The 111,450-nt window shown below is 37.1% G+C and overlaps 4 protein-coding genes and 1 pseudogene across 9 annotated transcripts in view; 1 reads left to right on the forward strand and 4 right to left on the reverse strand.

Annotated features, from left to right (window-relative positions):
* Positions 1–1,588, forward strand: part of LOC127443141 (zinc finger CCHC domain-containing protein 2-like) — a 44,109-nt gene extending 42,521 nt beyond the window's left edge. The window contains exon 14 of one of the 2 annotated variants that reach the window (XM_051701679.1): positions 1–1,588. This exon is cut by the window's left edge and continues 870 nt beyond it. The gene's annotated coding sequence lies outside the window, so the exon portion shown is untranslated. The other variant, XM_051701678.1, reaches the window with a different exon arrangement.
* Positions 1,589–5,547: 3,959 nt separating this feature from the next.
* Positions 5,548–25,456, reverse strand: LOC127443145 (exocyst complex component 3-like). 3 transcript variants are annotated; one of them, XM_051701690.1, is made up of 14 exons: positions 25,320–25,436; positions 23,756–23,830; positions 23,316–23,492; positions 23,015–23,234; positions 19,884–20,565; positions 15,096–15,213; positions 14,799–14,924; positions 13,577–13,677; positions 12,913–13,023; positions 12,536–12,677; positions 12,315–12,437; positions 8,064–8,225; positions 7,829–7,950; positions 5,548–7,529 (listed from the first exon to the last, which is right to left on the reverse strand). In XM_051701690.1, the coding sequence occupies exons 3-14, from the start codon at positions 23,457–23,459 to the stop codon at positions 7,334–7,336; spliced, it is 2,247 nt and encodes a 748-aa protein (XP_051557650.1). In that variant the 5' UTR covers positions 23,460–23,492; positions 23,756–23,830; positions 25,320–25,436; the 3' UTR covers positions 5,548–7,333. The 3 variants fall into 3 exon arrangements, with proteins under 3 accessions (XP_051557650.1, XP_051557648.1, XP_051557649.1); XM_051701688.1 differs by having other exon boundaries at positions 23,752–23,830; XM_051701689.1 differs by lacking the exon at positions 23,756–23,830 and having other exon boundaries at positions 25,320–25,456.
* Positions 25,457–26,968: 1,512 nt separating this feature from the next.
* On the reverse strand, positions 26,969–65,520 carry LOC127443148 (uncharacterized). 2 transcript variants are annotated; one of them, XM_051701695.1, is made up of 9 exons: positions 65,384–65,520; positions 65,080–65,187; positions 64,324–64,505; positions 42,664–42,761; positions 40,867–40,956; positions 38,584–38,707; positions 36,216–36,349; positions 35,784–35,953; positions 26,969–28,346 (listed from the first exon to the last, which is right to left on the reverse strand). In XM_051701695.1, the coding sequence occupies exons 2-9, from the start codon at positions 65,139–65,141 to the stop codon at positions 27,389–27,391; spliced, it is 1,818 nt and encodes a 605-aa protein (XP_051557655.1). In that variant the 5' UTR covers positions 65,142–65,187; positions 65,384–65,520; the 3' UTR covers positions 26,969–27,388. The 2 variants fall into 2 exon arrangements, with proteins under 2 accessions (XP_051557655.1, XP_051557654.1); XM_051701694.1 differs by having other exon boundaries at positions 36,216–36,352.
* A 2,198-nt stretch (positions 65,521–67,718) lies between these two features.
* Positions 67,719–80,013, reverse strand: LOC127442754 (maternal DNA replication licensing factor mcm6-like; annotated as a pseudogene).
* A 1,135-nt stretch (positions 80,014–81,148) lies between these two features.
* Positions 81,149–108,257, reverse strand: LOC127443143 (cullin-1-like). 2 transcript variants are annotated; one of them, XM_051701681.1, is made up of 22 exons: positions 108,050–108,257; positions 103,784–104,087; positions 103,374–103,551; positions 100,979–101,146; positions 100,840–100,890; positions 100,656–100,746; positions 100,360–100,523; positions 100,029–100,191; positions 96,205–96,335; positions 95,641–95,748; positions 95,440–95,546; positions 95,288–95,336; positions 94,844–94,975; positions 94,155–94,272; positions 93,983–94,059; positions 89,798–89,929; positions 89,574–89,666; positions 89,417–89,464; positions 89,219–89,301; positions 88,955–89,060; positions 84,810–84,923; positions 81,149–81,941 (listed from the first exon to the last, which is right to left on the reverse strand). In XM_051701681.1, the coding sequence occupies exons 2-22, from the start codon at positions 103,921–103,923 to the stop codon at positions 81,861–81,863; spliced, it is 2,334 nt and encodes a 777-aa protein (XP_051557641.1). In that variant the 5' UTR covers positions 103,924–104,087; positions 108,050–108,257; the 3' UTR covers positions 81,149–81,860. The 2 variants fall into 2 exon arrangements, with proteins under 2 accessions (XP_051557641.1, XP_051557643.1); XM_051701683.1 differs by lacking the exon at positions 108,050–108,257 and adding an exon at positions 107,190–107,997.
* Positions 108,258–111,450: the final 3,193 nt, after the last annotated feature.

Here is a 111,450-nt window from a genome sequence, read left to right on the forward strand (position 1 = left end):
GATATGTGGGCGAGTAAATAATGACATCATTTTCACTTTTGGGTGAACTATTCCTTTACGGCAATACTCAGTTGTGTTTTCTGTAAACATATTTTGAAAGTTCTTTATTTGTTATCAAAGATTTGTTTTTGTCTTCGCTGATAATGGCGATAAAGAGAGAAGATCAAAGCGGATAACAATGCTCTTTCTGACATTATATGCTGCTTGTTTGCCCCGTTGTCCTTTTGGACACGATGCACTACAGCCGTTAATTGAAAAATGTGAGTCAGGTGTTTATAATGCACTGAAATAGCCAGATTTACAGTACTGCCTCCATTCACAAGCTCTGACCACTAGAGAGCGTAAGAGTTTTTTACCATGCAGCTTCAGGTCTTATTGATATTGTATTGAAGTCTTCATGGCAGAAGTGCTTTAGGAGTCAAATAAAATCAGTTATACGTACTCGTTCTTAGCCTAAAACACTGTTATGAGGAAATACTGAATATAATTTCAATGTCAAATATTCTGTAACCAAGAAAGGATGGTTTTTGGTAGAAAGGTGTTTGCTAACATAGGACAACTCTTTAGCATCAAGAATATCTTGCTTCTGTGTTGAAACTATTTTTCTTATTGTCAAAGGAAAAAGCGGGCAGATGTTTGTGCCTATTGCCATGCGTTGAAAATTATTTCAGAAGTCTTAATTGTATGTTAAAAGTAAATATTAAAAATATCAAAGTTGTTATAATTTCTGAAATCTTGCTGAAATTGCCAAAGCAGCCCTACCTTTTTTTATATGGAGATTTGGCATGTTTGTATCGAGGGAAATAGCTGTAAGGATTTTATTTAGATATTTTCAGACATTTTGATGAAGGGCTCGAGGTCTTTAGTATGGTTGTCCAGGTGTAGCACATTTACTATAAGTAACATCACCTGCGATTGGGTAGCTCATCCGTTACCCCCAATTCATGGATTGTGTTACAGGGTTTTAAATGTGCTTTGATTGATTGACTTGGTACAATAAACACTAATCTATAAATAGACTTTGAAGGGAGTTGAGTACTTTAGGTTGAACCCAAAAACCTGTCGACTGTATTCGTTATACTTTTATAGATTTATGAAGCTGTACTGTATGAATGAGGCTTCGCCTCTGTTTATGTTTACTGTATTTCATATGTACATGTTGATTAATCTGTACTGAGGGGTCAAATTAATCTGATCACATTTGCATTTTCTGGCAAATTGATCATGTCGGTCAAGATATTAGCAATAAATATAAAAACCCAGTTTGGCGGTGGTCATTTTATTATCGATTGTTCATGATGTTGAAAGGCTAATGGTTCGGTAGTCTCAGCCTCAGATGACACGCCTACAGTCTGTGTACTAACCATCTGACGCTTCTAGCCAGGGGTGGAAAGAGTACTGAAAAATCCTACTCAAGTAAAAGTACTGTTACTTCCTAAAAAATTTGTGAGTAGAGTAAATGTACCTGTCCTAAAAACTACTCAAGTAAGAGTAAAAGAGTAGCTCATTTAAAAGTACTCATGAGTAGTGAGTATTGGGTTGCAAATGTGATGAGCCCTTATAATAAACACTGTATGCTGCAATTTCAAAATGTAGCACACATACTGTAATTTACAATCCCTTTTATGAATCTTTGCCAAAAAGAAGAAACAAATAGGTATTTTATATGTATTTGTGACTGCCGAATTTTAAAATACATCACTTATCTATGATAAACACAACATAAGTCTTGATTCCCAAAAAATAAAAGGGGACATGATTACAGAAATGAAAAGATGAAAAAAGTTATTTTCAGTACACTGATCACCATTTTAAATCACAATGTATGAAACAATTACATTAAAATCAGTTTATGTCTAAAATGCCCTTAATGCCTACAGAGCGAGTTGTTGTTGTTGTGCATAAACATGTTCAAAACAATGCAAAAAACGCTAAAAATAAAGCAGGGTCACTTGGCATGTCATGTCCCTCTGCCCGCACAATAGAGGAGGTAGAGCAAGGGTGGGAAAAGTTGTTCCTTAAACTTAAATATTGATCTGTTTCTCACCCACACCTATCATATCTCTTCTGAAGTCATGGATTTAACCACTGGAGTCGTATGGATTACTTTTATGATACCTTTATGTGATTTTTGGAGCATGACAATTTTGGCACCCATTCACTTGTATTGTATGGCCCAAAAGAGCTGAAATATTCTAAAAATTTTAATTCATGTTCTGCTGAAGAAAAAAGTCATACACATCTGGGATGGCATAAGGGTGAGTAAATGATGAGAGAATTTTCATTTTTGGGTGAACTATTTCTTTAAGTAGCACATGGGGGGGCCACATTGTGCTCCTTTTGAAATACAGTGTTCCATACTGATTTAGTTCTTGTATTTTTTAAGCCTTTTAAGAAATAGTTGTGTTCTCATTCTAATGTATGATGCACAATTTTCTGAAGTGTATTTGTGACTGGTGGAATATTCTGCCTGAAGTATTGCTCTACAAAGTTAGATACTTTTCTATCAAGCATTAGAAAAAACTTGACAAAGGCTAAGTATAATTGTAAATTATTTTATCATCTCTACATTCCTTGTAATCTATTATACAAATTAACATACTCTCTACATCAGGGATCGGTATTATTAAAAAACTAACAATATTATTAAAAAAATATACAAAATTTAAATTTTATTATATTACATCAATACTTTTAAAACTACTCAAGTTATTCAGCCAAAAGTGATGAATGGTGTTCTCATTATCGTTGTTTGATTAACAGCTTTTTTATGATATACCAGACAGTGGTCTATTAGGTTACATGTACACTTCAAGGCCTACATTTTGATACAAATACACTTTTTGTCCCACTGTTTATGTTCACTTTAGACATAACTGACTACGTTTACACTAATGCCTCACCAAGACGGGCATTGATAGAGCGCAACCGTGACCGCCCACATTTTCAGCCATCTGAGGTTCCGGAAGTGTTTTCCCCATTCATTTCTTCCATAGACTTTTAATAAAATCCTTCATAAAAGACTTGTGAGCCATGAACCAAACCAACCACCTCCGAGGTGAATCACAACATCACAAACTTTGTTTTGAGGCAAAAAAGTATTTGAAAATCGGACATAAAGACAAAGGTATAAGACTGTGTACTTACCGTGTTTCATGAGGGCACGGACTACAATCCCATGAAGCATTGTGAATTATATCATTTAATAAAAACCGATGGGAATATATATAACTATTGACTTTAGGTTGTTGATTGTAAGTATAAAACAATATGTTTTACGTTTATTGCAAAATATCCCGATATGTACAAATATATAAGTAGTTTAAGGGCGAAGAGAGACTGACTCGATTACGTCATTCACAGTGCGTCAGGCACAGGAGGCACAATTTGCGGGTTTCGTTGGACGCGGTTCTCTGATTGGTGGATCTTTCTCTGATGTATGTGTAATGGTGGCCAGCTGATAGATAGCTGTGCAATGTATATAAACCTCACTCTCCTGACCTCAAGAGGTGCACTAGCGACTAATACTAGAGGCTGTAGCCTTTAGCCTCCTTGTTAGCACGCCCGCCTCCCATGCCGGTTCGAGTCCCGTACGGAGCAGGTAGAACAGGAGCATCACAATGGTGCCGTGACCCGGATGGGAGTGAGGTTTAGGGGGGTGAGTGTAACGGTGGCCAGCTGATAGATAGCTGTGCAATGTGTATAAACCTCACTCTCCTGACCTCAAGAGGTGTACTAGTGACTGATACTAGAGGCTTTAGCCTTTAACCTCCATGTTAGTGCACCCGCTTCCCATGCCTGAGATGTCGGTTCGAGTCCCGTACGGAGTGGGTAGAACAGGAGCGTCACAATGGTGCCGTGACCCGGATGGGAGTGAGGTTTAGGGGGGTGAGTGTAACGGTGGCCAGCTGATAGATAGCTGTGCAGTGTGTATAGGCCATGTCGTTTAGACCCGCTTCCCATGCCGTAGACGCCGGTTCGAGTCCCGTACGGAACGGGTAGATCAGTTGCGTCACATATGGGTAATGTAGTGGTTTACCATGAATTCTGCTAACATGATTTTTAAACAATGAAGTTGAAATAACGCAGACCCCAGGCTTATAGTATTATTGTTATACAGTAAAGACCAGTAGTTTTGTGTTACATTTCATTACTTTTTCTGAATGTTTCTTTCTATACTTAATAATGCTGTTAAAAATGTCACAGTTTTCATAATTTGTATCTCCGTTATATTGATTTTTTTGTTTAATTGCTTGTAATTTGTTTCTCTGTTCTTATTTTATTACTGTTAACTTGTCTTGAATAATTACTTGAGAATTTGAACAATATTTACCCAAATAGAACTGTTCAGCAGTGACGTCAATTTGTAGGCGAACCAGAAGGCTAATTTTTTCTAATTCAACATCAATTACACAGTGTATTTTGAGTAAAATTCACGTTTGAGGTATGAATGTGTGTAATTTATGTTCTAGAAAATTCCTTCAAATTTGAGTAATCTTTAACAAGATAATTTAAAAAAAACTAAATATTTTAAGTTTTATTTAATTTTGTTAAAAATTACACAATTCATTTTGATGGAATTTTGTTATGAAACTGAAATGCATATCTTAAAAATAGGCTAAAATATTTTGAATGTATTGATGTTATTGTTTCATTTAATTATATGCTATATACGCGGTAACTTCCATATCAGACAAGGAGTAAACAATCAATAAACCCTAGGTTTTTCATTTCAAACACAGCAAGTGAAACATTTGTGTTTGAGCGTAATTAACTAAATGACATCACTTGTGTGAAAGTTACGAGCAGCGTCCCGCCCTTTGCGTGCATGTAATCCTGTGGTCAGTGCCGATGTCGTGAGCTCGCGTGAGCGAGTCAGCAGCAGTTCTGCAGGAGCTCCGCCTCCTCTCTCTTCCTCCTGTCATACAGCAGCCTGACGCTCGAATTCACGCTCCACTGGCACGCACACAGATCCCAGCCAATGTGATTAAAGTGATTCAAATTATGAATGGTCACGCAAGCTGCCCGACTGTGTCCTGTAACTGCAAGCTGGCAGATACCGCAGGTTCAGGTGCACGTGTACGTAAACAAAGTTGACTTTTGGGTTATACAATATTACAAATTATTTTGCGTGCATCAGTTGGTGTACGTATTCGTAAAGACAGAATTTTATTGAAATAAAAACCGACGTGCTGGAATTCATTGATTTAGTAGTTTGTTCGAATTCATTATAGCAACCTTCAGGGCAGACTCTAGCACAAGAGAAATCTGGTGGTGTCTGTGCATTATTCATGTAAATGAACTATACGAACCCCCCCAGGACAGGCTCCCTATAGGAGCCCCCTGCAGGGGTTTTCAAACTGGGGTCCAGGACCCCCAGGGGTCCACAAGGGAGTGCTAGGGGTTTCATGGAAAATTTCAGATAAAAAAAAGGGACATTATTTGTCATTATTACCGTTTAATTCTGTAACCATAAGATTAATTGCAATTATTTTATTCTATTGACAGCCACAGTTTTAAACAGTAAGAAAACAAACCTGCACAGAATTTAATATATTATGAAAAACATTTATTTGTAAGAAATGTACTTTACTATTCTGTTTAAAGCTTAATATTTACTGTGAAAAGTGCTATATAAATAAATCAGAATTTAATTGAAAATGTTTCTCTTCAGGTTTGAACATCTTACAATTACTTTAATAGAAAAAAACACCGTCAACTCAAAAAGTAAACATTTTATAATTAATTTTACATTAGTACAATGGCTCAAATAGAGGCCAATTATTCAATTTTGTAAACATGTCTGTATAATATCATGTTTACTATTTTCTCAAACGGGATCCCTCGTAATGGGATCATCATATTTGGGGGTCCTTGGCATCAAAAATACTGAAAACCCCTGCCTTACAGGACAGGGAGGGTATTTATTTTCTGAAATAGTTTTGCATTCCCTCACAATAAATTTACCATGCTTTTACTTCAGTAACCACGGCCAAACTACGCTATTTGCGGCAAAAACCGACCAACTACAAAATTTACCATGCTTTTACTACAGTAACCACGGCCGAACTACGCTATTTGCGGCAAAAACCGACCAACTACAAAATTGACCATGCTTTTACTTCAGTAACCACGGCCGAACTACGCTATTTGCGGCAAAAACCGACCAACTACAAAATTTACCATGCTTTTACTTCAGTAACCACAACCGAACTATGCTATTTGCGGCAAAAACAGTTATAACACAGGAAATTTAAAAAACTGGTAATATAAATCATAATTTTTTGGTTATGGTTTTACTACAAACACCATCTTATTTCAGCCAAAAACTATGGTTACTACAGTCTAAAATATTACTATAGTAAAACCCTAGTCAAACTATGGTATTTGTATAGTTAAACCATAATACCCACAACATTATGGTTTTTATTACCATAGTTTTCGTTCTCCTGTATTATCACTATGGTTTCACTATGAATATCATGGTTAAAATATAGCTACTGAAGCAAAAACGTAATAAATTTTATTTCGAGGCAATGCAAAACTACTGCGAAGGCACGCAAAACAATTTCAGAAAAAAGTTCCTGCCCTGTCCTTTAAGGGGCTCCGTAAACCCCATATGACTTTCTTCTGTGGGAAATTTGAGCCATTATTCGCTGAAAGTCTTCCCATCTGCTGTAGGTTTAACGTCAATGAAGAGACACATGAGAACCAATGACGTTTGATGGCACAACGCATCGTGACACCATATTTGAATTGAACGCGAGCATTAATGTGATTTGAGAACTTCAGCTGATGGAAAGACTTTCAGCAAATTACGAATTCGGTTCCTCGCACAAAACTATCGTATGTCTTTAGAAGGCTTGGAACATTGCACACAAATCATATGGACAACTTTACTGTCCATTTTGGTGCTCCACAGTCCCTGATCACTGTATACTTTGATTTTATGGAAAAAGAGGAGCTTGGACGTTCTTCAAAACATCTTTAGTTTTTCACTGAAAAGAGGAAGTCGTATGCATTTGGACAACAAGAAGGTGAGTAAATGATGACATAATTTTCTTTTGTGGGTGAACTATCCCTTTCATTTTTGCTATGTTGCCATTTTTAAAACAACCAGAATTGTGTTAGAACAAAAACATTTCTTTACATCAGTCAAGTCATAAATCAGTGAAGTTGTCTGCAGTAACTGCACATCTCAACAGGAGCTGCTGCTCTTCAAGCGCACAAAATCACCATCATTGAGATATTTCCATTGAAATGGCAGAAAACTTTCAAAGTGCATCATCTTATCCCGTCTGTTGGCGGCTTGATTAATTGGTCAAAGGTCAGATTATTTCAGCAGTTTAGGTACAGCCATGGAGGTCATGCCTGTCATGGTGATGGTTGGCACGGTGATGTCTCTGAAGACAGGCTGAAAAACGGCGGAGGCGGACGGCTTGTTCTGGTTTAGTGTCTCTATGATCATCTGTCTCATTTCTCGACTGGAATCACCACGGACAGCGAGCAAGGCCACAATGTGCTCCTCTCTGATGAGAGAGAGAGAGAGAGAGAGAGAGATAAGGATGGTTTTCAGAAAAAAAAGCTAACACACTATAAACAATTTCATTTCAACTGTTATACAGTGGGCCCCAAAAGGTATTTGGACACATATTTGGAAATTAAGTCACACAACTTTAAAAACTAACAAACTTCTTCCTGTGAAATTTTTTGGTTGAGCCCAAGTACACGTTGGAGGCATAAAACATAAATCAGAGCAGTTCCTACAAAACTTTGTTAGTGCACACTACAAAGTGTTTCCAATGTAATGTTTTTCCTGAAGTCTGACCTGATGTCAGGATACTTGGACACCAGTGTGGACACCTCTAGGTAGAGCAGTGCAGGGTCAGTCAGTTTGAAGACTTCAGCGATGGCACTGATGGAATCACACAGCCGGTCTGTTTCCTCTCTCTGAGCACATGCAAACACACTTTAAAAAGATCTCTTTAAAAAGCTTAGGACTCAAAAAAGCTGGCTGAAATTTGGACTAGTGGGACGCCAGCCATAGGTGTGGCGAGACTCACAGCAGAGAGTTTCCTGAAGAGTAATTTGAACTGCTCGGCCTCTTTCATCATCCTGTCCGCTCCCTCTTTCCTCTCGTCGGCGTTCTTAAATGAGATGCGTTTCTGCATGATGGCCTTCAGATACTCCACCACCACCCGCCGATGAGCCTCGCTTGTCATTTCCTGTTTTACACAAAAAAAACAAAATCAAAAGACAAGACTAATCGTACATTATCAGTTAAAGGTAACACGATAAATGACTGTGTTGTCTAATAACAGTAATTAATTGTTGCATTGCTACTTTTTATTGAAAGTAACATCAATTTTGCATTAAAAAATGACCGTAATTGTCCTTCAATTAACAGTGAAACAGTCAAAAACGTTCAAACCGCCATGCCACTACAACTAATCTGAGAATGCTGATGCTAAAGCGAAATATAATAGACTGAATATTGTCTAATAGTAAAACGGAATATTTTGGAACTGAACTTTGGAAGGTGAATATTTATTATTGAATTTTTAATGATGACATTTTGTGTGAAATATTTTTAAATTGAAATATTCACAGCTTAAATACACAACCATATGAAATTGCATCCCCCAAAAGCACAGTTAATGCAATACATTTTTATTTTTATTTTTTTAGTGCAATTCGACAGACTTTTTCTATTTCAAAGACATTTGTCATACTTCCACACTCATTGCAAATGAAGTCATTATTCAATACATTGTGATGCATCACAACATCGTAATTGGATCCCGATTGTAACTGCACAAAATGCACGACAGACCCAGCCGGTCTGACATGGTTTGCTTCACTTTCAGAGTTTCTGCTTATTTAAACAAACTGCTTCTTCATTAATTGGAATGCCTGAGATGATATCAGCACATAAACAAATGTTTCTAAGAAACCCATGTTAATATTGCATTGTAAAGGCATTATAAATGCACTATAATGCATTTGTAATGTCTCATAATATGCCTTATAACTTCTCATAAATAATTGGAACCACAATTATAATACGTACCAATTCATAGTTATACCTTATGGGTATAATGGTCATTACTACATGATCAACATCAAATTTTATCTGCAGATTTGCCAAAGTTGTAATGTATTACCGGTAAATATTTTAATTATGTTCAGTACTGTGCAAAATTTTTAGGCACTTGTGAAAAATGTTGCATAGTGAGGATGTCTTCAAAAATAACGACATAAATAGTTTTCATTTATCACTTAATGTCATACAAAGTCCAGTAAACATAAAAAAGCTAAATCAATATTCGGTGTGACCACCTTTGCCTTTAAAACAGCCCCAATTCTTCTAGGTACACCTGGACACAGTTTTTCTTGGTTGCCACAGTTCTTCTATCTATTTAGGCTGTCTCAATCGCTTCTGTCTCTTTATGTAATCTCAGACTGACACGATGTTCAGTGGGGGGCTCTGTGGGGGCCATGACATCTGTTGCAGGGCTCCCTGTTCTTCTATTCTAATCTTTTCTATATGCAGAAGTAATGTTTGGGAGTCTAACATTTATATTTCCTATTGACACACTAAAGCTGAAGATATAAATAACCATCTTAAGACAAATGCCTTTGTGAAAAAACTTATGTGCCCAAGACTTTTGCACAGTACTGTATTTAAGAACGTTTAAGAAACAAAACCAGGGCCTGGGTAGCTCAGCGAGTAAAGACACTGACTTCCACCTCTGGAGTTCGCGAGTTCGCATCCCAGGGCGTGCTGAGTGACACCAGCCAGGTCTCCTAAGCAACCAAACTGGCCCGGTTGCTTGGGTGGGTAGAGTCACATGTGGTAACCTCCTTATGGTCGCTATAATGTGGTTCGCTCTCGGTGGTACGTGTGGCGAGTTGCGCGTGGATGCCGCGATGGATGGCGTGAAGCCTCGACATGCGCTATGTCTCCACGGTAACGTGCTCAACAAGCCACGTGATAAGATGCGTGTTTGTTGGTCTCAGACGCGGAGGCAACTGAGATTCGTCCTCCGCCACCCGGATTGAGGCAAGTCACTAAGCCACCGCAAGGACTTAGAGTGCATTGGGAATTGGGCATTCCAAATTGTGGAGAAAAGGTCATAGAAACATCCATAAGATATTTTAAGTGGTTATATAACATTACAAGTAGAGGCAGACCGATATATCGGTTTTATAGATTAATCAGTGCTGACAGTTGCTTTTTTGGACTAACGGTTATCGGCAAAAAACAATGCCGATTGTTGCCGATAGTTTTGTTTTTATATACCTCCGTTTTCCTTCATGATTGACAATATTTATCCATATTTTTATCCTTACTTCAACGCATATTTTGTTATTTGGTGTAGAAAATCAAATATTTAAATCAAATATTTAATTCAAATATTTAAAATGCGACTATATGGAAACATGCTCCGTGTCTCGAACTTTATATCTTGTGAGTAATAACAAACGTTATTCCTTATTATACCTCAACTGGTAAAGTAATATATATAGATATAACTATCATCTGGTGGATATAAAGGCTATAAAAATCTTAATTTGGTTAATACTTAAATATAGAGCATTGTAACAGAGCCAAGTCTCATCCATTTCAAAATAAGAGTACCCGGTGTGTTTCAAGCTTGTTTATAGTTAAAAGTCCTGAATTATGCACCAAAGCTTCATTTTTTTTCTGATTATTATTGGGATTTTGGCTGAACAATAAACTATATCTGGGATTTTATATAACTCTTGTAGCCTCTGTGTTTGTGCCTTGTCATAGTAATGAAAGACTAAGAATTTTTAAAATATAAATCATTCTATAAATAAATTTTTAAAACAATCGGCTGAATAATCGTTATCAGCCTTCTCCGCCACCTTAGTTATCGGTTGACCTTTAATTACAAGTCAAGCTTGTAAAATAGAAGTTATATATACTGTACGAATGCACAGCAAAATTAAGAAAAGCATTTGGAAAGCGACAAGGCTATAACATATCAGTAGTTCTCATTCAAGAAACAACATGTATATTTTATCAAACATTTAGCCAAATCTTTGTTACTTCTCATACAAAACACACTTAAGATTTAAAAATTCTACCTGATTCTATACTGGACTCTATTCAATAAACTTTAAATGTTTGTGCATCTTATTTGAAGACATAAAAACTACAAAACTTCTGATGACCTGATATGCACAAATGTATTTAAATGACCTAGATTAAAAAAAAAAAAAAAAAACAGTATGGTACTGTACAGTCCAATTAAGACATTAACCCAGACATATACTATGTTCCACTAAAATCACTCCTGGTACAGTAGGTTTTATAATGAATTATATCTGTAGTTACAATTATTTATAGGAAGTTATAACATATTCTAAAAGGTATATTATGAGACATTCTAGATGCATTATAATGCACTAACGTATAATACCTTCGCAATGCATTTTAGACCCCATTTCCACTTAGTATTAAGATGCATTTCAGGTGATCCGATCACATGTGGTCAGCCCTAAATACAGGTCAAAATGGGGTATAAAATGTTTTATGATCGGATCACAAAAACCACATATGAATGTGGTCAAAAATGCATGAGACCAGATCACATTTGAGGTGTAAAAATTATCTGTCCTGTATGCGTCGCGGCAGCAGAAAAGCTCCGCCCCTAACCTGTCAATCAACTGCTGCGCTAAAACAAGAGTTTAAAATTTGCCGGTTACGAGCAGCTTTAAAAGGAAATAACTGTCCATTGGAAAATAAAAAAAAAAGCAGATTCAGTTACAAGAGCTTCACGGATCTTCTTCAGTGTGTCTGATATCAACACAGATGAGAAGCACGAAAATCTGAAGCTCCTTTAATACAGGTAATCCACCAAATTTACAGATAATTCTGCTTGACATGTTGCGTTTGTGCTTAGATTAAATATCAACCGCATCTGTGAGAAACAGCGAGCCATTTTTTTTGCGCTTTCTTTGTCTTTTCTGACTTTGTTGCGCTTTAATATCATGCAGTAACACACTGACATAGTGACTGATGTATGTCGTCATGAAACAGAGATCCTCCTCTCCAAATCCAAACACAAGTGGTCACAGGAGACACATTTATTGTAAGTGACTAGGTGTAAACAGCAATGTATCTCACCTGACCACATGTGATGGGATCACCCAAGACACATCGTAATACCAGGTGGAAACGGGGTCATAAATATAGGCTTCATAGAAAGTGTTACCAGTGTATTGGCCCATCCCTTTTTGTGCAAAGTCCGCTTTCACAGGTTCTGAATTTTAAGTATGCATACCTGATTATAAGGCTTCTTAATTTTGGCGAAGTCATTAAAGTAGTCCTCCACAGTGACACAGATGGTGTCCACAGCATGAGAGCCTGTCAACCACTTCCGGGTCAGCAGCTCATTAAGATGATGCTGTGGAGAAAACAGTCCAAATTAAACACACTTCTCCCAGTGCACTGAACTGGAACCACTGGCCAAAGAATACACCCATGAGACTTGAGCAGGTTTACCTCTAAATCCAGGAAGACTTCATCCAGCAGAAACTGACAGCCCTCTTTGGCCACATCATTCAGGAGCTTGTCTATGGCAGCATCGTTTTGGGTGGGTTCAGTTGACTGCGAGTACTTCCTTTTCAGACTGTTTATAGATTCCCTGAAAATCATCAAATTTAAGTCTCTATTCACTGAAAATCTTCTCAGCTTAAAGCTGACAAGAGTAATTACTAGCGTCACAAAACAGCAATTGCAAAAACAAAATCAGTTTTCAAAAAGATTCCAGAAAACTCCTCTCATCTTCTATTTCTTATTTATATTATTATGATCATTAATGTGTTCATTTTATTAGAATTGCCTATATTGGTAGCATTATCGCTTTAAGAGATACTCACTTAAACGTTTGACAGTTGTTGATGATGGCGATCATGTACTGAACATAGCACTGTGGGAGCTGGCGGTCTTTCAGATGTTCCTCCTTATAAGCAATCGCCTCCTCTCGGTACCTGCATACACAGACAAGTGTGGTGACAGAGAAAGAGTCTGTTATTTTTTTTTATCCCCTTTTCTCCCCAATTTGGAATGCCCAATTCCCACTACTTAGTCGGTCCTCGTGGTGGCTCGGTTACTCACCTCAATCCGGGTGACGGAAGACAAGTCTCAGTTGCCTCCGCTTCTGAGATGGTCAATCCGCACATCTTATCACGTGGCTCGCTGTGCATGACACCGCGGAGACTCCCTGCATGTGGAGGCTCATGCTACTCTCCGCGATCCACGCACAACTTAACCCCATTGAGAACGAGAACCACTAATCGCGACCACGAGGAGGTTACCCCATGTGACTCTACCCTCCCTAGCAACAGGGTCAATTTGGTTGCTTAGGAGACCTGGCTGGAGTCACTCAGCACATCCTGGATTCGAACTCGTAACTCCAGGGGTGGTAGTTAGTGTCAATACTCGCTGAGCTACCCAGGCCCCTGAAAGAGTCTGTTATTGAAACTAACAACTTTCAAAATAATCTGGGGAGTAAAAGAGGAAATAGCTGCTAGATCACAGTACCTTACTAAGAATGAGTTCATCTGCTTTAGACAGACCTTCAGCACCTGCTCTTTAAAGGTCTCGTTGATCTGAGCTGCCACCTGAAGATTTTGCTCAAACATCTAAAGATGAAGAGAGACATTTCTATTATATAAAGCAAGCAAGCATGGTAGGACAGTTTAGATCACACATCAGATGAGTGGGGGCATAAAAAAGGAGAGTTCTGGGTTAAATACAACTTAAGCTCTATGGACAGCAGATCTATTGGCATGCAGTTGATACAACAGAAAATAATTTCGACATCCCTAAAAAAAAAAAAACAATTACAATTGCATACTTACAGTGGAAGTCTATAGGGCAATCATTTAAAAGCTTAGAAGCAGAAATGTGAAGCTTGTATTGTTATTAAAGCACTAACATTAATCATTCCAAAAAATATTTAGTTATTTGAACTGCAAAGTTGTCTAAATATTCCTTTGGAGATGGGACTACTTTTCTAGGTGGAAGAACTTTGAGTTATGCGTAACTAACCCAAAGAGGGTTCATTTTATTTAAAAGCACCTAGAAAAGTAGTCCCATCCCTAAAGGAATATTTAGACAACTTTAAAGGTAAAATAACAAACTTTTTCTTTTTAAAGAATTAATAGGAGTGCTTTAAAAAAATTACAAGCTTGACATTTTTACTTTTAAACATTGCCCCATTGACTTCCATTGTAAATAACTGTAAATGTGTTTGTTTGTTTTTCTAATCTGAAGGATGATTCAAAAAGGATTTTCTGCGGTAATCGATTGCATGCTGATAGATATACTGTCGATAAAGCTTAAGTTGTATGCTTCTTAACCATCCAGATAGCTGGCCCCATAGACTTCCATTGTAAGTAACTTTAAATGTGTTTGTTTGTTTTTATAAACTGAAGGACGAGTCAAAAAGATTTTCAGTGGTAATCGATTGCATGCTGATAGATATACTCTTGATTGAGCTCAAGTTGTATGCTTTTTAACCCTTGCCCCATAGACTTGCATTGTACAGTAAGTGTTACTGTAAACACGTTTTCCGTTATTTTTTTACAAACTGAGCAATAAGTCCAAATAATTTTCTGTGGTAATAAAAAGCATGCCACAGATGCTGTTAGGTAGATGCTTAAGTTTCATTTAACCTGGTATATTCCTTTAAAATGCAAACTTCAGAGTGCCAAAACATTTGCTAAGAAGTTTTCTGACTGCACCTAGAAAACGGGCGTACCTGGAAGACAATGGCAGGTAAGGTGGTCTGGTAGTAGCCGTCCTGGTCGGCTTCAGGCTCTGTCTCCTTCTGCCAGTCTTTCTTGTCCGTTTCCAGAGCTTTGCGGAGCCAGCCTGTGATGTTTGACTGGAGAGATTTGAAAAAAAAAAAAAAAAAAAAAAAAAGACACTGCATGTATGTGGAACTTTGCATTGAACACTGAAATCAAAGGCTGCAAAATATAAATTGGTCAAATGTTGCTTCAATTTAGAAAATGATCAGGGTTTTATTTTATCCAGTGTTGCATTAGGGACTCACAGTAAATGTTTTGAGGTATTTTCCCAGCAAATCATCCACCACTTGTTCAGGTAACAGCGGCTCCAGCTGCTTCACATCACACTCGGGCTGAAGATCAGGATGACCCATCATATCAACACTGCAAGAGAAAAAAACAGACATCACACTCACACTGACAAAACACAGAGAATGCCACCTGTCTCTGCACATCGTCAAAAAAACAGTGTTGGAGAAACCACGATTTGGCGATGGAATGATTCCAGAATTACAATTTGATATAGATCCAGATAGAACCAAAGTTAGAATGTATGCATAAATTAATATAGGTTACCTAAACTTATGTTTAGCCAATAAGGATCATTCAAAGGCTGGCGCCGATATCTAGAGAGCAGTGTGGCCCATAGCTGAAATGATGCTGATATGCATGTAATACAATTTAATGACAGTGAAAGAAACATACACGCTTGAAAAAAGAATTATGCGCTGCTTGATGTGTATAGTGTAGCATAAATTAAATTCCCCAAATACTACAATCATAATTTTAAATGTGCAATTATAGTTTACAAATGTGCTTTACACTTTAAATATACAATTCGTTTTTCAGATGATAGTAATGACAATTAGATGAAAATATTGAACATCACAATGGAATTTTATTTTATTTTAGCATTAAAAATTAATCCTGTTTTAAAGATGATTTATTTCTTCCTTTTATTTTAGGGTAAAATATGACTATTTCTTGACACTTTTTATGAAACTGACCCTACTATATAGGCCTAATATAGCGATACCAAAAAAAGTTAAATGGTACGATATCTTGTTCATTTTGGTACCATATTAAAGTATGCTGCCATTAGCAAAATGTAATGTAATGTGACAGTTTTGAGATAATTAAAAAGCCTCTATATGGTCAAGTGTGATCATTGAACAGCAGAAGGATGTCATTTAATGAAGTAATATACAGTCACATGCACTGCGTGCCACAGTATGAATAAGAGGTGCCTCTCTGCCTTGTCATCTCCTTCACACACACACACACGCAACACACACTACTAATGCTTGATTTTCATGCAGTGTGTCCAATAGTATCCATCTGCAGAGCCACAGATCAGTGTGTTGAGTGTACAAACGGCTGTGAACTCTATAATGAACACTTTCTCTGCTGCAGCTCAGAGATTTCAGCTCGCAAGTCACGGGAAGCTTGATATAAAGAACGCTTCGCAAACAGGAAGAACTTCAAAGATCTTTCAAAATAAAAGTCCAGCTGAAACGAGAGCTCTGTTCAACTGACTGTGAAATTTTAGACATTACAACAGAAAAATTATAATACTGTATAAAAGTGTAATATTCATAGCAGTCACAATAATACTCAAAGTAACAATAATATAATATTAAATGGTTATGCTATTAGTATTATTATCTGTGAACAATATCACATAAGCAAGTGTACTGAATATCAGCAGGTTGTGATTCAGCCATGGCAGCCTTTTGCCTCAGGTAATCAGATTGTTTTCATTTAATGCTTTCATTAATACTGTAAAGCTCTGTTGTGCATTTTTTTTTTTTTTTTACCAAAAATGCTATATATATATATATATATATACATACACACACATTGTTGAAAAGTATTATATTTTCATTTGATTAAAGCTTTACAGCATATATTTGTTTAAACACAATTTGATCATAACAATTAATTAAAACATTTAACATGGAATCCAGAACATTTAAAACAGAAAAAGCATAATTTGTGTACAAGACTTTATGCAGTTCTTTAGACAAGTAATTTTCTGTGTAATTTCATAAAAATCTGAGGTTTTTTTATTTGTTGCCCAAGTAGAGTTAGAATTGATACCGAGGTACCAGGGCTGGTATCGTACTGAAGCCAAAATTTTGGTATCGGAGCAAACCTAGTCAGGGTTACACACTGTTTGAGCAATTAAATTCTGTGGCTTTTCCATTCATTTGGGATTGCTGGATACAGATTTCAAAAACAAAAACAAGAAAAGAAGCACTGTGATTTAGACCAATTTGCTAATGAATCATTCAGACGGATTTGTGAACCATTTTGACCTATTCATTCACTCAAAAGAACGATTAGCTCACAAATCAGAAATCACTACAGTTTGCAATAGGGCTGGGCAATATGCAAAAAATATTTTCACTATATTTTTATTCGACATTTCTAAATTCATATTGCATTTCAAATGAAACGAAAAAGTAATCAAAATAACGAAGCATTCTGTCAATGACTGTCGCAATCGGCATTGCGATATTTTTCAGATATCGTCGATATGTGATTACATCGTCCTATCACTTAGCCCTATTTTGCTAGAAAGTTAGGATACACAAGAGCAAAATTTAGCTGATGAGATATTTTAAGGCAGAGAAAAATTAGTGAAATGTATATTCACAATAGAAATTTCCATGGCTTTTCCATTATTTTTAATATTTTATTCATGTCATTTTCCAGGCCGCACAATTAAAAAATGCCCTCATATTTTTAGTAGGGCTGTCGATTTAACAAATTAATTCAGTGCGGTTAATTATATTTAAAAATGTACGTGATTAATCATGTCCCCGGACCGTAATAAGGAATATTCCTACCATCGAAGCAGTTCAATTTTTTTAATTATCTGATTTATTATTTTTATATATATATATATATATATATATAATGTTCAGTACTGTGCAAAAGTTATAGGAACTTGTGAAAAATGTTGCATAGTGAGGATGTTTTAAAAAAATAATGCCATAAATAGTTTTCATTTATCAATTAACATCATACAAATTCCAGTAAACATATAAAAAGCTAAATCAATATTTGGTGTGACCACCTTTGCCTTTAAAACAGCCCCAAATCTCCTAGATACACCTGGACACAGTTTTTCTTGGTTGTTGGCAGATAGGATGTTCCAAGCTTCTTGGAGAATTGGCCACAGTTCTTCTATCTATTTAGGCTGTCTCAATCGCTTCTGTCTCTTTATGTAATCTCAGACTGACACGATGTTCAGTGGGGGGCTCTGTGGGGGCCATGACATCTGTTGCAGGGCTCCCTGTTCTTCTATTCTATTCTATTTTCAAAAGAAATGTTTGGGAGTCTAAAATGTATATTTCCTATTGACACACTAAAGCTGAAGATATAAATAACCATCTTAAGACAAAAATTTTGCACAGTACTGTATATATGCACTGTATATATATATATATATATATATATATATATATATATATATATATATATATACACACACAATTTTAATAAACATTTGTGTACTTAATGTTTTTTTATGTGATGACCATTTTATCAAAGTAATAAGGCACTCGAGGCTGTGCCATTTTGTGAATATAGGCTGAGGGGTTGCAGGCACTAACAACGTGCCTAACAATGGCCTTCAGCCGTGACAATATTCACAATATAGCATGGCCTGTCATGCCTTCTTGCTTAAATAAAGAACATGTCATTAGAATCATCATGGAGTTACATTTTAGTTGAGCACATTTAAAAGTTGGACAATCGAATCGTGAATCGTCCTTAAGTTTGCGATTTTTTTTTTTCTTTTTATTTCGCCCAGCCCTTGTTCACACAAAAACACACAGAAAAAGATAGACACAGCAAAAGGAATGAAACAGAATGCAGGTGTCCTAGGGACCTTTCAATCAGTTCACACAGTCTCGTTTTTGCATCAATCCGTCCAGATTTAATTTTTTTTCTATGTAAATGTGCTAGAAAAGCATTGTTGCCTATAGTGCTGTCTTGCCTCACTGTTTTTTTTAGCATCTCCTATATATGAGGGGAGCATTTTTACGACGCCGTGTCAAGTTAGGGGCCGTTCACACGGAACACGTTTTGGCACTAGATGGACGCCACTGGTCGGGTTTTGCTGTTATTTCAAACCCGTACGACTTCTTTTCTTCTGTGGAACACTAAAGGAGATGTTAGGCAGAATGTTAGGGACTTTGAGGACTGACAGCCTCAGTCACTATTCACTTTCATGGCATCTTTATTTAATACAATTAAATGGTGAAAATAGTCAATGGCGTCAGACGAAAGAGTAAGTCAAATGGGTTCAGAACAATTTCAGATATTCACTTTTCCATTAAGGGGCAATATTAACCCTGGATTTGTTTTTCAGGAGCCTATATTTTAGTGCATATTTTTTTCAAACCATATGAAACATAATGACATAACCTAATCGTTTTATGTCAAATACTACTATCTAATAAATTCAATAAAATACATATTCAATCTGAATAATCAGATAAGCAGTTACCTGTAAATTTAAATAAAGTAATTGAATGTGATAATTAGTATATATATGCCTATTACAATACAAATAAGAAACTAATTCATTATGGTGGCATTTTTGTCCCCAAAGAGATTGAGGACATTTTTGCCATGAGCCCATGTTCATTTCTGACCTTGGTTTGGAACAAAACGAGGGTAAATAAATTATGACCAAATTTTCATTTTTGGGTGAACTAGTCCTTAAATTGTTCTGCAATATCTTATGTTTCTGCATTCTAAGCTTCATCTTAAAGAAACAGTTTTTGCTGTCTCAAATTTGACTTTCTTTCTTCTGCGGAACACAAATGAATAAATTTTCTTGGACATATGATGTGAATATATTCAAACAATGTAAGTTAATGGGGTCCAACACTTCCAAGCTCCAAAAAAGACAAAGGCAGCATGAAGGTAATCCATACGACTTGAGAGTTTAATCCATGTCTTCTGAAGTAATACGAACAGTTTTGGGTGAGAAACAGACCAAAATGTAACTCCTTTTTTACACTCTGCTTGCATCTTACCTTTTATATGTGTTGAGGACCCAGGTAAGAAGAGATACAATCTCATTGGCTTCTAGATCTTCTGCTGCCAGCTCTTGCACTCGTGCCGACACTGATTTACGATAGAGGTCAAAGAACACCTGAAAAGTGTTGTAGTGTGGAGGAAAGCACTGGACCATTAGGTTCTTCACCACAACTAGATCATCCAGCACATACTTCCTGGTGATTTCCAGCAACCTCACCAGCCACATTTTATCGGATTCCCGTGTCTCTGACTGCGTGCTCTCAATGCGGCCGCTCACCGTTCCCTCCAGGACTTCGTTCATCCGGTTCTTCCAGCATTTGGGTCTTCCAGGTGGGATGAATCCGGTCTGCTTCTTGCGGTCCAGCATCTTACGGTCGATCTTCTCCTCTCGCTCAATGATTCGAACCACGGACACTAACATGGTGGGGTCACGGCGGACGGTGACCATGGCGCGCTGAAGGACCATCCACAGCTGTTTGGAGAGCTCATCAGATTGGCCCTGCACCTGGCCGAAGTAGTTGCGAATGAGGTTCATGTCATGGACATTCTTGCTGTCCATGCGGTACTGCTCGTACATGAGATCGTCGCGGGAGCACTCCAGGTCCATTAGCTTACGGTGAGCTTGAAGCAGCTCACCCTGTTCGATCAGATCTTGGGACTCTCGCACAATCTCGGGTACTGTAGGGGGAGAGGGCAAAATGTGGATGTGGCATGTACAAATGCAAACTACAGCATTATAATAAAATAAAATCTGCAATCAACTGAAAAATAGGGCCTACAGTCTTAATGCCACAATATAAATACATTTAAAAAATAACTAACTGAAAATGAAAAAATAAAATTACTAATAATTTTGATAATATTGTTGGGGGGGAACCTGTTAGTCTGAAATCAACTTAAAGAAAAGCACCTTCCATCTTACTGCCACAAAATAAATCAAATAAGTAATAAATTAATAACTAGTGAAGAAATTACTACTAATAATAATATTGTTGGGGCCAAAAACTGTATCTTCGTAATCAACTAAATAATAGCACCTACTGTACCATCTTACTGTCAATAAATAAATGATAAATATTGAAAACATTGACCAATAATATGAATAACATTGTTGGGATATAAAACTGTGTAAGTAGTACCAACCATCTTACTGCCACAAAATAAAATAAAAAATAAAAATAATAAAGAGTAAAAAATATTACTAATAATATTATTAATAATATTGTTGGAGTAAAAAACTATGAATGCATAATCATCTGAGAAAATATCACATACTACCTCACTGCCACAGAATAAAAAAATAAAAGCTAGCAAATAGTGAATAAATTACTAATAATATTAATAATATTGTTGGGGTTAAAAAACTGTAATCAACTGGAAAAATAACACCTATCATATAATAAAAAATAAAAAAACAGAAAAAATAATTATATATATATATATATATATATATATATATATATATATATTAAATAGTGAAGAAATGACAAAAAATATTAATAATATTGTTGGAATAATAATAATAAAAAATTCTGAATGTGTAATAAACTGAAAAATAACACCCACCACCTTACTGCCAAAAATAACAATTAATAAAAAGTGAAAAAATGACTAATGATATTAATAATATTCTTGGAGGAAAAAAACTTTGAATGCATAATCAACAGAAAAATAGCACCTACTCTACCGTCTTACTGCCACAAAATACATAAACAGAAAAAAAAAAACGACTAATAATATTACAAACATTGGAGTAACAATCTATTAATGCATCATTTACTGAAAAATAGCACCTACCACCTTACTGCCACAAAATAGATAATAATAAAGAAATAACTAAGTTAAAAATAGTGGGAAAATTACTAATAATATTAATATTGTTGGAGGAAAAACTGTGACCGAGTAATCAACTGAAAAAAATATCACCTACTGCCACAATATAAAATATATATTTTTTAAAGTTAGTACACTAATCCCCAACTAATCCCCACATAGGTTGCATATTCATTGCAATGAGCATTAAAACTCTTAAACTCTCATCCTCCACAATATTAATCTGCCAGTAGACTGTGGCTGTCCGCTTTGTTACAGCAATCGTAAAGCCTCCGGGCGGACATTCACACCAGTGTTTATGCTGTATTAATGGTAAATTTGTTAATCACAATTGAGAAAAATTAACGCGCTAAACTTTTGAAATTAATCACATGCATTAATGCGCTAATTCTGACAGCTCTATTTTTTATATAATTAATCGCACTGATTTAATGCGTTATCGGCAACCCTAATTTTTCTGTCAATTTTCACTATTTATTTATTTTCTATCCCCTTTTCTCCCAAATTGGAAAGCCCAATTCCCACTACTTAGTAGGTCCTCATGGTGGCGCGGTTACTCACCTCAATCCGGGTGGTGAAGGACAAGTCTCAGTTGCCTTCACTTCTGAGATTGTCAATCCATGCATTTTATCACGTGGCTCGTTGTGCATGACACCGCGGAGACTCCGGATGTGGAGGCTCATGCTACTCTCCGCGATCCACGCACAACTTACCATTGAGAGCGAGAACCCCTAATCACGACCACGAAGAGGTTACCCCATGTGACTCAACCCTCCCTAGCAACTGGGCCAATTTGGTTGCTTAGGAGACCTGGCTAGAGTCACTCAGCATGCCCTGGATTCAAACTCACGACTCCAGGGGTGGTAGTCAGCGTCAATACTCGCTGAGCTACCCAGGCCCCCAATTTTCACTATTTATTTTCTGGCAGTTAGATGGTAGGTTAATAATATTGTTGGGTGAATCTGTGAATGTAAGCAACTGATAAAAAGCACCTACCAATCTTACTGCCACCAAACAAATAAAAAAATAAAAATAAAATATCATTTAATAAAAAGTGAAAAAATGACTACCAATATTAATTTTGTTGGAGGAAAGAACTGTGAATGCGTAATCAACTGAAAAATAGCACCAACTGAACCAACTTACTACCACAAAACAAATTAATAAAATAAACAAGAAAAAAAACGACGTATTTTTTACTGTTTGTCTCTGCAAAATACGAAACGACAGACATGAGTGCAACTCAAATGTGCAACTTTGTGTTTGTTTCACCTTCAGAAGCATATGCCCTCACCTGAGAAAATGTTTTTAAGGTTCTCCACAGCTGATGCCAGCTGACTGTGCTGCACCACAGCGTCTTTCACGTCCTTCAGATTCTCTATAGTGTTAATGCTCTGCCTCCAGTCTTTACTCACGTCTGCCAGTGAGTTCTGGATGTCTTTAACATCACACAGAGCGTTATGGAGCTGTGTGAGGCCTGTTCGTACCCCATCCAACTGGGACTGAATAGCAGCCTGAAAAGTGAGAAGATAAACATTGCCCAGATAAACAGCTGGTTAAACAGAAATAGTGTCTTAAACAGGAAATTATTTCACCTTTAACCTGGCCTCCACGGATGCTTTCTTGCGTGCCTCTCTCCGTCTGTACTGCTCCACTTTGTCTAGCTGGTCAGAGCGCTGCAGCATCCCGGCAACCCTCTGGACCGCTGTGGCGACGGCCTCTCTATTAGTATCCTCCATAGTAACCGACCCCAAATGCCAGGGTTAAAGGTACTAAAAATGATCCAAACAGCAGTTAAAGGAATATTCTGGGTTCAATACAAGTTAAGCTCAATCAACAGCATTTGTGTCACAATTTATTTCGACTCGTCCCTCCTTTTCTTTAAAAAAAGCTAAAATATGGGTTACAGTGAGACACAATGGAAGTGAATGGGGACAATACATAAATGGTAAAATACAGTTTCAAAAGTATAGCCACAAGAAATAAACAATATTGGTATTAACATGATTTTAGTGCGATAAAATCACTTACCAACCTTTTCTGTGTGAAGTTATATCCAATTTTACAACTTGGTTGCCATGACGACTAAACACCATAAACCCCCAAAGCCCTAAAACGGCCATACAATGATGATTTAAACAACTTTACAGCTCAAAAAACACACAAGTTTTAAAAGAAGAACGAATGTGTGCTTTTATAAAATTCTAAGCATCACATTCCTGCCTTTAAACCCTCCAAAAATTGGCCCCATTCACTTCCATTTTTAGTGCCTCACTGTAACCCAGATTTTTGCTTCATTTTTTTCTTTTTTTTTTTTTATAAAGAGGAGGGCGAAGTAAAAAAATTAAATAAATGTTGTAATCATAAATATGCCACAATTGCTATCGATTGACTTTAACTTGTATTGAGTCCGGACTATTCGTTTAACCCTTGTGCGTCAATTAAAAAAAGTTACTCAGAGGTCCTTCGAGGACAAAAATGTCCACATAAAAAAGCAGCCATAATAATATTATATATTAATATTATTTTCCACTTTTAATTAGTTAATTTTTCAGACCAAAATCAGCCCTGATCATAACTACCAAATATTCATTCATTTTCAGGATTTTAACCCTTTAAATGCCAGTTTGTTTACATTATGCCACTGTTGTTTTTACACACACACACTTCTCAATACACACATAAAACACACTCTGACATCCATACCAACACACCCACACAATTTTAGCTGCATCATTTATTCAATTGTCCTGCAGTGCTCTATAATACAGCAAACAGAAAATGGTGAAAAAGCATGTATTTGCTCCATAGGCTAAACATGGCGCCATCTGGTGGAAAATAATTAAAAACTTAAAGTTTGAAGCCAGGGCTCCGGAATGAAAGCATAATATCATAGAATTCATGATTTTATGCTTTAATGGCACTGGGATCAAATATTGCAGTTTTAATGGGTTTCAATGGGGACATTGTTGTTCTTAAAGTCCTGAGTGTAACTATTTTGTGTACACGGCGTATTATAGATGTATTATAGGAACTGAGGTTGAAATATCAAAATTCCCTCCAAAATACACACCTCTGGCAAAATTAACAAAAAAATGAAAAAGACAAAAACGTCCCGAAGGGTTAAATGTACCGCAAATGATCTAAACAGGAGAGTTGTGTATTTTTAGTTGTTGTATCTGTTGTGCATCTGTTTATTTTGCATTATATATATATATATATATATATATATATATATATATATATATATATATATATATATATGTGTATATGTGTGTGTGTGTGTGTGTGTGTGTATATTTGTACGTTTTATGCGTATTTGCATGTTTAAGTTTTTTAAAAATGCGCTGGTGTTTATTTGTGTATATTTGTTGTGTATATAGCTAGTCAACTGGTCAAGCTTAGTAGATTAAGATTATTATTCGTACGCCTAATAATTTTATTTAGTGCAGAAATCCAAATAAATCTCGTTGTTTTCTGTGTTTGTCTTTGAGGCCCAAAGTGACAGATGCTAGCCGGCTAACTACATTATCATTCAGATATCTGCGTTTCTTTATGTGCAAATCTTTAAAATCTCGAGGTCACGTGGATTTACTCACCCGGCCGCGGTGTTTGTTTTATGCGTTATGAGTTGTTATTAGCTATTCATTGATGTTTTGTGTTCATTTGAGTGTATTCCGTTCATGTACAGTCATATCAGCTGCGTCTTCCTGGTGCCGCCCACCACAGTCAGATGACGACAACGTAATGGACATCAGCTGTGCGCAGATTAATTAACTTCATTTGCTTCAGAAACATAATGAGGACTTTGTTTGTTCTTAATTTTAAAGGTGCACTCAGTAATTTTTTCCTCATTAAAAAAGTTTAAAGACATTAATTGTAATTTTGCAATATATGTAGAAATCATGACTACTCACATTAAAATGAAGACTCCAGTCATATCAATAACCTTATAAAAGCTGTTTTATTCTACATGGAGAGGGTCCGCACATGGGGGCGGCCATGTTGGAATCACATGACCAGCCGAATACTACTCGCTTAATCTCAGTAACCATCCTGTTATTTGACACTTTCACTCATTGATTGAAGTAATCATGGCTGACTGTGAATACTAAATGTCTTCAATGGCATCTGAAACAGAAAACTATTTAAATGATGCTGCATCCACGCCACTAGGTGTCAGTGCAAGTCCAAGATGACACAAAGACAAGAATTGACAGAATGTCAAATCAAATGTAAACTAAGATTCAGATTTAAAAATCTGGCAGACATTATATATATATATTATTTACAAAAACACTTTTGTTTATTTTCTCAGTATTTAATGAGTCAAACTGAAAAAAATATTGCTGTTTTGCTGTTCAACAGCCTAGTTTTCAAATAATTTCCATTTAACAATAAATGGATAAAATTGTGATTTATAAAACAGAGTGATCCAAAAATATAACAAATGACCCGTTTCTACTGAGAAGCATTAATTTTAATGATGATCAACCGCTTTTCAACAAAGTGTTGGGTAAGTTATTTAAAATAAGTAATCCACTACAAATTACTTCTCTTAAAATGTAATCAGATTACTTTATCTAAAACATAATCACATTACAAATTATTTTACTTACTAAATCACTTTTTCTAGAAAAGTTTAGGGTTTTCTGTTTGAATTCAAAATGGCTATATTTCCTCATTCATTGTCGCACACCCTTCAGCTGTCACAGAAACCCTAACAGGTGTAGATATTAATTAATATTTTAAATGTATTATACATATTACTTCAGCACAAGTAATGTACATAAAAGTAATTACTTTAAATGAAAGTCAGTAACTGTATTCTGATTTCAAGAATTTCAAATGTAATTTACACTACTTTTTTCTAAAATGTAATTAGGTTAAAGTAATTACTTTGTAATCAGATGTACCCAACACTGGGTCAACATTGGTTTAAAAAATGATCATAATTAATTTGGATTTTTAGGATCAATAAAATACTACGCAAGTGGCTGATTCAGCATAAAATAGTGTAAAATGTTTATATATTAATCATTACAAAAGTTAAATAATAAACTAATAATATAACAACCAAAATAAAAATACTAATAAAATTTTGTATTTTAATTTGACATAAAATGGGACAATTTTAAATACACAGATTTTTATTTTTTATAAATGCATGTTAATGCACATGAAATATTAAAGACAAAAAATAGACACTTTCTAAACATTTAATATACACAAAAGTTTTCAGTGGGGAATTGTTTTATTTGTCTTCACACACAAAATACTGACAATGTTTTCCCTATATTTGTGACCTCTACATGTCATCCCTGTAATAAATAAATTCTAAATGTGGCTATTATCGGTCATTTTGTTTCCTATCATTCTATTAACCCATCAGGGAAACGAAAGGCCAGCTGACAACATGAGTATCGCATGTAGATCAACTAATCAAAAATGACATACAACCTAAAAGTGCCAAAATACAAAACTTCTTTTAAAAAACAAATCACCTTATAAAACCCAAATAAAAGGGGTTTATACCTTATAAAACCAAAGTCTATTTTTCTCCTTTGTCTTAAAGAATTGAAAAACCCTGAGCATTTGCATTTGATTTTAACAGTCAGGTTCTGTCTAATTAATAAGCTGGAATGTTGACTTAAGTCACTGATTGAGTTCACTGCATGTAAACATATGGGTTTGCTTTGTGTAGTACAGTGTTCACAGAGCAGTTTGAAGTCATATTTAGTTGTGCATGCCCTTGACTAACATCATGACAACTATCAGACCAAGGCAAAGAGTCGACAGGCTCTCGTTTGATCGCATGCAACAGATTTTGACTTCTGAACTCATAGGTCAATCTGATGTCTTGCTGCATGTAGTTTTTATGATCCACAGTGGCATTTGTAAACACATATCCATCCTGATTGCTAATTACAGAGTCAAAGTGATTCAGGTCTTTGTTCAGGACACACTTAAGAGGTTTGCTCACTCCTGCGTAGAGATACTTGTGATGTCCATTTATTATAGGAGAGCTGATGGCAGCTTTGCCCCTTTGACATGAGGTGTAGTGGTCATAGTATTCAGCCTCTGTTTTTACCTGTGGATATTCAGGAAACATCATATTTTGACGCCAGAGTGTCCCATTCGTGATACTCCCGTTTTCAGAGTCTGAATCTTGTTCGGTCTTAATGGCTGCTTCTGGGAGTAGCATGTTGTAACATTCATTCTGTATCGTGTACCTTCTCTCTCCTTTCCCATCTGCGCAATAACTCTCCATCTCATTGTGAGTGCATAGTTTCTGCGTGTCTATGCTATAACTTGGGGAAATTCTTAATTTTCCTGAGTGGCTGTTTTTGTTGAAGCTGTCATGGAGATAATTTTCATCAGGTCCTGTCCGTGAGGCAGAAGGACAGCGGGTGTCCCAGGGAACATCCACAGACTGCAGTCTAGAACCACCCAGAGAGGAAACACAGAAGCTGAGTGGCTCCTCTTGGGTTTTGCAGCTCTCCCCTCTGTACCTCTTACTGGCCAGAGCTGACCAGGAACTGTCAGGACAGGAAGTGCTGGACCAATTAAGATGAAGTAAGTCTTCATTGTCATATGAACCACGGGAAACACGGTGCCTCTTCTCACTGCAGAAAGAAAAAGTTAACAAGTTACAAAGTATAGACAAGCACAACGTGCTTAAGCTAACAACATACAAACAATTATAATCTTTCATGTCTTTATTGAACAAATCCCATTCAACTTTCACAGTGCTGTGGAAAAAGTAAATGAACTCCTAGGCTCTGGTCCTGGGCGTGCGAGGATGCTAGTGTGCACACATGGAGATTTGAAGCCGGCTCCCCGAGAAGAGGTGCGCTCTGTGTTTTAAAGACAGCGGTGATGAAGCATTATTCACGTCAGGTGTGCTTCATCCACCTCTGTCAGAATGAGGCTTATTAATTATGCACCTCTTCTCGCTCTCCTGCCCAACTCCCGTCGTGAGCCTGGCTGAAGGGTGGCCCTAAGAGGCGGGGCGACGATGACGAGACGGAGGGGCGGATCATTCCGCCACAAAATAATTTCTATAAAATGGAGATTTAGTACTGTGGCTACTCTCCCTAGAAGTGGCCACCCAGCCAAGATGACTAAAAGGACACACTTCAGAATGCTCAATGAGGTAAAAAAGAGCCCTAGAGTGACAGCTAAACACTTGAAGGAATCAGTGGTTAACATCTCTGTTCATGAGTCTACTATACAGAAAACATTAAACAGGCGTGGTGTCCTGAAAGGAAGTCGCTGCTTTCGAACAAAAACATTGCTGTGTGTCTGAAGTTTGCCAAAGACCACCTTGAAACTCCACAACACTACTGGGAAAGTGTTTTGTGGACTAATGAAACTAAGGTTGAATTTTTTGGGAAGAACATGCAGCACTATGTATGGCGTAAAAAGGCCACCGCATACCAACATGAATACATCATCCCAACGGTGAAGAACATGGGAGGGAGCATCATGATTTAAGGCTGCTTTGGGGCCTGGACCGCTTGCCATCATCGAGGGAAATATGAATTCCCAAATTTATCAAGATACCCTACAGGATACTGTCAGAGCGACTGTGTGCCAGCTGAAATTCAGTAGAAGCTGAGTGAGGCAGCAAGACAATGTTCCTAAACATAGAAGTAAATCCACTACAGAATGCCTTCAAAAAAAGAAAATCCACCTTCTGCAGTGACCCAGTCAGAGCCTAGACCTTAACCCAATAGAGATGCTGTGGAATGACCTCAAGAGAGCCGTTCACACCAGACATCATAAGAATATGGCTTAGCTGAAGCAGTTCTGTAAGGAACAATGGTCCAAAATTCCTTCTAAACGTTACCGGAAATGCTTGGTTGAGGTTACTGCTGCCAAAGGAGGATCGACCAGTTATTAAATCTGAGGGTTCAATTACATTTTCCACAGCACTGTGAATGTTTAAGGGGATGTGTTCAATAAAGACATGAAAGATTATAATTGTTTGTGTGTTGTTAGCTTAAGCACACTGTGCCTTGTCTATACTTGTGACTTTGATGAAGTTGAGGTCACATTTGTTGACAAATTAAAACAGAAAACCAGCTAACTCCAAAGGGTTCACATACTTTTCCTTGCCACTGTACATTTTTCCTTGTGAGCATCTTTGTGCCCCTTAAAAACCACCATGCAGTGCTTGGAGTACTTGGAGTACCACTCAAATCCATGGTACACTGGCGGCCAAAAGTTTGGAATAATGTACAGATTTTGCTGTTTCGGAAGGAAATTGGTCCTTTAATTCACCAAAGTGGCATTCAACTGATCACAAAGTATAGTCAGGACATTACTGATGTAAAAAACAGATATCACTATCACTGTTTGAAAAAAGTCATTTTTGATGAAATCTAGACAGGCCCCATTTCCAGTAGCCATCACTCCAACACCTTATCCTTGAGTAATCATACTAAATTGCTACTGCAATTATATGAAACACTGCTGAAAGCTATTTGGTTCATTAAATGAAGCTTTACATTGTTTTTGTGTTTGTTTTTGAGTTGCCAGAGTATGCAGTAGACTGGCATGTCTTAAGGTCAATATTAGGTCAAAAATGGCTTTTTCTAGAAACTCGTCAGTCAATCATTGTTTTGAGGAATGAAGGCTATACAATGCTTGAAATTGCCAAAAAAACTGAAGATTTCACATAAAGGTGTACACTACAGTCTTCAAAGGACAACTGGCTCTAACAAGGACAGAAAGAGATGTGGAAGACCAGATGTACAACTAAACAAGAGGATAAGTACATCAGAGTCTCTAGTTTGAGAAACAGACGCCTCACATGTCCTCAGCTGACAGCTTCATTGAATTCTACCCGCTCAACACCAGTTTCATGTACAACAGTAAAGAGAAGACTCAGGGGTGCAGGCCTTATGGGAAGAATTGTAAAGAAAAAAGATTTGCACTTTTGGAACAGAAAAACAAAAAGAAAAGGTTAGAGTGGGCAAAGAAACAGACACTGGACAACAGATAACTGGAAAAGAGTGTTATGGATCTTAACCCCATTGAGCTTTTTGTGGGATCAGCTAGACTGTAAGGTGCGTGAGAAGTGCCCGACAAGACAGCCACATCTATGGCAAGTGCTACAGGAAGTGTGGGGTGAAATGTCACCTGAGTATCTGGACAAACTGACAGCTAGAATGCCAAGGATCTGTAAAGCTGTCATTGCTGCACGTGGAGGATTTTTTGATGAGAATTCTTTGAAGTAGTTTAAGAAGTTCTGAATTTTTTTTCCAAATTGTAACAGTAAGTTTTCATGTTAATAATGTCCTGACTATACATTGTGATCAATTGAATGCCACTTTGGTGAATAAAAGTACCAATTTCTTTCCATAAGAGCAAAATCTGTACATTATTCCAAACTTTTGGCTGCCAGTGTATATAAATATGGTAAGCATACAGAACATACAGGATTACAATTTATATCAGCGGTCGGCAACCTATAGCAACAACATGCACATGGAGGCATAATCACAGGCATGAGAGTAACACTGAGAAAGAGGAGTATGTATTTGATGTCCCTTGCACATGCATGCCAATCTACCTGGCACAGTGATTAACAAAGAAACTTAAAAATGGCACTTCAGGTCAAAAAGGTTGCCGACCCCTGGTTAATATCAAAGTACCATGGTATTACCACCCATTTTTTATACATGGTATCATGGTTATACAAGGTTGTTTTGGACATTGGTACTGCCATCTGATACCATCAATGTACCATGGAACCTGCACAGTACTTTTTGTAATATGTTTCTTTTCTATATGATTTATCTTTACCCATATAAAGGATCATAATAAAAAAGGTATACGTCAGAAATTGTTTTCATTCCAAGTTTAAATCATGCATTGATAACACTGTGTAACCCTTTTTTTAGTGTTATTTTCTAATTGCTTATGCCTCAAAAGTATAGAAAATGGCTATTATTCCCCACAAACTTTGCTTTTGTGACCAGGACAGTGATATTTTGAAATTTACCTATTTTCAAGAACATTCAAGATAGATTCAGTGCTGCGTAAACTTGGAGTAACTTCTAGAACTTTCTAGAACATTCCAGTAATATAAATAGTAGTATGAATACAGGGGCCTTAAGCCCACCAGTTCAGTTTAGTTCTAGCTGCCTAAGTGGATACATATCTGCATTTTTCTGAGATGGCATCAAGAGGCTGCAAGCATCCAGCAGGTGCATTTTGCTATGTCTGCGGCCAATTTATCAAGACAAGAGCGAAAAAGTACTCCGTGGAAGTATCTGCTAAGATGTGTGAGGCCTACAAGACATTTCGGCATGCCTGTCGGGGATCAAGACAAACACTGGGCACCTCATTTCACCTGCGAGCACTGCAAAAAAACTCTGGAAGCCAAGATGGCAATTGTTGCTCGGAATTTTATGTTATAAAATTCGTTAATTTTTAAAATTGTAAAAAGTTTTTAATTTTAAAATTATTGAAAAAATATATAATATATGAAAAATGTTGTGAGAATCTCTTACACATTAGTCATGGGTGAAATAAATGTACTTTTGTAGGATCGTACAGAGGGGAAAAGAGAGCCATGAAGTTCGCTATCCCAAGAATTTGGCGGGAACCCACTGACCACTCAAGCAACTGCTACTTCTGCATGGTGGACCCTTCCAAACATCGGACTGGCAAGATTGCACCTGCTATCATGTATCTGGACCTTCCTTCATCCATCGCCCAGGTGCCACACTGCCATGAGCTCCCCGTACCCACTAGTCCAGAGAAAGAGCAGCCGTCTTTAGAAGGGAGCAGCAAGTCAGAGAGTAAGACGTTGTAGATCCAGATGACAATTTCAGAGGTGGAGCTGAGGAGATAAACCCATACTACCCCAACCAAAAAGACCTCAATGACTTGATTAGAGATCTTGCTCTCACCAAGTCCAATGCTGAGCTTTTGATGTCTAAGCTCAAGCAGTGGAACTTGTTGGATGAAAGTGTGCAAGTCGCAGATCAGAGGAAGCGTCACCAACCTTTTTCCAGCTTCTTCACCCGTCAAGATGGGCTCTGCTTCTGCCACAATGTGACCAGTCTGTTCGAAGCAATCAGAATCGCCTGTAACCAGAATGAGTGGCGCCTCTTCATTGACAGCTCATCCAGGAGCCTCAAAGCCGTGCTGCTCCATAATGGTAACAAGTACCCGTCTCTTCCCCTGGCTCACTCGGTGCACCTCAAAAAGGATTACAACAACATCAAGACCTTGCTGAACGCTTTGAAGTATGATGAGTATGGCTGGGAGGTCATAGGAGACTTCAAAATGGTGGCATTCCTGATGGGTCTCCAGGTGGTTTTACCAAGTTTCCCTGCTATCTTTGCCTTTGCTTTTTGTATTACTTTAGTATAAATACATGTTAATTTGGATCCATATGTTGTTTTTTTCTGACTTTGTAAATGAAAAGACACAAATCCGCCCGTTTTCTCATTGGAAATAGGTACATTTCAAAATATCACTGTCCTGGTCACAAAAGCAAAGTTTGTGGGGAATTATAGCCATTTTCTATACTTTTGAGGCAGGAATAAAAATTTTGTTACATAGTGCATAATCATTTACCTTGTTCATGATATGATGCATTTAGTACTGATTCAGTTTATATAGAAATGCTTTATCCAAAATAAATAAATATATATATATATATATATATATATATTTTTTTTTGTCAAAATAGAATGACATTTTATTTTTACAAGCAATACATCCTGTGATCAGGTTGTTTTGTGGTCAAATGTTATTGTCAGTTGTGCCACCCACCAATAATGTTGGCACATCCAGCAGTAGGAATGCCTACTATGACCATGGTACCAGAACAGTATTTGTAAGGGGTCCTGGCACTTAATTTTTTAACATAACTTTGTTTCTCAGGAAAATGCAAGAAATCCTCCACATTGCAAGATGGGTAATAATAAATAATGAATCAATCGATTCAAATTTTTTTGAATTAAGCGCATATCAAAATTTACTGAGAAAGGCACCCAAATAAAAGTCATTAGAATATTAAAATAAATGTAAATGTAACATATAACAAATATTATAATTAAAATAATTATAACATTACATAATATTGTGGCAACAGTCAAGTAAATCATTTAGACAATACAAGTGGCATACAAAATATTGTTTGTTTTATTTCCATATCATTAAAATAACCCTATTATTAGCCTGCATCCCTTTACTCTATTTTTAATTGTTGGTCTAATTACTTTTTTTATGCACTATGTAGTTTCCAGCACCTCTAATCATAAGCGCTGTGTTTTTAGGATGCTGTGTCAAGTTAAACGAGTTTGAAACTTTGAAACGAGTCTTGAGATCTCTGCATTCTGTTGTGCTCGGTCGATCTACATTTAAATTTAGTCACTTAGCAGACGCTTTTATCCAAAGCGACTTACAAATGAGAAACATAGCAAGCAATTTGTCATTTAAAGTTCAACAACATCTGCAGTGTTGTCAATGTGAGCAAGAGTGCTTCGTCTGTGGAAAGCTGAATAGCTGCCCGAGATTGTTCCAAAGTGGATGAATGTGCTGTCTTCTCGTTGGTTTGACGAGGCATGTTTCCGTTACAGCTGGCGTACTGACTGCCCCCTACTGGATCAAAGTGGTACATCAAGCTTGAATTGCTTTGATGGTGGAACATTCCTTATTATGGAATTTAGGTACAGGTCGGGAGCATGATTAAGAAAATTAATGCATTATTTTTCATACAATTAATCACACTAAATTAATGTGTTATAGACAGCCCCAGTAATAAAATAAAAACAATGTTCTACTGGTCTGTTCCAAAACCTAGTGAGCTGCCACCGGAGACAGTATTTTAAGGCATCATAGGTGTGCTCCCACTGTTTACAATAACAGAAAAAGGCTGTTTTTTACCCTAAATGTGTGTGCTATCTATATTTATGGCCATTAGAGTATCATGTCATTCCTGTACTAAAATAAGCTGCGAGTAAGAATCGCTGTTTATATGGTGCGCTGACTTGCCACCTACGTAGAGCATTCCAAATCGCTCTCTTATGAGTAGGGCTGGGTATTGATACAGTTTCCAGATTCTATTTCTATTCACAAGCTCTCGATACGATTCCGATATCAATATGGGTATATTTCAGTCATAATGTCCATTTTGCTTACATATGAAAGAAATTCTCTCCCAGCTAATGTTGTTAATCAACTAGGTACATTACAAAATATTTATTTTACTAATTCGATTTTATTTGTTTTTATCATTTTGGTCACATTTGAGCTTTTTAAAAATGTACAAATCCATGTATTCCATCAATAAATATGATAATGTATTCCATATATTTTTTGTGTATTGTTAAATGCATCATTTATACTATTTAATTGTACTGTTTGTAAAACACGTACTAAAAACCTGCATTGTCTCTTTAAAAAAAAGTGCGTCTGTAAATAAGTGCATATTAACAAGAGTGGACTCGAATGGCTTTACCTCATCTGTAATATCCGTGATTAGAATTAAATATTTATTTTTATTTATTTTTTATCAACAATTGACTAAAGAACAGAAAGGATATTAAGAGAGACATTATTCAGGCTTTGGACACAGAACGAGTCAAATCAAACTGTAACCCTCAACACGCAGTGAAAGGAAGCTGAACTTCTTCGCCAATTTACTACTTAATCACTGGTGAGTAAAATCTATAGTTTATACTTTTACCAGCCAGTGGCTTATCACAGATATTTTTAGTCCCATAGTGCGTAATTTGGTCTTGTATGCAAGTGATTTACTGGCATTGTAGAGAGTTGTGCATATAGTAAAACTTGATCCTGGAATTTAAGAATGGATATTGAGATCGTTCAAATGAAGATCATTAATCTATATTTTTACCCAGTCCTACTTATGAGGCTCTATTTTAGTTAGGCAGGAGACAGTGGGGAAGCACACTAGCAAATTTTGTAACAGACCCTGTTTTAACTCTCAGATTCATAATTATCATTATTCCTAAAACTTTTAAATAGGCAAAAAAACAAACAAAAAACAGATGGACAGGCAGATAGACAGATACCTGCTGGCAGAGGTTTTGTGTTTGCTCTTCATCTTGAGTTCAGTGGTTGAGGGCAGGACCAGAGGAACAGCCACACAGAACAGAGCGAGCTGAGGCGGCAGCAGAGCTCCAGAGTCCGTCTTCCTCCTCTGACCCTGCAAGAACTTCAGACGGCCCTGAAACTGTATGCTCTTCAGGACGGGAGCAAATCAAAGAGAGTGAAAGAGAATTAAAGGAAAGAGTGTTTGGCTTTCTTTAAGTATAGATACACAGTTGTGTTCAGGTCCAGAGTAGTAGGGCCAGGGTGGGGTTTGGGGAGATCTGCACCCCTAATCAAGGTTTAAATTGATGTTCCTTTGAAATGCAGTGTATAATTTACACACCGGAGGAGCACAGAACTGAAATATTCCACTCTGCTTTGTATAATATTTTGTGTGTGATGTCACAACTGACCAAGAAGCCGGATGTGGTGTCCAGCAGGCAGCGTACTCGAGCGAGGAAGCACCGTTTGAGGAATGGAGACAGTTCAGGAGAAACTCCATGAGGCTCCTGAGCACTGAACAGATGACCCATCACAACATCCTCATCTACTGCAACACACACAAACAAAACTCTCTAGAAAGTGTTATGACAGTTTCTTCCATTTACTTAAAGGTGCGCTCAGTAACTTTTGTCTTTGTCATCGTGGACTTACACTGACACCTAGAGGCTTGGATGCAGCACAATTTAAAATCAATAGTTTTCAGTTTCAGATGCCATTAAAATGTAGTATTCACAGTCAGCCATGATTACTTTAATCAATGAGTGAAAGTGTCAAATAACAGGACGGTTACTGAGATTAAACGAGTAGTATTCGGCTGGTCATGTGATTCTAACATGGCAGCCCCCATGTGCGGACCCTCTCCATGTAGAATAAAACAGCTTTTATAAGGTTACTGACATGGCTGGAGACTTCATTTTAATGTGAGTGATCATGATTTCATACATATATTGCAAAATTACAATTCATGTCTTTAGAAGTCAAACTTACTTAATGAGGAAAAAATTACTGAGTGCACCTTTAAGGACAGTTCTCTTAAAAATGAAAATTCTTTCATTTAATCACCCTTGTGTCACTGGAATACAAAAAGAGTTATTCATTACAATGTCCATGTTGTTCTTTTCCATACAATGTTTCAAACAAAAGTGCATGGTGGCCAAGTTCCAAAAAGGACGTAAAAGCACCATGAAAGTACTAAAAGTCATCCAAATGACTTGTGAGCAATATTTCAAGTCTAAAAAAAGGCATATTAAATAGTGAATTTAAATGTCAGTATGTTCCTCACACAAAGCTTTCGAAGGCTTGGAATATATGCCTATGAGTTGTATAGGTGATTTTTTTGGCACTTTTATGTCCTTTTTGAACTTATATTCCGTGCAAATTTGTGCATATTCCGGGTTCAGTACTAGTTAAGCTCATTCAACAGCATTTGTGGCATAAAGTTGATTACCGCAAGTCTTTTTATTTAAAAACTTTGGGTTTCAGAGAGGCACTTCCCTAATCCGTAAACATTAAAATATTTACTATTTCAAAAGAGTAGCCACACGACGTAAAAAAAAATTGTTAAAATGATTTTAATGTGAAAAAAATCACTTAACCTTTTCTGAGTAGAGTTATAGCCAATTTTACAACTTCGCTGCCATGACAATGTAATGTAAACAAACCCTAAAACCCTAAAATGACTTTAAAAATGACAATTTAAACAACTTTAAAGTTCAAATAATACATGAGTTTTAACAGAAGAATTAATGTAAGTGCCTCACTGTGACCTCGATTTTTGCTTTTTTAAAGAAAAGGAGGGATAAGTCGAAACAATTTTTTTGTGGTAATCATCATTATAGCACAAATGCTGTCGATTGAGCTTAACTTGTATTGAACCCGGAATATTCTTTTAACGGCCACTGGTCACCATATATTTTTATCTTATGCAAAAGAACAGCCTGAACATTCTGGTAAATAACGCTTAAGGGGAATCAAATTGTATGGGGTTTAGATGATATTTACATTTTTGGGTGAATCAAGAATACTTCGGTTTTGATGCGATCGCATAGCTTATGTGTACAATTGGGCACTTGGCCTTTCAAAGTATACTCCATTTGACTATGCATGCAAACACAGGCGGTTGGCACATGTGCACCACGACTCCTATGAGACACTAGATCAGTGGTTCCCTACTCTGTTCCTGGAGGCCCCCCAACACTAAACATTTTGGTTACCTCCCTAATCAAACACTTGATTTAACTCATCAGCTCGTTAGTGGAGACTCCAAGATCTGAATTGGTTGTGTCAGAAAAGGGAGATATACAAAATGTGCAGTGTTGGGGGGCCTCCAGGAACAAGGTTGGGAAACATTATACTAGAGTATTCCTCTTCAGGAGTTAAGACCCACAAAGATGTCTTTCTAGTCCATCATACTGGATTTATACAAATGCAGGTATCTCCCGAACTCCTCACACACGCATTCTAGACATGCACATTCACTATTGTTTTCACATTTGTCTCCTGTTGTTTACCTGTGATTACTCTGCTGATGACGACGCCTAGTGTTCGCGTCTAACCGAAGTATAATTTGGACTTAAGATGTATCGTCCTAACAGATAAAGTTAACTTTACCATTAGCAGGACAGAAATATTTTGTAACTCAATTATTATTTCTAATAGTTATTCAAATACAATTAGCAGTAACTAATTTAATCAATTGGAAGAAACAGTAAATAATCTATGTCACCCCCCCACCCCCCTCGGTGTGTCAAATAGGGTTAATGGTAATTATACACACACCAGCTCCCGGAGCAGTGTGGGGCTCCTGCTGGCTGGGGTTCATCGCCCAGTGAAGCTGTCTCCTGAACTCCTGTCTCTCCTCCACATGGATATATTCAAAGATGTTCTGGTGCATCACGTCCGTCTGCCAAACAGGGTCACACACACAAAACAAGAAAGTGTTTATTTCAGAAGCACTTTAGGTCTCGCATCAGTGTGTCCTTTGTGTTTGGCTACTGCGTTGACCTCTGCACTTAACCCGCACACAGATGGATGAACCGCAAACAATGGCCTAATGCTCAAGGTCTGAGTGTCGACACCACAAGTGAGAGACCCACAGAGTTACATGACCTTCTACAAGAGTGGCCAACCCTCACTGAAGAACACTTAAGAATACATTGTCTATTTGGACACTTAAACAACACTTAAAAATGTCAGAATGTCATTGCATTAGATAAAACATCAAACCAATTGGCATTCGTATTAAAGACAGATGACTTCCTTTCTTTCTGCCATTGAACAAAGGAAGTCATACAGGTTTGAAACAACATGAGGGTGAGTAATTAAAGACAGAATTTTAATTCTGGGGTTCCAAAGGATTTTCCAAATGTACAATGTGTGCTTGAACCCACAATTCTCTTTTCATAGCCGGGTTTTGTTTGTTGCGTGACACCAGGGCTGCTCGCATGCAGACAGATGTGACTCTACACTGATGAAAAACAAAACAAAAGCCTGAAATGCCACACGGCCATAACCACTGTTCATAAATGACAAACTCTCCCTAAAGTATTCAAACTTCCCTTTTATTTTCTCGCCTGGGACATGCAAGGCTTTCAAACGCACTTGCCTAATACACTTGTCTAATACACAGCAGTGCCACTGATGTTTCTGTTTCCAACAACTTTGCTGGTTAGAAGAGCAGATTTAGGGTAAATCTTATGTAATCTGTCAAGAACATGTCTGGGTCATATTTCACCCCAAAATGAAAAAAAAAATGTAACTGATATTTAGCTAAAAGAAAATCAAAGAAGAATTTTTTCATTTACATTGTGTCATTATTTTGATGACAATTAAGCACCCCTCTCCCAAATTCTCATTACCGTAATGCAAAAACAATAATGATATTATTTCAACTGTAAAGTATACATCATGGTAGTACTAATTGTACTGTCTTTATTCTATAAATTATGGTAATGAGAATTTAAAGAGTAAACCTGTTTAATTGCAATAAAAATAAGCTTCATTTTCTTTACACAAAATATCTTTTTTTCCCCCTTCATCGTGAGTTGAAATATGACATGGACATGTTTTCGTGAGATTCACCCATTAAATGTTTGCTATAGAAACTTTAGACTTTGAAGGCTGTGGAAAAACTCTTAAAATGAACTGAGGGGTGAAAAGCGGAGACTATTTTTTCAAATCATGGTAGAAGAGGCTGAAAACATGACATACTTCTGTATTTACACACTCAACCACAGTGGCTGTGGCCATTCTTGTACAACCACACATGATTTTTTGTTTAGATTTCTCTGATGGGACTTTTATTTGGGAGCTACTTTGAAATGACTTTCAAAATAATAATAATAATAAAAAAAGAGTGTCATTTCCAAAACAATCAATGGAAATCAAATGATGGTCACTAATGATAATTAAATATACATTCTACGACAATAATGTTGGCATTCAATTGTAATTTACTGCACAGTGAAATGACAGCTGTGCAATAAAACAGCCCTTCCCATTTGTCACAATAAAAATACTATTTATGAGCACTGAATGTTCACATGGAAATGGGAGGAAAAAAACATCAGTGCTTTTTAACTTTTAATATTTAACTTTTTAGCTTTTTAATGTTTAACATGAAATCAAATTGACACAAATAATCTTTTATCAAAATGTAACCACTTACTCCACCTCTTTCTTTTCAGCCTACATTTCCTTATTTTTTTAAGACCTCCCTCCAAAAACCTGCCACACAGAGTCCATAATTCAATCAGATCCCAATTCAAAAAAAAATTTCAACTTGATTTTTTTTCACACCACCATTCTTACACAGTGCACCACTATTATTAATACAGAGACATATTCCAATTTAACACAGTCACTATATTTTACTTCCATTGTTCCAGTCAAAAAGAGTGACATAATGGTTACATTTTAGCAATGTATTTTGCATTAAACAAGTGAATCTGTAGAAATTTAATTTTTTTTAGAGTATTCTGTACATTCAAACAAGAAACATAACATTTTAAAATTATTTACATTTCAGTTTTTCTATGTGTTGATTTTATGTTTGAAGGTTACCTGATGAAATCCCAAGTAGTCGACAATAGTGGATGATGCGTAGAAAATAACGCCATCTGTGCTCACAACCAGTGCGAATCCATTCAGAGACTGTTGAAAACAAAGATGGATTATTGCAGGTCCACTTGGCACATACAAATCTATTCAGAATGTATAGAAATATGGAATGCCATGACACTAAAATTGTATGTGAAAACATTTTTATCTAAAATTGTTTGGCTGGATCTACTGAGCCTAAAAATCAATTAACCAAAAGAAAAATACAAATAGTTTATTTTTCAAGATTTTGATATCTCCCACGTTTACCCATTTTCTGTAAAGAACATCTTATGTTAAAGAACCTGAAAAAAAAAAAATAATTATTACGCTATCTCTAATTAACACTTTAAGCTTGGATGGGCCCGCAAGAAAAAACATTTGTTCAAAACATTAATAGCTACAGTTTTGACCGACACAAAATAGGTATTGTTTAAAAGCTAAGAAGCTTTACTTTACAATGCATGCAGACATTATGACCAAAACTGAACTAGTGTAAATCAGAAGTGTTGCGTTTTGATAATTTCTGGAAAGTTTTGTACTGTACATATTAATGTTATCAGTAAAAACATTAAACTCATCAAATAGTCATGTGTCATATGTTGTTGGAAAGCTCTCAAAGAGTAAATTACAATCAGCCTATATGTTTTACTCACAGAAAAGAGAAAAATATAGCAAGTAATAGCTAAGTATATGTCTTTGACATTTCTTTCATGTGAAATGACGCATTTTCGCTTGTAACTTCACGGAAAATAAATGGAACATAAAATATCACATACCATTACTTAAAGGAGGTGATTATCTTTCAAACAAGCCCGCAAACAAGGTAATCGGATGCATAGATTAGATCATCCATATGAAGCACAATGTGCACACAGCATCTGGCAACTTGCAATCTGAAAACTCTTTAGCTTTCCTGGATCAGATGACTTCATCGGAAATGATGTAGCATCATGGAACGCTACACCAATCGGATTGGTTCAGATTGGGTTCAGATCAGAGCAAAAATCATCCATATTTGCGCAGAGAGACATGTGATTGGTTACTGTTTCTTATGGCTACCAGGAGATGGTGCCAAGTACATGGCACAGACTCAGTGATGACTCAAATGGCACAGAATGAAACTCATGACACTACAGAATGAAACTCATTCTGTGAAATCTCATGACTAAAATCATGTCTGCATGCTATGTAAACCTTTAGTCATTATTGTGTTTGCATGTGTAATTAGTTCTTATGTACAATTATTTGTTTTATTGGTTTGGAGAAGCTTTTGGACACTTTAGACTATTTTGTACACTGGGATAAATTATTTTTGTAATGCTATAACTTTTGATTGCTTTGTTGAATCAACACAAAATATTACTCAGTTACAGTTGACATAATTGGGAACAAAACAAAAGCAGTTTGATACACCTTATTTACCTTATTTAAAGCAGTCTGAGCCACCTTATTTACACCCAGAAATATATATAGTCTAAAATTAGAAGGAAAAAGTAGTTTCTTAGGAGTTTCAGAATTTATCATAATCTATATCATTTAAAATTCTTTTAAATGATACCAAAATACTTGAACCTCCTTTTTTTTTTTTTTTTTTTTTTGAATTATAAGCCTTTAATTTTGGGTATGCCACTGAAACAGGAAATCTTTAAAAACACCCTCAGAGCCTAAAGGGTTAAAGAGCTGCTACAGTTAAAGTTTGAACTGCTTTATAGAGTAGAACTGAATTACAACAACTAGTGACGAGCCCCCTTCAGTCACCTGTAACAGAAGGTCACTCTCTATGACGGAGGCCAGAATCTCTTTCCTGTGTTCAGGTTTCGAGGCATCACTGCTATGATTCTCATTCTCTTGGACAGCTGTGTGGAAAGGAGCGCATGAGAGAGAGAAAGAGAGTGGGGAGTTTCATGAATATATAAACCAAAATTATATATATATAAAAAAACAAAAAAAAAACAGGCTCAATTTAATGGCCATAACCTCAGCTGAAATGAAAAGCTACTACCAAAGCAATAAGCCATAAGAGGCAATGCATTAAAGTGATATATATATATTGAGGCAACAGCAGTAAAATAAAATAAACTGTTCAAATTTGTTTTTACAATTCTGGCAAATAACAGTTCATGAGCTTAACTGTGGCTGTTTGATTGTTAATCTGCTTTTCAACCATAAAGTCTCATTAATATAGAATCCATCTGAGGAGGTCAGGTCACAGGTTTGCATATATATCAGCTATTTTACAACAGCTTTAAACTCATAAAATCATCTTTAGAACCGGAACTAAAAGTTTTTCACAACTGTGCAACAAAAACCCCAATAATTTGCCCTTATAAAACATATCATCCAAAGTCACAACCTACAGAGTACACAGAGTTTATATGTAGCCTATATACACTCTGATGGCCTCTTTCTTTCTCTCTCAACACCATGAGATAAACTGGCTATCCAAATAAAGAAAACCAGGACAAACACAAACCTTGAAGTGTCACATCCAGCATATATTGACAAACCTTGTTCATATCCAGCAGGTCACTAAACAACCATTTGAACCTACAAAGCACTGTATGTCCCCAGTTGGTCAGGCTACATTTCACTTTAATCAGAGACAATCAGGCCGATCATCACTTTACATTCCCCATCTGCTTGGAGTCAGTCCATTTCAGATGAGTTCTTCCAGTTTCATGATTGGTTGACGATGATTGGAAAATAACTGAAAGAAGTCTTTATTGTGGCAGCCAAAATGTAAATGTGCTCATCCAAAATGGCTGAGATAAAAATCATAAGTATCATCATATGAAGTATTTCAGATTTACTTTTTTAACCTTCTTAATTTAAAGCATATTTGTGGACTCTTAAGTCAAACATCAGAACATAAAAGTGAATAAGATAACCACAACAAACTGACTGAGCAGAGTAAGTTGTTTGCACAACTCAATTATAGCATGCACATAATCCGGATTCAAAACAGATTTGTTTTTATGTTTTTTCCTTAAAGCAGCTAAAACTGTACATCATGTAAGGATAAACTTACTGTACATCATGAAGCTCTCTCGAGCACCCTCTCCTGGAGAAAAGTGTTTACTCTGTCCACTGTATTAACAGCAAAGAACATCTAATTACCCTGAGTTACACCCTTTCTCTCTCACTTTTCTATGTCTTTTCCATCTTAAGCCATTATCACGCAAGCCAGAGGCGCTGTGGACTGAGGCGGGGGGAGGGTTGTGCTTTCTTCTGAATCAAACACCTGACTGAAGAGGAGGGGGAGGAAGATGCTTGGTGAGAAAGCATGTACCCTAGCCTGAACCCAGGAAAATCTGAAAACACATCAGAGTGTGACAACACATTAAACACTCAGTCTTCCTAAACTATTATCCTTATTTACACTGGCGGTCAAAAGTTTGGAATAATGTACAGATTTTGCTCTTATGGAAAGAAATTGGTACTTTTATTCACCAAAGTGGCATTCAACTGATCGCAATGTATAGTCAGGACATTAATAACATGAGAAATTACAATTACATTTTGAAAAAATGTTCAGAATTTCTTAAACTACTTCAGAGTTCTCATAAAAAAATCCTCCACGTGCAGCAATGACAGCTTTACAGATCCTTGGCATTCTAGCTGTCAGTTTGTCCAGATACTCAGGTGACATTTCACCCCACGCTTCCTGTAGCACTTGCCATTGATGTGACTGTCTTGGGCACTTCTCACGCACCTTACAGTCTAGCTGATCCCACAAAAGCTCAATGGTGTTAAGATCCATAACACTCTTTTCCAATTATCTGTTAATTTATCATGATGACTCAAGGATAAGGTGTTGGAGTGATGGCTGCTGGAAATGGGGCCTGTCTAAATTTGATCAAAAATTACTTTTTTTTTTTAGTGATGGTGCTGTTTTTTACATCAGTAATGTCCTGACTATACCTTGTGATCAGTTGAATGCCACTTTGGTGAATTAAAGTACCAATTTCCTTCAGAAACAGCAAAATCTGTACATTATTCCAAACTTTTGGCCGCTAGTGTATGTCTGACACTCCACTGATTCACACACTAATGTATAGCATACAAATAAAAACATTCAAACCTACATATTTTGGTAACACTTTCCAATAAGGTTCTATTTGTTAGCATTATTAAATCCATGCAGTATCATGAACTAACTACAAACAGTATTTTTAACAGTATTTGTTAATGTTGGTTAACATTAACGAAGATTAATAAGTGCTATAAAAGTATCGTTCATTGTTAGTTCTTGTTAACTAATGTAGTTAACTATTGTTAACAACATTATTGTAAACTTTTTATACCTAAAAATGTACAGTATGTTAAAATAAACAAACCAACATAAGTACAGTAAAAGTTGTTCATTGTTAGTTCTTGTTAATGTAGTTAACTAATGTGATTAAATACAATAGTATGTAAACTGTTACTTTAAAATGAATGTTAAATGTTAATGTTGATTAATAAGTGCTGTAAAAGTATTGTTTATTGTTAATTCACATTCATTAATGTAGTTAACTAATGTTTACGAATACAACCATATTGTTAACTGTTATTTAAAGAATGTATACAGTATGTAGAAAGTAACATTAACAAAGATTAATAAATGCTATAAAAGTATTGTTAATTGTTAACTAATGTAATTAACTCATTTTAATGAATACAACTGTATTGCACACTGTTATCTAAAAATGTATACAGTACTGTGTTGAAATTAACATTAAAAATATAACAAGAATTAGTGCTGTAAATGTGTTGTTTGTTGTTAGTTCATGTTAACTTATGTAGTGAACTACTGTTAACGAATAAAGTGTTACCCATATTTGATCATTCACACACAAAACAAAATTGGCTCAGAGTTCAAAACATGAAGAAAATCAGGCTTACTCTCGATTATCTCTCTCTGAGGACTCATTCTCCATTCACTCACTTCACATCCTCTGGCAAACAAGCCCAAATGTGCAGGTGGATGGGCTACTTTTCACAAAATGTCTTCCCTCATGGCAGAAAACACCCATTTCACCACTGGCTTGTTTTGATGAGGGGATGGAAATAAAAACCAGATCTGCTTTTGACAATTGAGGTTAAATTTACAAGCAGATGTGTGTTTATGCACGGGATATATTCCACAGTGAGGAACGGACTCTGTTAGGCTCTTTTTCCCTGGTTTCTTATAACTTTTAACATTGTTCCTCACTCAATGTTTCTTAAAAACACAAAACCTTTGACAAATGCAAGCACAGCACACATGGACAAACAAATGAAACAACAAGGAAGGTATAATAGTATCTATAATCACAGAGCTCAAATATGATTCATTTGAAAATTATTCATTTTTTTGATGGTGGCATCTTCTCTGTGTGACAGTTTGGGAAGGTATTCCTTCATCCAGGTCATCGCAAAACAAAGACACTTGAATGAATGTTCAGTGTCTAGCACAAGACCCTTATGTGGCACAAAACAGCTCTTTTGGGGAGTCTTTAACTCATGCAAGTGACATTTTAAACATATTTACCAAATACTATTTATTGCCCAAGATGCAAGACTTAAGGGGGGAAATAAAGTTGGCGCATCTTTAAACAGAAGCATTCTAATTTTAAAAAAAGTGTATGGCAAGAATTTCACTATTAACCCAATTATATTCACCAAGAAACTACACAACTGAACTTTAAAAGTGTCTTAGTATGAGCCCAAGTTATCTGAAAAGTAATTCCACATCTGTCCTTGGAATCTTTGAAAACATCTTTTGCAATGTTTTTTCCATTCTTAACCTTTGACATTCAAAAGCACGTTGTGAAGTCTTATCAAGAAGGGACTTCATAGAAACACTTCATAAAAGTTAGGCTACACTTTAAACCATTTGTGCTTTATTTAATTCTCAGAACAGATTGTATAAAAAATGTTTTTAAAAAAAACACTTGACCTTGAAAAATAAATTAAATAAAAAAAAAAATACTTTTGAGAATCCTTTGTACCGAGAGTCAAAAACACAGAACATTTTAGAAAGAATTCACTCTTTAGATTACTTTACATTTCTCAAATATGTAATACACATTCACAGCCTTGGATGCATTACATACATTCACGTTTATTTGTGTGTGGGCTGTGAAGAGTTGGGGAAAGAGGAGGAGTGTGGCTTACAGTAGGCTCATTTATGCATTGCTGGTCTCCAGCGCTCTGATGGACAGATCGCTTTCACTGGCGTCCCTCTGAGGTCAAAGCCTGATGTACTACAGTCACGCAAACCCAACTTTACTACAGTCTCTTAAAGGGACAGCACTCCATTTAAACACTGCTGAAACAAATCTGTCTTTCAACAGAGACTGTCCATCATGGCCAAAAAAATGTCTGTTACAAAATAAGAGGAAAACAATTCCAGATACAAGAATCCATCAATTCATCTATTTATCTATCTGTCTGTCTATCATCCATTGGTCATTCCATCCATCCGTCTATCCATCCAGCCATCCATCCATCTGTCTATCCACCCACCCATGCATCCATCTATCCAGCCATCCACAATGAAGTTCCAGATACAGGAATCCGTCAATTCATTCATCCATTTGTCTGTCTATCATCCATCGGTCATTCCATCCATCTATCTATCTGTCTGTCTGTCCATCCATCCATCTAGTGGTCTATCCATCCACCAACCCGTCTATCTGTCTATCCATCCACTTGTCCACCTATCCACCCATCTATTCATCAATTCATCTATTTATCTATCCGTCTGTCAATCATCATCTGTCATTCCATCCATCCATCCATCCACCTCACTGTTCACCCACCCACCCATCGCTCCATCCGTCTATCCACCCAACCACCCATACATCTTTCTCTGTCTATCCATCATCCATCTATCTGTCTATCCATCCACCGAGCCATCTATCTGTCCATCCACCCACCATGTCCACCCATCCATCTACCCTTTAATTAATCTATTATCTGTATGTATATCATCCATCTGTCTGTCTGTCCATCCATATATCCATCCATCCATCCATTCATCTGTCTGTCTATCCATCCGTCCATCTATCTCTCTATCCATCCATCCAGTCATCCACCCATCCATCCACCCATCTATCCATCTATTCATCTGTCTATCCATCCATGCGTCTGTCAATCCGTCTATTCATCCACACATCCGTCTGTCTCTCCGTCCATCCACCCAACCATCTTTCTGTCTGTCATCCATCTGTCTATCAATCCATTACGGTTGTCACGATACCATAATCATATCTTACGATACTATACCAGCTAAAGTATCACGATACCAAGTAGTATCACGATACCACACGATATGTGTTAATTCTTAACACTAGGCCATTCCACTTGTTGCTCCGGAAGTGGTGAAAATAACTGATGGATGAACTGGAATAAGGCTCAAATGGACTAATTTGTTACCTAATACATTCTTAGTTTGATATAAAAAATAAAAAAAATTAAATAAAAATAAAAAAATCTTTGCCGCATCAAAGACTAGTTCAAACGGCAATGGATTTACATTTTTATTCCATTATTTTTGTGATTATTTGAATGTTGGTAACATAAAAATAAAGATATTGTAACACTGAAAAGAGTGTTTTGAGCAGCTGTTTCACTATTACAACTGCTTCAGACCCTCTCTCCTGGTAAACAGCTGCGCGAATGCAGATTACACACACTGGTTTGATTGCACGCCTCAGGGACGTGATCAAACTGTGTTAAGAGTTAACACATACCGTGTTGTAAAGTATTTTTTTTTTAAACAGATATTATCCATTAGGAGACACGACCGCCAAATTAACAAATTAACACTGGGATTCAGACGTGTGTTTGAAGCATGGGAAAACCACACATAGAAAAATAACAATACCATATAAGTGGCAAATCCTAAACAGCATTTTGCACTTTTAAAGGGCACTGCGTGAATTGGAAGCCACTCGAAAAGACTACATTATAGGTCTGATTCAAATGAAAATTTTAGCGAAAATAATATTCACTACCGTACATACAACATAACTTACGGTATTACATTTAAAATATACTGTGGCAATGGCATTATTTAAGCTTTAGCATCACGATACTACCGTAGCACCGGTATACCATGCAACCCTACAATCCACCCATCTATCTAATTTTCCATCTGTCTGTCTGTCTATCCACCTACTCATCCACCAGTCCATCCATCCACACACTCGTCCACCCTTCCATCCATCCACCCACCCATCCATCCATTCACCCACCCATCTATCCATCAATTAATCTATTTATCTAACTGTCTGTCTATCATCCATCTGTCAGTCCATAATCCATCCGTCTGTCCATCCATATCCATTCATTTATCAATCCATCTATCCATTCATCTGTCTTTGTCTATCCATCTGTCTGTCTATCCATCCATGTGTCTGTCTATCCGTCTATTCACCCATCCATCCATCTGTCTGTCCAATTATCCATCTGTCTGTCAATCCACCTATCTATCACTCTCTATCTGTCCATTCATGTCTATCCATGTCTATCCATCCATCCATCAATCTGTCTGTTTTTCCATCCATATATCCGTCAATCTATATGCACCTTTGTTTTTATCCACATTGCACATAAATAGTCAAAGATTCATTCAATTGTTTCTGGTCAATGGTCATACGACACAAACATAAAAGACAAGAACTCCAGTAGCACATACACTTCAATAGCAAATTATTCCACATCACCAGAGCTGATGACAACAGCTTTCCAAACAAACTTCACTCAGGGTACACCTTATCAAACACAGGGGGTGTCAAAGGGGTCAACATGTGCCTTTTGTGAACCAATGGCTGTGGCATGAGAGAAGCAAAGTGTGGAAACTGTCTCTGCCATGAGATGCATGACTTTGTAATTTGGCACATAGTTGTTTGCAGTAATGTTCACAGAATGGTTTTGCTTTATATGACTGTTGTTACCAGGGTCCGGAATTAACTTTTTAGCCCACCAGCCAAGGTGGATGAAAACATTTACCAACCAGATAGATTTCATACCGGCCATTTTTATTTTTTATTTATTATTATTTATTGCATTTTACAGACATGAGAGACAAATAAACAATACTGCAAGCATGTTTAAGTGAACTGCTTTTTTAAAGAATTGTATTGTTTTATAATTTATGAAATATTTAATTGTCAGATAATGAATTTAGAATTATTTTTCCGATTATTCACTTATTACTACAAAACTAAATTTGTATTTTAAACTACATGTTGTCATATGAACAACCAGTAAGTAAGTTTAATGAGTCTCAAGAGCCTTAAGTTCACATAACACAGTAACAGATCTTGGTTTATTTGGAGTGAGCCAATTAATTCAATAAGCTCCAACTGATTCATAAGTCTTTTTGATTCACTAAAAAGAGCCGGCTCATAGGTTTACTGCTAACTAGGTATGACCTCATACAATTTATTTGGAAAACAAGTACAATACTCCTTTTCAGTGCTCGCCGATACTGATACCTGTTTTTTTGTAACATTTTTTTCTGAAATCCATAATGTTACACATTCATTTTTATACACATCCGAGCACTGCATATTGATTCTAAATCTTTGCCATAAGTGGCAGTGTATGACACAAAGCAAAGGATAATTAGACATTTTCATGTTATTATGTACAGCGGGATTCAAAGGTCTGAGTCCACATTGAAAATCTAGGTACCAAAATCTAACTTGTACTAAGTTTTAGGATTTTGAAATGTTTTAAATAAAGAAACTTTATGACAAACAAGACATTTTAGATTCTGTACTATTTCTAGGTCACTAATCAAAATGTAAACAAATTTGTGACTGACCACGTAAACCTTTCATACAAAAGGGTTCCTTGCTTCTATTAAAGCACACAAGATGCTCAACATTCTCAAATCATGCTGGATAACATGAATCATCATGTTGTGCACAAACTTGGTATGCTGATGATATCATTTGTTTTGTTTTTATTAAATTAGAAAAATGCAAAACAGATGAATTTTCATTAGTGGTCTCAGACTTTTGGGCACTACTGCACATTACAACATAATTTTCAAATTGATGTCTCATGCCACAGTGACTGATCATTGGTCTCCAAGCAGCGTAACAGGCATGAAACACAGTTTGAAGGAAAGGGGGGGGCTTGAAAGCATGTGAGGAGGAAATAAAGGATTTGCCAAAAGGACTCACCATGTCAGGCGGACATTATTGCAGTTGTCACGCAACAGAATGGAGCTTAACGGCAAACTCCTTTATGACGTATTTGGGTCATTTACCAGTCGTTTGCACGACATCGCGTGCGGAGAGAGTGCTTTTTGGTTGCCAACAAATACGGCCCCTATAAATGTTGATGTCGACATTACATTTTTTTGACTATTAAAGAAAAGATTTTTATGCTTTGCCTTTCCATGCCTGAGCTGTCTGAATGGCTAAGGTGACAGAATACAGTTTAGACACAAACAAGAAACCAAACATGATCAAGAAACGGTCTAAAATAAGAAAAGCACCCCTTTTAATTCTACTCATTTACATGCATTATGGGGGAATAAAACAATGTTTTAAGTGGATTATATACATGCAACATAAACAAAGATCAAAGAGGGATTTGTCTAAGGGATAACTAAGGTCATGGAATTCTCACGCAAGTGAAGGGGGGGGGAAAATCATTGGTCCCGTGCTAAAACAGATGTTGGAGACTCAAACACACATGAAGTTGGATGCTTGGATCATCTATCAGCTTTTAGCACAAATTCTTACATGATGAAAACAAATGGACAAATGTTTGTAGTACAGAAGGAATTTTTGCGATCTGCACGCAAGAAGAATATGCCAAGAAGGGTCAAGTGGCTGCCAAGCACCTGTATAACTGAGTTCTCTGGGAGAAAATTGAATGTGATACTGGAAGCTCACTGTGGAAAAGCACCCAGAATTCAAGTTTGTGCCAACATCATTTCCTTATGGAGACGGTTTCTTTCTGCTGTTGTCCCATTTAATTCATTTTATTAATAAAAAATGGCCATAGGAAATGGGCATAACACCTCAATAGTTTCAATGACATTAAATTAGGAGCAAACAGAGACTTCTGAACAAGTCTCCTGCTTCTCAAATAATTTTCCTGAGAAAAAATTCCAGCAGTCACACACGACTCCTCTAGAGTTTCAGAAGAGATGACCCAGTGCGTGTCAGATCTGCCAAGATGCCAAAGTCTGCAAAATTCATAGATTTCAGAATGATCTCAAACAATTCTCATAAAAACATGTCAAGAGTAAATTCAGAGCTATGCCATTTAAAATTTGTATGCTCTATACTTTACTTTGTCAACATAATTGTGTCCATTTTTAATTTCTTCACATGAATACTGAGAAACATCCGAATCCTGATCACCAGCTTCCCTTTTTAGTGCTGTCTCAGAGTCTGCAGGCCGGGGACTTTGCCAGGCTGCAGGTATGCCACCGCTCATTTATTACATTTATTAATGAGGGGCATTTATTACCCATAACCCCCTTCTCTCCACATCTGCCACTCACATTCTCTGGATCTGAATTACTCCCTCATGTGCAGTTTCCTAGTTTCTGCATAGATTTACTATAACCACTATTTGTTTGTAACAATGAACGCACCATAGTTTCCATCCACAAGTCAAGGTTCACAACCAGGAAACAAAATGAATACTTGCAAAGTACCAAATGTAAGTAATTATTTGCTTTGGTGAGTTACTCACCAGTGACCGATGGTAACTTTATACTGCAACACAATACAAGTCAAACTGTAAGACAGACATCGGACCCTCCCTGATGTGTTTGAGAGCTATTCAAATCAAACACAAACAATCCTTATAAAGTTACAGTATCAGGGACTGCAATATAATAAATGGTTTAAGTTGCATTGTAAAATTGATAACCCTGGCTTATGATCCTCGTTTAATTAAGTGAAACAAGCAATTCAAAAGACATTCAAACTGTCAATTAAAGAAAAAATCTGTCGCTTGTCATACGTCTTCTAACAGCTTCCAGCTTTTTCCTCTAGAACACTATGAGGTGACACTAAAAAGAAATATACACAGTGGGAAGAAAAAATATGTAAACCCTTTGGAATTAGGTGGTTTTCCACATTAATTGGTCCTAAAATGTGATCTCATCTTCTTCAAAGTCACACGTATAGACAAACACAATGTGCTTAAGCTAACAACACACAAACAGTTATGTCATTTACATGTCTTTATTGAACACATCCCATGAAACATTCACTGTGCTTTGGAAAAAGTAAGTGAACCCTTGGATTTAATAACTGGTCGATCCTCCTTTGGCAGCAATAACCTCAACCAAGTGTTTCCGGTAGCTGTGGATTAGACAACTTTCAGAAGGAATTTTGGACCATTTTTCTTTACTGAACTGCTTCAGCTCAGCCATATTCTTAGGATGTCTGATGTGAAGGGCTCTCTTGAGGTCATTCCACAGCATTTCAATTGTAATCGATTAACTTAGATGTTTAACTCAGACTTAGATGTCCTGCTGCATCATTCAACTTCTACTGAGCTTCAGCTGTTGCACAGCCACCCTGACATTATCCTGTAGGATATCTTGACAAACTTGGGAATTCATTTTTCCCTTGATGATGGCAAGCAGTCCAGGCCACAAAGCAGCAAAGCAGCCCCAAATCCTTATGCTCCCTCCAACATATTTCACCACTGGGATGATGTTTTCAAGTTGGTATGTGGTGCCCTTTTTACGCCATACATGCTGTGTTCTTCCTAAACAATTCAACCTTAATTTAATTAGTTAACATCAGAGATGAGAGAGAGAGTGTGTGTATGTGAGTGTGTGTGTGTGTGTGTGTGTGTGTGTGTGTGTGTGTGTGTGAGTGAGAGAGAGAGAGAGTCGTACAATTCTGGCATCACCTCAAACAGTCCGATTAAGAAACGATCAAATATAAAGTCCTCCTCACCAATGAAACCCCTGCTGTATCACACCCTCTGAATATTCTCAAACTTGTTCATGAATGCAAATTTGATATCCGCTCCAATTACAAATCTAAACTTATTGTTAAAGAAATTGACAAAAACCTAAAACATGATCACAATGAAACATTAAAAACTGAATTTGACCTCCACAACAAACTTCAATGCTATTCAGCCCTAAACAGAACTACCAAGATTACTTATCAATTAAACAATTTAATTTCTATGTAATATTTATTAGTATTTCCATGTTTCACTCTTCTTTTTTTCACTTATTGTATTATTGCAATTGGTATTATTGTAATATTGTATTATTGCATCTTTTATATATATATATATATATATATAAAATCTATATAGAAACAACTTTGTAATGCTTTGGCAATACTGTTATAAAACTGTCATGCCAATAAAGCTAAATTGAAATTGTGTGTGTGAGTGTGTGTGTGAGAGAGAGTGTGTGTGAGAGAGAGTGTGTGAGTGTGTGTGTGAGTGAGTGTGTGAGAGAGAGAGTGTGAGAGAGAGTGAGTGTGTGAGAAAGTGTGTTTGAGTAAGTGTGTGAGTGTGTGAGTGAGTGTGTGTGAGAGTGTGAGAGAGAGAGAGTGTGAGAGAGTGTGAGAGAGAGAATGTGTGTGAGAGAGAGAGAGTGTGTGTGTGTGTGTGTGTGTGAGAGAGAGAGAGTGTGTGTGTTTGTGTGTGTGAGAGAGTGAGTGTGAGAAAGAGTGTGTGTGTGAGAGAGAGTGTGTGAGAGAGAGAGTGTGAGAGAGAGAGTGTGAGTGTGTGAGAGAGTGAGTGTGTGTGAGAGAGAGAGAGTGTGTGTGTGTGTGTGTGTGTGTGAGAGAGAGTGTGTGTTTGTGTGTGTGTGTGAGAGAGTGAGTGTGTGTGTGTGTGTGTGTGTGTGTAGAGAGAGAGAGTGTGTGTGAGAGAGTGTGTGTGTGAGAGAGTGTGTGTGTGTTTGTTTGTGTGTGTGAGAGTGAGTGTGAGAGAGAGTGAGTGTGTGTGAGAGAGTGTGTGTGTGAGAGAGAGTGTGCGTGTGTGTGTGTGTGTGTGTGTGTGTGTGTGTGTGTGACAATACTGAGAAAAGTTTAGCTTTAAGGTTGCATGTATGACATGTGTAAGTGTAATAAATGTGTATGTGTAATATTGTGGATTAACGCTTTTTCTTCCCTCAATATGGCACCGTATCTCAGGGGATACACACTAAATAACAGCATGAACAGCTTATGACTTGATATGAATTTTCTTCTTCCACATCTTAAGACAATGTTCACAATTAATATTAGCAGATTTATTTTATTTTTTTACTGAAGTAAAGTAAGATTAATATATAATTAATTATCACAAAGTCAGCATGTCCAGCACCATAGGTGGACATGTTGGTTTTAGGTCAGGCTGACTTAATGATCACAGAAAATTTTAACCAAGTCATGTGACCGACATACTCAAAACAGTCCCAACTATGTTAAATGATAACAAGATTGGGTGAGAAAAGATTTTTCATACCCCCTACAAGAAACTAAAGAGTATGTGTCGTGTGGTGCACACTACCTGTTTTAGGGTTAATATGAGTGCAAACTTTAGCAAATAAGCTTGATTGAAGCTGAACTAGTGAGCAATCAAGCTCATGACTATAAACATTAGTCACATTACTTTAGATCATTAGGTATGACAAAGCTTCACAAATGCAGGTCCCAATCCTATTGGGATTCCATAAGCCTGTTCTAAATGGATTAAAACAAATAGCTTCCTCATAGCAGTGTTGCCGGTAACAAGAAGGTGCTGGCACTGAAAGCAGTGGTTTTGGCAAGCAGAGGTGCTACTTGAGCTATCATTAAACACTTCCTTTTATGATTCACTCTTATTGAGCACATTTACATGCACACCAATATGCAGTTTACTACCAAAAATCCTCTTATTCAAAAAACCAAAACGCAAGACAACGGCGTTTACATGAGATTTGAAATCATCAGATGTTTCTCTGTTTTAATGTCAAAACGTAAACAGGCGTCAACACGCAAACAAGTGAAAACACTCCGTCCAGTCCGGATAATCCTCGCGGAGCTGGACTGGGACAGATCAGTGGGGAATCAGGACCGACCAGACCGAACAGGGGGGAAAAGCAGGACCGACAAACAGGACCGACATGGGAAAACAAACAAGACCGACTGGATCACACAAGATGAACTCGTACTGGACAGCACACATGAGGAGACTAAAATAGGTAGAGAAATCAATAGGTTAACAAGTCAGGGCAGCTGTGACTCTAATATTGGGCAAACAAGGAGGGGGGGGTATGATGCAAGACAGAGAGACATGTGGTGATACAGAAACAAAGACACGTGCTCTCACAAGACAACAAAACACCAGAATGGCATGAGCGCACATCGTCAAGACAATAAGGCAATTTACACTCATGCCAACCAACAGATGAGAGAATGCATAGCAACGCCAAACAAAGCGATGCCATGCATTCCCACACTAATCAAAATCTGAGCGTACATCGCAAGGCAAATGCCACGCGATGCACGCAACAGGCGACAAAACGAGACAGGACACCTGTGCGAGAGTTTGGCCACACACACACCCAACACCTCAGACCAAAGTGACCGAACCTCAGAACAACGTGAAGACAGCTCACGACCCGGGCGCGCAGAGGTTGCGAGAGGTAGACATAGATTATTGACGCAAGTGCATGCCGCCAAGATGATAAGCGCAATGCACTCACGCCAATACAAGACAAGACATGGAACATGAGTGTCCGGATCCAGACACAGACCGAAACCGAACCAGACAGGTAGTCAGGATCCAGACACCATGCTCCAGACATGAAACAAGACAGACCGAAGAGCGCACAGCGGGAAATCACAACCGGACCCGTGTGCTCACACAAAGATAGCACATGAAACACAAGACAGACATGGGATGATGATGCCACGGTCCTGCCAGACAAAACCCCAGACTGACAGAGTGACAGGACCGTGACACCATGAGCACAAGAGTTGCTGGATTTTGTGCGCATTCTCTCAAAATTATTATGTGCATTATGGAAAAGGACAGAAATGCATGATGAAACACATCAAGGGTTTTTAATTTTCTGAAGTTAATGTGAGTGGTCCTTGCCTTTCAAAAAATGGCATTATGATGCATATAGTGCCCTGGGACATTGCCAGGGCATTTCTAGGTGGTTGCTAAGATTTTCTGGATGGTTTCTAAGTGGTTGTTTACAGGCCCAAGTCAAAACAGCCCACACCCAAGTCTTTATAGTATTCTGGCCCCAGATATGGATCAGGTTTCTCCAACAATGCAAGTCTATAGAAAGTTTTATCCACTAGGCGAAAATCGCTTAGAAAAAAGCAAACCTTTCCTCATCACGATATGAGGTTTCATTCATGTCCGTAGCAGGACAAGTTACGCAGCACAATTTAAAACTTAGGGTTATGGGTTTGCAAGTGATAATAAGGCAAGGATCACTAATAAATGTCATTATGAATATGTGCAACATATCCATGAATCCCATTAGGACATATTGAGGGACAGCCCGTTTACACCCTCCAGATCCAGTGAGGCCCCGAAAAGTGATGGAATTCACCTGGCAGTCGGACAATCACAATTTGATCATAATGACATAGGACTCTAACAATGGTGTTGGGCCAACAAAGGCTTTCACAGGGTTCCCCGCTGTGTTCTCTGCCTTTTGGTGGAGAATGAAAACACAGCATGTCTAGACCAGACAAGGTTTGAGGTCAGTCACTTACGGCCTCTGTCATGCACAGCCAATCTGTACAATTACTCACAAGAGAGCATTCATAAAGGGGAAAATTTGTGGAGATGAATGGTTGCCGGCACTTTGTCACTGATGTAAATCAGGATTCATGTGCAACATCAAGACATTTTGTTCGTGAGAATCAAATCATCTGTCCTGATGCCAATATTTTGTGGAAATTGGTGATAATTGAACAGTTTTGTTGCTCAAATGTTGCTCATTCATACAGTAGCTCAGGAGACTTAATGGAATCCTTTAAGTATCAACTTTGTCTCAGATGTTTCTCCTAAATTCCTTGGAAGAAATAAAAATACACACGAATAAGACATTGGTTTACTTAGAGTATAGAGCAATAAAATTATTGTAGACAACACTGCTCGGATAATTTGATGTTTAAAAAATGTGATGATAAATGTTTTGAGTTCATATCGAAATCTTTAATAAACCACCTTTTGTGGCAGATTTTGGCATCTTTGCAAACCTAAGCATAAGCGAGACATTGATGAGATCTTTTCTGAAACTCTTAGGCCATGTCCACACCAATACTTTTTAGTTTGAAAACGCATCTTTTTCCTCTACGTTTTGGCCTTCCATCCACACTGAGACAGCGTTTTTAACTGAGCTTTTTGAAACCGCTCTCCCAAGCGATTTTTGCCAATAATTTTTGAAAATGCCATCTTCCCGTTGTAGTGTGGACAGGGAAAACGAAGATATCTGAAAACGTGTTGTCAGGTGATCCATTCAACCCAAAACAATCAACATGGCAGCCCAAGTTGTAGCAGCGTTATTGTGCCTGCTATTAACTTTGATAGCATTGTTAAAAGATAAATGTTACTTTGTATAATCTTCACACTGCATTCCTTCAAAGGCTACGGGAAGTTTACTCAAAACTGCTGTTTTGTCGGAACACTTGACAATTGCGTTTCAGACCGTATGTGGAATGGTGATTTTTCGCATGCGCAGTAAGGAGATTTAAGAGTTTTCATACGTTTTAATGTGGATAAGCAACTTTTGGAAAATGGCAGTGTGGACGTAGAGCGTTTCCAAAATGAAAACACCGTTTTCAAATGAATTCAGATTAATGTGGACGCAGCCTTAAGGAGACAAATTAGATTAATTAATTTAATCAAATACATTCAGTCTGCATGTGCAGCATGCTTTAAACACGTGAATGTGTGAAGCCACTCATACACTGAAAACACAGACTGATCAAAACATGTGACATTTATGAGCATCACACGCTGTGCTTGTTGCAGTAGATGACAGAATAGAGCGCACATTTACTGTAAAGCGTGCAGCGCCTGCACACTGTATATTTATATAATTAAATCATAGCATTTTGCACTGTACAAATCACACTGGACCAATGTCTTAAGGCCAATTCACACTGCCCCAACAAACTCCACACGTTTGTTGGGTTTTGTTGGGTCACTGTGTTCACCCTGTTGGTGTTTGTTGCCATCTGTTTTTACCGATTCAACATATTCAGTCAAACTCTAAACTCTGACAGAATCCATCTTCAGCGCGAACCGTTGTCATGCCAATGAGGTAAGCCCCTGTCAACTCACAGAAAATTAATGTGCAACGGTCGCACCTGCACTGATCGAGCAGAAGAAACAGTCAATCGCGATTAATCATGTTTTTGAAGCAAACTTGTTAAAACATTCCATTCCTTTCTAAAGAATTTATATGTAGAAATTATGTTAGTGTTGGGTTTAGCAGTTTGTGTGGATGACATGCGTGTGGGAATATGTACAAATAGGCAAGACATGGACAGAGATTAATTTGTGCTGAAGCGCTCTTTTCACTCGCATGAAAAACACAGATCCTTTCATTCTCAAACAGCGTCAAATCACACAGGATTGCTGTGCTCCGACGGAGCTCGCGGAATGAGTAAGTTCCCAGCAAATCATAAAAGTTGTGTTTAATAGGATATAGCCTAATGTCTCTACAAGCTAAACATGTTTAATCAATCGCACATAATATTTATGTATTATATCGCGCATGTTTGGCTTCATTCGCAACCTCTTCCTTGTCAGTCATCTTCAAAGGCGAACAAGTAAGTTTGTTGGTGTTTGTTGGATAACTGTGAACACCACAGTTATGTTTCTCAACATTCTAAATACAACAGCCAACTTTAGAATGTTTGAAGTGTTGGTGTCTTTTGCCGTTTGTTGGGGCAGTGTGAACTGGCCTTTAACCGGAGGTGTGAAACTACAGTCAAAAACACCTAACAGAAAGATCTCAGTCAAAATAAGTTTAATTCAAAATAAAAGCTCAATGGGAGAATTTAAGAAATTGCAACAGAAATAAATAACTGCTGTATAGTACAATGTAGTATATACAGTAGTGAGGGGCGTAGCAGTCATTTTAAAAGTGTGTGTGTGTTGGGGGGGGGGGGGGGGGGCAGTGGCACAGCTGTCAGAAGGTGGCTCACACAGACCCAACACTTACAGTGCATTATTTATATATTACAGTATATATTAATATACAAGTATTATATTAATATATACGCATTATTTACTTTTAATATCTGTAGTATATTAAAGATTCAAGTATTGCAAAATAATTGCAAAATTAGCTGCAAAAATAAAGGACACCTTGTGGAGCACTTGCTTCTGTTTCACACATGACAATAAAAGACTGAGCACTAGCTGATCCTGAATAAATTATTTAATCAATTACAATAATAACAATGGTGCATGTGCACAATTTTATTTTTTACTCTGTGCTTGTGCATTGTGGGATTTAAATGTATCCAAGTGGCTCGAGTGGCTCGAGTGCAAAATGCGTTCAGATCCATTTAATGATTCGTTCAGTGACCATTTCTGGTGATGCCAGGTGGTGAAAAATGAGTGTCTTGTGTGAAATTAGTTAGTCACTGAATCAATGATCAAAATATATTTTTAATCTTTTAAAATTTGTGTCTACAGACCTATAGAGACTTTAGTAGAGGTTTTAAGAATTATAAGAACAAAGCAAATCTATCATTTCCCTGCAGTTTGTGAGCTGCTGAGAATTACTTTTATCAAAAGACAACAATAATAGTCTGATGTGAAACTCACCTGTGATTGGCTGGATGGTCGCTCAATCAGCCCAAAGTAACAAAACGCAAAAAATACTGTATACAAATCCACCATTTGGACTCGGTATGGGTTTAGCTTGGAAAAGAGTGGGGGACAAAAATCACCTTTTTAAAGAGTGCGGGGGACGTGTCACCCATGTCCCCATGGCTGCTACGCCCTTGACTGTAGTAATAATAATAATAATAATACCAATAAATTATATTTAAAGGTGCTGTAAGCGATTACAGCCATACAACTTCCACGAGACTGAGCTGTTGAATTAGCCACGCCACCTCTTTCCAAAACCTTGAACTTTAAAGATACCAAAATGAGCTTTATTGAGAGCAGAAACAGTAGTGCCCTCAACTGACAACTGTTATGCACAACATGGCATAAAAATACATTTTGCCTCAATAATTCGCTGCAACTACAATACTATGAGAACTTGCAAAATGATTGACAGGCAGAAAGCGGCATTGTCCACGGTCCGCGGACACATATTTGTTTGCTGTTTACAGAGTCTAGTGCTGTCACCGAGACTGGTGAGATATCGCAGTACACTTATTTCATTAATATCTTTCAGGGAGTTGGAACATTTTTTGCATACTTTTCCATGGAAAAAAGTAGCTTACTGCATCTTTAAGCAATATCTCACAAGAAAGAGTGCTGTTGTACTGAAGAAGTTTTCATTTATAATGTGATGCCCTGTTGGGCAGCACTTTATTTGACAAAAATACAATCAATTGTGTGTTTTGGATTATGCTTTGAGGATCAATGGTATGTTGAAAAGTAATTGTTCCATTTTCATTTTAAAGTACAAAGTTTATTAGTTCAAAATGGAATTTTGGGAAAACAAATAAAACTGATTTCAAAGGGTCCTACTTAAAAAACAAAACTTGTTGACTTAATTAAGAACTCTTCAAGGAAACATGCAACTGTTTTAATTTATTATTTACATGGACACATTTAACTTTGTTAAACAGGCTAAAGGGACTGTACAATGGCATATTACCTTTTTTGTGGTATAGAAATTGGTATCGAGAATTGTGAAATTTGAATAGTATTGGTACCGACTACTGACATTTTGGTATTGTGACAACACTAAACCATTCTGTCTTTAATTTTGTAAAATGTTCTTAAAAAGTTAACAGAAGGAATATTTTACATATTTTTTGGTACTGTTTTTCAGTAATGTACTGTTTGAGCTTTTAGAACAGTGTACCACATGTAACACTGGGCTCTATTTTCATGACATTCCGGTTCATATACTTTTAAACCTGACTAGAATTTAAATGTAAGACATCTTTCTACATTGTGCTGATCTTGATTAGATTTAATGGCTTGATAGAAGGTGGAGGGAAAATTAGTTAGAGGGGAACAAATGGCCTTGCGAAGATGAATTTGTAAAAATTAAGATGTTTGAACAATTCATGCATCAATCTCATATTAACTTGAAAGATCAAGGTTGGCACAAAGTGAGATCTGTGATGTTTAATATCATCAAGTTCTTCAGGGTCAGATCACACATTACAAATGACTCTATTCAAGGTAGATCTGGCAGTTATGGCTTTCACTATCTAAAATGAGTCTGGCCGTTAGAACAGGACTGAAGGGGGCCTGGGTATCTCAGCGAGTATTGACGCTGACTACCACCCCTGGAGTCGCGAGTTCGAATCCAGGGCGTGCTGAGTGACTCCAGCCAGGTCTCCTAAGCGACCAAATTGGCCCGGTTGCTAGGGAGGGTAGAGTCACATGGGGTAACCTCCTCATGGTTGCTATAATGTGTGGTTCTTGCTCTCGGTGGGGCGCATGGTAAGTTGTGCTTGGATGCCGCGGAGAATAGCGTGAATCCCCACACGTGCTACGTCTCCACATTAACATGCTCAACAAGCCGCGTGATAAAATGCGCGGATTGATGGTCTCAGATGTGGAGGCAACTGAGATTCGTCCTACGCCACCCGGATTGAGGCGAGTCACTAAACCACCATGAGGTCATAGAACGCATTGGGAATTGGGCATTCCAAATTGGGGAGGAAAAACATAAAACACACCCGATTTATTGAGGACCAACGAATTATGTAACATATTGCATAAGATACTGAGCACTCATCTTCCTCCAGTTTTAACTTGATACAGATCATATGAGTTTTACATTACATTACATTAGTATTATTTCTATTACACATGCCCAGATGCCCAACTGCAAGCACTCCTCAACTACTGCCAGCTCTCCACAAAAGCAGCTCAACACTGATCCGTTTTGACACGCTGACTATAAAACACAGTCACAACAAACAGCATGTGAGAGCAAGAGGGCAATCTCTACATTTCACTGAGCTCTGATATACCACACACATACACACTGCGACACATGAATGATATCCTTATAGCCCCTCCTGAACACGCGCTATCCTGAAGGAAGGATAAGCATGTGTGTTAACCAGCATGTTTGGTCAGTTTCACCACAAAATGCAATCATTTATTTTCAGCATGGGTTCTGTTATGTCTTAAATTATATTTCTTTGTTTTATAAATCATGCATGTAACCCCCGACCTCAAAATGCAACTCATCTGCGTAGGGGCCACTTTTGCCATTTACTATGCTATATACACCATATAAAATTTAAATATGACAAAAACGTTGTATTGATTACCAAATATTTAGAGATAACAATGCAAATCACATCAAAGTAGGCCTATTATATTTTGACTTACCATGTCAACAATCTGAAAATGGTGTAAAAATTGCGCATTGGAGACAAACGTGTCAAGAGACAAAGCTTAAGGAGGAGTTGTGCTGGATCTTCAACTGTAGTGCCTTAAAAATCCCTTACCTGCCAAAATATGTTCTATTAAAGAACAAGTTCAAATCAGCAGCATTTGTGGCATAGTGTTGATTACCACAAAAATTTATTTCGACTAGACCCTCTCCTTTTCTTTAAAAAAAATGTTAGAGTGAGGCACTTACAATGGAAGTGAATGGGGCCAATTACTGGAGGGTTTAAAGGCAGAAATGTGAAGCTTACAATGTTATAAAAGCACTTACATTAATTCTTCTGTTAAAACTCGTGCATTATTTGAGCTGTAAAGTTGTAATTTTTACAAGCATTTTAGGGTTTTATGGTGTGTTGACTATATTGTCAAAGCAACAAAGTTGTAAAATTGGCTATAGCTACACAGAAAAGGTTAGTAAGTGATTTTATCACACTAAAATCATATTAACATGCATACTGTTTACGTCTTTTGAAATGGTGAGTATTTTAACATTTACAGATTGGCCCCATTCACTTCCATTGTAAGTGCCTCACTGGAACCTAAATTTTTGCTTTTTTTTTAAAGAAAAGGAGGGGCAAGTCAAAATCAATTTTCGTGCTAATCATTATTATGCCACAATTGCTTTCGATTGATTTTAACTTGTATTGCACCCGGAATATTCCTTTAACTCAATGTATTTGCTGTAATTCATCACACTACAATAAACCAGGCTAAACATTTGTTAGAAGTTGGGTACACAGAAATGCAGGCTGCTTTTCGATGAGCAAATTCTAAAATATTTTCCCATGATTCCAGCAAAACACTTATAAATACAGTGACCCCCAAAAGTATTATTTTGCATACATAAGTCAGACTTAAAAATGGTTTCAAGTGCATTTACACTACCTTGAAAGAAACTCTTCACCCTTAGGTAACTGACACTGAGTCTCAGGACTGACAGTTTGTCCAGTTTGGAAATGATATCTGAACTGAAGGGAAGCAGACTCGCCAACCGGTCCAGTTCTGCATTTAAACGGTCACGGTGTCGCTTGGATGGGTTCGACTTCTGCCCTGCTATCTCTGGTCTCCTGATTACAAAAAGGGATCATTCAGTGTCATAAATTCAAACCACGACACCTCCATTCATAGTTTTGATGCTTACCAATTGTCTGTCGCTTATACCTTCAATGATTTTTATTTTGCATTTATCAAAATCAATAATGATGATAATAAAACCTAAATAATAATAAATTAATTAAAAACCCATGAAAAAAAAAAAGACAAAAAAAGTGCCAGTAGTGTTAAAAAAGCACAATATTTGCGTTGTTTTATAATAATAAAGCATGAAAAAAAAAAATGAAAAAAAAAACAAAGCGCCAGTAGTGTTCATAAATATGTAAAATGTGCATTGTTGTTGTATTCAATAATAATAATAATAATAATAATGTTGCTGTTGGAATTTTTTATATTGCTATTATATACAAAAATAATACAAATATTTTGCATATTTATACCACTATTTACATTTCTGTCATTGCTTTTTGTTTTAGATTTGCATTGATGCAAAACAGTCTTTCCAATAAAGCATTTTGAATGGGGAGGAAATGCTAAAATAAAATTAAAATAATAATAATAATTAAAAAAATATATTTACTACTCAACTGTTTCTGAATAGGTTTTTTCCTTTTTCGACCAGCATACAAACAATCTCGAGGTGGAATCATCTTTGACCTGTCCACGGAGCCTTTGTTGTTCCTAGAAAACTTTCAGCTTTTACACACGAAGGGAACAAATTAAAAAGAAAGAGAAGCGGGGAAACAAACAGGGACACAATAAACATTTTCCATTATCACACGACAGAGAATAAACACTGACAAGTCATATAGCCTAGTGACAAAAGATAAATAAATAAATAAATAAATAAATAAATAAATAAAAACTGAACATCCAAGAAGCAAAAACTCACCAAAATCCACATGCAGCGTCTGCAAACCTTTCTGGGTCAGAACAGATTCCTTGAACCTGTAAACTTTGACCATTTGATATGTTTTTACACTCAATACATCCCGAAAGTGAATAAGATTAGATTCCTCAATGAGCGCGAGATGACTAGCGCGCTGATGTTTTTATAGCCGCTCTGGGTGGCGCGTGAGTTTCAGATGGCTGATCTTCGCACGCGCATCCTCACGCGAGTCGAGCGCGCACGCACATCCCGTGTGGAGCGGCGCGAGAGAGAAAAAACTAGATGGCTTCAGACTGGACGTGTTTTATTGCTTTAAGAAAAAAAAAAAAAAAAAAAAAAAAAAATGCGTTTAGGTCAAAGACGTCCGTCTAGTGAATGTTTACCAAAAAAAAAAAAAAAAAAAAAAAAAAAATTCCATTGACAAATGGACAGTATCTTTTTCGGCTTTAAGATTTGTAGACTTCGTGCATGTAAAAGGTCAAGTTTATTTTCGATTGTTTTACCATTTTATATCACTTTTATTCTAGCCAGGCAGTGTGCCAGATAACTTTTTTAAAAGGCCAAATATTCCATGTGGTCTCTCATTAACCTATTAGAGTGGACATTTTTAAAAACCCCAAAATATTTAGACATATAAGTCACACTTAAACTGTATGAATGTCATTGCATTAGACAACAAAATGTCAGTCCAGGTGGCATCTGCAAACAAATGATGCTAGATATTGTCTCAGAACTAACATCACTTTCTGAGGCATTTTAAACTTCGTTTCATGTTTTTGAACATAAACTTTGTCTCTTTATCTCTTTAAAATAAATTCCATTTGGCTTGGTGTGTTGTTATTTAATGCAACGAAATTCATTGATTAAGTGTGATTTAAGTGCCCAAATACTTTGTGGGGCCAATGTATGAGATTATAACTGCATGCAGTTTCATTAGAAAATTATTAGAAAATGCTCTTCAGAATAGTATTAAAAGAATATTCAGAGTTCAATACAAGTTCAAGCTCAATCGACAGCTTTTGTGGCATAAGGGCGATTACCACAAAAAATTATTTCGACTCATCTGTCCTTTTCTTTAAAAAAGCAAAAAACGCAGTTCCAGTGAGACACTTACAATGGAAGTGAATGGGGCCAATATTTGAAGGGTTTAAAGGCAAACATTTGAAGCTTATCATTTTATTAAAGCACTTATATTAATTCTTCTGTTAAAACTCATGTATTATTTGAGCTGTAAAGTTGTTTAAATCATTATTTTTACAGTCATTTTAGGTTTGTTGACATTACATAGTCAGGGCAATGAAGTTGTAAAATTGGCTAGAACTTTATACAGAAAAATTTGTATGCATTTTTATCATACTAAAATCATGTGAACATGCATTTTATGCATGTCTTGTGGCTATACTTTTGAAAAAGTGAGTATTTTAGTATTTACAGATTGGCCCCATTCACTTCCACTGTAAGTGCCACACTGGAACTCAGACTTTTTTAAAGAAAAGGACGGACGAGTCGAAATCTTTTTTTTTTTTTTTTTTTTTTGTGGTAATCAGCATTATGCCACAAAAGCTGTAGATTGAGCTTAACATGTATTGAACCCAGAATATTCCTTTAAAGTATCATACTATGGGGCATTGCTGTGACATGCAATATTTCCTAAAACTGTGCCATGCAGAACTAGCATTTAATCGGTCAGCTTTGCAACTGGTTTACGCCTTTTCTAACAGCAACAAAACATTTATTTTGTTGCAATAGAGCCTCTAAATCAGGATTCATTTCAGATCCAGAGGTAATGATCTTCTACACAATGATTATCATTATTTTTTGTATAATTATTATTATTATTTTTTTAAAGAGACAGAGCTGTGGAATAAGAAATTACCCAAAATGTAAGTTAAACAATGCATATTTTACTATACTGATGAATTATGCATCATTGCTTATCACATACATGAAGGTCAAATAGTTCAGAAAGCCATGAGAGATTGGTTAAATTAATCTGTATGCCTGTTCATTCTAGTGCTAGACAAAATTGTTGCCAAAAACAGCAATTTTAATGCACCCACATTTTTTATTACTCTTAATTTTTTTTATTTGATTGTTTATATATGCTTGTTAAATAAATAAATAAAAATGTATGTGTAATGTAAGATCAGATATTATGTATTCAGGAAGTATTGCGCCATCTGGTGTTCAATAAATATGGCACATATGTGCAAAGAATCAATTAATTAATTTTTCTGATTCACTTCTTCAAAAATAATGCATATTAAGTTTGACATGATTTAAGATTATTGAAGCATCAAACCGGCGTAGATAAAAATCAAGGATGAAGACAGCATGATTAATCTTCCAGTATATAGTTGGGATGCACCACTATAACCAGATCTTCCTCCATCACAGGCTCGTCTCCATCCTCACTGATCTTCTCCAGCCCTGTTTTAGCCAGCTCTATGATGGTATGATCCTGCAATGGAAAAGATAAAGGGGCATTTTATGTTCACGTAGGACTACTACCAATTCAGGTCAAGCAGTCAATGTGTTTAATAAGAGCGTAATCCTAAAGCTGGGTGATAAATTATTACTAATGTAATGGATAGGTATGTGCAGCACTCTCTCAATTAGATTCTTCTTCGTGATGAATTCAGCCTCTGTCTTGATCTCACTCTCTATCTCCTACAGGTACCAGTTAATCAGTTCACTCTTCTTTAGAGACGACAACTTGTCCACTATAACACAAAACTTAATTCAAGAAATGTTCTAGGTACAATGCAAGTTAGGCTAAATCAAGAGCATTTGTGGCATAATGTTGATTAACACAATATATATTTAACTCTTCCCTTGTTTAATTATAAAAAAAAGGTAAAAATCATGGTTACAGTTAGGCACTTACAAGTTCATAAACTTTATTACCAGTAAATTGTGTCAAATGTATAGTCACAAGATGTAAACATTACATGTGTTGACATGACTTTAGTGAGATAAAATGGTTTACTGTCAGTGTAACTTAACTTTTTTTTCCCATGACGACACAATGCTGCTAACCTCTGTAAGCAATTTTATGGACAGGCCCCATTCACTTCCATTGTAAGTGCCTTACTGATTTTTGCTTCTTTTATTTTTAAAGAATGAGGGATCAGTCGAAAATATTTTTTGTGGTAATCAGCATTATGACACAAATGCTGTCGACTGAGCTTAACTTGTATTGAACCCAGAATATTCCTTTAAGATCATTCAGATAAAAAAAAGAAAAAGAAAAAAAAAGAAAAAGACGATTTAAAGAGATAGTTCATTCAAAACTAAAACTGAGTTTTTCCTCTTAGTTGAAACATTAAATTATTATCTCCATCTCCTTTTCAATTTCATTTTCCCCCCCTCTTTTTACTATAAACAAAAGAGGACTTTGAAGGATAAAAAGTAGGATACAATAGGGCTAAAGACACACCTTAAGGAAAATTGGCTGTTTTTCTGGTCACAAAGTGCATCAAGACTGAAAGATAAATACATTTCATTTTACTGAACATTGATAGAGCAACATAATTTGTGTGAAACGAAATAACAGTAGGTGGATTTGATTAAAATCCATAAAAAAATAACATTTAAAGTGGAGAGTAAAAGGCCCCCACATTTGGGGTAAAAGGCCCCCAGGGCAGTTATAGTGATATTGTGTAAATATAGAGACAACAGTTATAGGTTATACAAAAACTTTGTGTGAGGAACAAACCAAACTTTAAGCCATTATTTGCACCAGAAGATTTTCAATGAACAACAACTAGGGTGCTTGTCATTTCTGAAATTGTGCTTCCTAACTTCTCCCTCTTTGATTTAGGCATGGGCGACATGGGCAGCCACCGGAGGCGACACAGACCCCCCCTTCAGCACCACCCCCGACGCAAACATTTTTGTTGGGGGAGTTGTGCTGGAGAGGGGGTTCGTCCCAAGGTGCCATACAAGCTAGAACCGCCACTGCTCTTAGTAATGAAGAAAGGACGCAAGGAAAGTAAATCAGGACAGAGGAATCAAAGCAAGATTTATTAATGTCCTGCTCACTCACACTTCACTTAAAAACACCGTCTCTGTGCAGCAGCAGCACTTGCCGTTATGTTGTTGAAACTTGATTAATTTATATTTTCACAGTTAAATCTAAAAATTCAAGATTCGCCATTAAAATGTGTGACAATTATGGTTTATTCAAACCATTGTGTCAGATGTGAAGGGGGAGGAAAATGTATGGGTGCATCATGTGCTATGACCAGAACGTTTCCCACACAGGATGCTCCTGTGCTTCCTCGCTCAAGCGTCCTTGGTAAGCTTCCTCATTTAGAGAACTGAAACATCCTACATGTCGGACTTTGATCGGTTTCATGGGCTCGAGGATGGAGGAGCGAGAAAACGAGGATGCACAATTTAAGAAATGAGTGTGTTTCAGACCGTCACTGATAAATTTGGTTGTATGGAAAAGAGCAGGCGGACCAATAACAGTTGTCGAGCAACATGAGGGCGAACTCTTGCTTAAATATGCTTGCAGTGGCGTAGACTTCATAAACTCACACTGTTCCATCTTCTGCATTTGCAGCACCATTAGGTTGGAGATTCTCTTGTACTCCTCGAATGACAATCTGAGCGCTGGTTTGGCCACAGCCGGCTTCTCTTCTTCACCTTTACCAAATAACTCATTCTGATCTGTGACAAGACTGAAATCAGCCATTTCATTCACAGGCACATTTCAGAAAGACTTTTAGAATAGTTTAGAACACCGTCCTCCAAAGCCAAAAAGCAATAATGATGATGAAACTAAAAGTGAGAAAAATGGCTTTAGAGTTTTGTGATTGTCCAGCCAAATGTGAACTATGAAAAACTGTCAGTCTCTCACCATTAACATTGTTATCCTCCTGTTCTTGGTCAAAATTGATGTCGGGTGAGTCAACACGAATGATGAATTTATTCGAGTCTAAATGGCACTTTCACATGTTTAGGCTGAAACTTTTTCAGGGAAGAGGAGAACTGACATGTTTCAAACACTTCTTGAACAGCTAATGCACAACTGTATATGTAGAATGAGTGTATGAGAACAGTGTTGTGACATCGTTTGAGCAGTCGAGTCTGGCCATGGCCTCAGACAGATGCAGCATGCTTTCCAGCTTCCTCACTGTGATTCTCCAGGCAGATTTGGTGGTTCCTCCGCCATCTCTCTGCCACAGTCGCTTGTACTAATACATCACAAATTCCTGAGCATCTGGAGTTATCTAAAAACGCAGGATATCGGTTGGATCGTCATGTAATATTATTCATAATTAAACATTTTAAGATTAAAAGTGAAGTGCTAGCACTGCTGTGGCATTGTCCTATTATGGGAAATAATGTATTGTGTTCCTCTCTGGATTAATCGTTTCAGCTATTATTATTTTTTTGTAAGTTGTTTTGTCAGTGTCTGCACATAAATAAATGCAAATGAATTGTGTCATGTTAAAGCGAAAGCTCATCCAAATATAAAATTCAGTCATAATTCACTTGCTCAAACCTTTATGTCTTCCTGTATTCTGTGGAAGACAAAAGGAGGTGTTTGGCAGAATGTTAGCCTCAGTCACCACTCACTTTCACTGTATGGAAAAAAGATGCAATGAAAGTGAATGGTGACTGAATGGTGAGTAAATGATTACAAAATGTTAATTTTTAGGTGAATTAGATAGGCCAATAGTTTTTAAATACATTTATTGATTGTAAAAATGTTAGTCTTTCCTTACTGTGTGAGGAGCACAGACATGGAGACCACAAGAGTCCAAAATGAGTAAAATCCCAGATGCGTGTTTGTTGTGCAACCAAAATCTCAATAATAACCAGCTCCTGTCAAGCTCCTAAAGTTTGCAGACGACACCACTGTCATCGGCCTCAAGCAAGATGATGATGAGTCTGCATACAGAAGGGAGGTTGACCAGCTGGCTCACTGGTGCAGTCATAACTTGGAGCTGAACATGCTTAAAACAGTGGAGATGACTGTGGACTTTAGGAGGAACACCCCAACACTGACCCCCTCACCATTCTGAGCAGCACTGTGGCAGCAGTTGAGTCATTAAGGTTCCTGGGCACTGCCATCTCACAGGACCTGAAGTGGGAGACCCACATTGACATTGTCTTGTGTATTTCTATACATTTCTATTCGCTTTTTATTTTTACTCTATTTTTTTATTATCTCTATCTTGTTGTTGTATTGTTTGTGCACATGAAGCTTCCGTCACCAAGACAAATTCCTTGTATGTGGAAGCATACTTGGTAATAAAGCTCATTCCAATTCTGATTCTTCTGAAAATTAAGATTTGGTGCTAAACGAGACTTTTAATTTTAAACAAGCATGCGATACACCAGGGACTCTTATTTTGAAATGTATGTGCTTCCATCTCACACAAAACACACAAGGGAAACAAAACATGCACCCTCACACCTACAATGCATTACAATAGAATCACTGTAATGTAAATATTATATGGGCTAATAAATACTGTTTGAGCAGTAATTAAAGGGATAGTTCACCCAAAAATTCTCTTATCATTTACTCACCCTCATGCCATCCCAGATGTGTATGATTTTCTTTCTTCTGTTGAACACAAAGATTTTTAGAAGAATATTTCAGCTCTGTTGGTTCATACAATTCAAGTGAATGGTGACCAGAAATCTGTAGCTCCAAAAATCACATAAAGGAAACCATATGACTTCAGTGGTTAAATCTGTATCTTCAGAAGCAATATGATAAGTATGGGTGAGAAACAGATCAATATTTAAGTCCTTTTTTTACTCTAAATCTCCACTGTCACTTTTACGTCTGAAAGTCACAAGTGGTGCCTGTTTAGTTTAACTTTTACATCTGAAAGTGGAGATTTAGAGTACAAAATAAATATTAAATATTGTTCTGTTTCTCACCCACACCGATCACATCGCTTAGATATGGATAGAAGATATGGATTTAAACACTGGAGTCATATGGATTACTTTTATGCTGCCTTTATGTGATTTTGAGCTACAAAGTTCTGGTCACCATTCACTTGCATTGTAAGGACCAACAGAGCTGAAATATTCTTCTAAAAATCTTAATATGTGTTATGCAGAAGGAAGAAATGGCATGGCATCTGGGATAGCATGAGGGTGAATGAGAGAAATTGTATTTTTGGGTGAACTATCCCTTTAACAGTAGATCATCAGCAATCGCTGGTCAGTAGTCATGTGTGTTTTTATAACATTTTTCATTAATAATCAGTGATGGTGATAGAGTCTTGGCTTAGCTGCAATGCTCTATATGTAAATATTAACCAAATTAAGAAAAAAAAAAAGAAAAAAAGAAAAACTATTGGCAACTATTGCCGTCGATTTTTGCCAATACCTGAATATTTGAAAAAAGCAAACTATCGGCACCGATTAATCGGTAAAACCGATATATCGGTAAACCTACACTTCAAAATAAGTTTTTCCTGTGCCTGTTTAATGTGCAGCTATAGTGTCAACTATAAGTAAGCCATTTGTAGGTCGATTTCCCTGAAAAGTGTAAACACTGGCACTTTTAAAACACTGCTCTATTTGTCCAAATTCTGGCTCAATCCAATGCTGCGAGCTGGTGGTGGGGCTTGAAGGTGAGTAGCAGGGAATCTGCTAGTTTTTCATGTATGGGAAAAATCTTTTTGTAAACTGTCATTTTTACAATTCCATTCATTACCTTTAGAGTCACAGAAATAATGTTTGTGCCTCTTGTAAGGTACCCTGGAATTAAAAACAAAGGCAAAAGAAAATCTGAGGGGTCTCTAGCAACATCAAACTGTGTTAGACGGTGCCTTGCCTTCGGCTGGATCTGAAGGGCGAACAGCATATATCTCTGAATTTCATCAGTACATTAAACTCTTTCTACTGACTCGACATTTCTGGCATGAAGATCTACAATCAATCTGGCAATGGCTAGGCAGTCACCAAATAGGAAAAAAAAAAAAAATATATATATATATATGTTTTTTTTTTTGTTTTTTTTTTTAACAACACATTTGTAGTTTTTGTTGTACTCTATCATTTATTAAATGTATGACCTCATTGCATTCATCCACTAGTATGAAGAAAAGGTCAAATCTGGACATGATAGGAGCAGACATATTGACATTCTGTTTCAGAGATTTGGCACGGTTATATCTGCCATCTATGGGGTTGGCAGCAGCCAGGATGGAGGTACGAGCATTCAGAGTGGCCTAAAAAGAAACAAACACCCCTTAGAAGACATTAGCGAGGACCTCTCATAAACACAATGGCTTTCATACTAGGATAGTGATATTTACTACACCCTACCTCTAAACTTAACCATCAAGAAACCAGTTGACATTATTAGATTTGAAACAAAACATGATTTGGCTGATTTATGAGCATTAAATAGCAAGGACCACATCAAAAGTAGTCACAAATAGTTTTTTGACATGTTTCTTTACATTTGTGAGAGCATTTTTACAAATTTGCCCTTCATAAGTATAGCCAAACCTGAACACACACACACACACACACACACACACACACAGGTTTGAATTATACTAATTAAATGGAGAATGTTTTCTCCAAAATAGAAACTAGAGATGCGTCCATCAGATGGACACTCAACTTGACACTAGCCTTTGTGATAGAGATGGTCTGTTGTTCCACTGCTTCATGGATGACCACCTGGTCATTCAGGTCCATTTTATCAAACTCATCTATACAACAAACCCACTACAGAGGGAGCAAATTAAATATAATAAAAAACAAGTCAAAAAAAGAAGAAAATGAAAAAAGTAATATACTGCCAGAGAAACATTTTCAGGAAAAGTGCAAAGCAATAAATGTAATCTTTAAAAAATATTGTAGAATCTACAGAGGTCAGGTGTCCTTAGTTGCTAAAACTCATTCATCATGAAATTGCAAATGTATATTATCAGCCAACATGAGGGCTTCAATGACAAACTCATTCAACTCCTCGTCTTTGATAACAGCAGCAGTCAGACCGGCAGCACTCTCGGGGCCAAATCCTCCACATACCTAAAAGAAACAACAAAATCCACAAATCAGACACTTGATGATCTTCATTATATCCTGTCAATAAAGTGATTTCACACATTCTATTTACTTGAGGAACTGGCTCTTAGATGTGCTCGGGTCTCCAACTATGCACACGTTGATATCTCCACGCAAAGACATCCCCTCCATGGTTGTCTTGGCAACACCACCAAATTACATGAGCAGAATTCCATGTTTAATTTAATCATTACCTTAAAAAAACATCACAGGAAATGATTAACAACCGCTCAACTGCTTGCTTAATTACATCAAATGAAAATATGGAATAATGGTAGACTGATGTAGCAGCAAGATCAGTATGTCAATATATTTCCATTCTGGGATTATCAACATCAGCCGATAGGTGCGCTTGCTTCGCTGATTAACAGAAGTGTTAGCTCTCCTTTGTGTCAGTTTTTAAAAAATCTTCTGACAGACGTTTATGGTTTGTGTGCGTTTGTGGTTTCATTTTCCGCCATTTTGAATTGTTTGAAAAACCTACTTTTTTAAAATCATAGAACGTATGGCCAATTAGCAAATTTTTTTGCATGAATCATCTAGAGACACTCATGACACAAAGGTATGGAATTCATGATGTTAGACCAAACCGTTCTCTTTTTCTCTATACTGCTTTAACGAATTCGACCATGAGAGTGCCAGAATGGACATGAGGCTGTATCTTAGGGAACGCTTAATCGTATTGACACAAAGCTTGGTGTATGTCATCACAAGCATGACCTGAGGGTACCTGCACAGTTTCAACACAGCGCCACCTAGTGGTCAAGAAAAATGGCTATTTTTGCTTATAACCTCTGAAAAGTTTGGCCTAAAATCATGACTCTGGTCTCTTTGATTCCTTGGGGCATAACGAGTCGAATGATACCCAATTGTCCTATGTCGTGCATACTGGGCGTTGGCCATTTTGAGTTTCTTAAATTGCTGTGTTTCACTGTCATTATGAAATTTGGTATGTGTCAATGGGGCCAAGTCCTGAAGGTACTCAAAGTTTGGGGAAAGCATGACCAAGTGGACAAAAGATACAAAGAAATGCATATAACTTCTGAATAGTTTGGGCTATTGTCATGAGACTTGTGTCGTTAGCTTCCTTGGGTCATGGCGAGCATGTTGATACAAAATATGCCATGGTTGGCTATACATCCTGTCCACCATTTTTAATTTTTAGAAAAAATAACTTTTATGTATGTCTGATTTGCTCAAAATTTCGCATGGATCATTAAGAGACACTCATGACAAAAAGTTATGGAATTCATGATGATAGACCAAACTGTTCTCATATACTGCATCAACGAATTCGACCTTGAGTGTGCCAAAATGGATGTGAGGCTGTATCTTAAGCACCACTTAAGCGTATTGACAAGGAAATTGGTTTATGTCATCACAAGCATGACCTGAGTGTACCTGCACAGTTTCACCAAAGCACCACCTAGTGGTCATGAAATATGAAAAATGGCTATTTCTGCTTATAAACTCTGAATAGTTTGGCCTAAAATCATGAGGCTGTTCTCTTTAGATTCCTTGGGGCATAACGAGTCGAATGATACCCAATTGTCCTATGTCAACCATTTTGGGCGTCGGCCATTTTGAGTTTCTTAAATTGCTGTGTTTTGCTGTCATTATGAAATTTGGTATGTGTCAATGGGGACATGTCATGAAGGTACTCGAAAAGTTTGGGGAAAGCGCGACCAAGTGGTCAAAAGATACAAAGAAATGTATATAACATCTGAATAATTTGGCATTTTGTCATGAGACTTGTGTCGTTAGTTTCCTTGGGTCATGCCGAGTAAACTGAAACAAAATATGCCATGGTTGGCCATACTTCCTGTCCGCCATTTTGAATTTTATTGAAAACCTACTTTTTCCAACTTCTAGAATGCATGACATTTTGCATGGATCATTAAGAGACACTCATGAAAAGCTATGAAATGAAAAGCTTTTTGATAGACCAAACCGTTCTTGTGTAACGCGTCAACAAATTTAATGGCATGATGCCAATAAAGATGTGAGGCTGTATCTCTTGAACGCTTTGGTGTATTGAAATGAAACTTCATATGTTGCACTGTGACAAAGCCCTTACAATACCATATAAATTTGGTGACAGTGCCACCTTTTGGTCAAACGTTATGAGCATTTGTTTACCACTATAAGTAATAAAACAAATAATAAAATGTCTTTTCACCACTCAGCTTAAAATCATCACTGGAATTCTTTATTCAATCTAAATGTAATTGCTGCTTGCAGCTATATTATTATTTTATATTTATAATTATTTTAATTATTACATACATACTAAATTATCTTTATTTGGGGGCCTCAGTAAATATTTATATGCAATTAATTAATTAATCGGCACATCATGTAATAAATTTGATTTAAACATATAATCGAATGATAGCCCTAATATACAGTATATAAGTATTATATCAGTATCGGCCATTGAAAAACCAATATCGATCGAACACTAAAATGAATGCAATAATCAGTGAATAGGTATGCTCATTGAGAAATGTTCACCGAGTACCATGAATGATGGGGAAGAGACTGGTGCAGATGTTGTGATAGAGATTTTTGTCTTGGCTCATTTCAAACACTTTCTCCCATTCCTGCATCTGGTTCTTCACACACTCGGCGGTCAGATCCTCCTGACGAAGCTCTTTCCCTCCAAACTAAAACAGAGAAAAAGATGCAAAAATCAAACAAATTACTTTCACTTTGGGTAGATTACTTCTGAAATTTAACCTGGTACTGTTTACAAATTACAAATGTGATCTCAGTGATTTGGACTGTGGCATGATTGTTGGTGCCAGATGGGCTGGTTTGAGTATTTCTGTAACTGCTGATCTCCTGGGATTTTCACACATAACAGTCTTGAGAGTATAAAGAGAATGGTGCGAAAAACAAAAAACATCCAGTGAGCGGCAGTTCTGTTGGTGAAAATGGCTTGTTAATGACAGAGGTCAGAGGACAATGGCCAGACTGGTTCGAGCTGACAGAAAGGCTACGGTAACTCAGATAATTACATAACATGTAAAATAATAATTATATAATAACTGTATAAACATGTATAATAAAGAAATAAACAGAGAAAAGTGATTTTATATTTTTTACTTTATTCAACCCCTTGCAAAATTATAGAATCACCACACTTAGAGGATGTTCACCCAGCTTTTTTACTTCCTAGCAAAAAACAAACAAAAAAAAAAAAACACAGATATGACAAAAATTTTTTGTTTAATAGCTGAACATTGTGGTTTCGTGAAACATCCCTCAAACAAATTAAATTACATTATTTTAATTAATTGCATATTTTTTCCAGATCAGATAGAGGAAAAAATTATGGAATAAAAAAAAAAAAAATAAAAAAAAAAATCCCAATTAGCACTTTGTTGCTCCTCCTTTGGCTTATATGACAGCCTGAATTATTTGAGGCATGGACTTCACCAATGAAAAACAATATTCTCCATCAAGATGGTTCCAACTTTCTCGATTAGCGGTGGACAGATCCGCTTTGCAGGATGGAGGCTCGTCATGGACCAGTTTTTTCAATTTCCACCATAAATCTTCAATTGGATTGAGATCCGGACTGTTTGTTGGCCATGTCATTGAGTTGATATGCCTTTCCTGAAGAAAAGCTTTAACACTCTTTGCTCTGTGGCAAGATGCATTATCATCCTGAAAAATGACTTCATCACCAAACCTATTTTCTATCGATGGAATGATAAAAGTGTCCAAAATTTCAATGTACACCTTTACATTGAATGTTGAGGTAATGATTGCCATCTCCCCTGGTCATTTACCTGACATGCAACCCCATATCATAAATGACTTGTTTTCTTCTGGTTAGGTGTTAGTGCTGGTTTTTGTTTGGCTTTTCTATATGTAAATCCCATTTCATTCAGCCAATTTCTTACAATTCAATCACAAACATTGACTCCTGTTTCCACCCATTTGTTTTGTTGTGCATTTTCTATTTTCAAGGCATATTGCTTTGAGTCTTCCTTGGTCTACCCACATGTTTTCCTTTTATAACCTTCCCATTTTGTTTATACTTGCACCAAATTTTAGACACAGCTGTGTTGGATTTCCTTCTTGAAGGAGTTTTATAATCCTTTCCATTGTTTCAATTGACAACTCTCTTGTTGGGCCATGTTTCCTTTCAATTAGCCAAGTCCAACAGCTCATTAAGGTCTGTAAGCACTCTCTTTTAACTGCTGACTAATTTGCATTTTTAGACTTGTGCCAGTATTTGTTTTAGAAATGCAAATTACATGGTGATTCCATAATTTTTTCCTCAACATTGAGTGATTCCATAATCTTTTCCTCTACTTGATCTGGAAAAAAATATGCCATTAATTAAAATAATGTAATGATTGTATTAAAGTGATATTCAGTGATGAATCACAAATCTGCATTGGACAAGGCGATGATGCTGGAACTTTTGTCTGGTGCCGTCCTAATGAAACATATAAAGATGACTGCCTGAAGAAAACAATCAAATTTCCCCAATCATTTATGATATGGGGTTGCATGTCAGGTAAAGGACCAGGGGAGATGGCAATCATTACCTCAACAGTCAATGCAATGGAAATTTTGGACACTTTTATCATTCCATCGATAGAAAATAGGTTTGGTGATGAAGTCATTTTTCAGGATGATAATGCATCTTGCCACAGAGCAAAGAGTGTTAAAGCTTTTCTTCAGGAAAGGCATATCAACTCAATGACATGGCCAACAAACAGTCCGGATCTCAATCCGATTGAAGATTTATGGTGGAAATTGAAACAATTGGTCCATGACGAGCCTCCATCCTGCAAAGCTGATCTGTCCACCGCTAATCGAGAAAGTTGGAACCATCTTGATGGAGAATATTGTTTTTCATTGGTGAAGTCCATGCCTCAAATAATTCAGGCTGTCATAAAAGCCAAAGGAGGAGCAACAAAGTGCTAATTGGGATTTTTTTTTTATTTTTATGATTCCATAATTTTTTCCTCTATCTGATCTGGAAAAAAATATGCCATTCATTAAAATAATGTAATTTAATTTGTTTGAGGGATGTTTCACGAAGCCACAATGTTCAGCTATTAAACAAAAATTGTTTTGTCATATCTGTGAATGCTTTTTTTTTTTTTTTTTTTGCTAGTTAGTAAAAAAGCTGGGTGAACAACCTCTAAGTGTGGTGATTCCATACTTTTTGCCAGGGGTTGTAGAAAAACACCTGTTCTGCTCACCTGTAATATTCCTCTTGAATGGTGGTGGCCAGCTGTTGGTTGAAATGCTCGATGTTTCTGAAGCTCACAGACAGTGTGTTCCTCTCTGGTCTGATCAGCTCTTGGGCGTCAGCCAGATATAAAACATCACGGTTTTTATCCTGAAACCTAGTTGTTCACAGACATACTTTAGAAGAGAAGTTCGTTTAGCCTCTAATATAAACAATATTGCAGCAAACGGCACTCACTCCTCCAAAAAATCCAGAAATAACTTCACATTTTTATAGAGCTCATCAGTTCCAGGCTCTCTCTCTCTCTCTCTCTCTCTCTCTCACTCACACACCGGTTGTTTTGAAGACGCATTATTTCCATTGAGTGGCATCACGACTGTTTCTTAAGAGTGGTAGTAGCAGATCTCTGGGGCGCTTGACGGCCCAAATCAGGACGGGTTTTTGTCTTATTGGAGACGTTTGTGTATTAAAAAGAATAATATTTTACATCAGTTGTTTACAAAGATTAGTAACTGAAATATTAATGTATATCTTAAAGGGCAATTTCTACTACATATATATACATATACATATATATACATATACATATATATATATATATATATATATATATATAAATCCTATTCAGTAAACACAAACGACTGTGATTGGCCCGTTCTAATCAGCGCTGAGTAAAGTAACAGATATCATGGGACTGCTCCAGCTTTGTGTTGCTTTCAAGTTACTTCAGCACGCGCGCACACACAAACACACACATATAAAAAAAAAAATTATATATATTTGTATTTTTATTATATATATATATATATAATAAAAATACATTTTATTACAAATAAATATACAATAGCCATCAAATTACAAAGACAGTGAAAAGTTGAGAATTACTTCAAACTTTCGTAATTTACCAATAAAAGCCAACTTCCATGTTGCTACAGCCCACCCTTTAATATATTTATTGCCATTCTACATACTTAATTTCTATGATTTTCCCTTTTAACAACAGCTGAAATAGGAATGAAGCAGATAAATAAAATCTGTGATTATTAGCAATGTTTCTGGCATTAAAGTTGTACATGAGATTTTTATTTTAATCAACATTAGGTTAAAATGTATTTTTGACTGTGTAAGTGAAACTGTCTTATGTCCTGTAATTGGTCATCACTTCTTTTAAGTCATTCACAATTTATAATCACCTTTTGCCTTCAATTCATTTTATATGCACCTGCGACATGACAAATGATCTTTTAAGTACAAATATTCCATGTATTCTCCCAATTAATAGGTGTCCATAAAAGCTGCATGCATGAATAATTAAAAATGAATTAGCCAAATGCTATTTAAAATACTTTATGACAGAGCATAGCTTGTTACACGTCAACTACATATGGATGTCTAAAATATGCATAATTGCTTATGAATATTCAAAACATTCCCTTATGTCTCCATGGGTCTGTTGGTCAGTGACTTCACAGCATCAGAAATACAGAAACTTTTAATTATTTTATTTAACACGCATTTAAAAAAGTGAACCACACTATACAAATGGTTTTATGGTAACAATGCAGATTACACTCCTACAGTCCTGTCCAACTCGTTTCTTCTAGGGTAATACAGCTAAAATTGCACCCTTTTCCTATTTTATTCTTTTCATATCTTAAAACACTTTCCAGGCGTCATAGCCCCTTCTTCTCTAAGATTAAAAATGATCTCTGTTCATATTTTTTTCTTCCTTTAAATGCTGAGAGGCAATAGCATGCTTAATGTGAAGGGTTTATTTCTGATTGGGTTTCTAAAATCTGTAATGTTTTATTTTGCGAGATTAAAGCTCAAGGTTTGTTTGTTTGTATGTATGTATGTATGTACATTGCAAATACAGTCTGTCCATCCAGGGCGGGTTCCTCTAATACAACAGTAAAGTCCAGCTTGCTCGCTCTCTCTCTCTCTCTCGCTCTCTCTCTCTCTCTCTCTCTCTCACACACACACACACACACACACACACACACACACACACAAACACACACACACACATTCACTGATGCACACACGAATACTCTCCTTTTATATGTCCTTTTCCTTTCCTGTGCTCAAATTCCCATCAACACAAGCCGAACATCAAGAGGAATGATATTTATTACCCAAGAGACAACTTAAAAAAGTGAGAGTGAAAGACAGTAAAGAAGTGGAGGAGCAATGAAATGTTTAGGCCAAGTAGCTGTATGTGTCCTTCTCTCCATCCACCCGCTCCAGATACTCCTTCTCTATGAGGATGTCAATGCACTTCTGTAAGAGAAAAGACAAATTGTAGTCAGCAATAGGTCTGCTTTGGGTTTCTGTGATGGTCAAATCTAACAAATATATGAAATGCAACGATTAAGGCTCTATACTCTTATAGTACTTTTGAGAAAGCACCAAATAATTGATCCTAACATTATTATATTATACACACATAAATATATACAGTATGTCAGTAAATGTCATGTAAAAAATATTCAACCCCCAAAGTCAATCATTTGTGGAGCATCCTTTATCCTTAATAACGGCAAATAAATGTTTCAGGTAAGTGTTCTCAGGCTTCAGACACCTCTCTATTAGAATTGTTACACATTTCTCATGAGCAAAAACTTCCAGCACATTCACATTCGTTGGTTTCTGCGCTACCACTGCTTCCTTGAAATCCCAACAAAGGTTTGCAATGGGATTTTAATGCTGGACTGAAAGGGCCATTCAAGAACATTCCATGACCTATCCCTGAACAAGATTTTAGATAACTTGGACGTGTCCTTGGTGTTACTGTCTTGCTGGAAAGTCCAGTGATTACAGAGCTTCAATTTACACACTGAAGGCATCACATTTTAGGTGAATAATTTTGATTACAACTGATATATACAGTACTGTGCAAAAGTCTTAGGCACATAAGATGTTTCACAAAAGCATTTGTCTTAAGATGGTTATTTATATCTTCAGCCTTAGTGTGTCAATAGGAAATATAAATGTTAGACTCCCAAACATTACTTCTGCAAATAGAAAAGATAAGAATAGAAGAACAGGGAGCCCTGCAACAGATGTCATGGCCCCCACAAAGCCCCCCACTGAACATCGTGTCTGTCTGAGATTACATAAAGAGACAGAAGCAATTGAGACAGCCTAAATAGATAGAAGAACTGTGGCCAATTCTCCAAGACCTTGAAACATCCTATCTGCCAACAACCAAGGAAAACTGTGTCCATTAATACTCATTTTTTTAACCACTCCACAGATTTAATATTACCAAACTATAGTTTCGGCAAGCTGTTTAGGACATCTACTTTGTGCATGACATAAGTAATTTTTCCAGCAATTGTTTACAGACAGATTGTTTCACTTTTAATTGACTATATCACAATTCCAGTGGGTCAGAAGTTAACTGTGCCTTTAAGCAGCTTGGAAAATTTCAGAAAATGATGTCAAGCCTTTAGGCAATTAGCTTCTGATAGGAGGTTTACTGAATAGGAGGTGTATGTATTTTAAGGCCTACCTTCAAACTCAGTGCCTCTTTGATTGACATCATGGGAAAATCAAAAGAAATCAGACAAGACCTCAGAAAAAAAAATTCTGGACCTCCACAAGTCTGGTTCATCCTTGGGAGCAATTTCCAAACACCTGAAGGTACCACGTTCATCTGTACAAACAATAGTACGCAAGTATAAACACAATGGGACCACGCAGCCATCATACTGCTCAAGAAGGAGACATTCTGTCTCCTAAAGATGAACGTAGTTTGGTGTGAAAAGTGCAAATCAATCCCAGAACAACAGCAAAGGACCTTGTGAAGATGCTGGAGGAAACAGGTAGACAAGTATCTATATCCACAGTAAAACGAGTCCTATATCGACATAACCTGAAAGGCTGCTCAGCAAGGAAGAAGCCACTGCTCCGAAACCGCCATAAAAAAGCCAGACTACAGTTTGCAAGTGCACATGGGGACAAAGATCTTACTTTTTGGAGAAATGTCCTCTGGTCTGATGAAACATAAATTTAACTGTTTGGCCATAATGACCATCGTTATGTTTGGAGGAAAAAGGGTGAGGCTTGCAAGCTGAAGAACAACATCCCAACCGTGAAGCATGGGGGTGGCAGCATCATGTTGTGGGGGTGCTTTGCTGCAGGAGGGACTGGTGCACTTCAAAAAATTGATGGCATCATGAGGAAGGAAAATTATGCGGATATATTGAAGCAACATCTCAAGACATCAGCCAGGAAGTTAAAGCTTGGGCGTAAATGGGTCTTCCAAATGGACAATGATCCCAAGCATACCTCCAAAGTTGTGGCAAAATGGCTTAAGGACAACAAAGTCAAGGTATTGGAGTTGCCATCACAAAGCCCTGACCTCAATCTGATAAAAAATTTGTGGGCAGAACTGAAAAAGTGTGCGCAAGCAAGGAGACCTACAAACCTGACTCTGTTACACCAGTTCTGTCTGGAGGAATGGGCCAAAATTCCAGCAACTTATTGTGAGAAGCGTGTGAAAGGCTACCCAAAACGTTTGAGCCAAATTAAACAATTTAAAGGCAATGCTACCAAATACTAACAAAGTGTATGTAAATGTCTGTCCCACTGGGAATGTGATGAAAGAAATAAAAGCTGAAATAAATCATTCTCTCTACAATTATTCTAAGTATAATTATATAAGTAGTGATCCTAACTGACCCGAGACAGGGAATGTTTTCTACGATTAAATATAGGAATTGTGAAAAACTGAGTTTAAATGTATTTGGCAAAGGTGTATGTAAACTTCTGACTTCAACTGTATATATATATATAATATATACCAAAAAAACAAAAACCATCTTTACAAAAGCTTGTTATATTATTTTGTTGTACCTCTCACATCTCTTATCACATGAAATTTACACAGCAAGCTCTACAAAAATAATGTCTTATGCCATAGTAAATTCAGTGGTGCAGGAAACACTGTCAGAATATTTTAGAACAACTTTGCATACACATCGCTGTAAGAATGTACACATCCAAGAACCGTTAATGAAAACGAGTTTTGGTTCCAGTATAAAAAATAAAAAAAACTGAATCTGTTCTCAATTCCCAACCTTAATCACCACTGTAAATGAGTCCTGTAAACTAGACTATATTTGTATAACAGGAATAAATTACCTTGATGACGGGGACTCTGGGTTTGAATCTGGATGAGAGCTGGTTCAGAACTTCTGCCAGAAGCTGCTGGTGTTTCAGAACCTTCCTCATCTTCATGATTCTCACTATAGCCGCCTGCACAAATAATGCATATATACAAACATTCAGAATGGAATACTAATGAACTTCTTACCGCATGCCATGTACTGTAAATACGTCAAACAGTGTGCAACAATAAAAGGTTTAATCTGTAGCATGCTGCATTGCTGTCACATGACCTCACTATGGTTCACAGGTAATGCAGCGGATTCAGTCATCTCAGAAATAGATTTGGTCATTTTACATTTTTTATCCAATTTTTGGTAAAATGTCTTGCAAATCTTTTTGGCAGTTCGATCAAATAATGAGTCAAGAAAAGTTAAAAATCACAGTGTTTATGCGATCAATATGTTACTGGTATTATATACAGTACATACTGAAAATGTACATACTATACATAGTTCATACAAAATGATTGCATACTGCAAAACTACTACAAGTAGTATGCCACTGCGAACATGCCATTATTCATTATTAAAATGTACTAATTGTGAACATTATTAAAAATTTGATTAAAAATGACAGGGTTGAGAGGAAGGCTTTCAATTTAGATGTAACTTCAAGAATTCTAGGGCTGCACAATAACGTTTAAAATTATATTCACGATTACTTTACTCAAAATTTAATCACGATAATTCTATCATTTATATATATATATATATATATATATATATATAAAAAATCTCTGCCGATATACATATATATAAATATATGCCAATATATACAGTATATATATTAGAGGTAGACCTACACTATATTGCCAAAAGTATTCGCTCATCTGCCTTTAGACGCATATGAACTTAAGTGACATCCCATTCTTAATCCATAGGGTTTAATATGACGTTGGCCCACCCTTTGCAGCTATAACAGCTTCAACTCTTCTGGGAAGGCTTTCCACAAGGTTTAGGAGTGTGTTTATGGGAATTTTTGACCATTCTTCCAGAAGCGCATTTGTGAGGTCAGACACTGATGTTGGACGAGAAGGCCTGGCTCACAGTCTTCGCTCTAATTCATCCCAAAGGTGCTCTATCGGGTTGAGGTCAGGACTCTGTGCAGGCCAGTCAAGTTCTTCCACACCAAACTCGCTCATCCATGTCTTTATGGACCTTGCTTTGTGCACTGGTGCACAGTCATGTTGGAACAGGAAGGGGCCATCCCCAAACTGTTCCCACAAAGTTGGGAGCATGGAATTGTCCAAAATCTCTTGGTATGCTGAAGCATTCAGAGTTCCTTTCACTGGAAATAAGGGGCCAAGCCCAGCTCCTGAAAAACAACCCCACACCATAATCCCCCCTCCACCAAACTTCACAGTTGGCACAATGCAGTCAGACAAGTACTGTTCTCCTGGCAACCGCCAAACCCAGACTCATCCATCAGATTGCCAGATGGAGAAGCGTGATTCGTCACTCCAGAGAACGCGTCTCCACTGCTCTAGAGTCCAGTGGCGGCGTGCTTTACACCACTGCATCCGACGCTTTGCATTGCACTTGGTGATGTATGGCTTGGATGCAGCTGCTCGGCCATGGAAACCCATTCCATGAAGCTCTCTACGCACTGTTCTTGAGCTAATCTGAAGGCCACATGAACTTTGGAGGTCTGTAGCGATTGACTCTGCAGAAAGTTGGCGACCTCTGCGCACTATGTGCCTCAGCATCCGCTGACCCCGCTCTGTCATTTTACGTGGCCTACCACTTCGTGGCTGAGTTGCTGTCATTCCCAATCGCTTCCACTTTGTTATAATACCACTGACAGTTGACTGTGGAATATTTAGTAGCGAGGAAATTTCACGACTGGACTTGTTGCACAGGTGGCATCCTATCACAGTACCACGATGGAATTCACTGAGCTCCTGAGAGCGGCCCATTCTTTCACAAATGTTTGTAGAAGCAGTCTGCATGCCTAGGTGCTTCATTTTATACACCTGTGGCCATGGAAGTGATTGGAACACCTGAATTCAATTATTTGGATGGGTGAGCGAATACTTTTGGCAATATAGTGTATATTAGAGTTGCTTTTTGGAACTATCGGTTATCAGCAAAAATCTATGCCAATAGTACCCAATAGGTTTTTTTTCCCTCCGTGTTCCATCATTGACAAAAATCATTTATATTTTTTCCCTCACTCCAATGCATATTTTGATTAATCAAGTTTCTTAATTGCAGCAAGGACACGCATCGAAAAATGCACATACATGGAAACATGCCCCGTCAGCACATACATCTTGTCTCGAACTTCATATCTTGTGAATAATAATAAACCTTATACCTTCTTAAACCTCATCTGGTGAAGTATATATATATATATATAAATATATATAGACTGTATATATAAAAACCTTCATCTGGTGAATATATAGGCTATAAAAAAATTTGCATTATGCTCTATGTCTGTGCCCGTTATAGTAAGGAAAAACTAAGAACATTTTATTAATCATTCTATAATGCGATTTTAAAACCTATCGGCAAATTAATCGGTTATCGGCCTTTTCCATATATATATATGCATACATATATATATATATATATATATATATATATATATATATATATATACACACACACATACACACACACATATACACAGTACAATACAATGTACACAATAAAAAAGTTTTAGGCACTTAAGATGTTTCACAAATACATGTGTCTTAAGATGGTTATTTATATCTTCAGCTTTAGTGTGTCAAAAGGTAAAATACATTTTAGACTCCCAAACATTACATTTGCAAATAGAAAAGATTAGAATAGAAGAACAGGGAGCCCTGCAACAGATGTCATGGCCCCCACAGAGCCCCCCACTGAACATCGTGTCAGTCTGAGATTACATAAAGAGACAGAAGCAATTGAGACAGCCTAAATAGATAGAAGAACTGTGGTGAATTCTCCAAGAAGCTTGGAACATCCTATCTGCCAACAACCAAGGAAAACTGTGTCCAGGTGTACCTAGGAGAATTGGGGCTGTTTTAAAGGCAAAGGTGGTCACACCAAATATTGATTTAGCTTTTTTATGTTTACTGGACTTTGTATGACATTAAGTGATAAATGAAAACTATTTATGTCATTATATTTGAAGACATCCTCACTATGCAACATTTTTCACCAGTGCCTAAAACTTTTGCACAGTACTGTATATACACACACACACACACACAGTATATAAAAATCAATGTTGCCACTGTAGATATCAATATCTAAATAAAAAAATAAAATTACATTAAACAGCAGCTCTCATGTTGAACAAGGTATTAAAACTACAAACTAGTAAATAATTCCTTTTGATCAAAATTAAGTCATGTTTTGTCCATGCTTTACTGCCAATATAAAAGTTACTTTTTAGGGTGTTTACAAGTGAGTCCTCTTTAAAAGATCTTATTTTTTCATTATTATTATTATCACTGTAATATACAAGAGCAGAAAAATGAAGGAAGTGTGTGTGTTGTTGTTTGTGTTTAGAATGAGTTTACAACAGATTTGTTCTCCTTCAAACATGATAAAATGTTCTCATCTCCCCCTCGGCCCACAAAACCCCACAGCCATGGGGTTACTTTATATTTAGATGTTTAGACACTTGAAATGGCCAAACATATTTGGAATTATGCAAATTTGCAATTGAAGTAGATCTGGAGTGCTTTAGATATAACAAAGTCAGCGCACACTAGCAGCGCAAATGAACCGAACACGGAGCAGAGATGTTCTGTTATAACATAATCAGAGCATGAGATGGAATTTGTGTGTATCGACCACAGAACCATTCTGAAACCACTGAAACACCATATCATGAGCCTCATGTGTAATTAACTACAGTTTAGAGAGGAGCACTTATGAGACATACGATAAAATGTACTTTGAAAGAGCCTTTGATTTGGTCTATCGTCTGTAGACAGTCTATAATGTAAATAAAAAAAATTAGCAACTTTAATTTCTGCTTGCTAGCTCACTAATAATTGCAGACGGTTATGCTTTATTAACCATGAGAGACAGACATGATTATTTGTGCAGCCCTAAGGAACTCTGTTGAGTTTTTTTTTTTAAATATACTCATATTTTTTTCAGTATGGATGTGGGTACCTGTATCAGGAGTTTCCTGTCCTCCTCGATATTTTTGTGCGTTGTTTCCTGTTCCTGTTTCTGCTCTGTCTTCATTGGCACATTAATGTTCACTCGCAGCTTTTTACTGGACAAAGAAATACAGTCAGACATTAATATTCACAATGGCATTCTGATAGGAGGAGCCTTCACTCTGCTGTAATTCAAAGCACGATATGTGATACATCAACAAGTTATAGATTCATAACTGTTGTTTGTAAAAGGAAAAGCACTTAGGACACCAACTTTTTATAACCCAGAAAGAGTTTTATGAGGGTGTCAGGTTTGAATTCCACTTCATCCACATTTGCGTTCTCGTCCTCTAGAACCTGCTCAAAAACACACACACAACTGCGACTGAAAACAACAAACTTACAATTTCATTGAATATTAGCATGTGTTACAGGTGTCTAATAATACTCCCTGGGGGAAAAAGTAACTTACCAACAACTTGGATTTCAATAATATTTGCAAAACCTGCACCAGAATGTCCTGAAAAAAAAAAAAAAAAAAAAAAGTATATATATATATATATATATAAACAGTTTTTACAGTATTCTTGTACTTATACACTGTATTGAATGCAATTCTGTTCACATACTATTTTGATGTGTGTGCTGTCTGTCAGCTGCTGGACTGTATAAACATCTTCTGTGTTATACTGCAGTAAAATGGCCATCTGGAACGTGGATGCCTGCAGAAATGAATATTCATGTATTGTTAAGTATTTAAATACAATTCTATTCAACCACCAAGAAGACCAAATTCTACTTTATTTGACAAGAACAAATATACAACATTTAAGTCACACTTATCTCGTAATACCTGTAGGGTGTAACGGTTTTTGAAGCAGTTGGTGACCAGTTCCCCTTTGGACAGGTGGTAAAGCCAGGTGAGCTTGCGGCCACTGTGTCTGCTGGCATAGAATGCTGTGAACCTTTGGTAGCTCCTCTCCAACTGTGACAGGAGAATTGAAAAAAAATAAAATAAAAAAATAAAAAATATTTTACAAAGTGTTTAATACATCATGAAACCTCCTTGTTCAGCACCAGTCCTTCACACAATGGGTGAGGTTCTCACGATTCGGTTCGCTATCCGATATGAGGTTCACTATTTGATATTATCTCGATTCAATATAATAACTTTTAAATGACAAAGTATGACATTGAGCAAAATACACATAATTTTCATCAAAAAAGTTCTCACAATATAAATGCTCTAAGTTTAAATAATAAGAATTCTCAAATGCACCTTTCACTACAAGAAAAGATCAAAAACAAATAAACCTTCAAAAATAGTTCACAGGTTCAGAACAAGCAACAGAACTGAACAGCAAAGTACATGAGTGTATATTTTATTTTGTATTAATAAATAAGCATTTGCGCTGTGTCTGATTAAAAATAATATTTCTTTTAACTTTTTTATCTGACTGTAAAAACAAAGGATTTTAAAGACACATTACTCATTTGGGGGCCTGGGTAGCTCAGTGAGTATTGATGCTGACTACCACCCTTGGAATTGAGAGTTCAAATCCAGGGCGTGCTGAGTGACTCTAGCCAGGTCTCCTAAGCAACCAAATTGGCCCGGTTGCTAGGGAGGGTAGAGTCACATGGGGTAACCTCCTCGTGGTCACGATTAGTGGTTCTCGCTCTCAATGGGTCGTGTGGTGAGTTGTGCGTGGATCGCGGAGAGTAGCATGAGCCTCCACGTGCTGTGAGTCTCTGTGGTGTCATGCACAGCGAGCCACATGATAAGATGGGCGGATTGACTATCTAAGAAGCGGTGGCAACTGAGACTTGTCCTCCGCCACCCGGATTGAGGTGAGTAACCGCGCCACCATGAGGACCTACTGAGTAGTGGGAATTGGGCATTCCAAATTGGGAGATAAGGGGATATAAAAAAAAAAAAAAGTAAAAAAAAAATAAAAAATTAACACATTATTCAATAAAAGTGGAGTGTGTGGATTTCATCTTTGATGGACACACATTACACGGAACAAATGGTCCATTTTAATTTCAAGCACTTTTCAACAAAACAAGGCAATTTCCCAGGTATTCCAGTACTTAAAGCTCTTCAAGGACCTTGTAAACAGTGTAGAAAAAACCCCCAGAAGGGGGTAAAATCAAGCGATAAAGAGATTATGATGTTTGAAGGGTCATTTTATTTATGATCACTTGGACAGAAAACAATGTTGTACATTTTGAAATATAGAGTTTTGTCATTTTGATTCACAATATATCGAAATTCGAACAACAACTAATTTCTAGGCTTACAAAATCTTGATAGAGATTGCTAAACATCAACATGTGAATGGAGTCAAAAGCAAGAGTTTCGGTGTGAACAAAACTCTGCACAAAAGTGTGAACTTGTGAAGAGCAAACGATAGAACAGTTTGCAAATCAATGATTTGAATATTATGTTCAAACTTTTGAGAACGAAGTGAGAACAACAGAACAGCAGATTGCCAAAACAAGGACTGCTTTGAGACTTAACAGAAATTCATAGATATTTATCTTACAAGGAATGTTTCACCTTTAATAGAAGTTATACTCTACTGACAGTGTTTGTGGCATAATGTTGATTACCACAGAAAATACTTTCAATCGCGTTCATTAAGGCGCATATAATGAAAGAAAATGGGTCCAATAAACAAAACATTAACTAAAAACCTGTTGAAAAATACAGTCGCAATACTTATAATACATGTTAACATGACTCTAGCATGATAAAAATGCTTACTAATCTTGTCTGTGTAAAGTTATCCAGTATTTCAACTTGTTTACTTGGTAACAGTTAAACCTTGTAGGCCTAAATCCCAGTAACTTTCGTACGATATCAAAAAGATCTGTACATTTTTGGTTTTCATCATTGAAAATGATGAAATGATGTTTTTGAACATGCGTCGTGTTACCCTGTCCATGATAATTTGTACAGAGAAGACGTGCGTGCACTAAACAAACAGCGGTTTCATTGTTTGGAGGGCTAGAACAGCAGCACTGCGGCCAACAAACATTCTCGCTCCGGTTCGGTTATCGATTGCGGTCCATTCTGAAGAGTGATTTCGGTCTCACCACAATATTTAGTGTACAAGTCCACGCTCGTATCTGTTCTGTAAGTGCTGTCGAACTTGCACCGGCCAGAACCGCTGTCACAGCCATGAGTGCTTTCGAATTCTCCGCTGTAGTGCGATCTTATGCTTAAGGCTGAGCAGTGATTAGATGGAAGTGTTCCTTCTCATTAGTTATTAGAAGAAATGCTCAGAATCTAAAGAAGACAGTAACTCTCTAACCCTATGCTACTCAACACCATCGTTTGCGGCCGGCGTAATGATTTCATCATCAAAAATATATTTATAAATAGCCTATCAAATGTGAATGGATTGTAAGGTGTTCGTTTTCAAGAGTATTTATGGTAGTTTTCGGTATCGCTGATATGCGGTACAGGTAAAAGAAAAAATATCTGAGCGTATCTGTCATTACATGAGAGTGGCAGTCAGCCTGCTTACGTTTTCGTAGAACGTACGTAGCCCTGCTCTGACCAATCACATCTCAGACTTTACACGTACAGTATACCTCACAGTTTGTGACGTTATTTCTTTTTTAACAGGAAGAACCAAATGGCTTAAACTTTTATTTTTTGGAATTTCCCCTTAGTGTTAAACAAAATGAGTCCTATCATTGTTTTCAGTAATGTGCAATGTGTACATAACGGTTAACATCTCAAAAAAAGTTAAGGGTTTCATGACCCTTTAACCTCTTCAACTCTGGGGTGTTTTTGGTCTGCCGCCTGCAATTTTTCACACTCAAATTTAAAAGCTCACCATTTACACATACTGTGGACCTAATCCAAACTATTGGTCTAATTCTTTCAGAAATCCCCCAAAATAAAAAAAACCCTCCATTTATTCAGAAATAATATTGTGTGTGTTTACAATCTTATGATGAATAGAATAAAAAAACTTTTTTTTTTTTTTGGTTCTAACTTTGAAAGCATGGTTTCAGTCAAATTATTTTTCCTTTGTCACCTTCCATCACAAAATGCCGATCTTCATGTAGGTGGCACTCCAACGTATTTTAGCCCTCACAGATGTGCTCGTCCATAGACATTCAGACTAATTTCAATGGCTAATTTTTTAGAAAAATGCCTAAGGTAAAAACAGATATAAAGTTTTTAGTTATTTGGGGCATCTCCTGACCTCCTCACACAGACACACTCTTGACGTGCACATCCACTGTTGTTGTTTTTACCTTGGTTTCCTGTTAGTTTAGCGGCAATTACATAATCTTCTAGTGCTTCTTCGTGACAGCAACGACTTAACGGTGAATGTTGACACTTTGTGGACCCACTAATTAGTGCAAATAATTGCAGGTGCATGCGCATTCTGCGTGTGCAAAGACGCACTGTTCGGCTGCACGCATTCACTGCTCGAGCACTCCGCTGATGACAAAATTTGCTTCACGCATCCTGACTGACCGAAGTATACTTTGAGCTTAAGGTACCTCGGCCAAAACCTAAGGCAGCAATCCCAGAATGTTCTGTAATGATCACAGTGTGTTGACAGAAATGTTTATTATACTGTGAATTTGTATACTGTGTAATACTTTATTAAATACTGAAAAAAATTACTTATTTAAAATGCACTATTTCTCCCAATATTTGTGTGCGTAATGTATTTTTGTGCTTATTAGAATATTAAGACATTAACTTAGCAACATGCTAAAGTCCGACTCAACTGGAATCAACTCTTGGCATTAGTCAGGCCTCTCAGGGGCTTTATATATATGTGGAGAGTCATTTGCATTGGATGCGTTAATAGAGTTGCTGTCTATGTTTCCAATCCATCAATTAAAGTGTTTAACTTTCAGTTTGGATTCTGTCTTAGAAGGTTGCTGCCATTGAGCCAGCACACTATGGTTTGGAACAGAGCTATATTTATATGTGTAAAAAACATTTGACATGAAAACAGTTTAGCACTGACAATGATGGCAGATCAAGTGGGGATTGTGTTACCTCTGATGGCAAAGCAAAAGTGCAGGACTGCTGAAAAGGCCATGAACCCGAGCTCAGCACCTGGATGCTGAAGTCCACTACAAAAAACATTTGCAAAATTATTTACATTTGCAATAATGAAAAACCATTTTAACAAGTAGTTAATAGCACAGCAGACAAAAATTAAACTTACAGTCCAAAGGTTCTGAGTTTGTGAGGTGTTTCTTGAATTGTTCATTGAGGTCTTTGCTCACTCCAATGTCCTGGAACATGCGCTGGAGTTTTGATGTGTATTCGAAGCCACATGCTTGCTGAAAATGACAATTCAACCGTCTGTTATTCAGACAATACCAACAACTACAAGAACATTTCAGCAACATGAAAAGCTTTTCTCAAGAAGAACAATGTACCAAAATTTCATATTTTTGCTTTCACATCAGCGCATAAAAGGACTAAACCTAAAGCATAAAAAGACAAATCTTCTTGCAGAGGGTTTTACCATGCTGACTGTCATTCACTGTTAAGCACAGCAAGCTATCATCACGCAAAAACGCTCTCCAAGAAGTTGCATCTCCCATTAAAACCCATAGCCACTAAATATATGTTATTAGTCAACCCCACTGTCGATAAGTCGACCACCCTGGCAGATCCTATTTAGAAGCTATTTGTAGAGTTAAAAAGTTCCATGAATTACTCTTAGATGAATAATTTACTAAAACTCCTAAAAGAGTGTGACAATTAGGAGTGACACTCCTATTATTTTTTAAGAGTTAGGAGCTGCTTTTAGCCTTAAGACTTTTGTGAATACAGGCCCTGAACTTTACGGATCATTCTAACAGAAGATTCTATTATAATGTAATGATTCGGGAAGAATTGGTGCACCTTTAGTTTGGAGATCATGCTGGCCTCTGCGTCATCACTGGCACTGTTCTGATGGACCAGGCGTTTGGCCAGCATCTTTGCATAGAACTTCTGGAACACATCCTTGTCCTCAATGTACTTGAACACCACCATCTACAAATGAGAAAGAAACACAAAGAGAGGAGAGACTAATAGACAAATACTTTTTTCATAGAGACTGCACTCAAAAAGAGCAATTTCAAGCCAATTAATAATTTTAGACCCAAGCGTAACTCAAATTTACTATATTCACTATAGAAATATCCATGACTTTTCAAGATTGTATAATTTTCATCACTTTTCCGGGCCTGGAAATCTCATTTTAAATATTCCCTGACATATCCAGGTTTCTGATGACCTGGGGAACCATGGTAAAGTATGTAAGTGATTTTGAAATCTCAGTTAATCTGAATATATAAAACGCACCACTTGATTGAGTGTGTCTTCAAGTTCTGCCTCCTCTGGGTTTTTGGAACTGAAGAATAAACAGAGGTTTATTTAGACCAACTGGGCATAAAACATGAAAAACAAGCATAATCAGCCTCAAAATGTTTCTCATTTCTTACACAAATGCTCACCTTTTCTTAAGCAGAGAGTCGCAGTATCTGGCAAGTAGTTCAGGAGATTTGCTGGAGGATTGAACCATCTTGGTAACAGCATTGTTATTAATGAAGCGTCCACAAGCCTGAGCAGAATGAAAATACCCGTTTAAATGCCTCAAATCTATTATTGCGAGACCATGAACTACTCCGCTAACCTAAATGTTGCTGAAAAATTACCTTGTCCAGAGCAGCCACAAAACCAGCATCATTGTTGAATGCTGACATCACCAAGGCATTGTACTTCTTGTGGACGTCCAAAATAGTCTGTACGTACATTTTGGGGTCCTATAGGAAAATAAAAGTATTCACAACAGTTCATAACTGACCACGTGTATTATAAATGATCAAATCTAAAGCACGGTGATAACATAATCTTTATACTAGCAGGTCTGAAAGACCCTCTGATTGAGAGAGCTTCCTCAAAACTGGATGCTCCAATCTGACTGGATGTCTTTACGCAATTTCCATGGTTCAAGGTGCACGGGTTTTTAATCAGTCTGCCGGGAATCAAAGTTCCCAGGCTGATACAATGAGCTCTTCAGAGGAAGTAGACCTCACTGGGCTCAACAAAGTTTGCAAGTTTCAAGATATAAAAAAATTTGAGAGATTACATTTTTTGCTTGAGATACTCAATAGCAAGTAAACAAGATATCTTCCTGTCTAGGTGGGCGTTCTCGGTCAGAAAAAGCTTATGGTCAAAAGTCTGGCTCCAGAGACTATTACATCTTAATGCAGACTCACATTCAGAGCAGACTCCCCACATTTCTCAATGGCTGCCAGGCCTTGATTATAAATATGTGTTTCCAGAAGTTTCTTGAGCTCTCCCAATCCATCTGTGATCCGTGACACAAGGTTGTACATGCGGCCAAGATCTATGGACAGAGCAAGACAAAAATAGAGTCAAGATTTACAACCCTTTCTACAAGGACAGTGCTGGGTAATGTTAGCTTTAAAAGTAACATGTTGCATTATCACATTGCTAAGAATTAAGTTTCATCACTAAGCCCAAAGTATACTTCGGTTTATGATGCAATGCTAATTGTATGCAGTCAGGTGCTCAGCCTTTCAAAGTATTACAGTATACTCCATTTGACGGTGCGTGCATAGGCGGTGGGTACATGCACGCTACGACTGATATAAGATACTGGACTATTTCTCTTCATGAGTTTAGACCCATAAAGATGTCTTTATTTTCCTTTAGATTCGAGTTATACAAATGCAGGTATCTCCCGACCTCCTCGCACACGTAGTCTTGGCGTGCATGTTCACTGTTGTTCGTCTCCTGTTGTTTAGCAGTGATTACATCATCTTCTAGCACTTCTCTGTGACAACAACAGCTCAGATGTGAATGTTGCCATCTTGCACGCGCTTAAAGGGTTAAAATTAAAATTCTCTCATTATTATCTCACAATCGTACCATTCCAGATGTGAATGACTTACTTTCTTCTGCTGGACACAAACGAAGATGGTTAGAAGAATATCTCCGCTCTGTAGGTTCATACAATGCAAGTGAATGCTGATCAGCACTTTAAAGCTCCAAAAAGGACATTAAGTCAGTATAAAAGTAATCCATAAGACTCAGTGGGTTTAATTAATATCTTCTAAAGTAATCCAGTTGGTTTTGGGTGAAAACAGACCAAAATATAACTCCTTTTTCACTATAAATCTTGACATCAGCAGTCTCCTTGGCGATCATGATTTCAAGCTTGATTACACTTCCTTTAGCGCCATCTAGCCTATGTTAAGCACTAGGAAGTGTAATCGAGCTTGAAATCATGATTGTGCCTAGAGACTGCAATGACAAGATGTAAAGTGAAAAAGCAGTTACATTTCGGTATGCTCTCACCTAGAACGAACTGTATTGCTTCAGAAGACATGGATTAAACCATTGGGGTCTTATGGATTACTTTTATGCTGCCTTTATTTCATTTTTGGAGCTTTTGGAGTTCTGGTCACCATTGACTTGCATTGTATGGACATACAGAGCTGAGATATTTTTTCTTAAAATCTTTGTTTGTGTTAATCAGAAGAAAGTCACACACATCTGGGATGGCATGGGGGTAAGTGAGAGAATTCAATTTTTTGGGTGAATTATTCCTTTAAGTACCCATGGTAGGAAAATCAGCCTGCACGCGTTTAGTGCTTGAACACTCTACTGATAACGAAATTTGTGTCACGTGTCCTGTACGCAGACGCCTAGCGATAGAGTCTAACCGAAGAGTACTTTTAATATGAAGTTACTTTTGTGTTACTTTTTCTCACCATCAGTTGGCTGAGGCTCTCTCATCCAGATCGAAAGTACAATGCTTGGCTTGCCGGGTTATTTTTTTAATTGTGAACAAGTGCTCTTCCTTGCAAAAATACTTTTAAACATGGTGTTTTTTTTTTTTTTACAGTGGACAACTGTTTGTCCTTCTGACATAGCTTGCATGCAGCGGCTACACCCCTCTCCATTTCTTTAAAGGGGTCATGACATGATCAATCAGATTTCCCCTGATCTTTTGACATATAAGAGGTCATTGTACTATAAAAACTATACTGTAAGTTTCAGAACTGAAAATGTACTCAATAGAAAAAGAGCATTTATTTAAACCAAGCTGCAAAAACGGCTCGTTTGGAATTTGTGGAACTTGTGGCATCACAAGGACCAAATACATCTGCATATGCAACACCTATTTTTCCGTAATTGCACCCTTGGCCCCGCCCACTGGTGCACATTCAGTCACACAGGTGAGGAGAAGATGGGGCCTGTCATGGGAAATTCATCCAAAGTGGACTTACACAGGACACCTTCATGTGCCTGTCTGGATTTAAATGTTTTTCTACATAAACATGCACAGACAGACATCTTTGACCACTTGATACATACCTCCAGCTGCTTTTAAAAGAGACAGTGTCAAGATACAACTCTGAAGAGAAGCTCTCTATCATGCAATGATGGTCCTTTTGCCCATCTGTGCTATTTTTAGTTTGAAATGATACTGGAAACTTGATGTGGATGTGTCTTCAGCGTATTTTAGAGTGGATTCTATGTTTGGCTCATATCAAACCAGTCATATTACGATTCAAGCTTCCAAAAAGAACTGTTATTGAAGGATAGGGCAGTTAAAAACACTTGAACGTGATAGCAAAAACCGTGAGTAAACAGTTTCATTCATGAATATTTCATAAGTCATGACTGTGTGATAGTTTATGTCTATTGACATGACTCGATGCAACGGCTTGAGCCTGTCTACACCGGGTGCGTCAACACTAACTTTCTTAACCGTTTATTTGTGTTATTGGCAGTAGTAGTAGAGCCACCGCGTGCAGCGCAAAATGGAACGGGACATCTGTTTACTGCCAGCGCAACGTGACACAATGGACAATTCAGTGGTAGACACATCATTGATTATATTGGGTTCTATTGCTTTTGACATGACTCTCGCGTCCGGTGTAGACAGGGTGTGTGTTAACAGTTGTGCTTGAGATGAACAGTTTAATATATACAGATGCAATGTGTTGGATGTGCGTTATACGTAAACCCTGACATTTAGTTTTATAATGTTTTGGTGCTTATTCATTTTCAAAAATGGCTCTATTCAAGGGGCTGCACAATGTTAGCCAATCATAACAGTGGGCGTTTATGTTAAAGTTTGAAGGAGGTGCTTAGGCCAAAACCGAGCGCTTCAGACAGAGGGCCAGAGACAGGGTGCAAAATTATAATGTATTATTAAATTATGACTGTTTTAATGCAAAAAAAACTTTACTAACATTATAAGTGGAACGCAGGGAAGATAATAAAACTAATATATATATATATATATATATATATATATATATATATATATATATATATATATATATATAAAATGAGCATTTCATGACCCTGGGGGGGGGGGGGATTTTTACCCAGTGCGCTTTTAAGTCCTCATGGTCGCGTTGTGATTCGCCTTAATCCGGGTGGCGGAGGATGAATCCCAGTTGCCTCCGCGTCTGAGACCATCAACACGCGCATCTTATCACGTGGCTTGTTGAGCGCGTTGCCATGGAGACATAGCGCGTATGGTGGCTTCACGCCATCCACCGCGCCCCACCGAGAACGAACCACATTATAGCAACCACAAGGAGGTTACCCCATGTGACTCTACCCTCCCTAACAACCGGGCCAATTTGGTTGCTTAGGAGACCTGGCTGGAGTCACTCAGCACGCCCTGGGATTCGAACTAGCGAACTCCAGGGGTGGTAGCCAGCATCTTTTACCACTGAGCTACCCAGACCCCTCATTTCTTGACCCCTTTAAATCATTCAAAATAATGCAAATACTTCAATAGATGAAACACAAGACTTTGGCCTGCCACACCTGACCGGAGAAAGCTCAAACACATTACAGAGGCCTACGTGACTACTTTATGGGAAAAAAGGGAAATGTTTTTGAGGACAGAGAAGTAACATGCATTACTTATAACACGCTACCCCCCAAAAAATAACCTATAGCAGTAATGTGTTACTTTGTAAAGCGATACACCCAACATGATCGAAGACTAATGTACAGAAGAATAAACATTCTTCAGTGTTGTTCACACCTTCATTTTTGTCTGCATCCAGAAGGTTCTGAAACTCCATGTGGAAGATCTCCAGATGTTTCTCGATGAGCACCTGCTCACACTTCCTGGCCAGCTCGTCCTGTGTGCTCTCGTGGAGGTACACCTGCACCCTCCTCTGCTCTTCCAGCAAGCGGGCCTCTGCCTGCAAAACACAAACAACTCAATATCACACCAACTAGAAAACACATTAAAAATTACAACAAGAATGTGTAACAAGCCTCTTGAGATAATTTTAGGGTTTTAACGTGTGCTGCTTTGAGTCTTCACTGCATTCTTTCCTCTTTTACAGCACAAGCTATTTTGGCCTCACCTTCTTCATGTACTCAGTAACAGGATTCTGTTGTAAGAACTCAGTGCTTTCCCTTGTGTAAAACCGTTCTGTGTCAGCTAGGAACTGAGTTTCAAAGTACTCCTTGTAGACTGAGAGAGTTGGACCTTTAGCAAAGGCATCATCCTCATTGAGACCCAACTCAACTGTAGAAGATAGAGATAAACATCTCTGAGCTACTACACTGAGCAGCAAATGTCATTTATCAAAGGCTCAACAAACAAACAAAAAAAAACAGCACAGAAGCAAATGATGTCATGAAGCAAACAATGTCACACCATAAGACTGGACTACACCACTAATGAGCCTGGTGTTGATGGTTTCTCCATTCCTTTCCTTTTCAATCAGCTTCAATACTGCATTTGTGACCTGAACACAAAGATACAAAAGACAATGACTCCATTCGTCATTAGCAAGAGTTACAGTCACATGCCCATATTTAACTCCTGTTTCAGATCTTACCTGCTTATTCAGTGGCCGAAACAAACATTCCCTCCACGTCACCAGAGCAAGCTAAAAAATGACAAAAAAAATCCTCACAAGCTGTACAATATGAAATGAAATTGTCCTGCAATGCAAATCAACTTAAAGCAACTCTTACAGAGTAGATTTCATAGATCCCCTTCCGGCCCTCATCGCACTCCCGGCGCACCCAGTGGCGGTTGAGGTAAGCACAGATCCCGTTGAGCACTTTACTGGAGAATCTGTAGTCCTCCCACTGCTGCGTGTAGAACTTCAGCACGCTTTCGTCCATGAGATCTTCTCCATCCTGAAGAGGACATTCGATATGAGATTTAAAATCAGTCTCAAGAGATTAGACTTCTTTCAAACTACATAGTACATGAAGTATGACTCTTTTAACGATAGGCTACAGTTGTCCTTCTATAGCTTGGTAATATTCAAGCCCATACGCGGAGTATACTCTTAAGGCCCCTATATACTTCCGGAGAAGTTCTTCTGCATTCAGATGTAAAAAGAAGTTTGAAACACCTGAGCAACGACATACTGTTTGCGAACATTCAGACACCGGCCAAACGGCTGGAGGATGCGTTTTAGAGGTACACTTAAATATGAGGACGCTCAAGACTTCATGTAAAACTTTAACTAATGTGACATTAAAATTAGGGCTGCCAATTAATTACAAATTTTAATCGAATTAATTACATAGTATGCAGATTAATTAATCGAACTATTCGCAATTAATCGCATATATAAATATTTGTGGAAAAAACATTCAAATAACAATAATTGAATATATAAAATGACAAAATTACAAATAGTTATATTTAAATAATTACAAATAAAAAATATATATCTTATAAAAAAATTATAATTCAGATAATTAAAATGCATTCGATAATTGTGGTAGACAAGTAAAGCATTGATAAGACAGTACACAAAGTAGCTTTAGAATCCAATATATTGTTTTTTCCATACTGAACATAAGCCAATCATTGGCCTACAGTTCACAAGAATCCATTTTGCAATTGAATTCATCATTCATTCCGAGATTTATTATAAGGGCCTGTCTAAGGACGCGTCAATTTACACCTGCGTCAGACGGACGTTTTTGGAGCGTTTCACTTTGGTCGTGTCGCGTCATAAACATACCATTTTTAGGTCGCTGTGTCAAGTTAAACGTAGTTTGAAACGTAGAAAAACACATCTTGAGATCCCTGCGTTCGAATTTGCACTCCACCAAGCTGTGTTTGAACGCAAGAACGGTTCCGTCCTCATCTTGTGCTGTCAGCTGTCGGTGAGTGTGGTTTGTTCTCTGTACAGCTGTGCATTGCCTATACAGCTGGAGTTTCGCTTACTGCCCCCTGGAGAAAACAGGTGGTACTTCAACCCTGAATTGATCAAATATAAGGAATATTCCTTATTATGGTTTGGAGATATGATTAATTGCGTACATTTTTTAAAATGCATAATTTTTTATATAATTAATCGCACTGAATTAATGCTTTAAATCGACAGCCCTAATTAAAATTTGTTATGAATGATTCATGTCTTATTCTATGAGTACAATTCAAACGAGATCAGCATAAGAAGCTGTATTAACTACTCGATGATTAAAAGTAATATATATGCAGTAGATATTTGTCTTTACATTCTGTAATTTTTAATTTATTATGCAACTGTTACCACTGCAAAGATGAGCATATAAAAGAGTGTTAATGGGCAGAAAACAGACAAAAGAATGACGATAGCCATACCTTACTATGGGCAAACGTATGAATGACTTTAACTGCAAATTACAAATGAGTAATTAAGTAGCATATAAAAAAAGTAAATAGGCACTTAAGAGTATTTAAGTAGATTTTATTCCTTTTGAAGTTTAATTAAAAAAAAGACAAAATTTTTTTTTTTTAAATTGCATGGCATGTTCTTGGAAAATGTCTCTATGCAAACAATCGTACAGATGTTGGTAAATTTGCACCAGCCCGCTAATAACTCTGCACACCACGCCGGTGTGTTCATGTTGACTGATCTTAACTGACTAAACAGGAATCAGCTGTCGGCCTCAAAGTAGGTGGAGCTACTGGTCACACCTACCGATAAAATGGACCAATGGCAGTAAGAAGGTGTTTAGCAGCCGGTAAGAAGTTTTCCTAAAAGTTCACCCAGGCGAGTTGTTACGAACCAGCAAAACAAACAAAAAAAAAAAACTTTGTTTTTGGACAGATCACACCTACTCGTTCTTCGATTTCGTATGAAGTATATCGGGGCCTTTATGGTGCTTAAACACAATTTCTTGAGTCTCCTTGTAGATTTGTAGATGTTTTGACATGATGAATAATAATAGAGACTTGTTTCGGTCATGTACGTCTCTGTCAAGTGAACAGTATAATGACTGGACTCTTAGACTCGTACAAAAATTTTAATTAATAAAAAGTGTTCGTTGAAATCAGTTAAAATGCAAAAGCTGTATTATAATTCTTCACCAATAACATTTGATCCAATTTCAAAATGTTTTTTTTTTCCTGTAAACATACCTTTAGTAAGTTTGTAAGGTAATTCTTTAGAAATTCCTTCAGTCTTTTATAAAGTTCCAGCCCCACAAACTGAGCCCCTCCAGGTGAGGCGGTCTTCTTCGAAGGTTTGGACGGGGGGGCACCTGCACCACGGGCCTGATTTGACTGATGAACACTAGTGCAATAATTATACACATGACTGAAAAAATGAAGTTAAGACTGAAACAGACTGCTGTTTTTTAACCGAAAGGTAAACCCAGCTAATACAGCAATTCATCTTAAGTGTGTAAACAGGATTCCTGAAGACTTTCCTCATCTGCCGTTGTTTGGGCATACAAGACAGTCCTGCCCAAAAAATATTTATCTTTCATTTCAAAACTGTGCACTATCTTTCACTCTGTATTCAATCACTATATTACAATGAAGGATACGTGTAGAGCTCCATGTAGCGTGACTTGGCCATGCTCTGACGGGTATACACCTGCTGTATCCCTGCTCGCAGATCATCCCAGATCTGGTCCAGCCCGATCTGCTTCAGACCATGAGGGGTCTGAGTCCGGTTTGACGACATCCTCTCTTCCTCTCGGCCCTGCTGCTGCGAGTCTGTCACACCTACTGACGTTTGATTGGCTCTCGTCCCTGTCACTCAAGAGCTACTCCTCCATAGAGTCTTGGGAGCGAGAGAGGACGACGAGGAACAGACCCTCAGGGTACAGCGACAGACAGGAAAGAAACCTGTGAGGAACACAAGAGAGACACTAGAGTTAGTCTGTTTAAGCATCTAATTAAAGGGATAGTTCACCCAAAATGAAAATTCTCTCATTATTTACTCACACTCATGTCATCCCAGATGTGTATGACTTTCTTTCTGCTGTAGAACACAACCAAACATTTTTAGAAGAATATCTCAGCTCTGTAGGTCCATACAATGCAAGTGAATGGTGACCAAGCTCCAAAAATCACATAAAGGCAGCGTAAAAGTAATCCATATGATTTCAGTGGTTAAATCCATGTCTTCAGAAGCAATATGATAAACCAATATCAATGATAGGTGTGGATGTGAAACAGGTCAATTTGTAAGTAATTTTTTACTATAAATCTCCACTTTCATATTCTGAAAGTGGAGATTTATAGTAAAAAATGATTGAAATATTGATCTGTTTCTCACTCAAAGTGATTGCATTGTTTCAAAGACATATATTAAAGCACTGGTGTCATATGGATTACTTTTATGGCCTGGTCACCATTCACTTGCATTGTATGGACCTACAGTGCTGAGATATTCTTCTAAAAATCTTCATTTGTGTTCAGCAGAAGAAAGAAAGTCATACGCATCTGGGATGACATGAGGGCGAGTAAATGATGAGAGAATTTTCATTTTTGGGTGAACTATCCCTTAAAGGTATGACTTAATTATACACCTCTACAACTAAATATATGTAGCACTGTCCGTCTCAACAGTGGCCAAAGCGTCAGCCCCTTACAGCGATGACTACATAAGAAAATGCCACAGTGTTTTTCTTCAGTCTGCTGATGTATCCCAGGCAAGAAACAGCAGAAGCTTTCCCAGGGACAAACATTCCTTGTATGGAATAAACTGTTCATTATATCCTGGGGTTCCCTTCTTGTATCCATGGCAACAACTCATGGAACAGACAATATTCAGCTAGAAGCCCCATGTCACCCGGTGCTGTAACCAAGCAAACTAACACTGCTCTGCTATCAGATCGTGACTTCAGAACAGTGATTTACTCAGGCAGAAAAATATAATTGAGGGACAGCAGAACATCTGGGTTCAAAACTGTATTAATTTGCTTAGAATCATTAGTGATTACAAAACACGTCCAGAGCAGCAGAATTTGTTCAGCCAGCCTCACCACTATATAATACAGCCACTCTTATTTAAACGAGTTAAGAAGAGATAAATAAGTTTAAAAAAGCTCAGAAGCACAAAAACATTAAAAGTGATTCTTAAAAAGGAAATCATTTACTCATCCTCATATTGTTCCAAACCTGTATTCTTTTCTTTCTTCCGTTGAAATCAAAAGGAAACGTTAGGGAGAGTGACAGCCTTGGTCACCATTCACTTTTATTGTAAAGCCCAAAGTATACTTCGGTCAGATGCGAATGCTGAGATGTCGTCATCAGCAGAGTGCTCGAGCACTGAACGCACGCAGCCCGATTTTTCTAAAACCGAGAGTCTTTTAACATGCATGCGCCTGAAATTATATGTACTAATTAGTGGATCCACAAGGTGGCAACACTCACATTTGAGTTGTTGCTGTCAGATGTAATGTAATCGCTGGTAAACATCAGGAGACGAAGGTAAAAACAATAACAATGGATGTGCACGTCAAGAGCGCGTGTGTGAGATTAGGAGATAACTTCATTTGTATAACTCGAGTCTGAAGGAATATAAAGACATATTTATGGGTCTAAACTAGGGCTGAATGCTATAGCCAAAAATTCAATAACTCTATTTTTCATGTCGTTTGATATCGATATTTATCAAGATATACATTTCATACATTAATGGTGTCGGAACTGCATTCCACATGCTTGTTTGACCTAAAGAATGAATTAAGTTACCTTTAAAGTATATTCAAGGTGTGTGTGACCTCTTTTTGATTAAATTTAGCCAATTTCATCATCTTTCTTTATCATCCACACTACAGCTCAGACGGTGGCAGTAATGCACCATAAGCTGGATTGCCAACCGTCAAGAAGCATCACAAGAAGAAACACTTTCTTGCCTGTGACAGGCAACGATAACGATGAAAACTATATTAAATTAGCCGGATAGCTAGCTGCTAGCTAGCAGCTACTGAGCCTCAATGCCAGTTTCCATGACCACAGGGCTGCCTTCTAATACTTCCTAACAGGCTGATTTCATGTCTGTGATTCAGTTAGCTAGTTGTGTGTATAACTTTGACTAAATGCTTGCGTTTTTAGCGACACGTACCCGATTCGATCGTCTATCTAAGAATTGAAAATTACTTAAAGGTTTATCATCGATATCCAAAAAAAACATTTTCCGATAAATATCTATATCGTTTTATCCCTCAGCCCTAGTCTAAACTCCTGAAGGGAAACAGTCAGGTGTCTCATAGCAGTTGTAGCACGCATGCGCCAACTGCCTGTGTATGCGCGCACAGTCAAACGGAGTATACTTTGACAGGCTCGCATTCGACTTTACGCTGAAGCTGAGCGTTCGCGTCAAACTTGGAGTATACTTTGGGCTTAAGAAAAAAAGATGCAATGACAGTGAAGGGTGACTGAGGCTAAAGGCCCGGGTATACTTCGTTTTTGTGCTTTTCGGATTGGATCATGCCCAGTCGACCACGTTGCCTTTCCAAGTATACCCTTTTGACAGCGAGTGAATAAGAACGCATTCAACACATGCATACTACAACTGCATTCAGAAACTATTTTAGTACAGTCATCATGACTGTACTAAAGACACATGTGCTGACAATGTGCACAGCAAGGACTGTCCATGTGTCGAGAAAATCTGGGCTGGGTGCAGATAGTCCGCGCAGACTGTGCTGATGGCAAAATTTGCGTCACGTGTACTGTGCACGGAGCAATAAACTGAAGTATACGTTGGGCTTAACAGTCTTTCTTTTGCTCCACGGAAGAAGTCATACCAGTTTGGAATGACATGAGGGTGAGTAAATGATTGCAGTAAACCCACTGCTCTCACAGATATTCAGGAGATATTCAAGCTCGTCAAAGGTGCTTCAATTACGTCTGGAATAATGGACCACCTGCCCAGAAAACCAATCTCTTCTGATCTCTCATTGTTTCTCTTGATTTCTCTAGATTTGTGATGTTCACCCTGATTGCTGATTTCCACCATCTCTCCTGATGTCTCATCTGATGTTCTCTGCTGATCTATTATGATTTCTCATCTCAGATGTCTCCATATCTCTCCTGATTCCTCATAGCTGATCTCACCAAACTTCTCATTCTCATGATGCTTTCTCCAGGTCACTGATGATCTCTCTTGATTGCTAACCATTTCTCCAGATTTCTTACATCTAATCTCCAGATCCTCCAGTTCAACAAATGTCCTCTCATGTTCTCTGAAGATCTCTCCAGATATCCGATTCTACCTCCCAACCTTTTCAGATTTCTCATCTCTGATGTTATCTTCTGACCCATCTTTCTCATCTCTGGTCTCTCCAGACCTATGATCCTTCACAATGACATCAGTCTCATGACGCTTATGAGACCCCGCCTACGTCAAGTGCGAACGACACGACAAAACTAGAAAACTAGCTTCGTTTTATTATAAAATGAGCGATCTAGATGTGTCGCGTTGCTCTCAGTGTAGACATCATCTAAAATGACATCAGCAGAACAAGTAAGGGTGATTATTCTGTTTTGAATTACCACCGTGCTCGTGTTTTGGAGAAATATTGATGGTTTAAACACGCCAGCCCATGCCTCCGTTCACATATCTCCCACACAGAATAAAACGTGTGTTTAAGTCTGTGTTTTCATGTAAACAGTGTGACTGATGAGGCCTCGAAACATAACACACATCAGGCTCCCTATAAAACACTTAGAGCCCCGTTAATACAGTCATGATAACAGAAGAAAACAATATTGATGATTATAGATGAAAATTCATAATTGTGCGTGTTTGTGTTTAGGATTAAAGCTAACGCTAATGGCTAATCTCGCGCTCTTACCATCATCCAGAAATAAGTATAAGCATAAACATGAGTCTCTGCCGCCGTTCCGTCTCACAATGCACAATAATCTCTTTAGATATCAAACTCTCACGAGGCGATCTTTGGTTTTTGCTAATACACTAAAAAAACAGCGACGCCGAAACAACGAACACAGAAAAACTCCGTCAGCGCGTGCTCACGAAAACACAGTCCCCCCGGAAACACAGGCAAACTCCGTCACAGTGCGCGCGACTTTGGAAACATCGGCTGCGATCAAAGGTTCCGAGTCGAATACATCGTTGAGGATTTTCACCGCGCAGGCGCACAGATTGATTTGATTTTAACTTGACAAATGATGTCCTGTCCGTTCTTCGCGTTGAATATAGTTTCAATGCGAAAATAATTTAAGGAATATTCCGGGTTCAGTACAAGTTTAGCTCAATCTACAGCATTTGACGGCATAATGTTGATTACCACAAATGGTAATTTCGACTTTTCTTTATAAAAAGCAAAAATCTGGGTTACAGTGAGGCACTTACAATGGAAGTGAATGGGGCCAATGTTTTGAGGGATTAAAGGCAGAAATGTGATGCTTATAATTTTATAAAAGCACTTGCATTTATTCTTCTGTGAAAACTCATGTATTATTTGAGCTGTAACATTGTTTAAATTGTTATTTTTACAGTCGTTTTAGGGTTACATCGTCATGGCAACAAAATTGTAAAACTGGCTTTAACTTTACACAGAAAAGGTTACAAAGCGATTTTATCACACTAAAATCATGTCAAACAGGCATATTGTTTACATCTTGTGGCTATACTTTTGAAACTGTATTTTAATGTTTACGGATTGGCCCCATTCACTTCCATTGTAAGTGCCTCACTGTAACCCAGATTTTTACTTTTTTGTTTTTTTTAAAGAAAAGGAAGGAAATGTCTACATTAATTTTTGTGGTAATCAACATCATGCCACAATGCTGTCAATTAAGCTTAACTTGTATTGAGCCCGGAATATTCCTTTAACCCTTAAACACATACCTTGGGTCTTTAGAGACCCAGGACCTTATTCCACACCCTGTACCTCATCCATTTTTTGGAGTTGTGCCCACACCTCTTTAGCATTCCTCAATCTATCTCTTATAGTGTGACACAAAAAATGCCAAATAATATATATTTTTTTTATAATGGTTTAAGTACCAAAAGTGTATAGGGTCTCGAGTGTCGTTTTTGTTTTGCACTTCCATAAATTATATTTTTTTATAATTATTTCATATCTATTTAAGTTTACTATCACAGGATAGCTATATCTTTGTGTATTCCAAGAGAAATGAGTATTATATTCATACAAAAAAATACTATATTACATTGACTTTCTTTGCAACAAAGAATTATCAACAATGGTGAATTATCACTATTTTAAACGCACATACACATACATAATATACATGTTATTTGTTACTCAAATTGGCACTGATGTTTCAGTGATTGACTTGATTTACATTTGACATTGCTATTTGATGAAGAAACAACATCGAAGTACACTTATAGCAAGTACAACACATGAAAAGTATGATCTGACTATTGTCATTTGGGTGCACTACTGAAATTATGTAAGTTGTGCATCTATTTATACTCAATAAATGCCTGATAAAATACACATAAGATACACATAAGCTACACATAAGTAACACATACATTACACATGTGTAGATTATGTGTTATGTGTATCTCAATATGTGTTTCACAGCCATTTGCATCTCATGAAATTTCTGTGTGAAAATAATGCATCCTGTTCTAGTATTTTCCTGATTTGTTGCATTATCTCTTAATTTATGAAAAATACAATATCAGAATATATTTTATTTGTTTTCTTATTTTCTTGAAATAATTTTTTTACATTTTACACAATCTTGGCATTTTGTACATCAGTTTTTGATAGACAGATATAAGTGCCAGGTCTCTAAAGAATATGTAAGAGTGTTTGGGGAAACTGCCATGCATTCAAGGGTTAATGTATTTATTACACAGTGATATTCAACCGTTCATTAAAGAAATAAATATCTATAAATAAGTTTACATTTTACAAATAATATAAATAAAATAAATATATCAAAATAAAAATTACACTTGTCAACTTATGTGGCCAGCGTATAACTTTTTTCATTTAAAAATTGTTACCAATTTTTAATGGCTGACTGCTGTGGTTTAATGTTTGTTAAAGGGGTCATATCAAAAGACTAATTGTCCTTGATCATTTCTTATAAAGTATCAAAACATAAGCCACCATGTTTTTTGAACATGCACCATGGTATTCTTTTAAGTTCCTTGGAGTACTATGTAAATACCATGTAACATGAATATAACAATCATTTAGTAGATACCATAGTATTTCCTTCTGATACCATAGTACTGCCACAGTATCTTTTCATAAGGGTCCAAATAAGAGTTGGATGTACTATAGAACAACGCATTCAGAATTCAAAACGTCCTTCCCAGTTTAGAAATCGTCATGGTTATGACATCTCAGCCATGAGAAAATTAACATATGACCACCCACCCTGAACAGTGTGAACTACACATGTATACAGAACTTAGGCAGTCCTAACAAAGGTCATTTACATTTAATTAACTGCCTAAATTGAATCAAACGCACATTAACTATCACAAACATAGTCATTACAAACATAATCAATCATAATGAGAGGACTATATAATGCAAACAGAACTGTATCATCGCTAATGCAATTAATCTCTATTCAGAAACAAAAACAATCCAGTAGTTTATTGATATTTGCAATGTGTTAATTAATGGAGACTGAACCCTTAACATAAACTTACCATGTTCATGAACATTTCTGGAAATGAACAAGAGAACAAATTATTGTTTTAGTTTATTGTAAAATCACATGAAATAATTTAACGACAAACTTTAATAAATATGTTAAGTAGGCCTATCCTCATAAATTATTTTGTTAATTTAAAAGACCAACAGACATATTGGTAATGCATGGAAGCAATTTCAAACACACTAATGAAACAACTCAAAATGTACAGATGTTTAATAACCTTAAAAAGCAACAATATTGTTGTGCTTTAATACACATCAGGTTTTGTAATCTATCTGATCAGGGTTAAGTAATACTTATGTTAATAAATCAATGAGAGCAGGGAAGGGACACTCCTTAAAGGGATAGTTCACCCAAAAATGAAAATTCTCTCATCATTTACTCACCCTCATGCCATCCCAGATGTGCATGACTTTCTTTTTTCTGTTGAACACAAACAAATATATTTAGAAGAATATCTCAACTCTATTGGTCCATACAATGCAAGTGAATGGGTATCAAAACTTTGAAGCACCAAAAAGCATATAAAGGCAGCATTAAAGTAATCCATAAGACTTCAGTGGTTAAATCTATA

This window comes from Myxocyprinus asiaticus, chromosome 6 (assembly GCF_019703515.2).
Source record: "Myxocyprinus asiaticus isolate MX2 ecotype Aquarium Trade chromosome 6, UBuf_Myxa_2, whole genome shotgun sequence".
Taxonomy (NCBI): domain Eukaryota; kingdom Metazoa; phylum Chordata; class Actinopteri; order Cypriniformes; family Catostomidae; genus Myxocyprinus; species Myxocyprinus asiaticus.

Excerpts from the sequence above, each read along its gene's own strand:
- LOC127443145 (XM_051701689.1), bottom strand. The coding sequence starts at position 23,459 with ATGGAGGATACTAATAGAGAGGCCGTCGCCACAGCGGTCCAGAGGGTT. Across the intron at positions 23,235-23,315 it reads CCGTGGAGGCCAGGTTAAAG|GCTGCTATTCAGTCCCAGTT; the intron begins GTGAAATAATTT and ends CTCACTTTTCAG. Across the intron at positions 7,530-7,828 it reads TCCAAGTATCCTGACATCAG|AGAGGAGCACATTGTGGCCT; the intron begins GTCAGACTTCAG and ends CTCTCTCATCAG.
- LOC127443148 (XM_051701694.1), bottom strand. The coding sequence starts at position 65,141 with ATGATTCCACCTCGAGATTGTTTGTATGCTGGTCGAAAAAGGAAAAAA. Across the intron at positions 64,506-65,079 it reads AAAAAACCTATTCAGAAACA|GAGACCAGAGATAGCAGGGC; the intron begins GTTGAGTAGTAA and ends TTTTGTAATCAG. Across the intron at positions 38,708-40,866 it reads ACTACTTGGGATTTCATCAG|ACGGACGTGATGCACCAGAA; the intron begins GTAACCTTCAAA and ends CCTGTTTGGCAG.
- LOC127443143 (XM_051701681.1), bottom strand. The coding sequence starts at position 103,923 with ATGTCGTCAAACCGGACTCAGACCCCTCATGGTCTGAAGCAGATCGGG. Across the intron at positions 100,524-100,655 it reads TGGTGTAGTCCAGTCTTATG|TTGAGTTGGGTCTCAATGAG; the intron begins GTGTGACATTGT and ends TATCTTCTACAG. Across the intron at positions 84,924-88,954 it reads ACAGGAAACTCCTGATACAG|GCGGCTATAGTGAGAATCAT; the intron begins GTACCCACATCC and ends TTATTTGTGCAG.